The 139,771-nt window shown below is 45.8% G+C and overlaps 8 protein-coding genes across 17 annotated transcripts; 4 read left to right on the top strand and 4 right to left on the bottom strand.

The window, feature by feature from the left end:
• ERP27 (endoplasmic reticulum protein 27) lies at nt 7,350-25,759 on the bottom strand. Its single transcript, XM_021415595.1, has 7 exons — nt 25,535-25,759; nt 25,255-25,355; nt 22,899-23,036; nt 19,625-19,738; nt 15,720-15,845; nt 8,597-8,794; nt 7,350-7,892 (listed from the first exon to the last, which is right to left on the bottom strand). Exons 1-7 carry the CDS (start codon nt 25,653-25,655, stop codon nt 7,848-7,850), a joined length of 843 nt encoding a protein of 280 aa, XP_021271270.1. The 5' UTR covers nt 25,656-25,759; the 3' UTR covers nt 7,350-7,847.
• On the bottom strand, nt 26,154-34,639 carry ARHGDIB (Rho GDP dissociation inhibitor beta). Its single transcript, XM_021415463.1, has 6 exons — nt 34,485-34,639; nt 31,019-31,207; nt 30,381-30,464; nt 29,333-29,409; nt 27,898-27,961; nt 26,154-26,978 (listed from the first exon to the last, which is right to left on the bottom strand). The coding sequence occupies exons 2-6, from the start codon at nt 31,194-31,196 to the stop codon at nt 26,779-26,781; spliced, it is 603 nt and encodes a 200-aa protein (XP_021271138.1). The 5' UTR covers nt 31,197-31,207; nt 34,485-34,639; the 3' UTR covers nt 26,154-26,778.
• PDE6H (phosphodiesterase 6H) lies at nt 45,855-52,376 on the top strand. Of its 2 annotated transcripts, none has more exons than XM_021415269.1 (4): nt 45,855-46,056; nt 50,200-50,383; nt 50,663-50,703; nt 51,586-52,376. In XM_021415269.1, the coding sequence occupies exons 2-4, from the start codon at nt 50,244-50,246 to the stop codon at nt 51,660-51,662; spliced, it is 258 nt and encodes an 85-aa protein (XP_021270944.1). In that variant the 5' UTR covers nt 45,855-46,056; nt 50,200-50,243; the 3' UTR covers nt 51,663-52,376. The 2 variants fall into 2 exon arrangements, with proteins under 2 accessions (XP_021270944.1, XP_021271020.1); XM_021415345.1 differs by lacking the exon at nt 45,855-46,056 and adding an exon at nt 46,831-47,560.
• AGBL3 (ATP/GTP binding protein like 3) lies at nt 70,884-96,671 on the top strand. Of its 3 annotated transcripts, none has more exons than XM_021414983.1 (16): nt 70,884-71,410; nt 73,488-73,548; nt 74,693-74,875; nt 76,568-76,675; nt 79,234-79,372; nt 79,879-80,661; nt 82,435-82,597; nt 83,697-83,823; nt 84,383-84,480; nt 84,632-84,711; nt 85,306-85,372; nt 88,687-88,755; nt 89,890-89,932; nt 92,368-92,416; nt 93,674-93,876; nt 94,465-96,671. In XM_021414983.1, the coding sequence occupies exons 1-16, from the start codon at nt 71,087-71,089 to the stop codon at nt 94,719-94,721; spliced, it is 2,754 nt and encodes a 917-aa protein (XP_021270658.1). In that variant the 5' UTR covers nt 70,884-71,086; the 3' UTR covers nt 94,722-96,671. The 3 variants fall into 3 exon arrangements, with proteins under 3 accessions (XP_021270658.1, XP_021270740.1, XP_021270827.1); XM_021415065.1 differs by having other exon boundaries at nt 70,885-71,410; nt 79,882-80,661; XM_021415152.1 differs by lacking the exons at nt 70,884-71,410; nt 73,488-73,548; nt 74,693-74,875 and adding an exon at nt 74,927-75,205.
• Nucleotides 97,821-102,336, top strand: TMEM140 (transmembrane protein 140). Its single transcript, XM_021394564.1, has 4 exons — nt 97,821-97,962; nt 99,048-99,094; nt 99,951-100,062; nt 100,754-102,336. The coding sequence occupies exons 1-4, from the start codon at nt 97,821-97,823 to the stop codon at nt 101,398-101,400; spliced, it is 948 nt and encodes a 315-aa protein (XP_021250239.1). The 3' UTR covers nt 101,401-102,336.
• On the bottom strand, nt 103,038-104,289 carry C1H7orf49 (chromosome 1 C7orf49 homolog). Its single transcript, XM_021414852.1, has 3 exons — nt 104,109-104,289; nt 103,965-104,031; nt 103,038-103,849 (listed from the first exon to the last, which is right to left on the bottom strand). The coding sequence occupies exons 1-3, from the start codon at nt 104,249-104,251 to the stop codon at nt 103,574-103,576; spliced, it is 486 nt and encodes a 161-aa protein (XP_021270527.1). The 5' UTR covers nt 104,252-104,289; the 3' UTR covers nt 103,038-103,573.
• On the bottom strand, nt 107,058-121,623 carry WDR91 (WD repeat domain 91). Its single transcript, XM_021414118.1, has 15 exons — nt 121,380-121,623; nt 120,820-120,999; nt 119,418-119,625; nt 118,789-118,871; nt 117,473-117,597; nt 115,763-115,940; nt 115,321-115,479; nt 113,288-113,487; nt 112,796-112,946; nt 111,450-111,544; nt 110,868-111,036; nt 110,104-110,212; nt 109,173-109,285; nt 108,488-108,685; nt 107,058-107,699 (listed from the first exon to the last, which is right to left on the bottom strand). The coding sequence occupies exons 1-15, from the start codon at nt 121,500-121,502 to the stop codon at nt 107,535-107,537; spliced, it is 2,256 nt and encodes a 751-aa protein (XP_021269793.1). The 5' UTR covers nt 121,503-121,623; the 3' UTR covers nt 107,058-107,534.
• On the top strand, nt 121,751-136,930 carry STRA8 (stimulated by retinoic acid 8). 7 transcript variants are annotated; one of them, XM_021414401.1, is made up of 9 exons: nt 121,751-122,000; nt 122,406-122,603; nt 124,349-124,424; nt 125,710-125,794; nt 126,162-126,314; nt 129,796-130,078; nt 131,374-131,450; nt 133,220-133,331; nt 136,182-136,930. In XM_021414401.1, the coding sequence occupies exons 2-9, from the start codon at nt 122,412-122,414 to the stop codon at nt 136,254-136,256; spliced, it is 1,053 nt and encodes a 350-aa protein (XP_021270076.1). In that variant the 5' UTR covers nt 121,751-122,000; nt 122,406-122,411; the 3' UTR covers nt 136,257-136,930. The 7 variants fall into 7 exon arrangements, with proteins under 7 accessions (XP_021270076.1, XP_021270155.1, XP_021269996.1 ...); XM_021414480.1 differs by lacking the exon at nt 122,406-122,603 and adding an exon at nt 123,344-123,464 and having other exon boundaries at nt 121,751-122,153; XM_021414321.1 differs by having other exon boundaries at nt 121,751-122,153.

Below are 139,771 nucleotides of genomic sequence, written 5' to 3'. Positions count from 1 at the left end.
GCAGTAAGATCTTGTTTGTGCTGAGTTCTGTAAAAGCCCCAGAAGGGAAAGATGTGTAGTTAGTTACATGCCTGCCCTTGTTCCTCCACAGGAGATGCCTGACAGGCAGGAGCACTTTCCATCTGCCAAGGACTCCCTTATCACCGCTTCGCCTCCCAAGCCTCGAGCTTGATGATGACAGATGACAATATGCAGGTGTCCCAGAGGCTTGGACATCCAGTTCACCCTCTTCTTCATCCCCTGGAGCTCTTCTGTGTTAACTGATCTCTCTGTCTACCTCTGCACCATCAGTATAGTGATAATCTGTTGCTGTACTCCAGGAATGTTATCGCAGATGCTGGCTGCTACACAGAAGCCAACTGAAGTCTCCATACCCTGGTGCCCATCTCAAGACTCTGCCATCTCCACTCTGTTTGTGAGCATTTTGGGGCAGATGACATTGTTGTTTCTCCTAGCCCTGTTTTCTATGCTGTTGTTTGGGAGTATTTGCTGCTTTTCCCAACCACCTGTGAATTCGCTGAGTGGATGGTGGGGCTGGAGGCAAACCAGCAGAGAAAAGTGCCCATCTGGAAACAGAGCCCTCTCCCACATACGCTGCCCAAACACAGCATGTCTCTGCCTGTCAAAGGGAAAAGGGAAACTCACAGGGACAGATTTAATACATAAAAACAAACAAACCAGTGCCAAGCCTTTGGCTGATTGTCACAGCTAGGAATAGCAGCCAGACAATTCAAGGGCTTTGGGTTTGTGCACGTGATGGGTCCCTTGCACAAGGACAGACGGTCAGGTTAAGCCCAGCCCAAATGAAAGTAAACACTCCTGCCTGGATATTCAAGAAGAGCGCACAAGAGTGACACAGAGCTTGGCACCTTGCAAGGCACTGGGCAAGCAGCAAGCAGCAACTCCAGGACAGCTTGTCTCAGGCAGGGACTGGGCCGAGGGCTCCTGTGAAGAGGTGAAGGTGTGTTACGGTCAGAAACACCATACCCTGGCATAACAAAGCTAATGGTGCAGCTTTTGGACTTTCCTTCTCTGCCCAACACCTAGTTTCACTAAACCAGTTCCAGGATTCACAGGCCAAGCAGAAATGTATTTGTGAACAGGGCCCTCGGGGTGCAGCAACAAATCCATTCCCTTGTGTTGCTAGGTGTTGCTTCATCATCTCTGGGAAGAAGGATGTCTGGTGGATTCTCATTCCCAGTTTGCCTGTGATATTTGTTCTTCTAGAAGGAAGTGTCTGGAGCACATGCACTGTGGCAGGCACCTTCCCTCAGGAGCAGCAGGGTTATGCTTGGGGCACCAATGCCTCTAGAGTAAGGGATGGGCAAAGAGAGAAATAAACTCATAGCCAGGGTCGAAAGGCCTGCACCTCACAAAAAGATGGGGAGCCAGCGGGGAGAGGGGTGTAGGTACATTCAGTTCCATCCTAGAGTCATTGAGGGTCTGTGTAGTTGTTTGCACCCATGAAGGTCTCCATTCTGAATAGAGGAGGCAGAAAGACAAGAGAGAGGTTTGGGATACTGAGGACAGCCTTGCTGGGTGATTCTCAGGGTACCCTGCTCCTGTTTGCTTCTCTCTGGGAGGACAGCATCTTTCCAGAGTGCTTTGTATCTCTCTGCAGTGGTGGTGCATTAGCAGATCAACAAGGATTCATTATTTCACTGCTAGGGAAGTGCAAGGTGGAATGGCTGGAAGACTCATTTATTGTGACAAGATCCAGATCCCCAAGTGAAAGAACAGGTATGTGAAAAGAGTGATAACCTTTTAAGGAAGCTGGGATACAAGCATCACTTTCTCAGTTATAGCATCAGAAATACCCTGAATCTATTTGCATTTAACAGTCCCTTCCTTTCCACTATGCTGAGGTATTGCCAAAGCTCTTGCCAAAGCTAAAAAGTACCAGGCAGTTGATCATTCATAGGTTTCTCTGACCTTCCATATCTCTTTTTTAATCTTCTTAATGTAAAGATATTCTTTGAAAGACTGCCACTTCAATTTAAGAAAATAGCCTTTGGTAGTCACAGGGAGATGGAGAGTGAAGAGAAGGTCTGGCCATGTGGCTAAGGCTAGGGATATCTGGATCCGGGAGACCTGGGTTCTCTTTCCAGCTCTGCCCACAGGCTTCCTTTGTAATCTGAGGTAAGTTACTGTCTGTCTCTTCCACTTTTCAGCCAAATAATATAAGTAATTGGCCAAGGAAAATAAAATCTTGATTACAATGGGAAGTCATGAAATAGCCTAGGATCAACACCCACACTGGATTCCAAAATGCCAAAGAATACTTAAAGCACAACAGATTTATACTGAAAGTATCCATGTCTATATTTTCAAAAGCAATCTTTTGGATGTACAGCCCTGTATTACTCATGGATGAGAAAACAGATGAAGAATTTTTCTTGGGGTAATTATTCTATTGGTTCCAGTCATTAATATCAACAACAGCAGGAAAATTGCAAGAGCCCATCCTAGTCCCCTGATATCTGAGTAGCAGACCCAGGGACTTGACATTTCTCTGCAGTTTCCCACAGACCAGGGAACCAGAAGTGAACTGCACTGAAGCTGACTATATCTTCTGGGCCTGTGGAAGTAGTAACTTGCTATCGCAATCCTGTGCAAGAAGATACAGAAAGTGATACAACCAATGACTCAGCTGCTAGATAAAGGGCAAGAAGTAATGCTGGTGATGCAGACATCATACAAACCACACAGCTTGGTTCACCAAAGAACCCCTAACATGGTGGAGGGACAGGAGTTTCAGCACAATCTGAATCTCTGAAGCATGAGGCTTCCCTAGCTCTGTGCTCAACCCATGAGTTCAGGCTGTGGGTTGGACAGGCCTGGCTTTTCATCCTGCACATGGACATGGGAGGCTCCAGGGCTGCTGTGGTGCACAGATTTAAGAGCTCGAGCCCAGGTGAGGATGTGGGGAGGAGGACACTGTGCTGGTTGCAGCCATGGTACAGAAGGCAAGTGAGCAGCTGCCATACCCAGAGGCTTGGAGCAAGAAGGCAGGCAGTAATTCATGAGTCTTTCCTCTGCGCTGGATAAATGTGCTGCTCTGCAGCTCAGGGGAACAGCCTGCCTACCTAGATTTTTAGATATATTAGCAGTGAAGAGAGAAATTCAAAGAAGAGAACAAGTACTTTCTTCTTCAACGCACATCTGTGGCTCTGCAGGTTTTTCCACTGAAGTTTTCTTAGTGACTGAGCCAAAGTGGCTCACAGAGGAACTTGATTCACAGCCCCAGAAAAAACCCTGCTATATTCTCCTCCCCATCATCATCAGCTCCCTGTGGTACCCACCCAGCACCTTCCACACTGACCCTTGCCTGTCCCTGACAGCATCACCCCCCAAGTCAAGTCCCTTCCTCCTCCCATACCAGCCTCTGGCTCTTCCCTGCCCTGCTCCTTCACACTCCTGCAAACCACTTCCTCACCTGCATCCTTCAGACAATATTTCCCCCTCCAGAGTCAACTGCCTGCACCTCTTTGCCAGCCCATGGGCTGCTGTTAGTGGAGCTGAGGGGAAGCGTCCTGTGTAGAGGCATAGGGTGACTAAGCCCTGTGGTCTGTCCACCTGCCAGGGAGGGTTTTCTTCTGGTGTCACTGCCTGGGTTTGTTGGTCCAGCTTCCTTCTGGACAAGCAGAGGTGTCAGTCTGCTGTGCCTTTCCTCCTCTTATTATAAAGAGGATAACAGTTCTTACCATAACTGAAATCTTCACTCCTCCTCCTCCAACCTCCAGGCCAGCCTACACACAGAAGGCAGAGTTGTCTCGTCTCCTTCAGGTTGTTCTGGCCCTTCTCCTGCTGACCAGACTCCCAACAGCTCAGCAGCCACTCATGACCAGACACAGCACTCTGCAACATGCTTTAGGTGCAGAGATGTTTGGATTGAAATTCTAGGTTCTGCCTAGATGGGGGATATTATAGAGGTTTAATTCCCCTGCATTCAGCAATGCTCAGACTTCGGTTTGGGCCTATGCTACAAAAAAAAGGGAGGAAACAAATTCTGTGCTCAGGGACAGGAGTGAACAGAGATAGTGACTCCAACAGCTGAAACACTGCACATATCTTTGAATCACATAATCATTAAGGTTGGGAAAGACCAAGACCATCTAGTCTGACCATCAGCCCATCCCCACCATGCCCACTGGCCATGTCCTCAGTGTCATATCCACACAGTTCTGGAACACCTCCAGGGATGGTGATTCCACCACCTCCCTGGGCAGCCTGGTCCAGTGCAGCACCACTTTTTTGGAGAAGAAATTGTTCCTGATATCCAACGTGAACCTCCTCTGGTGCAACTTGAGGCCATTCTCATTCTCATTCTCATTCTCATTCTCATTCTCATTCTCATTCTCATTCTCATTCTCATTCTCATTCTCATTCTCATTCTCATTCTCATTCTCATCCTGTTGCTGTTAACTGGGAGAACAGGCCAACCCCCACCTCACTATAACCTCCATTCAGGTCATTGCGGAGAGTGATAACGTTTCCTCTGAGCCTCCTCCTCTTCTTCAGTCAACAGCCAGCTGTTGATTAATACCCCCATATGATGCTGAATCCTCCCTTCACCAAACATCCTTGCCCAAGGTGATGAAAGCTTAACAGTGAGTGGGGAAATACCCCACCACCAAGCAGGAAACACTGAGGAGAGGGCTGTAGGAAGTGCCTGAGGTAGCTGAGCAGTGCCATGAGGACCTGGCAGCTGCTTATCCCCAAGGAGGTTATGTAGGGATTACATGTGGGACTGTGTTCAACTCTAGGAGACATTTTCTTATTTCACACTAAAGAGTTAAGGAGGAGAAAACACAAAAATGTCAGTCCCCTCACTGAACCTCAAGGCTTTTTCAGTATTCTGCTTCTGGAGGCCCAAATCCTTTCTCAGAAAGGATGAATGTGAAGTTGCACCTTCCATGGTGCAACCCAGTTCCCCGTTCCCTGGGGTAAAGACAGCAGCTCTCATGTGCTGACAGAGCCCAGCTTTGCTCCTGGGCAGGCTCAGCTGCTACCTTAAATATTTTACACATTCTTTGGGTTAAGGCATTGCTGCAAAGCAGGGGCTTTCACACAGTATCCTGCCCTCTGTCAATTTGCATCTAGCTCTTCCTCCTCCTGAAAGCCAGCCCAGCATCCTCAAGCAGCTCCAAACATCTGGCCCAAGTACATCACAAACTGAAGTCAGAGATAATACAGCTGGGGCCCAAGCCCAAAATAAAACAACAAACAGAGATTGTACCTCCGTGAGATTCTCCCTCTGGTTTCTCCCTTAGAGAGCTGCACCACTGCAGTGACTAAATCCACCACTAAAACTGCACTGCAGAAGCTTTAGAGCACGAGGAATAAGGCAGACCAAACTCCCTGGCTCCATTGCCACCACTGTGCAAGTCCTCCTGGCAACCATAGGCTTTTCCGGTGGTTGTCTTGTGGCTCCCATTGTTGTTGGTTATGTGCTGAGCTCTGAAAGGTGCAGAGGGAATTAACCCCCCACCCCACCATGTACATAGTGAAAATCCCAAAAAGCTGTCCTTATAATTATCTGTGTACACAGTGTACAGGGTCACCGGGGACACTGCTTTTGCTCGCAAGCTTGTTTGCAGAACCAGGGCCTCATTCACATCCTGTTTTGTTTCCCTCTGGCCCTGAGGAAGTCACGTTGCTGTGCCCAAGTTCTGCAGTTGTTGTGTTCATATAGGGCCAAAACACAAACCTCAGACACCCATGCAGCAGGCTGGTTACCCACACACTGTTTGGTTTGTACCACATAGGTGCGTGACACTGGGAACATCCACAATGCCAAGGCTCCTCAAGATGTCCTGGCAGAAGACCTTTAAGGGCAGGTGCCTCCACTTTTACCAGTCTAAAGAAAGAAATGTACAGCACATAATGCCCCAAACTCACCTCCTCATTGACATCTTCATTGTTATTATCTGTCTGCATCCAGATACCAATAGTTCCCGTAGGCCATATGCCAACCAGAGGTTAGGGAGCACTCAATTTTGAAAAGAGAAGAACTCAACAAGGGAACTGACAAGGGAATAACTTTTCTTCTCAGAAAGAGCGGTGCTGCACTGGCACAGGCTGTCCAGGAAGGTGGTGGAGTCACCGAACCTGGAGGTGTTCAAGAATCATGTGGATGTGACACTGAGGGACATGGTTAGTGGGCACGGTGAGGACGGGCTGATGATTGGAGAAGATGATCCTAGTGGTCTTTCCAACCTTAATGATTCCGTGATTCTATGACTACAGAGTTCTGAGACCCCATGTTGATTCCTCCCTGCCTTTTAAGGGAGAGCTCATTATGGAAGGAGACAGTTTGTCAGCTTTGCCAACTCAAGGCACAATCCTGAATATTGTTTTGGTCATCTCACTTTCCCCTGGAAATGGGCAGCAATATTGATTCCCTAAATGACTTTTACAGTAATAAGCTTGCTTTATGTAAGTGGAGAAGAAGGGAGGGCAGAGCACTAAAGCAGGTAAATCTGGCTGCATAAGTGACAGAGCCTCAGGCTGATGAGAGATATCAGCCAGATTTGCATGGAGGAGGCAAGAACTAATGCCAGGTTAACACCTGCTTCTCTGTTGAACAGAGATTCTCCGTGCTGTGCCCTTCACTGTGGTGGTTAGCAGTTACTTTGCATCCCCTTCAACTCTTCACCTCTCCTTCTGTGGTAGGGATCTGTGTTAGCCTCATTGGCAAGTACAACTCCTTTCTATTCCCAGTTCTTTGCCTTGGTGCAATCTCTGAGAAAGTGCTGAGGTTTCTATGCCTCTTAATCGCCCTGTCTCAAGCCAAGTCTCTCAAGCCCCAAGAGACAATGCAGTCACTGTTTGACAGGAACATCCATACTCCATGCCAAAGGATGCTGAGCCAACTATGAGGCAAGGCTGTTGCATGCACCTAAAACAGCAGAACAGAGATGGCTCATACTACTCTCCTGCTAAGTCCCCATCCCCTGTATGCCAGCAGTGAGACCTCAGACAACTGAGGTCAATAAACTGACAAAAGCCTTTCCTTCTAATGCACTGTGGAGATAGTCCCCACCTTGCAGTGCAATCTTCTACTGCCATTCGGCCACAGCTTCCATTCCTTAGTCTGCATCTCAGGTTTACTCATTTTTGCTGCAGCCGCTCACACTTGCTGTACACAGTGCTGTTCTGATCCCAGACCCTCACAGAAATCTCTCATCCTCATGGACTTGTTGGTCATGTGTCTAGTCCCATGGGAAATGACTCTTCGCAACTAATCTGTCTGCTTAAACATTGCAAGCCTATTCATTCAGAAATACACAAGCTTTCTCCTTAAGTGACAGACATGGGGAGTGGGAGATCACATAGTTCCATAAAAATTCAGGATATTCACTTTCTGCTTTATTTAGTAAAATATGTGACATTAAACAACCAATCTGTTCCTAGTGTCACAAGAGGCTGACTCAGCCTGCTGGATCCCAGCATGGCACCAAAAGCAAAGAGAACATGGGAGGCATCATGAGAGAAACAGATGTGTCAGTCTTTCTGGGAGCTACAAGCTGTATCTCTGATATTGCCATTTTGTTATATTGCCCGTTGCTTCATCAGCAGTGGCATGGAAGAACACTGTGTACAGAAATACCAGAGCACCTGGAGGAATAAGACAGAGAGCTGGAGCCAGCAAATCAGAAGGGAGGAGTGATTCCTAGAGAGGACAGACAGCAAATATGTGCGCGGCATGGAGATGGGAATCCGTGACTGACTTGGCCCCTTAATCCTATTATGCCAAGAATTCCAGAGCTGTGAAGCTCAGTGAACTCTTTATACATCAAGAGCAGGTGGCTCTGGGCATAGTCATCATGTTTGCTGAGAAAGAGTTAGAGTTCCTCATTGAAGGCCTTCTCCTCCATCCTGTCTTCTTCCTAAAACACAGTAAAGGCATGAAATCAGAAAACTGCAGTTTCTTAGCATAGTAATAAAAGGAAACAAGCCAACTTAAATGCCTCCCTCTGTTCTCCATGTCACTGCCTTGCCTATTGCATTTAAATGCACAACACAGGGTTCTGATGCACAAAGCTTCTGTGTCACAGGAAGTTGAGCTTTGACAAAGAGAGAATACTAGCACTGAATGAACTGTCCCTCTCCTTCCAGAGACCTCCAGCAGAACCCTTGTCTTTATACCTTATCTCTGTGACATTCTTGATAGAATTTCTTCTTATCCCTGCCATTGATCAGTCTCTCTGATCCTCTCCCAGCTGCTGACAACCACCATGCTCATACTCAGGATGCCCATACTGAAAGCATCCTCCATCCAACTTCCCATCTGCTGCTCCCAGAAATTAGATGCTTCCACTGAGACCTCCATACAGAGGTCAATGATGTCTTCTTGCTGTAGACTAAGACGACAGAGGTCAGTGAATAAAGAGGCTCTGGAAACGCATCCATATCTGCTCTGTTCTAGATCTAATGTTTTTCTGATATTCAGGTGAAAATGAAAATGAGGAGGAGGTGGCAGATTGGGAATGAGTTCAAGGAGCTGAAGTTATTTCCTTCAGAGCCCTGTGAGAAACAGCACCTTTCTATTAGACCCGAGTGTCCTGTAGCCTACACTGAAGTGCTCTCTTACCTTTTGCATTTTTTGTAAGAAAGCATTACAGAAGTCCTTCACACGCTCAGTGGAGACTTCATCCAGAGGCAACACATCATGTTTCTCATCTGGTGTGTGGAATATTGCCAGAGCTGGCAGCTGGGACTTCTTCAGTTTGAAGTAAGCCATCACTTGTTCATTGCTTTTCAAGTTAATGTCTACCAGGATAAAGAGAATCTGTGATATAAAAAGGAGAGAAAACATGAGCAAAGGAGAGACTGAGAGAGAACAGATATCCTCAAACAGCCATCATACACAGATTAACAGTAAAGTTTTTATGAATTAGAGAAAACCTACCATGTAACAACACTTTCCTCTGTCGCTATCTAACTGCTCCATGCAGACCATTTTTCTGTATTTTATCAAAACCATATGTACAATATGTCTCAAACTGTCTGCTTTTCTCTTCTTTAAAAAATATATCCACAGTATGTTACAAAGGTGGTCTCCTATTCCATTCTCTTAACAGATGAAGAACAAAGATGTCTTTTAACTCAAAGGCACATGTAGAAGAAGCTCACTCCTCTATTTGCATGCTGTCAGGATAAGATGCTTAGATATATGCAAGACCCAGGGAGGCATAGCAAAATAGTATTTTGGTGTGTAGAAGATCAAACTCAACTGCAAGAATGTGGGAGGGGAAGTATAGGGCAGTATAATCCAGCAAGGATAAGAACATGAGAGTACAAAACACAAAGGATGAATTTAGGTCAGCTGGAGTAACTAGAAATGAAGGTGCAATCATTTGGGAAATGGGAACTGTTGGCATTACACCACTGCCCCTACAGCCAAGCTCAGTGGAGAGTTGTTCAGACCTGGGGAGAGATGCCCCTGGTGAGAACAGCCTACATTTTTCTGGACTCACAAATAGTTCTGGAGAACAAGACAAAGCCAAGGATTATAATACTGGCAGGATGACGTGACAGTGCTGATTTATCCCATGATTTCAAGAGTAAATTGCAACTGAGATCTTACAGGTTGCAGTAGGAACTGGTAAAAAATTGAAATTCTAGAATCTAAAAGATTATTGATAAGATGTTCATCTATATAAAAAATTAATTATCTATTAATAATAAATACAAAGATTATGTAAACATTTCATAAAGTAAGTACAGCAGTTGAGCAATTTAATCAATGATCTGATTAAATAGAATACTTCAGCAGGTGACACCAAGTCAAAGAAACAAACAACCAGCTAATATACGTAATTTTATTTTCTCTTTGAGCTGTGCAGTCTATAGGGCCTAGTATATTAAATGTACCTACAGACATGGATATGACTCAATTTGTACAAGAAAAAGAGGCATTTAAAAAAATAACATTAATGTGATGTGAAGATGATGTGCTCAGTTCCCAGGCTGTGACTCATGTTTTTCCTTCTTTTCAATCAAGAACACTCAAGTTAGTTCAAAACTTTTTTCCTCTCTATAAGTAACTGTGGTAAACAACTTTTTACACAGTTAGCTAGTGATAGAATATGGGGAAACTATTTTAAACTAAAGGAGGAAAGATTTAGATTAGATGTCGGGAGAAGTTTTTCACTGAGAGGGCAGTGAGGTGCTGGCACAGGTTGCCCAGAGAGCTGCGCATGCCCCATCCCTGGAGGTACAAGGCCAGGTTGGATGGGGCCCTGGGCAGCCTGAGCTGGTGGGTGGCAGCTCTGCCCACGGCAGGGGCTGGAGTTGATGATTTTTGAGGTCCCTTCCAACCCAAGCCATTCTATGATTCTATGATCTCAATTTTTAAATTAAAATTATGTTCTTAAAAACAAAACAAAATTATATATATATATATTTATATGTATGGAAACTTCCCTAGACAACAGTCTATAGGAAGAAAGATAGGTAGGCTGATGTAAGCCTAACTGCAGTTAATCACTGTGATAACAGCAACAACAGTTTCACTGGATATGACAGATCCACTTGCAATGTCTCTTCCAAAAGTTAACTATGTCCCAAAGGCAACAAGTTAATGAGCAGATAGGTTGTGGCTGCGGGGAACTTCTTTCACAGTGCTAAGCTCATCCTTTTGTAGGATTTTTATCCTCCAAAACAGAGAGCATCATAAATCCAAGGGTCACAGATTTAAAGACCTGACCTAAGAGCTGAACCCCAAGCTCTGAGCTGGAGTGGAAGGAATTGAAACAAGCCTTTTGTTTTAGGCTCTCCTTCTAAAATGCAAACTGGAACAGGCTGGTGTTGGAGGGAAGCACTTTCAGAAGGATGGTATAGGAGGTGGTATCATGCTTTTCATCAGTTTGTTCACCAAGTTTTGGTTTTCTCTATGGAATATTCACTAGACAACAGCATTTTCTTAGATCAAATGTTAAACAAATTTTAATTTAATAAAGACTTTGGAGTACTAAGTTTGTTAATTGCTAATATTTTTTATGCAGTTCCTCCAGCTTTGAAATAGATGAGCAGCTTTTTAAAATAGTAATATAAATGGAAGTCAACTTTCTTCCCTTTATCAAGCTTCCAGCCTTCATTAAAAACCCTCAAACTAAGAAACTATCTATGAACATGAAGAACAGAGTAAGAATAAAAGAATAAAAAGTTTGAGGATTAGAACTCCAATCAGTTTTTGTCTTCTTCCTTGCAGAAGAAAACAGTTAAAATACAAACAGTGGGCCCCTCAGCTAGAACAGCTGAGATAACATCATCCACAGTTCTTGTCTTCGATCTCTAGTGACACACATGGAGCTCACACAGCTGCAGGCTGCCAAAATACAGCAGAAGTTCCTTCCCATCTTGTGAGTGCTTTCCTGAAATAAGGGTGAGACAGCAGTTGTATCTGCTTACTGTCACTCAAAAGAAGACACTTTAATGCCAATCACATGCATTTAAGAGTGATAAATTCCTGGTAAGTGCTACGACATGGCATGCCTCCTCCTTCAGTAAATAGACAGGGCATCCTGCACTGAGTGCACTGGCCTCCAAGTGACAGCTGTGAGGCAGTCTGTAGCGCACACTTGTGCTGAGGCCACGAGCACTGGAAGCCTGGTCTCCTCAGCAGCAAGAAACCAAGCAGATTTTTGAGCGCAGACACGTCCATGATAGATCCCACCTGGTGGAACTGGCATTTTCTCATGAGGAATTTGTTTTGCTTAGAGATTCCCAGCCAGCTCTAATCATAACGAATAAATGCAGTAACCATGGAAAATCCTACTAACCGTGAGACAAGATTCACTTTGCCTAACTTCTGACATCTAAATCTTGGTCTGGTCTCTGGCAGTTATCTAGGATGAACTCTTCAATAAATGGTGACAGGCACTTCTATTCCACGTATTTTAGAAGGGACAGAAGGACTGTTCTCTCCCACCGGTGCTGAAATGAGCCTAAAGCCTTTGCTCAGACTGCTTACCAAAGCTGTAACTCACAAAAACAAATTCCATTTATGATGGCAACTCTCATACGACTGGTAGAAATTAGGTAGTTTCATCCAAAACAGAAAGTTTGTTTTCTGTTTAAACCTATCCTCTACAATAGCTGGATTTTTTTTCCCCTTCTGAAACAATTTTCTATGAATTTGTTTTATCTTGTATCAGTCTTCTTGTGTGTGTGTGTGTGTTCAAAGACCTGCTACTAGAGGTAGTGAAGGAGCTACTGCATGCATGAGGAACTCCCAAAACAAACTCCCAACACGATGTCCTGAGAAAACAGAACACCATGCAATATTATCTGTGCAGTGTCATCTGCATTAAATTCTTTCAAGGATTTTTTCATTCTGGCATTGTCTTAGTGTCTTGACAACTTGATTCCTAGCCCAGTGCTTTTAGAACATGAAGTTCCTGGTAAATACTAAGGTACAAAATGATGCTATTGCTCAAGGAATTCAGTGAAATTGAACATAGTACTGCAATGGTGGAAACCAATTTCATGTTTCTTAGTTTCTTCTCCAAGGAAGATCAACAGGAAGGATTATCAAGCCTTGTATCCAGTGTATGACCTTAAGCTGTATGGAGCTGTGACCTTCATTCTTTGAGGAGACTGCCTAAGCAAAAATATCAAATTCGGATGTCTGAGTCATTTCTTTAATAGCTTACTTAGTAAATCAAAGCAAAATGAAAATATTAGTCATGAAAGCTATAAAAACTTTACTTCAGATATCTGTCAAGTGATAGAGATATTCTGTGTTTACACATTTTCCTGTTTATGGCTAAAAAGAGGCATCTCTAAAGATAATTTGTCTCAGTTTTGGAGCCATCAGTATTTACCAATGAAAAGTGTATAAATTACTGTCTTCAAGAAAAAGGACACTGTCCTTTCCTTTTCATGGAAGAAGTCTTGAAGGACTTTCAGCAGTTTCTCAGAACTCATTTCTAAATGAGCCTACATATAAACTAAAACGGACTTTGTGAACATCACTACACATATCATTTTGACATTATAAACCAAGTTATATCAGTTGTAGCAAAAACTGCTTTTATTAATCCCAGCATCACCTTATTGAAACTTCTGCAAACACTCATGAGGTACAACAAATGTCATTGTCATGTTGTACTCTGATACTACAGAAAGAAAACTGAAGATGCTTATGCTAGTTTGGCTCACTTACACTAATTTTGACATTTCCTTTCCAGTAGAAAGCTTGGATTTTTGGCAGTACTTTTCCAAATGAGTACATATTTGATTGCTGTGGGACCCTTCCAAGGACACTGGTGGGTTCCTGCAGCTGTAGCGCTGAGTTCTGTCTGTTCATTGTTACTCACCCACAATTGTTTCTCAAGATCCACTCAGAAAGTACCATATTTGTTATTATTATTCTCGTCAGCTCTTGGTTACTTAGCATCATCTAACATTTGTGTTTTCCTCTCCAGCATTTTATAGCCCTCAGACTCCACTATCAAATCTAGAAGAATCCTCTAGATGAAAAGCTGAGATTTGTCTCAGGTAGAGGTGAAAAGATCATAAAACAAAGAGGAAGGGATCATAACTCAGGAAGTGGCAGGTGAATCACCTCCTCATTATCTATTTTCTTCACTTTCTGGGGTCAATAGCATTTTCTCTTCATCTCCCCATGAGTCCACACAACAGGTTATATTCTTCCTCCAGCTGGTGATGACAATGACAAGACCCCTCTTCCCTCAGACCTCAGCAGAGATACGTGAAAGAATCGGTACCCCAAATCCTGCTTGAGAACCTTCTGAAGGTTGCATCAGTGTTCTGTGCTGTCATTGAAGAGAAGATGGGACACACACAGTCTCCCCACTCTTCTGGCACTCTGAAAGCTCTGTTCAGTGATACATGCTCAGAGGAGGATTTAACACTTCTCCACTGCACAGCAGTGATTCCTTACCCAAACCACTGGCAGCTCTAAATCTGCAGCACAAACAAGCCTTTCACCACCAGCCTACAGGGCATTAACTTTTCACTAGTAATTCTGAAAAAAAGTAAATTCCAGAATCTGGCATTTATTGACACGACAATTTGCTAGCCACAAAAAAAAAAAAAAAAAAAAAGGCAATGGAGACAACTCTAAGTTGGCATAATTGCTCTGCTTATTCCTTAGTATCTAGATCTAAGATCCAAGTGACCCAAACGGGGATCCTATTCCTTTCTTACTGCTTTGTAAGAAGGCAGCCCAAATAACAATTTACTTCTCAGAATGCTTGTCCCTTGGGAAAAACAACTTACTAGATTCTCAGTCCCTCTATCTAGGTGTCTAGCAGTACTACTGCAGTAAAGTGCATATAACTAGTCAAATCCCCACGCCTTTTAGCTCTTATTTTATTTTTGCAAACTTCCTCTAGGCTGATTCAGTGGGAAATTTGCCTGCATGATTTAAAAAAAAAAAGTTAGATTTGGATTGCTGGCAATTCACTAATTATCTGGACTTCAGTACAACTTTTCATCCAGTGCTTTGTGAAGTACTTCTACGAAAATCATTCCCCTTCACTCAGATCTAAGCATGCCATACAAGTGGAAAACTGGCTGCAGCTGCATCAGCAAAGGACAGTGATGCTTAACAGTATCACAGCTCATGGACAGAGATAATGGAGCCACTATAACACATATCTCACATGACATCTGGAATTTTTCAGATTGATGTTTTCTTTTATCAGCAAGTATCAATCAAAACAAAACACATTTCAAGAGACGTTTTGACTTTTATGCATGGTTTCTACCTGCTCTCTTGCAAATTGGTGGTAGAGATGGCAAGATCCAAAGAACTCCTGTCATAAACAAATCTCAAAATATTTGAGCGTGTATGGTTCTGAGATGGCCCCTCCAACTTAAGATGAGAATACACTTGAATTTTAATCTTCTCCTTTAGTACTGCAAACAGATGCATGCAGATGTTCTTGTTTTCAAACCCCAACTCTTTCCAACTCCACATTTCTCCCAGGAAGATCCCTTCCACTGCCACTCAGCTCAGCCCTCTCTGATGCTTTGATCCCCTGCCCTAAATGCCTGCCTATTGCTTCCAATCCCTCTTTGCTTGCCAGTTCCTTTCTCTGTTTCCCTGGACCAAAATCCCCTGTAATCCAGCTGCTGGCAGAGAATCGAGCACATGAAGATTTACTGCTTGGGGAGCTCTGTCCACACAGGGGTGGGAGCTGGAGGAAATTTCTCTGAAAGACCCCATCTACCCCACCATCTTGCTGTGGGAAATCTGAAAAACCCATCCTCAATTTCTTTAAAACAGTTGCTTCCTCAGGAACCAACCAGAAGGCTAAGTGTTAACAAATGCAACATTAATTGCTGTCTGGTCACTTATATAATGTTCTTTGGCATCTCACAAGCTGTATGTACAAGATCACCTCTCATGCCAGTGGAATGTGACCATTGCTGGGCTGAAGTGCAACAGCTGTTTGTCATCTCCCAGTGGAAGGGAACAAAATTGGACTAGAAGCAAGGAAGTACACAATGTCCACTGAGAGAGTAGGGAAGCGGGATACAAAGGGTATTTCCCCTTTGGAGGTAAAGTGGCAAAAGGTGAACAGATCCAACTTCTCCACTTAATTATTCAGATACTCTTTTCCTCCCACTTGTCCATTGCTCCCCTAATGCACAGAACAGGACACGATGCCCTCCATTTCCATGGAAGAAATCACTGTCTTTCCTTTTTACTCTTTCGCGACTCCCCTCTTTGGACTTACCTTACCCTCAAAGAGCTCTGCTGCTGCACGATATCTGCGCATTTGCTCAGGGTGCTCTGGGGACTTCTTGTCTGTGAACAGGAGGAGGTGGAGCAGGAGAGAACTGTGCAGCACACCTACTGCTGTCTGCCAAAAACACGACCACCACAGACAGAGAGAGAAACACACACAGACAAGGAGACATTCAATGCACATTGGATGCACTGCCAGAAGGGCATCACCCCCTATGCCTAAGCTGCTACTTCTTTGCAAATCAGCCTAACAAGCAGGACAACTTTCTTTAAAGCAGGAGGCATCTAATTTGGGTTCTCTGTGGAAGCACTTAACCTCTTGGTTTCACTTATTCCTGGGCCAAGAATCTGCAGACCACAATGGTTCCTCACTGGTCTTAGGATGGCCAGTGACCAGGCAGGGAGACCGTCTGTTCACAGCAAACTGATGTCTGGAGGAGCAAGGAATTGGAGAGGGAAGGCCAGAAAACACTGGATATAATAAGAGGAGACTTGGAGGAGACCTCATCACTCTCTATAATGACGTGAAAGGAGGTGGTAGCAAGGTGGGTGTCAGCCTCTTCTCCCAGGTAACAGTGATAGAACAAGACTGAGTGGCCTCAAGTTGCACTAGGGGAGGTTCAGATTGGATATTAGGAAAAAAATCTCCAAGAGTGCTGAGGCACTGGAAAAGGCTCCCCTGGGAGGTGGTGGAGTCACCATCCCTGGAGGTTTTCCATAAACATGTAGCTGTGGCACTGAGGGACATAGTGGACAATGTTGGTGGTAGGTGGATGGTTGGGACAGATCATCAAAGAGGTCTTTTCCAACCTTAATGATTCTGATTGTATGATTCCATGGTAATGATGCCCTGAATCACTGAGGTCCAGCACCTGGCTGAATTGGGAAGAAGCAAGTGGGAAGGGCTTGTGGTGCCAGGGTTGGTGTGTCCTCTTGTTTCCTTTCCTCAGCATTGCACTCTGTTTTGGATAAGGGTGAGCCCAAAGCCCCATTTCAGCAGTCCCAAGGGCTGGGCAGCCCAGAGTGCTTCGGGTTAAGATAGCCTCCACAGCTCTGTAGTGGGAAGAGGCCTGCAGCAGGCTGTGCCCTGGGCAGAGGCTGAACAAGCCTCACACAATTGCCCATTGTGAGGAGCAGGGGCAGGCAGTGCCCAGGAAGCCTTTGCACCATCTCCAGGCATTCACTGCTCCTCATCCCACCTCTCTTCCCACCTGCTCCCAAGGGCACAGCACCTCTCCCTCAAACCAAACAGGAATGAGGCTGTGCTCCAGCTGACCTGCTGCCTCCCCACACGCAGCCAAAACCACACAGGCCATAGAGATCCATGCCAGCACTTCCCCAGAGGAGGAGAAAGTTTCCATACGCTACAGGAGTAACAGGGATGGGGTCAGGGAGTGCATGTCTGCACCACAAAGCATCTTGTTTCTGGTGGCTGAGATTTTCTCCTTTCCCTAATGCTTATCAGACTTTTTGTGTCCCTTAATTTATTTGTGGCATGCAGGTGGGGCAGGGGAGAGCAGAGGGGATGCAAACAGTGTTAGAAGATCTCATGGAAAGGGACAGGGCTGGAGGTGAGGGTAAAGCCAGGCAGCACCAAGAGCCATGGGGCTGTGGGAGCATGGCTGAAGCAGCAGTTCCTCTGGCAGCTGCACACAAAGATGCATCTGTCCACAGAGACTTTTGCAAGAGATTAGCATAGTTCAGCATCATGGCTGGATAGCATCACACTCTCCTGGGAAGTGCACAGGCTAAGTGTTGCCTAAAAATGCCTGAAGTATGTGGAAGAAACAGGGCCCCGGGACAAGGAGAGAAACTCTTGGCAGTGCTTGGTTTGATCCCTGTTATCCAAGCCTTTGCTGACCTGCAGCATTCTTAAATATAAACAGCATATGCACTGGGAATAAATATTTACAAAAAAAAAAAATGATAAGCTATGTTAGCAGAGGTGGAAGGGCTTCAAGCCTTGGACAGCAGGAGGCAGTGTTAATTGCAGCACCTTGGTAGGGCTCCAGAGTGTCAAGAGAAAAAAAACCCAAAGCACTACATGTACTGCAAGCCAGGCTGGAAGGAACGGCTGAATAGCAAAGGAGCTCCAGGTCAGAGAGGTAGTCTGGGTGCCAAATGGGACACTATGGAGCAAAAGCCCAAAACACCATCAGAAACTCATAAAGAGAGAGCTATAATCTGATGAACTGCCAATAGGTGCAGTGAAGGCCACAAGGATTCAGAAGGCCAGGACAATTATGAGGATAATAAGAATATCCCCACTGTTACTTCTGGGGTGTTCTCAAAGCGTTGTCAGGACAGTTGGGTAGAATATAGCTTTTCTGTTCTAGGAAATGTTCTGTGATTTTGAAATGTTTTTCATATCCCTTCTCAGGAGGAAAAAACCAAATCCACATTTTAATTATTATTATTTAAAAAAAAATAGAAGAAGAAGTATGATTCTACAGTATTTCACTCCAGAAACAAAATGTTGCATGTCCAAAACAAAATACTCTCCCAAAATAGCATACTGAACCTGAACTGGGGAATGTGCCAGCCCTCTTAGCTGACGTTTGGCATCTGTTTGAAAAGATACAGCTTTGAAACTGGTCAGGCCATACTCCTTTGATTATACTGAGTGTGATCAGCACTGCTAGAGCTATTCAGAAGATTGCAAAATATACTGTTAGCAATGACAGTCTCAGCCTTGCAGTCAGCTGGACTTCTAAGACCCGCCTGCTCCATAGCAAGCAACCCAGTGAACTGCTAGCATTTCAGGGGAGCCTGAATCCTTGACCACCCTCTGTAGGCAGAAGGAGCTGGGACCTTCCAAGTGTCAGCCAGGCGGGTAAGCTAAAGAAGATGGCCACCATGGAAGCATTCAGTACAAAAAGGATATAAAACTATTAGAGATTGTCCAAAGGAGAACTACAAAGATGATAAAGGATCTGGAGGACAAGGCGTATGAGGAGCAGCTGAGGTCCCCTGGTTTGCTCAGCCCAGAGCAGAGGAGCTGAGGGGAGGCCTCATGGTGGCTGCAGCTCCTCACAGGGAGCAGAGGGGCAGCGCTGAACTCTGCTCTATGGGGACAGCGACAGGGCCCGAGGGAACGGCATGGAGCTGTGTCAGGGGAGGGGCAGCTGGGGGTTAGGGACAGGTTCTGCACCAGAGGGCGGTGGGCATGGAACAGGCTGCGCAGGGTAGTGGGCATGGCCCCGAGCTGCTGGAGTTCAGGGAGCATCTGGACAACGCTCTCAGACATACAGTCTGATTTTTGGGCAATTGTGTGTGGAGCCAAGAGCTGGACTCGAGCATCCTTACAGGTCCCTTCCAGCTCAGGATATTCTATGATTCTATGATCCTATGTCTAATCTTTCTTGTTGAGTTGACAAATTATGGAGTGAGGGACGGAGAGGATGGGAAGTTTCCTACCAATTTTGAATATGCTTTGAAATAGCCAGACTTATGTTGAGCCCAGTTTTCTGGGTGATGAAGAAATGCCTACTCCTAGGAGCATGTCGCTTGGGTTCCCATGTTTCTTGAGGCTTCTTAGTCACAGAGAAGATCCTGCCTGAGCAGGGTCTGCAGGCACAGTACAACGTGGCAAATGCCCAAGGGAAGAAGCAGAAGGAATGTTAAGAAATGCAGTTCTTTGCCCACCAATGCCTCAAATTTACTGGGAGATCAGAAGAACTGTCTTCTATTCTCTCTCCACCCCACCCGTATACTCCAGTCCAGCTGCTTCCACTCTGTTCAGCAGTAGCAAAGATACACATGGCTTCCCCAACTCCATCTACACCACTGTGGCAATGCTTGCACACATCCATGTGCATAAACACTTGAGCCAGAGGAGGCTCATGCAGAGGAGGCCAGGTGCTGGGATGAGGGGAGGAAGGAGCTGCTAATTACCGTAGGGTTGTACTCTGTCACCAGGCGGAGCTCATTCATTCGAATGAAACGACTCATCTTATCGACATCAATTTCTTCGCTGTCCATATCCAAATCTCTCCGGTCTTTGTCTGCCTGAAGACATGCAAAGATACCTCTGGTCACAGCTGTCCTCTCCTTATTTCCTTCAGAGCTGCTGATGGCACTCACCCATAGAGACACCACCCCCTGGGACACCATCTTCATCTTCTTTCCAGAATGTAATCCCCATTTCTTGAGGTCAAGAGCCATTATACCTACAGAGATCTGCATGCACTTCAAGATAAGGATCTTCCACCCTCCCTCAATCTCCCAAGGCCAAGTCAAACTCATGTCATAAGAGAAATCACTGAGGACAAGACATCCCTATCATTATCTGCTCCTATTGCACTGGAGACAGAGAAGATTAGCCAATAAACTAATCTAGGAGTTGTGGGAAGAGATCGTTAACATAGCCTAATTCCTCACATCGATTTTGGCTTTATAGCCCTCTTTAAAATCTTCATCTGCTTATTCTATTTCTTCTGCAAGTAATAAACATTGGCATGGACCTGTATGGATTTCCTGGAAACATTGTGCAAGCAGGAAATCTCTCCAATAAAAAGAGGATTTTTTTTCCAGTACAGCAGAAAAAAAAAAAAAATCAAGCACAGCACATTTTAGCTTTAGAGGAAAATCCATCCTGCCACACATCTTCCCACACTCACCCCCTCTCACCCCAAAGATGTAATTTTATTGAGGTTTGCCTGACTTGGTAAACAGGAAAAAAAAAAAAAAAACAGTCAAACATCAAATAATGGCTAAACCAGCCAACAGGGCACAGTTGCTGTACGGTACCACAGCAGGAGATGAATGAGTTGAGCCATGGGCATGCTAGGCTGTGACAACCAGTGGGATCAAAGTTTGGGATCTGAAGACTTTTCACACTCGTGTTGAATGATGTTCTCAGAGCTGAGGAAATGTCCACATGCACACCCCGGATTTTATCCTCTGCATCTGTACAACCTCTGAAAACACTTGTGTTAGTTTTTCCAGCGGTGTACAGACATCTAACAAACTTTTTTGCTTTCCTGTGGTCATTAGCAAGGTCTTTGATCTGGAAGGGGGCCACTGGGTCTGACAACCCAAACTGGTGCTTTTCAGACAGTGCAGCGTGATTTCTCTCACGGATTTGCCCCAGGGTAAAATGAAAGGGTGGCTCTACTCTAGTGAATGGGATCAGGTCAGTGCAACACCTGAGCGGCTGAGATCAGAGAGGCCTTGGGAACCAATCTAAGCACAGAAAACTTTCTCATAACTTTAGTGGAATTCTGCAGACACCTGGCTTTCATCTTGGGGTAAAAATATCCTTGACATGCTCTCAGCATTTAGGATTCCAAGAAAAAGAGGTTGAAAAATAGTCTGCATCTAATAGTTGAAGCTCTGGTCAAAATGCCTTTATCACTCTGTATAATTAGCTTATTTACATCTGTTAGTTACATCCTTTTTAGGTCTGTCAGGCTAGATTTTTCAAGAGAATAAATTAGCTTTGCTCCACTATACAGAAAGAAGTTTCAGCAGTTGACAGCAGACCGTCCCACTACTGTAATTATAAATTTCTAAGTATTATGTGTGTTTTATACTCTGCAAAAACAAGGAAGAATGAGTTTATGCCTCTGATTCACTGCTATCCTGGTCACCCATCTTTGTATTCTTCAAATGAGTATTTGATTCTAAGTTCCCATCTCAGTTCTTTTTACTTGTATTTCTTAGCTCTGACTCCTTACTCCTACACAGTGTTCAGAATAAAAGGAAAAATAATGTGTCTGAATAACTCAAATTTCAGAAAAATAACTTGAAGAAAATTAGACAAAAGAATTGCCAATCTCATTTGAACCTAGATAGTGTCTTTGTTTCTTGCTTTTTTTTTCCTTATTAAATAAGAATTCAGCTGTAAAAACTGGACTGCGAAGTTTCCATAGAATACAAGTTCCAACAATCCAAACTTTCTTTTATCAAACACTGTCCCAATGCAGTCATTCTCACTATCTGCCACAGAGCAAAAACAAAGGATCTTTTCAGTGTTTCTGGAAGAAAATCATCATGCCTAAGAACCAAAACCGAGGTGAATGTTACTTCAAATTGCAATTGCAATATTGCACCAGGGGAGATTCAGGTTGGATGTTAGGAAACATTTCTTCCCAAAAGAGTGATCAGGTGCTGGAATGGGCTGCCCAGGGAGGTGGTGGAGTCACTGTCCCTGGAGGTGTTCAAAAAATGTTTAGATGTTGTACTGAGGGACACGGTTTAGTGGGGAAATGATGGTGGTAGGTGGGCGGTTGGACTGGATGATCTTGGAGGTCTTTTCCAGCCTTGGTGATTCTATGATTCTATGATCTGTGCATGGCAAATAAAGGTTAAAGGAAAGGACTTGTCTACTTTTTGCTCACTCTCAGATCGTTCTCCTTGCGCTATTTGGATTATACCAGTGGTAAACATGGTGCACAAAAAGATGAGAAAGTAAGTGAACAAACGGGCTTTATGTAATCTTTGTCCAACTCAGATCTAGAACTTGACCAAGGCACCACATCCAGCCTCTGCAGCATGCAGAGCCACCCAGTGTGCTTCAAGCTCTTGTGATGCTGCACTTTGTAGCCTTTTAGGACACCTTGCACTTCCTAAGGCCCCTCTCCTCTGATGCACCTCTCTCTCCAGTTTTCAAGTGCCACATGGGGCAATGCCAGGGAACTGATACTTTTACTCTCAGCTTTTGGTGGTATTCTTGCAGTAAGTACATGGCCCTTCAAAATACCCTTCAAAATACGATCTCCTTACATTTCAGTAGGAATACCTTCAATTTCAGAACAAGGCAGCTGTGATTCTATGATTATTAATGGGCCCATGCCCAAAGAATAGCTCTTCAAACCACAGTGTTAGACTTAAGAGGCATCTAGTGTTGGGGATTTCATTTGGTGGCACAGCATCTGTCACTGCAGGGCCCCACTCTGGCTCTGGTTTCAGCCCTGATGGAAAAACTGGGCATGCATGGAGCCAGCTTTGCCTGCCTGAAATGAGCTTGGCAAGATGCGATTTCCACCCTGCCGTGTTGATTCACTGTAACACACCCGGGAGATGCCTTCCGCGTGCCTCAGGAGCCTTTCCAAAGCCACGGGAAGCCCATCCAAGTCACACCGCGCTCCGTGAGAGCCACTCAGAACACAGACCCCCCCGATTCTTTGCAAAGAACCGCGTTCCCAGCGCCCCGCCGCGCACGCACCCTGCGGAACAGCGTGAGGGTGGCCGCCGTCAAGCCGTAGTGCTCCCGCACCGCGGGGCTGCTGCTGAGCGCGAAGGCCACCTCCGGGATCCGCGCGGCCACCAGGCGGAGCTGCGACACTTCGGGGCTCTCCGGCTCCTGAGGGCACAGGGAGAGAGGGCGGTCAGAGCGGCGCCCCGCCGCACGCCGGCGGAACGGGGACACCTGCCGGCCGCCTTGGGAGCCGCCCGCCGAGCGCCTCGCTCCGCCATTTCCCGCGGCTCTGGGCGGGCTGCAGCCTTCCTCCTCGTCTTCCTCCCCGCGCTGGGGCTGCGGCGTGCCCCCCCTGCGGTGATGTGAAGCCCTGGAGCTCTCAGAAAGGAGGGGAGAAAGTCGGAACCCAGACGTAACCCTTACATATATATACGTACAGACGTGTATGCTATATACATTATACACATAAATCATTTTTAAGACAGCCTCTTGATTCTGGAGTCCAGGGGGTTGTTAAAATTGTTAAATACCTTGGGCTTCTTGTATCTAGTGAGAGCATTAGCTCCAGCCTGAGGCTGCGTTAACGCACGCCATCCTATTCCCATTCCCAACTTCTCTACTGAGGGACATATTTTCGGTACTTTTTAGATTCAAATTCTCAAGACACAGTCTCTGCTTGGAAGTTGTTTTGTTTTTCTTTTCGTTTTGAACTGTCAGCTCAGCTGTTTGCGAGCCCAGAGAGAACAGAAAACAAAATTCTTGCTTCACTGAAAGGAAAACAGTTCTTGTGACCTGTTTTGGAAATGCCAGCGCATCGACATGGCTGTGGCGATTGCATTAAGGCATGGTGTGGGAATTTGCTTTGTTTTGGAGCATTCCTATGAAGGATGGGTTTGATCTGGCCGAGCAGGCCCCATTCTCACACAGCGCACGGAGCAGCACGCTGTTTTTCCATCGTGGCACACAGTTCCCAGCTCATTACAGGCACAGCTTGCTGAGCTGCGTGCTGCAGTGAGCTGAAAGGCTGCAGCAGAGAAATGATTTATAGTGAGCAGAGAACACGGGCATTATTCGGATGAATATACTCTTGGGCAGAGGGCCAAGACAAGACCTCATGGCACTCACAGGTCCTTATCTGCCGCTTAAACGCAGCCCCGCTGTGCTTCACGCATTGAACACATGCCAGGCTGCTGGCTGCTGCCCCGTGCTCCTGGCAGCCGGGACTGTCCCCACGCTGCAGGACGACACGCTCGGCCCTCCCTGCCCCAGCACCCTGTGCTGCCGAGGCCCAGCACCCTGCTGACTGATAAATGAAACCGTGCCATGGGAGGGAGGCGGAGGTGGCATGGGGTACTGGTGGCATGAGGCTCTGCCCGCAGGAGGTCCCAGCCCTGCTACAACCCCAGCCAGCTGCCCAGGGGAAGGAGATACCAGAGCCTCTCTGGCTCATAGGGCTGCAGTGCTGCCAGAGAGGCCCCTAAGGAGTTCTGTATGCCTGCAGGCCACAGCCCTAGGCAGCTAGTGCTCTGTGATCAGTGTTTAGCAAGGCCCTGGGGCAAAGGCCTCCAGCATTCGCATACTTGTTTCTGCAGAAGCATCAGTCCTCGCTCTGCAGTGTGCTTTACCCCCTTGCCTCATCCTCACCTGCATAACCCCTCACTAGGCTGCCCTCCAGCCCCAGGATCAGGGCAAGAGGAGGAAGGGGCTTGCAGAAGGGAGTTAGTTTTGGAAGGATTAAGTCTTCTCTGGCAAAAGGCATGAGCAGTGTACACAGTCCAGCACAGAGTTCAAGTAGCAGGAAAAAGAGGTAAATGACACGTGCATCTATCAGTCACTCTGTCACCTGATTTCAGTTGAATTTGGTCATGGAGAGGCAGAGGCCTCAAGGGTATCAACTGTGGGGAACAAAGCAGCCAGAGGGACCGTGCCACTGTTCTCCCTAAGAGGAAACTGAGCTTGAGCCCAAATCCTCTCAGACATCAGAGGATCCCCACCATCACCACTCCCAGAGGCCCAGCTTCCTCAGCCCTGTCACACAGGCAGTGCCTCACTCTGCCACCAATGACTAAAGCCAACAGCCAATGTTCCCACTCATCTCGTGCCAGTGCACTCAATTTCTCTGCCACCCACATTCCCCTTTTCCTTCCCCTGCAGCATTTCTCTTTCTCCCACTCCAGGCTCCTATCAACAGCTTCACATCCCTCCCTTGCTCCATCTCCCTCTCTGTACACCCCTCACTTCATCCCTTCACATCTATTACAACCCCGGCACCTCTCCACAGCAGGAGCCATCGCATGAGGGTGTATGAAGGGCCCCATCCAGCCCCGCTCTCCCACCAGGGATAGGGCTCCCACCTGGCAGAGGGGAGCTGCCGCCAACACACCTGGAAGAACCCAACAACCGCCACCTCCGCACCGCTGATGAAGGCTTCCGCATCTGCGATGTCGTTCAACAGGACAAGTTTATCTGCACCTCCCTCTGTGCCTGGAGAGGAAAGGTCAGGATTGGACAGAAGGTATAGAAGAGCAGCTCCGAGGCTCCCACGCGTACCCATGTGAGCACCCCACCCCTTACATGCTCCCCCCACACCTCTCTCACCAGCTCGATGCTCAGCTTGCATAGCACACTCTGAGTGAGGAGGAGGACTGGGAAGGCTCACTTACCGTGGGATGCAGAGCTGTTGTTTCCAGCACAGCCTGCTGGGAAGCTCCCGGCCAGGAAGATAATGAAGAGACACAGGAAGACGGAGGTGCCCATGGTGCCTGCTTGCCCTCTCCTCACCATGCCACCTTGCTCCACACCTCTCCTTGGCAAGTGACACGTCAGCTGCTTCTGGGCTCACAATCACTCCCACGCAATGGGAAAGGAGCAGCTGGCCACAGGCAAAGCTTCCAGCTCCTGAGATAACTGCTTAGCTGGGAAAAAGCCCTGGGCCTCCCCGCTGCACAGCCATCAGGCTTGGACAGGCTCACCAATGCTGCTGCTGGTGTGCCCTCATGCACAGCGTTGGGCATCTCAGCTGCACCCACACAGCTAGGTACCCCAACTGGTGAGAACGCCCCACCATGTAGAGGGATCCCCTGCACTTCCCCAGCTGCTGGGTCCCACAGATGCTGCGAAGCACTCGCCCAGCCAGTGGGACACACAGCTCCTGCATCTCCTCTGGTGGATGGGAACAGTTGCCATGGGAAATATTAAACGCGAGAATTCAGTGCCATGTACACCTCACCACCAAACTCTGAAGTATCAGGACCCCTACTGCAGAAAAGAAAGAGACGCTTATGCAGAGAAGAAGAAGGAAACCATTTTTATTCTTGAGACACTGACGTCTTGTTACAGCATCTAGCTGCATCCCCCTGACCGGTTTTGCCTGCACAAGGATGGATTTCAACGGGGTAGGGCACCAGATACAGACCAGGAGACCATCATGGGAGATAAGTAGCCATTTACAATGAGTCAGGGCACATGGCAAGCGTAACTCAGAGAGGGATTTTCCAGGGACCAGTCTGCCCTGCCAGGAGACTCAAGGAGCTGGCGAGGTGATCTTGTTTCCTAGAAAAGGCACTTCCCGGGACCAGAGTTGGTATAGAAGGAGACATGGAGGCAGCAAGAGGAAGTACTGGGAGAAAGGGCAGGAGATGCTTCTCAATTTAATCCATTGCATGTCATGATGGGGTGGTGATGAGAACAGGCGGGTTATTTTCAGTGTATCAGAAGAAGCAGCAAAGGCCACCTGCAGGCCTGTGCATCAACCAAGGCTGGCACAGAGCCCCAGCATCCACGGGGAGGGCTGCAAGGGCTGTGGCCAGCCATGGTGGCAGGATGGAGCAGCGTGGTGGGCATGGCCCACCTGGAGACTGGTGCAGGAGGCAAGGGGATGGGAAGGGGGAAGGCAAACAGGGTGAGCTCATTCTGTCCATTCCTTCTTGATGGACAGGTTCCACTCCCAGGTGAGATGGTCATGCTTGTCATCATCCGTGAAGAAGGATTTGTTGTGGTAGGTGCCTCGAGCCAGCATCCCCTTAGGAGCTTCTTCAATAGGCGTCAGGAACTCATACTCCTCTGGCCGTGGCCCATAGCTGCCAACCATGAATGTGGCTTTGTCCACTAGGAGAAAATAATCCACGTGGAAAGAGACTCAGGAGGGGAATAATAAAGGAGATAAAAAGCTTTGAACACAAGTACAGATCACTGACAGAAAGGAAGTAGTGGTGAGAGAAAGGGACGTGGCCACCAAGGGGTACAGTCAGTGAAGGAAGTGAGAAAGCAGGTTAAGATGGGCAGGCAGATGGGCAGGCAGTTGAGTCTGTACCCTCTCACATCTATGTGCTGCTTCCACAACATACAGCTGTGGGAAGTAGGCACCCACAACATACAGATAGAGATCTCTCTTTATCCTCTGCTACTTCTCTGTTCTGGTGAGAGGACATTACTTGCATGCTTAATAGGACAGTGGAGCCTTAGTGGTGGTTGTATGCAAAAATGCACATGTGCGATGTGTGTGCAAAATGCGGTTTTCCTCTGCCAAGCCTGGGCAGGGCAGCACTGTAAAAACGTGTGAGGCTACGGGCAAGCACAAGCCTCCACAGACAGTAGGAAGCTTTGCAGAGCAGCTGTGAATTTTACCGAGTGCATCTGGAAAAAACTTTGATGGGTGAGAAGCTCCACAAGGACTGAGCTACACTTCAAGGGCTGGTGGGGGAGGTGAAGAGGAAACCTGTGGCAAACACTGTCTGAACAGCATCTCTGGGGACGTTTCTGCTGCAGCTGGTGGTGTAGCATACAGACAGCAGAGCTGGCTTGTAATGAGTTCACACAGGCACAGGAAACAGTTGGCCTGGGTGACACAAAATGCAGACTAATGCACTCTGCTGAGAACCCACGTCTCCTGTGCAGCAGCACAGGGAGGCCCTGGGGGTGAAGGGAGGCTCTGTCCTGGCCCAGATCTGCAGGAACACTTCTTTGAGCAGAGAGGGTCACAAGAGAAAGAGTGTAGGTGTGCAGGGCACGCAGGTCTCTTACTCACCCTTCACTCCTGTTCGGTAGGTGTGCTGCACGTATTTTAGTCCAGACACAATGTCCCTGTTTACCTGCACAAAGTGACCAGAAGTAAGAGTCACCAGGAGGGTTTTGATCCTGTATCTGCTGTTTTTCTCTCCTTAGAGAGATGACCACCTTGGCTCCTCACATAACTGTTCTCATGGGCTTGGTACAGGACACGCTGTGGGGAGTCCTAATGTCACTTCCCAGCAGGCACCCAGAGACCTGCAGCATTCTCTGTGTGTCTGAGGGCATCTCCTACTCTTCCCCATCGTTCTCCCGACTTTGAAGGTGATTGAGGCAGATTCCCAGAATAGCCTGATAATGGCTGAGAAAAGTGAAGCAGGAGTTCCCAGATAATAGTTTCCATATGGGAAACCAGAGATGGGTGACTGGAGTCATGCTTTCAGCACGGTGGGAACAGGTGGGAAAGATTCACTGAACTCTCTCAGATGCCCTCTAAACTCAGTCAGGAGCTGGCAAAGGTACTCCTCAAGAGATGGAGGGCACAGTTCTGTTTGTAATCTTTCTTCAAATCTCCCATGGATATCTTTTACGTATCTCTTGCTGCCCCTATCCAGCACGCACTGCCCCTGTACAGAACTGTTCCACGGAGAAACAAGATGGGTAGATTCTTTTACATCCTGGGGAGAATTCACATGGTGCCAGCTCTTACCAGCCTTGGGACTAAGGGAGGGAGTTAAGTAACTCATCTGTCTCCGGCATCTCCTGTCAACAGGGCTCAGATACAGTTGGAAATATTTCATTGCACAAAAGAGAGCTGGAGGTGTTTCTGAGGACAAAGCCATCTGAGACAGCAAGCGAGCCTCAGAGACAGGGGGAAATCTTTCCTGCAGAGCCCACACATTCACATTTTCCCTCCTGTTTCAGGAAAACTGTCTTCCTTATCTTCATCCTCTCTGCCAAACCCAGCTCTGTCTGCAGCAAACATTTGCAGAGGTGCTGGATGCCACACTGCAGCGTGACTAAGTTTCATTCGCAGCTGGAAACAGCAGAAGTGGCTGACACACTGCTTAACAGAAGAGTGGGGGTTGAAACTAGCCCATTTGGATATGTCATAACTCAAGAGAATTCAGGTATCTTCAGCCAAATGCTACAGTATGAAATCTTTGCTATGCATTCACCAAGCCCAGCAATGCAAATAGAAATACCATGTTATGTAAAGCCATCATCTTTTCTCCTTCCTTTCCATTCCCACTCCGTCAATTAAAGACTTTCTGTTGGCTGCAATGTCAAGCCAAACTCAGCCAAAATTTCCAAATAACCTGTTGTTCACCATCCTTGGTGGGCAGAAGGCAACTTCTTCCAAGGGATGAACAGGCAGAAGTAATTCTCTGGAAAGGCCAGGTCCCTTGTTGGGTAGAACAATATCTAAAGCAATCAGCAGGTAAACAACTCACTTTGAAGTGGATCTTAACTCTGTATTCAACTCCTTCCTTTAATACAAAGGTCTCTTTCTTGAGTGCTTCAAGGTCACCTGTGGGAAGAGGATCAAGCCATTAGCTAGGGGTGTCACAGCGAGAACACCCGAAGAGGGCCGGGGCTGGGACTGGTGTCAGAGGTGAGCATCCCTTCAAAAGGCTGCACACCTGCAACACGAGTACACAGAGGCCTGCATACGCAATTGCATGGTGAGCAGACATAGGCAGAAATGCCAACACCTGAGCAGTGCGTATGCGTCAATCTCCACACCAAAGAATCCTAGAAGCATTAAGGTTGGAAAAGACCACTAAGATCATCTAGTCCAACCATCAGCCCATCACTACCATGCCCACTAAAAACATTCCTCAGTGCCACATCCACACAGTTCTGTGTGGACAGTGCCCAACACACATAGATCTCGGTACACAGAGATATTTATGTGCAGGTTCATCGTTAGGCACTGCACACACCACTGATGCCCTGCTTCAGCCATGCCCAGCCCCAGGCCTGGGTGAGCTGAGCGTGTCTCACAGCCCCTGCCCACCTAGTGAGGCTGCCCAGACACTGCGTGGTTGCAGCTGAACAGGAAGCTGCTCTGCTCCTCTGGGCCTGGCTTCCTCTCTATGTAGAAAAGCCCATATAAGGTGAAGCCTGGTCCTCTCCCTATGTCCTCTGGAGCCGGAACTGCAGTATTGCTTGATTCTGAAGTTTCAAAACAGCCTGTTACCCAAATGCATGCACATCCCTTGTGCTCATGAGCTCTAAATGAAAGGAAGAAGAGAAAGTAGAAGGAACCCTTCTACCAGAAACTACCAGAGCAGTCTAGATGAAGGGAAAGACCCCACACACTTTCCTTTGTTGCATCTTCTTTTTCATACAAGCATACCTTAAAAGCAAAAGCAAGGCTATGATACCCTCAGGACTCCTCTAAAGCCCACTAGCATCCCAAAAACAAACTCCCTTTCAATTTGAAACATCCTAGGACCTCTGTGTGTTCCTCTGTGTGCCCAGTGAGCCTGTACCCACCTGTAAGGTCCATAGTGATCGGCCCTGGAGCAGAGTCACACACCAGGGTGAGTCGGGTGACCACCACATTAGGAGCCGTTGGGTCTGCAGGTAGGAAAGTGAAGGGGAAACTGTCAGCTCGTGAAATTAAGTGTTTGAGGGGGAAGGGGGACAAAAACTGAAGAAATGCCATTGACTTCCCACACAGAGGATGCACCTCACAAAGCACTCAGTATTACCAACCTTGCACAACAGGACCATGCATTTATCCCAGACACTTGACATGGATCCCTCCAGCCACTATCTCAATACCTAGACAAGATCTTTCCACCACAAGAGACACCTCTCTTAAGATTATTGGTCCCATTTCAGCACAAGCTGTTCCCCTCATGTTCCTAAACCCCTGGAGTCCTCCACAGCCCACACATCCCATACCACAAGCCCCTTTCAGACGCTAGCACTCTCTGGTACCTTACATCTAATGTTCAGAGCACCCTCCTTGCCTCATTCCCTGCATCTCTCCACATGTCCACCCCCTTCCAGCAGAAGTCTGGTCAGCCAAGTTACTTCTTTGAGGCCATCTTGCCCCATCTCTATATTCAGGCACGCTCTTGCAATACATCTCCCCAGTCCCTTCCTACCAGGATGCTCCTGCCTACCTGCCACCACAGGTCCATCTCCCAGCAGGGACTTCTTGTACTTAGTGAGGCTTTCATCGTCTTTGTCTAACTCTTGCAGCTCCTGCAGTGTTTTCTGGGGAGGAGGTTTGTAGTTCAGTTTCCCATCCAGCTCGTCATCGTCCTCCTCCACATGAGGTTCCTGTGTCTTCTCAGTCATGGTCTCTTGGTCTGGGTAGCAGAGAGGGGCAGTCAATGGGATTGCTCTGTGAGGGAACAGCGTCCCTGGGGGCACGCTGTGCGTCAGTTCCCCAGGCAGCAGGGCAGGCACAACGCAGTAGGATCGTCAAAGGCAAATGGCGGCGGTGATCGGCAATCCTGACACTGCCGTGCTGATATTTGGGCTTGAACACAGCCTCCTCTGCCCTCGCTGCTCTCCCACAGGCACCGCGCACACGCAGACCTCCACCAGCCTTCCCTTGCGGGGAGGAGGCGCAGGAGCAGGGGCTGATACCAGAGTGATTTACAGTCGCTCTGCAGCACGATCGCTGGCCGACAACCCTGCAATTACAAGCCACTGTGCAAGGCTTCTGCGCTTGCCAGAAAGCTCATACAAAGAGCCACAGCCACACAGCAGGGCACAGAGATGGGAAATGCAGCTGAGGACAGATGTTTCACTCACTCTCTTGTTACAAGCCAAAAGTCAGAGATCATCAAAAGATCATATACTTGGCAGCAGCTCCCTTACATCAGCATGTTATCTAAAGCACCCAAGGAGATGCACTCACTTTGATCTGTCTGTTGGTATTCCCAGTGTTTGCTCCAAGGAACAGCTCACCCCAGACCCATCAGGTCTCCCTCCTGCTCAGGAAGGAAGCACGATGGTGGCTGCATCCAGCCCTGCATACCTGCACTTCATCTCTCTGAAAGGAGAGGCAGGAAGGCTGGGGCTCAGCTCAGCCAGGATGCACAACGCTGAGTGCCAGGCAGGTGGTGAGGCAGCTTGGGCAGCATCCCAAATGGGAGCCAGAGCAGGGAAGCAGAAAGCACATGATGGGGAGAGAGGAGACAAAGGCAAAGCGAGAGGAAGGAGAGGTGAGCTGTACTGCTACGCAGATCACTCAGTGCACTTCAGCTTATCCTTATATTAACTCATCCTCTGAGGCTGTCCCTGCTAAAAATTCACTTTTTCCCTGGTTGCTTGCAATTCCCCCACTAATCCCTTTGTTCCTCTCTACAGCTGTGGCCTTGAAGTTCCCAGTAGGGAGCTCCAAGGATAGTTTTCAATTTCATTGAAACAGAATGCAAATAAAAAAATATATATTTACGCAACAGGCCACAGTGAATCAGCAAGTGGAATCAGGCAGCAGTGAGTAATACACAGACCTCCCAGTGCTATCCCAGCATGGATGAGACCAGTGGAAAACATTCAAGGAGGGGCATACTGGCAAAGGCACATAACAGAGGGACAAGGATGGACCGAGCAGCACAGGGATGAGAACACTCAGTTGGGTTACAGCTCTGATACAAGGCTGCTTTGCAATGGCAAGTTGTGATGAGTCGGGAACTATTGCAGGGGGGACAGCCAGGAAGTAAATAAAAGGAAATCCCAGCTCCAATGGCCTTGAAGGAAAGCATGTCCCAGAAGCTGAATGCCCTGCACTGAGCTCATGCCCATTCCTGGCTCTGGGAGCATGAAGGACCTGGGTACCATGGGAAAGGCACACGAGCTTGTCATTCTGAGAAAAGAAACCAGAAGCTCCCCAATGACAGCACTGTAGCTCGTGTCCCACCGCTGTGCAGCCCCAGCACAGCTGCTTAATGATGGCACCTCGTGACCCCACAGTGCCATCGCACAGCAGCCACAGGAAGAGGATGTGATAAGCTGTGGCAGCCAGCACCAGGTCTTGCCATCCACTGGGCTCCAGCTTCAGATCTGAGTCACTTCCACTCCCCGGAGCTTTCTCGCGATACCAGGCTGTCTGCCACCACTAGAACCACGGTGCAACTGCCTGCCTGTTCTCATTCTACATAGGGGTTGTGGTTTATCACAGGAGGAGGGTGAGATTTCACCAGCCCCATGCACAGAAGAGGCAGAGCCAGGACAGGGCCAGCTGGTTGCTCCCCATCCCTCAGACCTCCTTTTTGCATCACTCCTGCTGGCACGACTTCCCCTGCCAGCCCATGGGGGCAGCTCACTTGAGGCGCAGATGCATTCAGGCTCTGAAAGCCTGCAAAGTGTTACACAGGTAGCCTACTGTGCCAATGGCAAGAGCCCATGGAGGACAGCCTGGCTGGGGCTGAACAACCCCCAGCTCTAATACATTTTTGCAAGATGGCACTGATCAGACCCCACTCCAGCATTTCTCCCCAAATTGTGAGCCTGACCATCCTGCTGCATTCCCAAGGCAGGGAGGAAATCACATCTCACCCGTTCCCTGCCCCTGCCCTTACCTCACAGGCAGCAGCTCCCCAGGGCTGAGGAAGAGCCCTGAGTAGCAGGGAGAGCTGGGGATGGGAACAGCTCTGGGCACTGAATCTGCTGATTCCACCTGTGGGACTGGTGCCCTCCAGCAGCAAAGAGGTGCTGCAGGGCTGAGGCACCACAGCATCCCCAGGATGATCATGTTAGCGCCCACCTGTTGGGGTGCCTGGCCTCCTGTGCCAAGCACACAGCTCCATAGAGCCCCCCAGGGCCTCAGGCCACCAGCTGCATTAAAAATGAAAAGCATTAACCATGTAGATGCTTTACGCAAGGAGACAGGTGGCTGATTTATGCCATGCTCTGCCATATTTTTCTCACTTGCCTGCAGCCTCAATCCTCAGTTGTGCATTACCTGCACCTCTGAGGTCTGGGAGCTTCCATGCAGCGGCAGGGAGAGGGCTGGAGCCCTCTCATGTCAGGGACTTCCCACCATAAAGCCAGGTGCGGGAGGACACAGAGGGACCGTGCTCTCCTATGCATCGCTGCCTGTGCTGGAGCTGCCTGTGCATCTGCAGCATTTTGAGGCAGAGGGATGCACACGGGGTGAATGGTAGGCACCTCCTCATCCCCCCATGCCACCACAAGGTACAAAGAGGGCTGTCACAAGGACAGCGTTTTATTCACACTCCCTCAGCGCATCAAATTCACTCCTCTAAATGCCCCCCCTCCCTCAACCTAGGGCTTATCTCCAGGAAGCAGGTTTGGCTGCAAGGAAGCAATTTCCCACCCCGGGGCAGTGACACGCGGCCCCACCGGCGCCCCACGTCCCACCCCAGAGGTGCGGGGGCAGAAGGGCAGCCCAGCACCCGGCTACCGCCGGATCCCCCGGGCACTGCGGGGCCCTCCCTCTGCCCCCATCCCTTCCCCATCCCACCGCCGAACCCAACTTCCCCGTCCGATGCGGGGAGGGCCCTGCCCGTATGCCGGGGCAGGGCTGGGCGACGGAGCCAAACGCTGGAACAAAGGCGTAAAGTTGCCCCCACCCGAGCCCCCCTCTCCCCCCCCACCCGGGCTCGCACTCACTGCTGCGCGGTGCCTGCCTGCGGGGTCCTCCTCTGCTCTCAGCTCTCAGCTTTGCGCTTTGGCAGTTGGAGCAGGAAGGAAGTTGGTGGGGGAAAAAAAAATAAATAAATAAATATCACTCACACTACAAAAAAAAAAAAAAAGCCTCCCTCCACCAGCCCACTCGAAGAGGAAGCCCCGAGACCGCATGCTGCAGCGCTGCTCCGCGCACCGCGCTCTGCCTGACCGCCGGGCGCTGCGCTCTTCTTGCGCGGCCGTGTGCGCGGCTTTGTGTGAGCGCAGAGCCCCCGGGCGGGGTGCGGGAGGGGGCCCCGAGAGGCTCCCGGCTCTTTGTGCGGGCTGCTCCTGTGCCTGGGAGCGCGGCTCTTTGTTGTTCGGCCCCGGTTTTAATTGTGTTTCTTTTCCTGCTCGCCGTAATTAAGGTCGGTCTGAAAAGCCGGTCCCGGTGTACGTCGTTGTTGCACTGATTTATACTGGTGATGTGTGGAAAATCGGGTCGAGTGTATTCACGCGTATGTGGGGGTACAAGCGGGGGTCGTTAGAGGTGAGCCTCATTTTTCCCAGGTAACGCGTGCTACCTGCTGCACTTGATGGGCTCGTCGTTCCCATCAGCTGTGTGTGCCCCACTCCCAGCCATTTTCAAGCAGTCCCAAAGATCGGCTGCCTCCGGAACAATAAGCTCACATTTCCCAAGCATGCTTAAATACAAGAAGGATTTTACCCCACTTCCACTCAGAAATGCAGGCAGGTTTTATCTTCTTCCACTCACAAATTTGCCCACTTGCTTCTTCACTCACATCACTCCTCCGTGCACATCATCCTCAGTGCGAAATATAAGGACAAATTAGATCATTGGTCTGCAACCAGCAAATCTGGATCTGAAATGACTGATGCACTTCTTTCAAAGCATTTGCAGAAGCAAACTGAGTGAAGCAAATCTATTGTCGAGGGGCTTACATTCACTGCCCCAGATTCACATGTCTGATAGAAAATATTTATTGTACACAATTTTTAGAGGCTGCAGACAACTGAATCAGAGGAATCTCTGCCAGGGATGGGCGGATCTCAGGATAGAGGGGCTGATTTTCCAAACCTACCTTCGCTTTAATTCAAGCTGTGGATGGCACTTTGATTCTGACCTCATGCTTTTCAAGGGACAAACAGGGCACATCTCTGGCTGGCAGCAGATTCCCACTGAGTCAGGGCTGTAGCCCCAGAACCATTTTAAGCCTCCATTAATTTGTTCCTGACCAAGAGAAACTGTTTTATGTTTTGCTGCTCTTTCCCACTCCTAGGCTCACCCTCTTCATGGGACAGTACAGCAGAACTGAGCAGAACACTGGTTCAGGCTGCCCATAGCAGCTGTGGGTGCCCCATCCCTGAAGGTTCAAGGCCAGGTTGGATGGGGCCCTGGGCAGCCTGAGCTGGTGGAGGGCAGCCCTGCCCACGGCAGGGGTTGGAGCTGGGTGGGCTTTGAGGTCCCTTCTAACCCAGACCATTCTGTGATTCTGTGCACACAGTACTGTGCTCAGTTTAAGACATGTGGGTTTCCCAGCCTTGTTCACCTGTGCTGGCAAAGGGAAGGGGCTGTGTGGGGGTGGGGATTGGGAAAGCACAGAGCAAGCACTTTCCATGACCATGCCAAGTTATAGTGGCTATAGTGGTTATAGTTTGGCATGAGCAGTGCTGGCCTGGACAACATTTGGAAAGCTGGAAGTGCTAACTATGGTCTTATTTTGCAGCCTGTGCCTCCTGTAGAACAGCCTTTAGTCTTGGCTCCTGTGGTGCCTTGACTCACTCTCCAATTTCAGCTGAATTACCAGTTTGCATTGGAGACCAGAGCACCCTGGCTGGGAAGGTGCATGGGTTGAGGTTACCATTTGGTTACATCCTGGTTTGAGGTTTCCTTGGGTTTAGTGGCCGTGTGCAGAGACCAATGCTATATACACACTATTTCTAAATGTGCGTGAGCATACATCAAGACCAGTATATCACAAACATGTGCACAGAGGTATAGGGACATACACCTGAGCATGTACGCTCAATCTATATTGGCATGAATGCCTAGCACATACGAGAAACAGATTTTATCCCTAGATTAGAAATTAGCTAGCATGTACTCATGGATAAATGTCATTGCTCTGTGCTTCATCTTCCTGTTGGTAAGAGCGCAGACATTGGATACACACCATGGTGAGCAGATGGGAGCTTAGAAACCAGGCAGCATCCTTCAGGTTGGCATATCCGGCATCCCGCTGGGGAACCACGTCAATGATCTGCTGGAAAAAAGGCAGGTTCTGAACTATGTCACAGCAAGATATCTCTGAAAGCAAATCCTTACCACCAAGTATTTGATCTCTGACAATCTGATGCCATGCAATGAAGACCATCTCTTGGCAGACTTTGTCCAACACAGCCACTTCTTAGTCTGTGACAGAAGGAGGCGAGGACAATGCCTAGACTGTACTTGCTTGACTGCAAAAGAAATGGCAATATTTAAAATGTGACTTTAGTTGGAAAATAATATCTAAAGTTATTAAATAAAATATTATTAGTAGTTCTTATTCACTTGATCTCCACTGACCGTGGCCGGTCATAGAATTGGTTGACCACATTAATACATGTGACCAACCACTAGTGTCCAAACTTAGAGAATCATAGTCACAGAATGGATTGGGTTGCAAGGGACCTCAAATGCATATCCTTCACCTACACAGCCTTTGCTCCCAATAGTCAAATGCTTTCTGTAGCAGCTTATTGGATCCAACTCATCTTGAGATTTCTTGAAAACATTAAGAAAAATTAGGCATGGCATTATTCTTCTCTTTGTGTTTCCGTTGCTGCCATCAGCTGTCCAGCACTTCTGTGGTGGCATTTTTTTCACATGGTGTTCCATTGCTGCTAAATGTCATCTCCTTGTTCCACATAAGAGGTGCCTGAATTTGAGGAACTGACCTGTTTTATGACCTTTAAACGTGATCAATTCAGGAAAACATCACCTGTTATAATCTTGTACTTTCATCCACACTTTATTTGTGAAACTTTTATATTCCTCAAGGAGGGGAATACAGAGTTCAGTCTAGGGAGGCATTGGAACAGGTTGCCCAGTGAGGCGGCGGAGTCAGCATCCTTGGAGGTGTTCAAGAAAAGGGTAGATGTCGCACTGAGTGACATAGTTTAGTGGTATGGTGGTGAGGGGCTGATGATTGGACTAGATGATCATAGTGATCTTTCCAGCCTTACTAATTCTATGATTCTCTGAGCAAGGAATCCATTTTTGTCGTTTTAAGAGACTATATAGTGCAATATCTTTTCCCACTGCTCTTGTTAAGTATTTTGCTTCAGAGCTATTCATATACATCTGCGATGAACTCCATGCATGGAGTTGCTCACTTACATTGCTCTCTAATGAACAACGCAGCTGAATTCTGTCCTTGTCCTGAGCTTTGCCTCCCCCTCAAGATTTCTGCCATTTCCAGCAACACTATGAGCAATGCACCAAGAAGAGAGCCTCGTGGTGCAGCAAACTACTGTTTTGTCCAGTTTTGGGCCCCTCACTGCAAGAAAGACATTGAGGCCCTGGAGTGTGTTCAGAGGAGGGTGACAAAGCTGGTGAAGGGTCTGGAGCACAGGCCTTATGAGGAGCAGCTGAGGGAGCTGGGATTGTTCAGTCTGGAGAAGAGGAGGCTCAGGGGGTCCTTATCGCTCTCTATAACTACCTGAAGGGAGGTTGTAGTGAGCTGGGGGTCAGCCTCTTCTGTCTTGTAACTAGTGACAGGATGAGGGGGAATGGCCTCAAGTTGCGCCAGGGGAGATTTAGGCTGGACATTAGGAAGTACTACTTTTCTGAAAGAGTGGTCAGGCGCTGGAATGGGCTGTCCAGGGAGGTAGTGGAGTCACCGTCCCTAGAGGTGTTCAAGAAACATTTAGATATAGCGTTGAGAGACATGGTTTAGTGGGGTTACTGGTGGTAGGTGGATGGTTGGACTGCATGATCTTGTAGGTCTTTTCCAACCTAGCTAATTCTATGATTCTATGATTCTAATGTCAATGAGTGCTGAAAGGGCAGCATCTGTATGTGCCATGGGTGTCCCCAGGCCAGGTGTCCCTGCACTGCATGGAGACCCGTCCTCCTCCTGAGATCACAGGGTAAGCCTCCAGAGCACCCTGCGGGCTGTCAGCTGGCCAAGGAGCTGACTTCACAACATGTGACTGGGTGTTCCATCTCTCCAGCTCCTCCAGAAAGGATTTCCTTGAAAGATGGAGAGGAGATTGGAGATGTAATGCTTGCCTAAGTAGCTTTCAGGCCAGTTAATGTGCTAATCCTATAACCCCCATCTCTAGCCTGAAGGCGCGCAAAGACTTCACATGTTGTTCCTGCATGCCTCGCCGGCCACAGGGGAGAACAGCAGGGCGGGGAGAGAGAGAGGGCTTGGCTGGAGCTGGGGGAGCAAAGGCAAACAGAGCGTGGAGGAAATCCAGAGGGCATCCTGAGACAGGCTGAGGATGGTCACAGCAGCCCAGTTTAAGGCAGTGAAGGTGGAAGGGGTGAAGGGGAAAGAGGAAGGACGGTAATGGTTGTGGGAAGATCCCTTCCCCAGGAACTGGAGTCCCTCTTCTGAATGCCTGCATGGAGGAGAGCAGCCCCCATCTCGTGTTCCTCAGCAGCTGCTGGGTAGGAACCAGCCGCCAGCAGGGCCAGTGCCCACTGGAGTGGGATGGATTATCTGGGGGCTTCTCAGAAGTGGTTATGTAAGGCCAGATCTCAGAATGTGTAACCAAATCTCAGCCCTAAGCTGATCCCTGGGCAGGGTGTTAGGGAGGTATTTATCCAAGCATGCTCCATGCTCTGTGGCTTCCCTCCGACACAGCCAGAGCTGAAACAGGGACTAAATTAGGAAATCTGCGGCATCCTCTTTTTCCCCTCTGGCTTTAGCAAATTTCCTTGCCAGCTGCACCCTGCCCTGCCCATGCTGAACACTCATCTCAGTAGAGAACCTGACTTGGTGCTGAAATTCACAGCTTGGAGCAAGCCCAGGCTCCCGCTGGCTCTCGGGTGCCGCGCATGCCTTAGTGTTCAGCACAGCGCTGCTCCGGGCACTGCGGCAACAGTTCTGCTTTATTGCACTTGTGCTGTTCCCATTGTGGATCCCACAGCTGTACCCTGCCAGCCCCCACAGTGGTTTTGTGCTGGTTCTCATGGAAAGCACAGGGGTGAGAACTGCCCTCCTCCCTCTCCTTCTTTTATTGTAGACTTCAGGATATAAAAGAGAAAAACAAATGTGGTACTCAACAAAGTAGGTAACAGCTATTTAAATTCTCAGCAGCTGCCATCCAATAACATATATACCCAGAGGCTTAACAACGTTTGCATGCAATTAGAATTCTCCCAGAGCTAACAGAGTCATAACTGAGGATAATCAATAGGGAGCTTAAGAGGATCCTGATCAAAAGCCTCTCTTGCTAAAGGAAAACATGGCAAGAAATTGTCATCCTCATCATCCTCCTCCTCATCACCTGCAGCACCCCTACTCCTATGGGAGATTGTTGTTGCCATTCCCAGCTGGTCACCAGGGAAACCTTCTCCTTTTTCTCTCTCTTCCCTTCCTTTATTTTCCTCTATAACCAGCTTTAACCTTTACAGTCACTGTATGCCTTCAGCTATGGACTCTGCAAATCGATCTCTGTGGATGTCAACCTGCCAGTATATCTTTTGTGCAACATGGGTAAGCCCAGTGTGCAATGATACCTCCTGAACAGTTCACTTTGTGACTGAGCAATGCTCTCAGACACAGGGTTTGAATTTTGGGTGGTCCTGTGTGGAGCCAGACCCTTCCAACTTGGGATATTCTATGGTTCCATGATTCTATGATGTGCTCATCATACTTGACTGGACCCAGAAGTGGCAACAGCCCCGTGCCCCTGCCACAGAGCAGCCTCACAGCCTCCCAGTAAGAGGCTCAAACTCAGTTGGTGAGAGGTGCACCTCCACTCGCAAGCAAGCATGAAAGCAAGGCTCTACGCTAATAGAAAGGTTAGGACGTGCCAGTGAAAACCATAAAATCAAAATCAAAATAAAAAACTTAAAACATTAAAACCTAAGGTTTTATGAAACCCTGAGGGGACAACATCAGGCTTAATCCCTGGCAATAGACCTCAGCAATAAAAGAAGAAAATTTTTTTTCAGTGTGATTTACATTTCCATCCCTTGGCTTTTCCCCCTTCCGCAGTCATTTCAGCAGGGATCAGCTGGCTATCGCATGGCAACTGCAGCATTTAGCATCAGTGTGCCTGGGAGGTGCACAGCCACCCGGGAGACCAGCTAATGGGGCAGGAAGAGCTGCCTCCTCTGCCCATTAGCTGAATGTTCCTGAGGAGAATGCGGGATGCTCCCCGGCAGCAATCAGTTCTGTTTGAGAGCCTCAGCTGTTACTTCAAAAAACAATCCTAATTATGGTGGTGGTGGTGGCAAAGAGCTGAGCTGAATGAGATTGCACGGTGGTGCTTTTATCTGGGAGGAGGAGGAAAGAAGAGCGTGTCTGTAGTGTGGTGTGAAAGCCACGGTAATGGATGTGCCTCCTTAAGAAGAAAGAAACATTTCACCAAAATGTTTTAGAAGAGCCTCTCTGGATTGGGCTGCTGGTTGCCAAGGAGAGAGAATCGATCCTTCAGAGCAAGAGGAGAAGGGGAGCTGTCAGGAGAGGAGACATCTGGAGCTGACTTGTGCGCAGTTACTTCTCCGTGGCCCAGTGACACTGAGTCACTTGCTTCACTGTTTCAAACTGAATGAAGCACTGGCATTATCTGATTTAAATAAAGACACCCTCTTGCTGGCTCTTCTGTTTTTCTTCTTAGCAATGAAGATAAACAGGATTACTCCCATGTTTAATTCAATGCGTGAACATGTTCAGTGAGTGCTAGTGGATCACTGAATCACTGTTTGCAGGTGTATGGCACATAATTCATACAGAAGGAGTCAATAATGGGAAGAGAAAATTCTGAGGAAGATCCTGGAGACACCACTGTAAAAACTGCTGTTCGAGTGCATTTTTAAGAGTGACCACGTGCTCTGCCTTCTGGCAGCCACACAGAGAGCAAGGTTAACTCCTTGTGCTTGTTCAGAAAAATAAAAAAAATGTCAGGTTGTAGTTCAGGACTTTAACATTAAGCTTGTTTGCTAAATGGCATTTGGGGGGAAATAATAAAAGAAAAAAAAACATATTTCAATTGTTGGCAGAGCAAGAACAGAAAAGAAAGGAAGCTTTTTGACCTAACAAACACAGTCCCCTCGCAGCACTGCCAGCAGCCTGGCTGCAGACATTTAAGCAATGTCAGCGCACAGGAAGGACACTCAGTAATGCTACTGCCTTCTCCTGGGACAGCTCAGCAATGAGCAGGGGATGCTCCCAAGTGATAATTCACAGCGTAGTTACACAGCGCAGAGCTCTTTGTGCTGCACGGCCATGCTCCTCGCTCCTGTGGCAGATGTCAGGGTGGCTGGGTCTGGTCTGCAGGTCTCTGTCATTTGTGTACCTCAGTTTCCGTATTTACTACTACCAATCATGGAAAGGTTGGTGTGAGTTAACAAAACCCTACCCATCTCTTCCTTGTTGGCGTTAGGTGGCAAGACTTTGTTACCCATGTAAAGAAGGGCCAGGCTCACTGCTTAGAAGCAAGGAAATGCAGCTGGTAGCTAATTAAGTGTATGACAGCTACACAGGTTTTATATCACCTGCTACAAAAAGCAAGCACATCCTCAAGTGTTGGTGCCTGAGAGCCTGGGGTCTAAGATGCTCTGCTGGAATGCGTGAATCAAGCACACTGACTGAAGGAGAAAGGCGAGGACTTAATTTTCCCTGAGGGGGTCCTGGTATGGCAGGATGCTCAGACAGCTCAGACATGAAGCATCGGGCTGTGAGCAGCCCAGGAGGGAACAGCAGTAGGGCCCTGTCTGCAGCCACACTAGGAATCCATCCCATGTGTTGCCAGAAGCTTGATTTATGTTTCCTCAAAGGACATCTTTCTCTAGGCTGCCCATGGAAATCTCTCTCTGGAGCCCCAGCAGTGGAGAAGCAGACCTCAGCCTCTGCCACTCCAGCCCTGCCAACAAAGCCATCTCCATGGCATGAGTGGAAATGAGAGCCAAGCGCAGGCTCCTCTGCAAGCTGAGTGTGGGGGCACTCAGCAGAACAGAGGCACAGATCCCCAGAGTCAGCAAACTGCCTTGCTTACTGCAGGCTGTCAGGTGCTTCCTCCTGAAACCGGAGCGCATGACCTCCTGAAGGAAGGACAATGCAACCTGCCATGAAGATGCCTTCTCTGCAGTTGTGATGGGCTGGTTTGCATGCATTTTCAGCCACATATTTGCAGCTACACTCAGTCCTCTGTAGCTGTTTCTTTTTTCACCAGCACAGACAGACTGCTGAGGAACAATGGTGAGCAGTGGGGAAGGAGGGTTGCAGCAAGTTTTTTACGATCAGGGTGGTGAGGCACTGGCACAGGTTGCCCAGAGAGGTGGTGGATGCCCCATCCCTGGAGACATCCAAGGTCAGGCTGGAGGGGTTCTGAGCACCTGATCGAGCTGTAGGTGTCCCTGTTCATTGCAGGGGGGTTGCATCAGATGACCTTTAAAGGTCCTCTCTGACTCAAATGATTCTACAATTCTATGATTCTATGTGAATCTTCTTTTGCAGATACCTTAGTGCACCAAGCTTCCCACTGAAGTACTGTTGACATGACAACTTCACTGACCTACAAAATAAACAGGCAGTTGCTTTCCAAACCCAGGTCCTACCTCTGTCCTCCTGCCAGGGATGCAGAAGCACTTGCTAGGCTGCCTCTCTGCAGGTGGGAAACATCCGTTTACCCACAGAAATTCCCCAGCGGTTCCCAGGCAGGTACGCCTGCACTGAAATCAATCAAACTCTATCGATACAGCACAACGTCTCACAAGAACCTCGCATGAGCTTGTAGAGACTTGTTTCAAAAGAGCTATTGTAGCCCTCAGCCACTGCATCCTCAGCCTGAGCCCTGGCCAGGATTTCCTCCCACAGTCCCACGAGCACAGCAGCCCCGGAAAAGTCACTGTCTTGTAAACTTGTGCTGTCTTTGTCATTCAAGCGAGCTGCTATTTCTGGTATAACTACAGTTACCATGGCTACACAGCTCATAAATAGGGTCAAAAACCTCGGAGATGTCTTTAAGCAATTCCTTAGAATAGGGACTAACCGGGCCAGAGGTGATGAAGCTCACAGTTTCCTTTTGGGACCACTGCCCAGCTACCATGGGGCCCCACAGCTCCTGGAGCTCGGCACTCGGTGTGGTGACTGCTGCTGTGGTCCCAGAGCCTGGGCAGGTGCAGGGATAGGGACTGTGGGCTGGGAAAGGATCATCAACAAGAGGTAATGGTTTTAAGTTGCACCAGGGGAGGTTCAAGTTGGATATCAGGAAGAATTTCTTCTCTGAAAGAGTGTTGAGGCTGCCCAGGGAGGTGGCAGAGTCACTGTACCTGGAGGTGTTCAAGAACCGTTGTGAATGTAGCACTGAGGGACATGGTTAGTGGGCATGGTGGGGATGCGCTGATGGTTGGATTAGGTGATCTTAGTGGTCTTTTCCAACCTTAATGATTCTGTGATCCTATGATTCTATGAACAGTTACCTCATTCCTGGGCAAACCTCCTTGTCCAGTTAGATCACAGAGCTGGTGCCTGCAGCTCTGCAAAAGGAGCATCACAGCAAAGCAGAGAGGAGAAGGAAGGAGAGGAGGGAGGGAAGGAGAGGAGAGAGGAAATGGCCTGGTCATGGTGGGGAATAGGAGAGAACACAACAAGCGGCACTGCTCCAGGAGTTTCTGCCACACTTACTTAAGGAGCAAAAATAGCTTTGTGTGACACACTGGAAATTTTTTCCCACATGTCCACTTTTATAAAGACAAGTGGGCCTGCTTTCCCTGGAAAAACAGGAAAACAAAAGGGATATTTCGAAAACAAACAGCCCGAAAACATGTAAATTTATAAGGTTAAGAGAAAGGAAGCCTGCAAGGTCTCAGAACAGCAGGGAGGAGGAGGCAAGAAGAAAGCAAGCAAAAGGACTACGAGGATCGGGGGCTGCAAAGCCAATTTTCCCAGCAGCTCTGCCCACATAGGAGAAAGCAGAGAGGGAGGGGGAGCCCCCGGAAACCTGACTGAAACAGATGGAGGCATGGGAATGAGCAGCAGGGATGGGATGGAGCCTGCTGCCAGTGGGCTGCACCTGTTTATATCCATACAGGCAGGTTCCTGCCCACAGAAATCAGTTTTGCTGTCAGGAGCTGCTGAGTACCATCAGCCTCAGTGCGTTTGTGTGCAAGCACAAGGGAACAGGCAATGCTAACATGATCATAAGGATCATCAAATCCAATTCCTGGCTCCACACAGCACCACCCAAAAATCAGACGGTATGTCTGAGAGCATCATCCAGACGTTTCTTAAACTCCAGCATTGGTGCCCCAATCCTCTTCCTATGCCTGGAAAGAATCGCAAAGCCCCCAAAAGCTGCATGATCATCCCTGAAGACATGGAGCGCTGTTTCTCTGTTGCCTCTCTGCTTGATGGGAAGGCCCCCAGCTGCACTCAGGATTTGCTTGCCTGTGTCCACTCTAGGGGTAGGACCTTATCCTAAATGTAACTCAAGAGTCTCAGTGAGAATTTCTCTCCTTTACCTTCAGCCATCTGGAAGGCCAGGGGCCTTGGCTGTGGGCTCTGGCTCGGCAGCAGAGCGGCACTGCACCAGACCCTTCTGCCAGGGCCCTTCATGTTAGACAGCTCCTGTCCTTGACATAAAATCACAGAATGGTTTGGGTTGGAAGGGACCTCAAAGCCCACGCAGTCCCACCCCCTGCCATGGGCGGTGCTGCCACCCATGAGCTCAGGCTGCCTAGGGCCCCATCCAACCTGGCCTTGTACCTCCAGGGATGGGGCAACCACAGCTCTCTGGGCAGCCTGTGCCAGTGCCTCACTGCCCTCTGTGTAAAGAATTTCCCCCTAACATCTAACCTAAATCTCCCCTCTTTTAGTTTAGCTAGAGGCACAGTGAGGGTATGCGAGCAGAGCTTCACCGGAGCCAGTAGACCCAGGGTGCTGCTACTTTGCCCTAAGGCTAGGCTCAAGCCAAACAGTGCTGCGGCAGTTGAGGATGAAAATGATCTTCTAGCACCTCCCAGTAGGACCCTGGTCCTTCTCCTCTGCAGACACCTCTCTTTTTCCAAACCTCTAGCACTGCTCTGCCAGGCAGTCACAATGGGCAACTGAAATGCACTGGAGGTATGAAGCCCCACACAAAATAATGTGTGTTACTGCCAGAGGGGTTTCACTGCAATGGAATTAGGGCTGAGGCCCCAGCTCTTTCCCTTCTGTATCTGCAGGGCCCTGTGGCCTCTCACTGCCCCACGTGGGCCTGGCCCTGATTGGCGCCCTGTGCCCTGATGTCACCTGCTGGCAGGGTATATCTGCGGGAGGCAGGATGCCTCGAGACTTTTTTCTACCCAGGCTGCAGGACAGGAGTTGAATGATTTGCAAGAGGAGCTCTTAGGACTGTGAGTATTTTCCAGGAGCTTGATGGAATATTAAGTGGGGGGGGGGGGGGGGGAGAGAGGATTGCAAGAGCTGCTGGTGATTTTACCTGTTGGAGGAAAAGCTTGGATATTTATGCTTGGAAAACATGAGTGCACTCAGTAGCTGAGAGAGGGAGTTGTGTTTCTGCATAGCTGTTGCTGTTTCCTCTTAACATTAAGGCTGGGTGCTGTGGCATCAAGGCATATACTGCAGCACTGGTGTGTCCCAGGCTCCACCATCCCCCAAGACCACTCTGTTTCTGAGGCTGGGCAGTCTTTGGTGGGGGGTTTGTTGGCAGTCCCTGGCTTGTGGGCTCACCCCTGGGGTCCCCAGGGGTGGTCAGGGCATAGGGCACGTTGGTGGTGAGCTTGTCCTAAGCAGCACTGTATCTCCCATGTGACCGAATCCCTCCTTTGATGTCAACCCCTAACTGAGGTAGTCTTTCCAGTGATTCCCATATGGGAAGCTGTTTTGGAAATACAGTTTGGCAGTGTGTTTCTGTCTTCTGGAGTGCATCTTCTTTCATTTGTTTGTGGTCTTAAAACTTTAAAAAGAGTTCTGAGATCTTGTATAGAGCACTGGATCAGAAAGGGCTGGACCTGCATGTGCTGTTTCCATGTCTATGATTAGCCAACTCAAGAAACTGAGACTGCCGCCAAGACTCCCCACAGGCATCTTACACTGGATTCAATATGCCTTGGTGAAAGCCTGTCTGCAAGGAAAATGCCCGTGGCTCTCCTGAGGTCAAGAAATAATTATCCAGAGGATTGAAAAATTGGGGGTATTTCCTTCTGGTTGCTGTCTGTTCCCAGTGCATCACTGCGTGGAGGGCCACAGCTCTGTGTCTGACACCCCCACAGCACCATGAAGACACCAGGCACATGGTGGAGTCTGTACCTGAAGTTACCTGACAGAGAAAGAAGAGATCCTGCACTGAACATGTCTGAAGAAAGTCATGTGAGGCATCTGCATTATCTGCTGGGGAAATTTTCCATACAGAATCAGAGATTATGGGGCAGGAGGGGGCAGATTAAAGAGCCAGCACTTGACAGTAGTATTCAAGCCTCTTTAGGTTCAAAGAGAACTAAAAGAAGGATGATTAACCTGGCCAGCTACCCAGAGGTGGGATATCTGACGCAACTGAGATAAGCACATTACTGCGCATTAGGTATAATTAGCGTTTGGACGCAAGCAAGGCTCTTACCCCAAGGATTAATCCCTGGACTGAACAGAAATGCTGTCAGGGGCAATTAGGTAACTCCTTGTCAGAGGAGCGGGCAGAGGAAGTGCATGGAAGAACATCTCATTCCCCAGCAGCCTGCACGTCCACGTCTGCTCTCACCCGGGAGCTGCATCCCAGGGCTGGAGGCAGCTGAGGAGCTCCAACAGCCTGGGGCTGCATAGCACCCGTAGGAGCCAGAGGAGACCCATCTGCACCCAACGCTGGACAACTATCTGCCTGGTCTGGGACCAGGGACCAGCCAGGTATGGGGAGGCTGGGAAACGTCCTTGGGAAGATGCCATCCCAAGGCAGGGGCAGCTGATTCTGAGGAGTGGGAACTGGGACAGGGTGGGTTCCAGCGTGAACCAAGGCACCTCTGCCTGTGGGTGGTGGCAAGCAAGTCCCACCAGCTCCACAGCGGGAGAGAAGCTAGATTCCTTTTGCCAGATAGAAGTTGTTCTGTGACATTAAGGCTGCTTCCTGCCCTCTGCCCTATCTTTAGGTGATGTGTGGGAAGAATGGGAAGAGGGATACTGGTAAGGAAGGTGACAGAATTGTCCCTTTTAATTACATTGAATGCTGTTTCTTGAATTCATGTATGTGAGAGGCAGGATGAAGTGTGATTTGGGAAGATCCTTTTTTCTTCCAAATCCCAGGCACAGAGTAGCTGGTATGTGGATACAACAACTCCAGACTGGGACCGAGCAAAGTCCAAGGACTGAATCTTCCCATTAGATGTTTCTCAATGGAATGAAGGTACAGACTCAAGGGACTAAGAGGAGCTGGCCTTCAATGACATTTTTGTGATTAAGACATTTTTGTCTGCCATGCTGGCAGACAGCAGCTGCTGACATGAGTTGGGAACTAAGTCTGAGCTCAGCTGCGTCTGACAAATCTTGCCTGTCAGGACAAAGGGTTGGAAATCCACTAGCCAGTTTGTTTCTCCTGTTGTACTTTGGGGAGCAGCCCTTGCGAGGGGTGCCAAGGATGCAGAAGCACTAATTGCTGCACCTCCAGTCCCGTTGTGCAAGAGATGAAGGTGGAAGCACATGCCTGTCCAGCCTCCGCGCTGTGAGGATAGAGCCGCAAATACTGGGCAGTTGCTCAGGTTCTTCAGAGAACAGCCAAACCAGCAACTTCTCTGAATTGAGCTCGTCCCTGTGTTTGTGGGCACACTGTGTGCTTGGGAAGCGTTGTGTTACAGGCGGAGAAATAGCATCTGTGCATCGTTCAGCTGCAGACACAACCATCTGCTGCTCCATTTGGGGATGCTGGAACCCTTCCAGCCTCCTGCACGGGATGTTACAGCTGAGACAGGAGCCCGGCCACAAGCAACAGGAGAACTAGCATGCCTCTAGGTGTTTTCATGAGGATCCATTCTACTGCTATCACAGATCTAAGGATGTCAGGGGAGAAGTATTCCCAGACTGCCACAGATACAGAAATGTGGCTCGTTGCCTTGCACTGGTCTGCCAGTGACACAGAAGTGTTGTTTGGATGCTGTTTCTCCTTGCATCTCAGGCTTTGCTTTCAGCACTCTGGCTATTTCAGGCACTGTCAAAGATGAGGACTGTTCTTCAAACTAAGAAAAAAAAAACACTCATCTTTGATGGCATTTATAGTTCTGAGATTAGAAGTCTGGAGTGTCACTGCAGGTGATATTGGGGATTAGGCCCGAGCATTATGGTGACATAATAGGATTAGCCTTTAGTACCCAAAATCCTGAAGTTAATTCCATCAGCTGTTCCATCAGCCTGGCTGCACAGGGTCAGAAACTTGGAGACAGGAGTTTTACAGTGGTCATGGCGAAGAATGTGACTCCAGGGAGGAGAGAAAAAAATGGCAATTATTTTTGTCCATAAATGGATGTGGTCAAACTGCTCTAGCACTAATTAGGACAGAATTTGATCAAGCTGAGAGTTCCCCCTTGGGCACCGGTGAGAGTTCCTGCTGCCCTCCCTAAGTTCTCTGTGCAGCAGCTCTCAGGCAAGCAGAGGTTTCTCCCACACCAGAACTGCTGCTCGACAGTTCTGTAGCCCCAGAGAAGTGGAACTTGGCTCATGTGCAGCATGGTGCGGTAAGGTCAATATATGTAATATAATGCTTAAAAACATCAAGATGGACAACATATACTGTGGAAAGTTACAGGCTTTTATCTCCTCAGTCCTCAGATATTAACTTCTGTCTAAACCACAGTTTGCAGTGCTTTGCCTTGGCCTTCACAATTTTTCAGAAATTCTGTGCTGTTTCTCATAAGGTTGGCATTGATAAACTTGAGGCCCTGCATGCAGCTGCCCTCTGACTAAAGGCCCATCTAGCTCAGTGTCCCATCTTCACCAGTGTGCAGAAGGCAATGCATAGGCACAGATGCAAGAACAAGTGATGTATGTCACAATGATTCCAAAGGACGAGATAAATCTCTAAGCCATAAGTCCATAAGTGTGCCCTTATGGCTCCTAGTAGTCATACCTAGAACTTGTAAGTAAAAATGCTAGCTCTGCTCTTGTGAATGCAAACTGGAAGACAAACGACCAAACAACAGTGGCATTACCTGCCTATCCAGTCCAAGCCATAGGAAAAGCTGCTCCAGCAAACTGTCTCCAATAATCTAACCAAGTTGTAATTCTCCAAGATTCTACAGGTCATTGCACTATGGGATTAAGTTTCTTTTCTTTCCTATTAGGAATGTCAGACCAGAAGTCTGGTATCTTAATTCTAGCATTTACGATGAAATGCAGTGGTTATCTTGCTTGCTTTGTATGCATTACAGTCTTTCTTTATGTTTTGTATCTTTATGTTTAATCCTGTCACAATTATACTTCCCATAATTATCCTGTCACAAGACTATTGATACATAGATATGATAAGCAGTGTTGTGTCAGTCCTTACCACTCTCTTGCAGATAGAGGGATCTGAGCGAGGCATACTTCTGACAGTAGCCCAACGATGAGCGAGAACCCCACCACCAACCTTACCACTGGAGATGCTCCCACCGGTCCCACCACACCACGCAAGGGGCCTCCAAAGTTCAAGCAGAGACAGACAAGGCAGTTCAAGAGCAAGCCTCCTAAAAAAGGAGTAAAAGGGTAAGGGCATTTTAGAAAGAAAAGAAACCATTCTAACTGGGTTGCTCCCCACTGCTGAACTGGGCTCCTGTGACACCACCTTCCCCCAGGCAAGGATCCAGGAGGCTTCCCCTGCCCCATGGTGCCATCAGCTCTCCTGTCGTGGTGCTGGCCCACCTGAGCCTAGAGCTGTTCCTCATCATCTGCTGCCCACACTCCTTCCCTGGCTGGGTCTACGGGGCTTGTCCCTTTGGTACTGCTGTCCCAAACTCACCCTTCACCTGCTCTTTTCTCCCCTAGGTTTGGAGATGACATCCCGGGCATGGAGGGGCTGGGGACAGGTAAGCACTGCAGGATGTTGCTGTCGTGCTCCTCTTGAACATAAATGCAGTTGCTCTTCAGCACAGTAGAGGTGTGTTTGGGGCAGCCTCCATCTGTCTGGCCTCTTTGCAGTTCTCAGGGTCACTGGAGGAGGCTAGTGCTCCCTCTGCAAGCTGCCATGGCCATGCTCATGCTTACATACACAAGGCAGAAAGGCTGTTTAGTCATCCTTCAATTTTTGGATACTTTCATTTGGCTGGAAATGCACTTGTTTGTCTTTGTTTTCTGCTAATACTCTGACTAAGAATTTCAGCAGCATGAGGTTCTCAAATAAATGCCAAGTGCTAAGCTATTAATAGCAAAAATCACAGGAACTAAACCTCAGCTGGAGAAGTATTTGTGCTATCACCAAAATCCTAATTGTAAGAATGTTATGTACCCATTTTGAACTGAAAAACACATACTGAATGACCTATAACTACTCAAATAACAGCTGCACCTATGAATGAGTTACAGGTCCTGAACATGTTATACTAAATTATTCAGCATCTAATTTAAGACTGCATGTCTTTAAGGATATCACAGTTTGGTTACAGGCAGTTTATGAGAACAGGATAAACCCCTTAACCAGGATGAATTTCCACACCAGTCTCACCACTGAAAAGAATGTAGTTATGTTCACAGAGAAAGATGGCATAGGAGAAAATACAGTGATTTGGTTCAGACTGGTAGGTAGTACCACATTTAAAGAGCTCATTGATTCATTTAATTTTCAAATGGAGTCTCACTTTTCTTGCTAGTCCCACATCGTAATGTTTTCTCAATAAATCAGCCTTTCTATTCTTACAGAAGAAATCCAAGAAGTGCTGCTCCAGAACCCATTCCTCCTCTCTCTTTTGCAGATATCACAGTGATTTGCCCATGGGAAGCTTTCAGCCATCTGGAACTGCATGAGCTGGCCCAATTTGGGATCATCTAAGGCCCCAGCATCTCTACTGGTGTCACTTGGTGACTCCATAGATCCCAGCTTGGTCTTCATCACCTTTGACACTGATTTTTGGCCCTTACATCCACTTGCTCTTGGGCAGGGTGGTTTTGTAAGAGCTACTTATGAGAAAGTCCTTTGCAAATTAATTTGGCAAAGAAGTTACTCAGGACCCTGAACAGATTGCATGTTCCATGTGAAGAAACTACTGAAAATGTCTTAATGCCTCCCTGCACCATACCCTGTCTTCTCCTACTGTTGTAGATCTTCATGTCTGTGGAGAAAATAGGAGGCTTCATTTAAGCTTTTCTCCTGGTTAGCTGAGATAGTGTGTGTATGGGTGTGCATGTATGCCCAGACCTAATTATATCAAACTCATTCTTTTTTCTTCCTTCCCTTCCTGATAGCTTTCTATATAGGATTTCCATGGGTATGTTCCCACGTTATACGCTCCTGACAACTAATTGGTGTTGCAGATCTGTAGAGAACAAAATCAGAGTAACTAGTGCAGATATTGGGCTGCTTTTAAGTAGGAGAGCCTTCCCCAGGGGTTCACCATCAGGAACCTGCTGCTAGGATTCACCTGACCAAGGAAGGGGGAAAGGGCTTGGAAACGTTCTCTCTGCCCACCAGCTACAGGTTACAAGACTGTTCTAATTGTGTTAAATGAAAATGTGTGTGTCTGAGATCAAAAGCTAAATGAATTAATCCTGCTTTTCATTTCTTTCTGCTCCCGAGTGGCTGTGATTCCAAAGAAACGACCCTCCACACGACACTGTGTGTCCTTTCCTTAGATGGTAGTCCCCTGCATGACATTTGCACTGTTCCCATGCCCATATGTATTTACATGAGGAGTTTGCTTCCAAGGACATGCTGCTAGTTATGAAGACAAGAATTCATTACAGTTGGCCACCAGATAGTATCGGTAGTTCTGTCTCTTCTAGCAGAAGATGGCATTGCATTAGGTGCTCCCTGGGCAAGTCTCTCTCATTCCACTCAGCAGCAGGAAGGCTCTTCTCCTCACCCTCTGCCAGCTCCAAGCTCCAGAGCCCATCTGGATGTTCTCCTGGGAGAGATAAGAGCAGAGCAGGTGGGAGGCAGGGGGAGGTTAAGATGTGGGTTTGCAGGCAAGCACAGAGCAAATCCATTTAACCTCATCGATTTGTGTCCCCTGGTCTCTGGCAGCCTCAGCACTGGTGAGCAGCAAGGGAAGGCACCGACATTCCCTGCTGCCCTTTGCTAAGGAAGGAGTTTCATTTTGGTCGGAGGCAAGGAGCAAGCATTGTAGCTACGTGATATGCATAAGAGCAGATGGCATTTTTCATCATTGCCTTCAGCTTCACAAGCCTGACTGCATATGAACCGCCTCCCCCTGGTTTATCTTCCCTGTGCTGAGAGTGTTCATGGGGAGCAAGGAATGGCTGTGAGGAGGAAAGCAAGTCCTGCCTAGAAGATCAATCCCCACACATAAAGCATTACTATAAATCCACAGCTGTGCTATAGTTACCAGCTGTTGTCATGGCAGAAGTAAAAGCCAGCAGTTTTCATGTAAAATATAGCTCCAGCACCAGAAGCTGAAGGAAATTCTCACTGGCAGCCTAGAGTAGAGCTTTTATTATTCAGCACTCCTGTCATTAGCAGCAGCAGCAAAGCAGCGAGCGGCTCAGAACAGCCACAAAATCACAGCACTGGAGTCATGTACAATTTAGCTAATTGCTGCACACAGCTATTTCCATGGGCAGAGGCAGACTGTCCTTTCTGCTCACTCCTCATTTCTCACACCTTTCTCACCTTTTAAGGCTTTCCTTCTTTCCATATGTGTTCTGAATGTGACATTTTATTTAGCTTTTACTGCAGGAGACTGATTTCATTTTTCCTCAAGCATGTGCTAGCCCTCTCCTTGTGGTTAAATGTGAATGTTCCTATGTGAGTGCTCTCGTGCTTTTCCTCCCGTTTCACTGTCCTGTAGCATGTGATCCTTATTTCACTTTTTCAGTCTGTAAAAAGACCCACTGGATCCATGTTTGCATCCTGCAAGCTCGCTGCCTCTATTTCCATGGAGCTTCTCCTTTTTTAAGCAGGAGTGCGCCAAGAGGAGCACCTTCGAATTAGTTCTTTTGCTCACTTGTCCTCCCAGGCCTTGGGAAGGCAGTACAAAAACAGTGAGATTCTCAGTTAGAAAACACTGGGGTAAAAGCAAAGCTCTCCTTAGCCCAGAGACTGAAGTGTTTCAGCAAAGGGGAAGGTCTTGATGTAGTTCCATATCAGGCTGCCATAACCCCTGCTCCCAGCAGAACCACACCTCCAATGGGAACACACATGTACCCCTGTCCCATGCCTGGCTGAAGAGCTTTGCCAGAAGATGCTTTGAGTCACCACAGTTTATTAGCTATTTTTAAAATAATTTATATCCATTAATAGGAATGACATTTGTTCCTTAATTTGTAAGGAGTTCAAAGAGTTAGGAGTTTTAAAACATTCTCACGATTGTTTTGTCTGAGACTCAGAGTTTTTTCTAACAAGATGCAACTACTGAAGCTGTAATTCCTCAAGTAGTAAGAGATGGCTGTGGTGCAAGAAAGCAAATATATTTAAATAGTTTGTAGAAAGACTTCAGTCTATATACATTGACATATGTTATTCTTGGTTCTTTTACTATAAAAAGCAAGTCAAAAGCAATAAAAATTAATAAAATATATTTTTTAAATCCTAAAAATTTAGTCTGACTTACTTACAAAATATGTCCTGAGAAAGGCAGATGATTCAGCTTTTCATTCGAAAGTCCTTTCACTAGGAAAGCTCTGAGTGCCAGTCACCCCTCCTCATGAGAGAAAACTAGCTATTTATCTCCAAACAATAGGCAATAAAGTCTTAACTGTGATATCATCTGAAAAGCAGCGCTTCTCTGAGTGACAATTGGTGCATTCTCCCAGGCGTGGTGTGCACCATTTCCTCAGGGCTGAAATCTTTTGGCCAGTTTCTTTTTCTTTTAGGGCTATGCAACTGAGTGTTAGCGTGCTTCCACTCCAGAGCAATTCCATAGCAATTGCATAGTTCTTTCTCACTGCTATAACTGCAAAGGAAAGCTACATCACTCACATCCCTTTGCTTCTTGTTGTTCTTGAACTTTCTACAGTGCCATAGGAGTTTCAAGCTGCTCAGGGCTAACTCCCTACTGATACATGCTGGTAGGTCTCAGTGATTTCTTTTGTACCATCTTCAGAGGTTCATTCTTGTGTCTCATCGCTGAGTGCCTAACTCAAAGTCTTTTGGCTTTGAGTGCTGTCTGTCCTGTGAAAGACAAATGTCAGTTAGCCAGCTGTCTTTTTTTTTCTTTTTAAATGAATCCTTACCTAATAGCACTTTGAAAGCCAAAAAAGCTCCAAAAAAGCATTAATGTTCCTTTAATGTGGTTACTGCCGTTCAACAGTACCAACTTTAAAGCTGGGATTAGCTGATGCCTGGAAAATTCTGTATCACACCAAGAGTGCCCTCGTAGATGAGTCTGATCCTCACTGGTGTGTTTCCATCTCTGAACAGTTAAATAGACCTAAATGGCTGCAAGAAAACAAGTACGAACCTTGGGAAAAGAAAGAAGTGCGTGCATTGCCTTTCCTTCCACAAACGATCTAAATCGTCTCAGGAAACACAATAAAGAAAAAATCTTCAGTGTGAGTCGGAGTTTTCAGGAGATCTGGAGATGTTCATTGCAAGATTCCCATCCAACATTTTTCTATTTTATAAATGGGATTCTTGGAGTTAGAAAAAATAACGTAGAGTATCCTCTACCTTGAGGTCTCCAGTACCTGACTTTTCAGAGCTTTTATCTATAACAAGCACTCTTATTTTCACGTGGTTTCCTTTTCCGGAATTTAGTACAATTGTGGTGGGATTGTTGGCCCTTGCTGACCCTGCTGGGTGAAACTGATGCTTTCACTCCAAAGACTCATTACCTTCAGGCATTCACAAACAGTTCCTTGACCAGGCATTTTTCTGAGGGTTGTTAAGAATGTGACTCTAGCCAGATGGGCTCTAGAAGTGAAAAAAGATTCTGGTACCCTGAGAGATTTGGGCAGCAGCGAGCACAAGAAACATACCAAGTAAGGAAAGATTTCCTCAAGAGTGTGAGTGGTAGTTTCCAAGGTGGAGCCAGTCCACATCAGCTCCAACAGCAGCCAACCACAGCCAGGTGCCTTGTGCTATTAGAAGACCTGTAAGAAGAACTAAGAAGAACTCAAAAGCCTGGGTTCTGTTTCCCCTTACCTCTGGTGAGGACTGAACCATTAGAAGGAGCAAAGGATGGAAATCCCAAGACTGTTAACACACCCTCCAATATGAGCTGCTGGCAAGCATCTCTTGGAAGCGTGATCCAAGCAGGCTTACAGAGGGTGGAGGGACACAGCAGGTTATAAGCAGATGGGAGATAGACCTAGTTGCTCAGGTACGTGGAGGCTTCTCCGTGACCTAACGCACAAAATCATATCGTTTCCACAAAACCCCACATTGGTTTCTCTAGGCACAAAGAGAATGCAAGCTCTTTCTGCTCATCTCACGAGTGAGCTGGACACCAGTCAGCTCAAACCTGTAGCAGACAGCTACCTCACCATCCAGGCAGCTGCTGGTACAGGCATAGCAATCTTGCATCTGTCTGCAACAAAGGGGCTGGTAGCAGGTCTAGGAGTAAAGGAAGAAAAATAACACCAAGCCAACAACATGAGAAACAACAACAGTGTTAGGTATGGCTGTAGTGATTGCCGTTTTCCCTGAAATCCTCACTGAGATCAAGGTCTTTCCATGGTAGGCACTTTGTAAATGCATCACTGGAAACTAATGGGTTAGTATTAAACCTGATCTCCAAGCCAATGTCGTATTTCAGCCAACAAATACTGAATTTCAATAGCAAGGGGGACTGTGGAGATGCGGAAAAACAGTCTTGGGAAAGCCAGTATGCAGCCAGGTCACACATACACAGTCAGGATGGGGATCACACAGATGAAAGCACTGGGGAGCTGTCCTTTCAAACACACATCTTAAGCTGTCAGAAGATCTAGTGAACACCAGTCCCAAAACAAGAGCAAGGGGAAAACAAGGGGCAGTGAAATTGGAACCAAATACGGTCAGCAAACAAAGCAATTCTGGACTAAGACTGCATATGTAGAAATAGCACCACGAGGAGCTATATTATGAAAAACCTGAGAGAAACTTAACACTGTTGCATCCCCATCCAGAAGGCTGCATTCAGATCCAGGCATTTTGAGGACAGAGCCTGTTAAACTGTTACACATTTCAAGCTAATGTAGAAGGGGGAGGGAGAGGAAAGAATACAGATAGAAAGATGAAGAAATGCAGTTGTAAGGACTATACAGGCAGCAGGCAATTTGCTCCAGCCCCTGAAACAGCCAAGTGGAGCTGTGATTCCCACCTGGAGGTAGATAACAAAAGAAGACAAATATCACCTGGATGATACAAGGAAAAGTCTATCTGACCATAGCAAGACAGCAAAATTTTAAGTAGACGTTATCAAGTCTTAACAAATCCCTTCCTTGGGAAAGCTTGTCTCTTGTCCCACAGGATGTGGGAAGGCTCTGTTACTTAGGACATTTGCAGCGGGACTATAGAAAGAATCCAAGAATCCCCTGCAGAGAACATCTGGTATGGATCAGATGTAACTCTAGCAGGAGACAGGACAGTCTCTCTGGCCATCACCACTGCAGTTTTCTTGCATGCAATACAGTAGTGATGTATAGAGTGAATAAGTTTGCTTTTTCATGTGAAATAGAATTATAGAATCATCTAGGTTGGAAGAGACCTTTAATATCAAGTCTAACCATTAAACTGACCTACTAAGTTCCATTACTATACAATATCTCTTGGTGCCATGTTCACATATCTCTTCAGTACGTCCACAAATGGGAACTCCACCATTTCCCTGAACATCCCATTCCAATATTTGACCACATTCTCTGTGAAGAATTTTTTCCTAACATCAAATTTAGACTTCCCCTGGCACAACTTGAGACCATTTCCTTGCATCCTATCACTTGTCACCTGAGAAAGGAGACTGACACCCTCCTTGCTACAGTCTCCTTACAGGTGCTTGTAGAGAACCATGAGGACTCCCCTTAGCCTCCTCTTCTCCAGACTAAATAACACCATAGTTCTTCATAACTCTTGTTTTCCAGTCCCTTCACCAGCTTCGTTGCTCTTCTCTGCACCCACCTGCGCAGCACAGTGTCCTTGTAGTGAGGCGCCCCAAACACAAAACAATACTTGAGATGTAGCCTCATCTGTGATGCATACAAGCAGACACTCACTTCCCCAGTCCTGCAGGCCTCACTATTTCTGATACAGGCCAGGCTGCACTGGCCTTCTTGGTCACCTGGGCTCACTGCTGGGTCATGTTCAGCATCCCTAGGCCCTTCTGTAGGCAACTTCCCAGCCATTCTTCAGCCACTTTTCTAGCCACACACTTCGACCAAATGTATTTTGTCATTACAGTATCAAAGTTAAATACACGGGTAGCTCTGTTTAGCAGCCATCTGTAAGCTTCTGATAACGACATAAATAGATCAGTAGAGAAATGGAAAGCCATTAATATGATCAAAGAAAAATGCTTGAGGTGAGCTCTCAGCCCCACTCCCCACTAGATAGGATTTATTATTTCTATGGAGCTTTCTCCAAAAAAAAAGAATGGTGCTGTTGGCTCAGATGCACACCAGTGCTATCCCCAAGCGAGCCCTCGGCCTGCAGCAAGCAGCGGCCCTTGGCAAAGTTTCATCAAGCCAAAGCATGCAGCCTTGTCCTCACACATCAGCCGCCAGCACTGCGCTCGCTGCTCCCTCTCTCCACCTCCCTCCCTGCCCCTCTTTCCTCTGTTGTCTGCCCACTTCTTCCCCACAGTGCTGAGGTCCTTTGCTGGTATCTTAATGGCTAAGGGAAAAAAGTTCATTGAAAAAAAAGTAAAAATCCAGGGCTCAAAAGAAGCAGCAGTGAGGTGAATTAGACATTTTCATTGCACTGATCAGCAAGAATCACTGCTTGGAATAAAGCTGTGAGGTTTCAGTTCCACATCCTACCTTTAGTGCCAGATTTCTCCACTTCAGAAGATAAAAGAGTCACCTCATTGTGTGTAATGCTATGATGTGTAATTTTCTTTTCCATAGATCCACTCTGGGGCCTTTCCCTGAAAGGTAGAATGAAGCTTTTCAGCTTTGTCTCAGCCATGTAACCTCTTTGCATTCATTCATGGTAATGTCTAATCCCATTTTTAATCTTAATAAGCTCTTTAGTTCAATAATATCCTATGGCACTAAGACATATAAGTTAATTCCTTGACTTAAATCCAGAGTCTCTTGGGAGTTTTACCACTGACTTCTATGGGCTTTGGGTCAGGTCAGGCTTCAAAAAAAAAAAAAAAGTCCAACTCACTGCAAACCGCCGAATTACCTGACTGGAAAAGTGCTGTGATGTTATATCCTTCTCACTTGTAGCTTCTCTACATCTCTGTATTTAAAACCTGCATTCACAAGGATTTCAAGCAGTCTTTAGCCTGAATAATAATGCCAAGATGCTCTGATAAGCCAAGCAGGAAGGAATGACTTCCCTCCCCTCACTACCCTGGCCCTGGGCTGATCTGGTGATTCAAGATGAGAAGTTTGGAGCCTTCAGGTATCTACTCTCAGAAGAACCTCATCTCTCAATCTATCTAAATTAGTCAATTAAAAAACAGATTCCCAAGTTTATACAGACAAAAACGATGGAGATAAATTTAATATGAACTAAATTGCAAGCAGCAGGAAATTGCTGCTAGTTATAATAATTTAATTACAGAGTACATTTTAAATCACTTCTTTTGGAGGACTGAGAAAAGTCATACTGTGGGGACTGCCTGCAGTCTCTCTCTGAGCCCCAAATAAAGGTCCCATGTGGTTGCAACAGTACAAATCCTCTTTTTTGCCATCAAACTGGGACTGTGGCTGGGAGCTACACTGTGGTACAAAAACTTTTCAGTGCCCTTCGTGTGTCTTCACTTCAATGCTACAAAAAGCAAGAAGGGAAACCTGTCTCCACGGCCCCTTCGTTCCCTTGAGCGTTGTGATGAGGCACTGAATGTACACAGAGAGAGTAAATTAGCTCAGAGCTCAGACACATACCCAAAGTGTAGGGGTCACGAGCTTTAGAAGCTACTGTTCATCAGCCAGGTTACAGAAGGTAACCTCTCTGGCTGTTCCAGTTGTCCATTAAAAAACAGTTCATTGCTTATGCTTGTTTGCATTCTTTCTGCTTGCAGCAAGCTCAGAGCACATGCACAACCCATTGCTGCAGCTCAGCTGCTGGGCGGGCGGTCCTCAGTAACTTGAAATGGCTTCATTACTTTCCATCACGGATCCATAACCCGTTTGGTCTACTAAAGAGATGGTTAAAAGATCAGGCCTGACAATTTCTTCATGGGAACAAGTTTCTAGTAGGAGTTCTTCTTCAAAGTTTGGCTGGACTTTATGATCTTGGAGGTTTTTTCCAACCTGGGCAATTCTATGATTTTATGAAAGAAGTAGAAGTAAAATCAGAACCAGTGGCTGGAAATTGACAAATTCAGATAAGAATCACATCATTTATTTCTGACAGAGGAAATAATGAACTCAGAAAAAAATTTCCTTATGTGATCTGTGCCCTGTAAGTCTTCAAACCAGGAGTGTATAACAGAGTGGAGGGGAAGACATGCTGTGGCTAGTATCTGTGGCTCAGGCACTTTAGGGCTCTTGTGGAGGACCACTGAAGCAGTTTCCAAGTCAGAGCTATACAGGATGTCACTAGGATGATCCCAGATAGTTCTGACAATCTGTCTTCCATCCCTACCCATTAGCGCATAGGTGGGAGTCCATGAGAAAGACCTCAGTTTAAACATGATAGCCTTTATACCTCCTACACATGCACATCAGAAGTCTTTCAAAAAAAAGGAGGTTATTATGTATGTTATATCAATGTCAAGTCTGACACGGGCCCTACTAAGTTTCTAGCCCATTGCTATGAGACAGCCAAAACAATGGGGCTTGGGGCTTTGTATGAAAAGAGCTGCAAAGGTCTTAGCCTCCATGAGGTAACTAGCAAGAAGGAACACTTCAGAGAAGACAGGATAGTTTGTTGTTTTAACATTTTAGCTAGTTACGGCAAACTAGATGACCATTTCACGTAATACATCACATTACCCAAAGCAAGGGCATGGTAGAGAGTTACTGCCTCAGAGTGGCTGGTAAGACATACCTAGGAGATACACTGAGCACATGAGCTTCAGACAGGGTAAGGGTGTGCAGCAGGCATGGACCACACCTGAGACAGCAGAATCAGAGGGAGAGGCTAATAATTCATTTGTAGCAAATAAAGTTTAACCAACAAAAAGGGGGAGAAGTGCCAGAACACCCTTATTCCTTCAGAGCCGCATCCAGCTGCAGAAGCGAGGACGCCTCTTGGATTTGCTGTCAGTACCAGTAATTGCAGCCTGGGACTGACCTGGCGTGGCTTTTGTTCTAGTGCTGGGGGCTGTGAGGCTGCAATAATCTGAGTGGGCACTTTCTCCAGTTCTTGCTCCCTATCCATTGTATAGAACTTAATTCTTTAAGCTTGTTTTGGATGATGATGACAGCGACTGTCAAACATGTCCTCCTCTCCTGGGGCTCCCATGTGCTTGTACTGGTTCTGTCCATTGGTCATCCATGGGTCACTGTGCACTGCTCCCCACACACCATGCTAGGCACTCATCTCCTGGCCATGACAAATTGAAGGGGAATGTCTTAAACGCAGAGATGTCCTTACTGAGGATGTAGCCTTGTATGGTTAGACTGCAGTATCTGTAGTGTATTGTGAGAACGAGAGCTATAAATATAGAAAACAAGTGTGACTTTGGTATGTTTTCCCACTTAAATTTTATTGGACTTTCCAAATCCACAAATACCAGATTCTTTTATGATAATGATATTCTTTAAGAGGTTGTAAAAACAGAGCCCTACAAGCTCTGATGGAGCACCACCAGCCCATGCTTGTTTCTCAGCCCCTGGTGCAACTCTTTTCTGAGTGAGACTGTGCCAAGGGAAGACCCTTCACACAGCCTTCTGCCATATGCCTGCCTGGCTGGAAGTGGGAAAAGGAGAGACACAGTGGTTCCTGTGGCCAAAAATGGGCAGCCATCATGGCCCCATGCCATCATGGTGGTGACTGTGTCATGTGCCTGGTGTGCAGCCATCACTCAGCAACATCCCAACATCGGTGCACTATTAACGGAGTCTGGGCTGAAACCAGGGCATGGGGCGCAGTGCAGTGCTAACTCAAGTGATGGCAAATAACTTCATGCATTTTGGTACATTGGCGAAAAATAGTCCAGTGAACAGTGAAAAACATGCAGCCATGCTTTCCACTTTGATAAAGTAATTTGAGAGTAGGTTTCAAGATTGCAAAAAAAAAAAAAAAAAAAAAAAAAAAAGGATTAATTTTTTGGTATATTTGTGGCTTCATTTTCAGTCAGTATAATTAATACATTCTCTGCAAATTTTCAAATGGAATGTATAGAATAGCAATCAAGCATTCAGCTCAAAAATCTGATCATGTCTCTCTACTAGACTGTTAGAAGCCCTATCTTAGCAGAGAGAAATATCCCTCTCTTCACAATCACACCTTATTCATGTCATCACTTTTTGGCAGTACGTGAACAACTGTTTTCAAGAATGAAGCACAGGAAAGATAAAATTTCATGAAAAATAGCTGACGAACACTTTGAGAACTCACTAAGAATTGCAGCTACTTCCATCAAACCAGACTGATGAGTTAGTTTCACAAAAACAAGGTCAAATATCCCACTAGTTTTATGCTTTTGTTGCTCTCCTTTTTTATGATTTAACAAAAAATATTAAAAATGTAAATGTTTTGTTACTTATATACACTAACTACATTATATATTTTATGAGGGCTGCTCTGAAAGTAATGTCTCCTATTTCATTACGATGGCCCACAACATCAGTGGTGGATGTTGGTGCTATGGAGGTAGAGGTTGAACCTTCCCACCAATACCCCATTACATTTTGTTGCTGTGTGACAGATGGCAGTGGAGGGGCAGTCTGACAAAACGGCATCTGGCATGGAAGTGCAGATGAAGCAAAGGTGTCACTGAATTCCTCCATGCAGAAAAAATGGCACCCACTGGCATTCATCGACACTTGCTGAACAGTTATGGAGACCCAATAGTGGATGTGAGCACAGTTGAGGCAGTGGGTGGTGTGTTTCAGCAGAGGAGACAGTAAAAGTGGGTCACCTCTGCTGGTGCAGATGTTTACAAGCGTGGAATGCAGGCTTCTGTTCACTGCTGATGAAAATGCATATCTAATGGCGATGACTATGTTGAAAAATAGCATTTTGTAGCTGGGAATTTGCTCTCTCAAACTGTGCTGCTGTGCTCATTGCATCTGTTGTAGTTTCCAAGGAATTAAATAAGACGCAGTACTTTCAGAGAGACCTACATATATGTGGCCCAAGACAAATTCCTCTTCACTCAGTGTGGCCCAGGAAAGCCAAAAGGTTGGACACCCATGGGTTTGGTAATGCCCAACATCTGGGTGTTGAGTTATCTCAGCTACCTCCCACAACCCAACCCACCATGTGCAAGGGGAGCAACAACATCGTGCCTGGGGACAGGAGGTGCCTGGGGCTGGGACGCTCATCCATAATTACATGCGTGCATCTCAGGATAAATTACCACTGAGCAGAAGCAGTGACTTCTACTACAGTAAACACCAGCAGCTGGTACAGACTAACTTGAGCAAGACCAGTCTTCTTATAGCACAGATTTCATCTTGTGAGAGCTGTCCTATAAATAAGAACTTGCTCTTACTAAAAGCAAAGACAGGGGGCTTTGGGGGAAATGTATCATATATTTAGCACTATCAGGTATTGTCAGAGCTCTCCATAGCTAAAAAAAACAAACAAACAAACAAACAAACAGCTGTTTGGTCCTCTTTAGGTCAGTGGAAGTCATAGTTAGGACTCTGAATTACAGAAGTGCAGAGATACAAATAGTTTATTTTTATTTATTTTTCTTTCTGACATCTCTAAATATAAGCATCTTCAAGACTTTGCCAAAAGTTAAAAATACAATTGAAGAAGAAAGAATCAGCCACAGACTGTTCCTAACACCAAATCAAAATAAAACTACCCACAGCACAGTAAATCTAACCAGTATTTGCTATCCTATAAACTCAGCTACCTCACCTCACCTCGCCTTGCCTTCCAAAGGCAAGTTTCAAATGCAAAAGTAAATGAATAATTCATTATCATACACTAAATATCACTTAGGCCTTTTGTTCTCTACCATGTTCTTTTTGCCATGCAGCCCCCAACGTTCTGACCTACAAACATGCCTTCTGCCTCAAATAAGCTGTAACCGCATTCGTGGATGTATCCCTCTGGTCTTTCTGTTGAAAGAGATGCTGTGTCCCAGGGATCCGCAAGGCACTGTGAAAAAGAGAATTATTAAGTGATTTTCAGCTTGTGGTCTACAGCCCCCAGGGACTCCATGAACTATTTCTAAATAGTTCTGAACCATGAAAAACAACCAAGGCAAGCAAGATGTTTGTCATTATGCTTTAATTTGATGGGCAGGAACTTATACTCCATTAGAAAAATTCTGGAAGTTTACTGGAAATAGATAGAAGACATCATCCAAGGTTGGAGGTGGTCTAGGAAAGCCCCTAAGCCCACCTGAAGAGCAGGAACCTGTTTCACATATACTGCTTTCTGGACTGTATGTGTTTCAGCTGCCTGAAGCATGCAGCTATAGAGAATTTATATAGCTTGTCATCAGCATTTTGCAGTTCATAATTCCTCAGCATCCAAGCCAGACAGCTTAAAGCTAGTGCAGCAGTTTCATCTCCCTTCTAGTCCTACTTTATCTGAACTGTCATTTCTCTGAGTCAAGAGGCTTTGTTTTTATCTTAAAAAGTAGGAACATCATTGAACTATTTCTTTCTGCATTATAAATCTGCTGTGCTGACTTACTCAGTCAACTCTGGATCTTCTTGACTTTTTAAGCATCACCAGATCTACTTCACACTGTCCTAATCTGGGTACCACTATTTCACAACAGGCAGACAAAAATAACCTCTGCTGAGTTAATATTTGTCATGTTGTCTGTTATATCACTGATCTGTTTAGTGCAGAAACAGGCAACAGAGCATATCTGTAGTGTACATCAGAGCTTAGTATAAAGATTGCAGAGTTAATGCCCACCAAAAATAGCTCTGGATTGGGAAGCAGTCAAGTATCCCAGCACAGCAGCCTGGCCAGATAATTTTCCCTGCAGAGGGATGGAGTCACTAGTGAAAGTGCTGTACTGTTCTCTTGGTCCAAACTGCTATCTCTGCCCAGCACTTCACAAATATTCCAGTTTGCCTGGAGCTAGCTCCAGGACATGGGAGCGACAATGTACAGACATGCACCTATGTGCTATCCCAGAAGTCATGGAAGGGATGCTGAATATTTATATAGAGCACAGCACCTCTAGAGAATGCTTGCATAAAGAGATAAACCAGTGTAACAAAACATTTTTCATGCTCTTGCGCAGCAGCACATAACAGCCCATGTTAAGGACGGTAAACTAGAAATGTAGCTGGTACAAGAAGTCACAGCAAAATGATGCTTTTGCCATTTCACCAGAAGACCACTTGGTGACATTCCCAGACTGGGTTAGGTAGGAAAGCAGACTGCAAACCAGTGGGATAGCTCCAGAAGAGTTTTAGGCTGTGACCGAGTGCTGAGAAAACAAATTCAGATTCATGGGCCTTAACAAAGTACTACTCATTTAGGACACCTGATCTGATTTATTAATGCAGTGCTGTAGGATCAGCTCCTGCCGTCAATAAGAATACACTGCCTGCCCACCATTCCTTTCATAAAACAGATGCCTAAACTTTTTCCTACCCAGAGTATTGTTCCTCATCATCCTTCTCCACTATCCCCCTATCTCTGGGCCATTTTAGAAAGTTGGTCATTGGTTCTGGTGCCCCAGTTTCTCCCAGTCAGCCTGTATTTTACAATTTGGAGGTGAATTCTCTGAGCTAAAGATGCCTTCTGGCTGGACAGCACCTTACAGAGGGCCTCCTAAATCATCAGGTTCTTCAGGGTTATCCCAGTGAGTCCAGCCCTGGATGAATGAGTATTACATTAGAGGCAATCTTTAGTGCAAGTCTCAAACACACTGTTCCTGTACCACTACTGAGATGCATCAGTCCTATCACCACTGCCATGCCTTGTCACCCCAGACTGTAGTACTTCCATTAACCATTTCTTCATTCTACAACTATAGACAATTTCCAATAAGTTTATACCTCAGGAAAAAATGAACTATTATTTAATTTTAAGACATCCAAAGAAGTAATGGAGTTGGCTTTTGTAAGAAAGCCCCATATTTACAAAACAGACACAGAAGTCAGCAATGCGCAGTCACGAGCAAGGATGGGAAAGGAAGGGATACACTCTGTGGATGCCCCATCCCTGATGGCATTCAAGATCAGGTAGGATGGGGCCCTGGGCAGCCCGATATGGTGGGTGACAACCCTCCCCATGGCAGGGGGGTGGAACAGGGTGGGCTTTAAGGTTTCTTCCAACCCAAACCATTCAGTGATTCTATGATTCTATGATATACTCACCAGCCTCAGTCCTACCACCCTACTGCTGCCCTGTTTGTAAAAGTTCATATATTTAGAATCAAAGACAATGTCTCTGACCCAGAAAGCCCTTCAGCCAAACCTCTGCAGGCTGGAAGCATTGCCACAGGCTTGCCCTCTGTACTTACCTGACATTGACTAATGGCAGCCACCAGAAGCTGTGAACCTTGGGCTAACCCAGTGGCATTCATCTTATGTGTTGTGGTATTTCAAAAGCTGAGGACGAAATTTATCTTAGATCTTCTATCCCAGTAGTTAAAAAAAGTGAAATATATCCAAATATTGAAATATATGCAGCCAGCAGCCACGTGGTAGAGGTCTCTAAGGATGGGATTCTTCTTTCCTAACTCAAGGTTTCTGTAGTGCAGCTGCCAAGGGGCTTCTAGCCAGTAAATCCACCAGGATTTACGTTATATCTACCTAATCAAATGCTTCAGCATGAATGGCTCAGCTGTACTGAGCAACCTCCATGGACTAGAGAGAAGAGCCAAGGTGCCTAGCTTGGATGCAGGTGTTTACACAGGACAGCAGATGAACACTGCGCTCCGAATCCAAAAATACAGTAGTCCAGAATTCACTGAGGATCAATTCTGGCACAACAGTGACAGTCACACCAATACGTAGCTGGGGAGCATGGATAAAAATAGAACCTGTGGGAAAAAGCCACATTCTGAAGGGACTACAATAACCATGGGTTAAATAGTATCATTTGACCAGCATCCCAAAAAAATCCAAAAATCCCTAGCAGGGTTCAAAGCCTTGCTGTGCTGAATGCTGCATGACCGTACAATAAGACACTCCTTGTCCCTGGAGAACATATGCAGGAGCAGTAAGACCTCTACATGGTCTTTGCGTATTTTCTCTTTCTGGCATCCCTACCATTTTCACGGGGTCCTTACCAAGTGTCCTTTTCTCTCCAGGGGTTTTGCTGGAACACAGTGATGTGATTTTGGCAAGAACTTGAATTAAATGGGCATATATTGTTGTTCACAAACTTTCTGACTATCCAAGGCCAAGCTGGTACCATGACATTATGGGCTTCCTTTTGGATGATGTCAGGTTGTTTCAATACATTTCAAGAGCTTCAGCCAAGACTTAAAAACAGAACAAGGTAACTAAGAAAAATATTTGACATACTTCACTAGAGTGTGGGCTACATTTTTTTTAAAATATGTAAGAATCAGAGCACTTGGTGGGGAAGAAAGAAATATACTCCCTCTAATGAAAAATTGTGCAAAACTCCTTTTTATTCAATAAACACAGGAAGGAATTTAAGCATTACAGCAGGCTAAGAACAATTTGTTAAAGAAAGCAGAAAAAAAAGCTTAAAAATGTGTGTATTTTTCTGTATGCCGGGTTTGAGCTCAGGTGTGTGTTGGTTATCTATCTCCATGTATCTTCACAAGTTCTTTGTTCAATATTTAAAACAAGGTCACTTGGCTTTTTAATCCAAATGGAAGCATCAGAGATGCAAACGGGTTTATTTACAGTTGCAGATGAAATTTCCAAAGAAAGGCCCAGGAGGCTTATTAAAGTTGAAGCTGGGAAAAGGGAAAAAAAAAAGAAAAAATAAAACCAAGCATGGACACGAAAAACAGTATTGGTAGCTGGGGACGTGATTCTCCTGAGACAGCCTGAGAGAAGAAAATATCTCGAAAGAGCAAAAAAGAACAAAGAGGAAGCAAGTGGATTCAAAGAAGGTTGCTCAACTAGGAGCTGTAAAAATTTACAGATTTGCTAAATCCTGTAAGTAAGCCAGCTGTATAAGTACCTAGAGTATATTATTTTTAATTAGCTAAAAGTGGTTGTAGAATTGTGGGATAAAAGGAAAACATGGAAATTCAGTACTACAGAACTAGAAAAACATATCAACAATTGTATAAGGGAAACAAACTGGGTGGCTGCCTCCAGTTCAGCATTTTATCAGTCTGGAAGCTATTTTATGGCCACAGGAAAATAGCAATGAAGAGAACAAGGTCACTTCAGGACATGATTTATTTTGAAACTGCTCTGTATGATGTTTAATGTAAGCACATTTCACTGCATCACAAAGAATAGTGCTACTTAAATCACGAGAAATTTGAAGCATGTGTGCATGTCTGCAGCACTGGGTGAAATGGACCTAACACAAACTATGGCTCCATCTTGTGCTACATGAAGAGAAGTATTTTAACTTCTTTGCCTCCACAAACAGGGTCTTCCTGAGCAATGAATGGGTGATTAAATCATTAGCACTGAAGAGAAAGACTTGCACAAGAGTACAGCTGGACTCCACAGTGGAAATAACAGCTTAGGCTGCAGGTTATGGCTCTTGCTAAGCAAATGACAATGAATGCAAGTCACTACCAGTACTGACATCTCTATTTTTTTTCTCTTTCCAAGGTTTAAACTGCATGCCACAGTGTCTGAGCATTCAGTCTGAGCGTGACATTTCTAAACGAAACTGTTGCTATTCACAGCACAACTAGCATTTGTACGTAGAAATGCAGCAAGATTTTCGCACCAAGGGCTTATCTTCACTGCAGAGCTAAATTAACATTATAATGTTGTAATTTGAATGTTGCCTTTAAGTCCTATTCACATACAAAAAACTTCACTCAAGTATGATGTAGAGTAGAAAATAAGGGTAGAAATTAGTTGGTGCTGCCAGACCTCACGTACCTTTCCATAATTCCCATCCATCAAGGTTAAATTCTCCCAGAATCCACAGTAAAGTAGTTTAAGGAACTACCTCATGCACCTTTTCTGCTGACTGTAAACCAGGCCAAAATGACCCCCACAATTGTCTGCCCCAGAAATCTGTCAGAAGCTCCCCTTTTGCTTCTTTTCACAAAGGAACAGCAGAAGAAAATGCTTTATTGTTGTTGTTTTGGTTTGTGTTTTTTATTTTGCTTGAAACTGTGATTTCATTCCCGCTAACGTGGTTCTGCACGCTGCCAGACCACTCGGTAGCACAGATCTAATCTTGATCACGTTGTAGGCATATGACTGCATTTCTGTTAAATCAGACAGAGCACATTATGTGGTTTTCACTCTCTTATCTATTAACACAAACTTCACGTCAGCCCAGGAGACCGGATGATGTCTGATCTCTCACAAAGCATGAAGTTAACTCATTACATTACCCTGATCTGAGCTGGTAGAAGGAGCACACAAGAGCGACTGTGTGCTCTGAGGTCATGTAATTCTGGGTGCCATTGGTAGAGACCAAAAAGCAGATGGATTGCACCATCCCAGGGTGCCTCAGGCACAGCAGCACACAAGCCAAGATGCTAGCTTAAGCTGGCAATTTTGAAACAGATTTGCACTTGGCGCTCTTGACCAAATCCTGTGCTGCCAGCCTATGGGGGTGTACAGCTGACAAGAAAGATGTGATGACCCAGGCAACCAAGAAGCTGGCATACATGCAACCACATGAGCATTATGACCCATTGCTCTCCCTCACACAAGATTAACTCAAAGTGACTCAAGGAAACAGAAAGGAACTCCGCCTCAATGGTGAAAAAACTGCATTCCACAGCACAGCTGGCACCTGGACCCAAGCGTCACCAGCAAGGCTCAGCACCATGCTGGCCCTTCCTTATAGGCTGCTACCACCTGGTGGTCATGCTGCTCCCAGGCTGACACCATAATAACAGTTAATCCCATTTTCCTCTATTCTACCGAAGATAAATGATTTTTCGGAAAAGCAGTGTGCCCAGGTGGCCAAAAAAAGGCCAGCAGCATCGTAGCTTGTATCAGAAATAGCACAGCCAGCAGCAGCAGGGAGGTGACTGTATTTGGCACTGGTGAGGCCGCACCTCGAGTGCTGTGCTCAGTTCTGGGCCCCTCACTACACGAAAGACATGGAGGCCCTGGAACATGTCCAGAGAAGGGCAGAGGAGCTGTGAGGGGTCTGGAGCACAAGTCTTGTGGGGAGCGTCTGAGGGAGCTGGTATTGTTCAGTCTGGAGGAGGCTCAGAGGAAAGTTATTACTCCCTACAATGACCTGAAAGGAGGTTGTGGCGAGGTGGGGGTCAGCCTCTTCACCCAGGTAACAGCGATGAGAGAGAATGGCCTCAAGTTGTGCCAGGAGAAGTTCGGGTTGGATATGAGGAACAATTTCTTCTCAGAAAGAGCGGTGCTGCACTGGCACAGGCTGCCCAGGGAGGTGGTGCAGTCACCATCCCTGCAGGTGTTCCAGAACCATGGGGATGTGGCACTGAGGACATGGTCAGTGGGCATGGTGGGGATGGGCTGGCGGTTGGACTGGATGATCCTAGTGGTCTTTCCAACTATAATGATTCTGTGACTCTGTAATTCTAAGCTGCAAACCCAAAGCCATGTGGGACAACTGTTTTGCTGCAGAGAAAAGTAACAAGAAATACATGACAAAAACCTTTTAAAGTGTACAGGAGGATCTCAAAATACTACCTACCACTCTGTTGCACAAATGCAAATAAAACTGTTAAGAAAGGACAGTACGAGCATTGTAAATACAAATGAAGTATTTGTGAAAAAGAGACTGAATATCAAAGTTTTAATGCACTCATCCTGAAATCCCTGATTCATGCAGGAACAAATTCACACGAAGACAGAGAAACAATCCACAAGACAAAGGCTAAAAGACAACATTTGAAACCGCACTGCTGCCAGCACAAACGTTTTCCCCAAGGAAGAATACAAAAGCACACCACAAGGCGACGTAGCTCAGCCCGACCCCTACCACCGAGCATGCCCAAACCAGCCCCGGAGCCCGTCACGCTGCAACCCACAGCTCGCCGCGGGCACCGAACTCTCGCGAGAGCTGGAGAGGTTGCCATAGTAGCGGGAGACAGGGACGCCCGTGCGGCGCGGCCTCGCTCGCCGCTACCACCGCCCCCGGGCCGGACACCAGCGCAGCGCGGTCACGGTCCCGCTCCGGCCTCCTGCCCGCGGGGGGCGCTCGGCCCGAGGGGGCGGCGGAAGCGCGTTGTGAGGCGGCCGCGGGGCGCAGCTCGGTGGGCAGGAAGGTCGCCTCAGTTTACCTGGAGTATGTCAGTGCACCTGGAGAACGAGGCAAGGGCGGCTCTCCTGGCCAGCGGATCAGCTCAGCGAGGCCCCGTTCGCCTCCCCTGTTCCCTATTGCTCCCTTTATCTTATTCCTTGGGGCCTATAGACCTCAGCATTCCCCTGCTCAAGGGCCTGCGATCGTTCCAAGCGATGGTCCCCGTCGCTGAGCAGACACCCTGCCATAGCTGCTGTGCTCCTGCCTGCTGTGCTGTCCTGCCCACATGGCACCAACAGCAGCCCGCACATGCAGGGCTCTGAAAAGCCAGTCATGTTCTGGGCATGTAAAAATGGCTCAATGGGAAAAAGTTAGCAAGGAGTCCCAGTAACAAACCATTTCTGCTAGCATCACAGAGTGTGCTTACCTGCAGACTACCAGGGCTGCTCTGAAAGTAATGCCTCCTATTTCATTGTGTTGGCCCACAGAGTCAGAAGCAGATAGTAGTGGTAGTACATGAGCGACTGAGTCTTCTCACCAACATGCCATTACATGTTGCTGTGTGACAGAGGGCAGCAGAGGGGCAATCTGACCACATGGCATCTGACATGAAAGTGCAGATGAAGCAAAAGTGTGTCGCTGCATTCCTCTACATGGAAAAAATGGCACCCACTGACATTCACTGATGCGTGCTGAACAGTTATGGAGACGAGCAGTGGGTGTGAGCACAGTGAGGTGATGGGTGGTGTGTTTCAAGCAGTGCCAACAGTGATGAGAAAGTCAAGCCACAATCCGGACAGCCGTGCAGATATTTACAAGCACAGCATGCAGGCTGTTGTTCATCGCTGTCAAAAATGCATCACTTATGGTGATGAGTATGTGGAAAAATAGTGTTTTGTAGCTGAGAATTTGCTCTTTCAAACTCTGTTATTATGCTCTTTGTATCTGTTGTAGTTTCCATGGAAATAAAGAGGAAGCATTACTTTCAGAGCAACCTACATACATTTCGGACTCTTACTGCATGTAGGACTACACAAAGCCTGTCCTAAGAGCTCATTGTTCTTTCCGTGCATACCACTGAGAGCGAAGAAAAGTCCCACACTTTCTCTGTGTTATGTTTTTATCTGTGCTTTGGTTTGTGAATTGTTTTCAGTTCTTCACCTATGAGAACCAAGCTCTGGATCAGCTATAGGACTAGCAGGTTTTTAGAAACCTTGTATCATATTTGCAGCTGTGGTAAATGTAAATGGAAGCAATAAAGCTGAGTATGTTTACCAGCTGTGTAATAGATTGGATGTTAATGACATTCATGTTTCACGAAGGAAATTTGTTTTTTTAATTGACTGTGGCGCTAATGAAAAGGGGCTAGACTGAAAACCCAGGAAATACACATTCTGTGTTAAGGGCAGACAAAAGGACAAATACTGCTGTCCTTTGCCAATGTGCTTCAGTTTTAACCCAGGTTAGCAGATTGCTTTTCATAGCCCGTGTGCAGCTTGTATGAGAGTGTCTCCTGTTTAATTCTTGCCAAGCATTAAGCTTGAAATCACCAGTATCAAGTTCCTCACTTCCCTGTCCTAGCACTTTTGCTTTGGGATAATTTTGGCATATATCTGCATTGCCACTGCCCTAGCTATTCCTTTACATTGCCTCTCCTGCTCTTATGCTACTAGAGTCTGAGTTGGATCAGAGGGGTAATTTATGCAGCTGGAAAAACAGACTTTTTTTTCTTATATAAATTTTCTCTTCTGCCTTTTCACCCAAGAGTATGATTGTCAGTATTGCACAAGAGAGGCACTGGGAAATGAGATGAATGAAAGCATGTCTCCTGTGAGAGGCAAACTGTAAATGACTATGCAGATTTGGCCTAATTCTTATTCAAGTCCTAAAGTAAACCAAAGCAGAGGTAGCTCTTCTTTCTGAAAATAAACTAAAGTTGTCCTGCAGTGGACTTCCGATTTTACGTTGTGTTTCATTCATGCTCCATCCCTGGAGGCATTCAAGGCCAGGTTGGATGGGTTCCTGGGCAGCCTGATCTGGTGGGTGGCAGCCCTGCCCACGGCAGGGGGTTGGAGCTGATGATCTTTAAGGTCCCTTCCAACCTAAGCCATTCTGTGATCCTATGATTCTATGATTTATTTTTTTTAGGATGAAGACTCCCATAACTCCTGTGTGTCAGAAGACAGTCAACAGTGCACAGTTCTTGCAGGTTAGGACCTTTCCAGCTATTCTCCCACATTTTCCCTGTAAGACCACTGTGGGGAAGAAAGGAGAGGGAAGAAATATCAATGCACACCTAACTTTCAAGGTGTAACCAAAATTGGGCTAGGTCTTGTCACACTTTCTGGTTCTTGACCTAGGTGAGTGATTATCTCAGACTCATCCTGCAGTGTGCCTTTATCTATATTTGGTATTTTATTAGCCATGTATCCACTAGAGTTAGATAATTAGTAGAGTTTAAAAATGGATTCAGCTGTTTTGTTTTCAGTTAATGTACTTCCCACATGTGGTATCATCTGCACTCAGAAACAGATCCTTAAGGTGAGGAGCTGTGGTTTATTATGATGTTCTTTTGTTCATTGTGAGGAGAAATAGATTTTGAAGCCAGGTCTAAAGCTGGCTTTCCAAAACAAAAACCAAAAAACCAATTCCCATGAAGCCAAACTCAGAAGGATAGAGGGAATGCTTTGAAAGGGGACTTTTCATCTCTGGCAAAAAGAAGTAATTACCTCTGGACGGTATAGTGGCTGGTGCACAGTACCAGTCTCAATTTTCCAATTACTATTTTTTTTCACAGCCTTTTCTCAGTCAAGTTTTCATTCAAGTGGCTTCTCATTACTTGGAAGGGTTCATTGCTGACAAGCAAAGATGACCTCCCACCTCCTCCAAGTGCCTCTGATGATAGAATTCTTGATAGCATCAGCTCATTACCTCTCCTGTCATGCTAGCAGTACATTGTTGCATACACTGTGTGATAAGCTTTTTAGGACTAAGCCATTCATATAATATTGCACAGTACAGATTTTGGCTGATGAGTTGGGATTGTAGACTGTACCATGATAAGCTAGTAATAAAAGCAATAGCAATAACAAATGCTAGGATTTTCGGTAGGAAACTAAGTAAGATATTTTGTTCTCTTGTGCTTTGTGGTTTAATGAATTAAGTGTTAATTCAATGCTAATTTTAAATTTAATGTGATTTATAGGCTGGAGCATTGAATTTACACTTCACTTGAATGTAATTTTATCGTGCCATGCTTAATTATGCTAATTTCGTGTAGATAATCTCTGCAGCCTGTTTCTACTTGAAAGAACAGAAGAGATTGATGTGAAGGTTCTTTCACTTTCTTACAGATTCTGTTTGTGCTGATATTTTTCCAAGGGCAAAACAGATTCTGTTATCACTTGACACAGAGGCAGTGGTGCCCCATCTGCAAGAGCTGCAGAATTCATGTGACTCACCACCTGCGGGTCAGTTTTCCCAGGTGTACTGGCCAAATCAGTGTGAAGTAACCAGGGACAGAATTGAGCACATTGGTAAGTTACTGTGTCACACTTAAAATCTTGTCCATGGGCAAAGAGGAAGCACATCTTACATGAAGAACTTACTGTTAGTATTATTGAAATCTTAAGAGAGAAATCATTATTAATCCAGATCTAATTGCTACAGAAGAATTAAAAATAGTAGTGCGGTTAAAATTGCTATGTATATGTTTTGCTTGCCCCCTTTTCCTGGCTCTCCTTCTCACTCCTCCTCTGGGTCCTAAGGACAGCGGTTTCATTCCACACGTTTAATTCTGGTGAAGGGGAGGGATTGCATGTTGCCAACTATCAGCCTCTGGAGACCTTTACTGGAAGAAATACAAGGTTTGTATTCATGGTGTTTTCTTCCTTACTCTGGGAGCCAAATGACTTTGAGGGTCATTTTTATATGTGTACTAGCTTGCTCTTAACACCTTTCTCTTTTTTTCATTGGCCTGCAGCTCCATATTATATCTGAATTTACCTATGATATCCTTTACACATGTTAGATATTATTTCCTTGTTCTCTTTGCTGTCCCTTGACATGAGTTTTGGCCAGTTCCAGGTCTTTAGGTGACAACAGGTAAGTTTCTTATAGCCATGGGGTCTCTAGTACCAAATCTGTGGCCCTTCAGTTATCGTCCCGTGCCAATACTCCTCCATCACATTGTATGTCTCTGCTTCTGAAAGCCTCTGCTATCGCATCAGGTCTATATTTCTCACACTACATCATTCTGTTGGAGTTGTAAATATCTCAGTGCACACAGAATAACTGCTTGTTACTGTTATCTACATAAGCCTACGTTGTACTACACAGAAATACACAATAGTAAAACAAATCAGCCAAACATGCCTGATCAGTTAGAGAAGTTGCAGCTAAACCAAGTGAAACAAAGCTGCAAGCAGATAAATTCAGACAGAGACAGCCTGACACCCTTCAGTCCTTATGACTTGTTACTAGCAGTATCAATGCTATATTTCATGACTATGTGATCAGATATGAATGCCAGCTAATAACTGCCTTTGTGTAGCCTGTACAGAAGTCATTGTGCAAACCTATGAAGAAGAGATAGAGAAGACTATAGCAGCTCTTGCACTTTATAAATACAACATGTCACAATGTGGAAATAATCAGTGGAAATCAGAAATGCACAGAGATGGCACTGAGACATCTATGTCCTTTTACTGTTACATTCAGTGGAATAGGATAGACTGTTGTGAGTATTGCAGCAAGGAAATGTCAGCTGCCAGAATGTACTGTCAGTCAGGATTCAACAGATCTTTGACATGCCAGGCAGATGTCCTGCAAGTTACAGGGTCATGCTGCGTTGTCTGTGTGGTCAGCAATCCACAACTTCACTCTGTAGATGGAGCATCTGTTTTCTTAACAGTAGCTTGTGCTGATAGAGAGCAATACAGGAATTCAGAGTAATTGCTGAGTAAACTTTCTGTGCAAAGATCACAGATAGGTTTGCACAGCAGATGTTAGTCCATGCACAGATTGATACATACTTTTGTTTACAGTCACGGTAGAGATTTATTCACAGATCCAAAAGATGAGGCTCATAAAGGGCATCACTATTCCTTTATGTGTAACTGGAATAATAGGGTGAACTGCTTTTCAGTGTGTCCTTCATCCTGTAAAGACAATCTTTAATAATACAGACTTCCTGCATGTGGTCTTTCCATGTGTCTCCTCTGTTTCAGATTGGATACCCAGTAGCCCTGAGCCGCTGTACACTCCAACAGGTTTGGAGATGACGCCATCCTGCCAACCTCCTGACAAGGGCACTGTGATTTATGTAGAAGAAGAAGGTGAGAACACACAGAGAAGTGTTGCTCTAAGCTGTGGGTAGATTAAGCATCTATTTTGATGCCAATATTTTATCTCCTTAGTGAACCTAATCCAAAGCCTAATGAAATCAATATAGTTTTTAATTGTTATTTTTAGCATTTGAGAATACACCCCTTTCTGATATATAGGGAAGAAAATTATTTACACAGTGGTTTCATCAGCCACACATTCTGCTCATGGAGTTGTTTATCACAGAAGTCCAGCTCAGTTCAAGCCATTGTTCCCAGCAACTAACAGTATGAAATAGCTAAAGTGAGTTGGTTATGAAAATGTGAGTGGGAAAAGATTACTTAACTTCAAGCCAAAATGAAAAAGATGAGAGCAGTATAACTGCAGAGTCACCACTAAATTCTGTGTTGGGAGAAATTTTATTATCCTGTTTGCTGCAGTTATTTAGCTAAGATTTAAAAACAAAATCTAGCCAGATTGGATCAGTGCTTGATTATAGTCTCCTAAGTCTGGCAAGGATTAATTGGACAGAAATGAAGGGAGTTAGTTGCCCTGTTCCTCCATCATTATCTGATTATCAGAGGGGTTTTTTTTGGTGTTGTTTTTTGTTTGTTTGTTTGTTTTGTTTTGTTTCCTGTGTTTACGAAGTAGATACGATTGCCTTAAATGAACTTGGATCTTCAGGCAGTTGTTGGTTTTGGCCCTGGTCCAGTTGTATATAGATAAGAAGGGATAGTAATAGTTTTGCAATTCTAGGATGACTGGTTGTGGCCACCAAATTTTCAGATGTGCAAAACTGAAAGGTGGCTGACATTCTTGATGTCAACAAACCTGTGAGGGCCTGCAATATGCTGCTAAAGATTTTCAACGTGCTGAAATATGCCATCATTTTATCTAGAAATTCACTAGTTCTGCAGCATGAGTATTTTATCACATACTGGTAGGCTGTTGCATGTGGTGTGGAGGAACACTTCAGGCAGCTTTCCTGCCTTTTTGAAAACAAGGATAGTGATTTCTGTTACAGTTCATTAGTTGCTGATCTTTAAAAATGTAACTTTCTGCTTTCTGGGACACAAACCTCCAGGTCGGTAGCTTTGCCATCCAAATTTAATTTTTAAAACCCTAACATTCTCTGCACTGAAACTCTATAGGACAGGCCAGGCATCTCCTAGTAGAAGATTTACAGTGCCAGCACCGCAGACTGACTAGCATGTCATGAGCCATCGCATCCTGAGGGAGGCAGCAGCTGCACTCTCCTGATTCCCACTGAATTTAACTTCAACGGGAACAGACCTGGCCAGGGACTACCTACTGCTGAGCTCCTGCATGTCCTCCTAACATCTAATATAAGACAAAAAAATCCAATGGTGACTGTCATGCAGAAAAATCTATGATGGACATCTCAGACTTTATTCCTACATTTCATTATGTAGCACTTGTCTGATGCAGAAGTTTCCACAAAGGGCTTCATTGGATTGATTGCTGAAACATTTTTCTTCCTTCACGTTAAAGAAGAGTTTTAAGAGGAAGCAGAGGGTAGAGAAATTGTGAATGGAGTTTCAGCTATACGGAAAGTAATTATTCAAACAGGTATCCCAACCAGCAAAGCTAACAATTCTTCTTTAATGATTCAGGGAATGAAAAAAATCTTGGCTTTGCTTATCTTTCTTAAGCCATATTGTCAGAGCTTATTTAAAACTACAGGAGAGTTTTCTGAGTGCAGCTCATGCTGTCTCATTCTGCGCAATCATGGGCCAGAGTCACCACACGACACTGGTGACTTCTACAGCAGGATATCTGGGTTTCTGACTTTCAGCAGAGGACACAAAAACTCCAAAAACTCAGAGGGGAAAAAAAACTCTAAAAATAATTCTTGCCTTGATCTGTAAAGAGAGGATCCTTGATAGATAAAATTATGCAGAGAATACTCTGGAACCTAAATAACTTCCAGAAAATATGCTGATGGCAAATCTAGCAGTTCTGTTTTTTTTTTTTAAAGAACAATACTAATGAAAGTTATAGTAAAAGGTTCAGTTGTGCATCTCATCTGAGGAGCAGTGAATGAAGTAGCAGAAAAGAGCAAAAGGAGTTGGGTTCAAACTGTTCGCTAAATGTGGTGTGAAAACATCACTTATAATATGAAAATAATTGCTCATGGTCTGGGTGTCATCTTTTTAACTTCTAGACTAGAAGAGCTAAATACAGAGATTTAAAAAGAAACTCATGGCAGCAGTTGTCAGCTAACTGGAGTTTCTGAGGAGAGAAATTGTCTGTGTGAGTGGTGAAAAGAGCTAAGGGAGATGAGTCCTTGAGTCATTCCACCTAACCCAGTTGTTTTGCCCAAGCTCATGCAGTTGCAGTCTGATTTTAGGCTGGCAGAAATCCATAAAGTTGAGTGGGAATGGGCAGCAAAATCTTCCTTCAATTTCTTTTACGCTTCTCTGAAGTATGAGTTGAAGCTCACTACATGCAGTTGTCTGTTTCTAGAAGGAATTTTCAGAAGGATGCATGTATTCCCTAAAATGACTCAGACTGAAATTAAATGCATGTGTTCCACTCCTCCCACTAGCTAACAGAGAATCCTACTTTATGTATTCCCAAATGAGAGATCTCTGTCCTGTGAAACAGATCTTCCATCATAAAGCGGACAATACACTCATCTTTGAAGCACGGTTTGAGAGTGGTAATTTGCAGAAGGTGGTTAAAGTGTAAGTTTGTAATCTTTTCTTCTTTTATTATAATAGAGTTATTATCAGAATAGTTATTACCTGTTGCCTGCCACCACCTTCTGAGCAGCATGTTTCTCTCGGTTTGTCACCTATTTTACACAGTTGAATAAGCTTCAAATGTAGTTCCAAATAGCCTTCACATAAAATGATCTGATAGGCATTTCGTAATACTGAATGATTTCCGTTGGTAAAAGACACCCACACACATTTTCTTAAGCACATACTTTAAAGTACTATGTAGAGAACTTATTTTAGAATTCTGCGTTTTAAGTCCTAAAAAACACAGCAGTTGTATTATTAACACGCTTGGTGCAGTTAGGCATCTTTTCCTGGCAGCTGTGCAGAATTTAAGTAATGACAATGTAAGTCTGCAGGATTTGCACCAGATTGACTGTGGGGTACTTTCATGGCAGCCTGCATTGTTTGACACTGAATTGTGCTGCAGCACAAACCAGCATCACAACTGTTTTCCTTCTTCTACCTAGCAGAAATGAATTTGAGTACCAGCTGACCCTGCGAACCGACCTCTACACAAGCAGGCACGTGCAGTGGTTTTACTTCCAAGTAAGCAATACTCAGGCAGGGATGCCTTATCGCTTCACCATCGTCAACTTTACCAAGCGTAGCAGCCTGTATAGCCATGGTTTGCGGCCGCTGTTGTACTCAGAAGTTGATGCTAAGAAGCACAACATTGGCTGGCGAAGGACAGGAAATGAAATCAAGTATTACAAAAACAATGTGAGTGAACATGGACGTCAGTATTTCTCACTCACGTGGACATTTCAGTTTCCTCATGACAGAGACATCTGCTATTTTGCCCACTGCTATCCTTACACCTACTCCAACCTGCAGGAGTACCTGGTGGCCATCTCTAAAGATCCAGTCAAGTCCAAGTTCTGCAAGATTCACATCTTGTGCCATTCCCTGGCGGGAAACATAGTGCATGTGTTAACTATCACCAACCCCCCTGAAAGTGGCAAGGACACAAAGAGAAAGGCTGTGATTCTAACTGCAAGAGTGCATCCCGGAGAAACCAACAGTTCGTGGATAATGAAGGGCATTCTGGATTACATTCTTGGTAATTCAGGCAAAGCTCAACAGCTCCGGGACGCTTTTGTCTTCAAAGTGGTACCAATGCTGAATCCAGACGGTGTGATTGTGGGAAATCACCGCTGCTCTTTAACAGGTCATGATTTGAACCGCAAATACAAATCTAAGGTGAAGAAATGTTATCCTTCCATCTGGTATACCCGAAACATGATCAGAAGGTAACCTCATTTTCTTCCCCTTCAAAATGGATGATCTTCCTGTCCAGTGTCTCTCTCATAGTATGACTTCTCTATGTCCATTTCTGTTTCAGTATTATTTATGTCTTTACCATGTACCCAAGCCTTTCTAACTGTCTAGTTTCTATCCAGTTCCATTTCAGAGTGGGTTATTTTTTGCTTCAGTATTGTGTAGGTTTCCATGTAACTTCTTTTTTTCTTCTTGGTTACAGGTTATATCTCCACAGTAAAAGAGTTTTCATCAAAGCATTTTTAGCCCATTTCTTCTCACTGTCCTCTACCAAGATCGTATCAAAATCCTAATGTCTCTCTAGTTTTCTTCATTTCTGGCATACAACTATGTCCCAGAATGGATTTAGATTCAGAATAGATTGCAGCTGTCCATTTGACAGAAAAGACTTGTCAAGATTGCTGTTTGTTTTGCTACAATATGTTTGATTTCTTAGGCAGACTGCAGGCACATAAACATAAATACTTTCGATATAAAACTAAATCTTCGGGTAGTGAAGTAAATCTTCAGCTAGTAAACACTGCTAGTAAATCTCTCTGGTTTAACTTTAGTAACAAATTGATACAGATTCTCATGAAAAAAAAAAAAACCAACAGTGTCACAATTACTACATTCAGTGTTTTCCATCCAGTGCCAGTTACATACAGTTTTAAATAAAATTTAAATAACATCTGTTTACCTTCAGGTAAATGCTTTGGTATGTAAGTCCCTAGCCTGAAGGAGATGAGTACTGTGCCTCTCCTTTTCTGTGAGAATTCATCTCTGTCTTACTCTATGAAGACAGCTTGCACTTGTGAGTCCCCTATAATTAGTATGAATTATGTGCTCTGACATGCTACTGACCTTCAGACTCAGACTCAGCCAAGACAGGCACATTTATTATTGCTTCCTTCTTAGCTCCACCACAGATTTCCTGCTCCTGCCCAGAGCAGAGCCCCAGGCATCACATCTTTCCTGCAGTACTCTGCTTTGACAGGGATTGGACATCAGGGGTGCAGACTGGAAAAAACAACAGTATGTCTACCTGCAAATTTTCTTTGAAAAATCTAGTTAAGTGATAACACATTGCAAAATCATGGCACATCATAAAAATTGATGTCTTCAACTTGGATAAGGGAAAAACTATTCACTACATTGTTCTGAGCCATTTATTTATCCCTCAGTGTACAGGGATACTGTACAGCAGGTATTATTCTGCACATGTATGATAGCAAAAGAACAGCAGATACAAATGATGGGTTTCAGCTGCACAACATGCTGTAGGACACATCTACAGAAGTGGATGTATGTAACTGAACCTGAGAGAGTTGCTAAAAGAAGGGAAAAAAGAAGAAATGGCAGCATGGAAAAAAAAGAAACACCTTGTAATCAGGGTGCAGAAGGAGACTGAGGAAACTGTATACAAAACAAAACAAACAAAAAACCATGAACATCTAGTTTTGAAAGATGCTGCCCATCTTCTGAAATTCATGAAGGTAACTAAGCTATGAAAGCTTGTGAGCACATTGATAAAGATTGCTGATGCATACCATCATGCATTATTGCAGTGCCAAGTGTTTTATCCTGGAGAAACTGAGCAGTTCTGCATAGTAAATGTTTAACATTACGCTTGGAATTCTTACCAATTTCTTGCTCTTTAGGTTAAGCATGAGCTTCAGTGTAACATATTGACTCAAACTAGTATTTCTGAGGTGGAGGGAAAAGCACACTTCTAGCAAAGTATTCTGTGTTGTCCCATACTACAGAGTGATGGAGAAGCGTGACATTTTTCTGTATTGTGACATCCATGGTCACAACAGAAAACAAAATGTCTTCATGTATGGTTGTGAGAGAGAGCAGGAATCAAAAGCGCCGCACTTGCATCCACGTGCCTTTCCACTCTTGCTGAGCAAGAATTGCCCAGATAAGGTAAGGAGCTATCAGGTTAGAAACGTAGTCACCTGAAATTTCAAACATCAACAAGGATCCCTATGTTTTCTGTAAGGATATTATATTTGTTAAAAGGCTGCACTTTACCCAGTAAAAAAATCTTCAGTTGGCTAAAACTAGAAATGGTAGAAGTACAAAATTGTAATTCCTTTGAAATTCCAGCACTCTGAAGTATATCGTGCTGAATTAGGTCATAAGGTTGGCATTTTTTAAAGAATGAAAAAAACAAAACACAAGAATATCAAAGAAACATTATTTAACAATGTGAAAAATTAGCATTAAATATTTCATATTAATATCTTACCTACATGTAACTTATCTACTATAATATACAAATAGTAGAATTAGAAACAAATAAGTAAGCTAAAGAAGAAAATTTTCTCCAGATTAAATCTTTTTAATTTTTTCTATTGCAAATTGTGTCAGATTCACCGTGTTTCTGTAAGATATTTCAATTAAAAATATTTTTATTAGGAAATGACTGATGCTAAAATATGTCATTTTCCAGCAAGATCTGACTGGAGTGAGCTTCTTTTCCATCAGAAAGGTGGCAGAAGCTCAATAATAAGCAACACACAAACAAACCCGTTAGATGTCATTGCTTACTTGCAGCTAATATTGTTTTCCTCAGATATCACTGATAACATGGTGGTTGTGAGCTCTAGATAGGTTACATCAAACTATTGATATTAACTCATGAGAGAAGAGCTATTCAGACTTCTTAGTACATTTGTATGTTGGTATATTACAGGATTTGTGGTAACTCATCTGATCAGCAGTCCATATAAACTCATTTAGGAATAGTTAATATAGCTGCCTAAAAGTTGTTTCAGAATTTTCATATCCTTAAAGTAAATCGAACTTCTAATTGAAGGGCTGTTGTTTCACCTACATCTCCATTATGCTAGAAATAATACTGATTACTCTGAACTATATTGTGCAATATTCAAGTACGGTAGATTGAAAATTCACAATTACTTCTCTGATAGATGATATATATATATATATAAAACATTAAAATGAAATTATTGCATCTTCCTATTCGGTTCAAAGATTAATGGTGGACCCGTCTTTTAAGTTCTCATTCCCAGACTGCCGTTTCAGAGTACAAAAGAGCAAAGAAAGCACAGGTCGAGTTGTAATGTGGAAGATGGGCATCAACAACAGCTACACTTTGGAAGCTTCTATTTGTGGCTCTAAGTTGGGTGAGACAATTCCCTGTAGCTATTGACTAAAAATCAAAAAAACAAGACCTTTCCTTTTGCTTCTTCGGGGAAAATGGTAGCTTGAGCTACCAACCCCTTGTTGGTATTCTCTTATTGGGTAGAAATGAATGATGATTGAAGATAAGATACCAAAACTACAGTATTCATCTGGTGACCATTCAGGCCACCATTAGCATTATTACATTTGTACCATTAAACAACAGTATTAGTAAATGGCAAATTAAAAGTAGAAACTAAAAATATTTATATGGGAATCAGCTATCCAGAAGAAAATCCTTGGTAAAAAGAAATACAGTTGATGTTGAAAGTAATATAGTACCTAGTTAATCTGATACGAGTAGGTAGATTTGTCCATACAGGCAGAATGATGATCCATAATGCTATCTGTATAAAAACCTAGCAGTCATAGACCTATTTCTAGCATCTGTCAGTGACAGATACGTGAGTTTGCAGTCAGCCACTATGCTGAGACATCGCAGCTAGCAGTCAGCAGGATGACTGACATTTCCATTTCTGACTTGGTCCTGTTGATGTGCAGGCTGGAGACAAAGCACCCATTTCGATATCAAAGACTTGGAGTCAATAGGACAGCATTTCTGTGATGCTCTCTTGAACTACTCTGTTGATAATAAGGAGGTAAGGAAAGTCCCTCCGAGGCTTTTCCTCCTACCTCAGTTCATCCTACTGTCACAAAACATAATCCTCTATAGGGTTACAGTAGTAGTAAACTTGCTAATAGCTTTAATTGAAGCATATGTGGTTTTCTTATCACTATCTGTGCCTAAAGGAACAGGAGAAAGTAATGACACAGCAAGCTAAGGTGAGCTCCGAGGTCCTGAATTCTGATGCATTAGACTGGGATTCCAGGTAATTTAGAACTATTAAGATATAACACGTTATTTTATGTGTTCTCTGCACCTTGTAAGGAGTGAATAAAATGTCAGTAGATCTCTTCTCTGAGGAAACATTATGAGTTGGATCTATCTCATCTTACTTTAGGTGGCCAGGGTATACAAATCAAAAGCTGAGTTTCAAAACTGGTGCTGAAATGCAAGAATGAAATAAAAAGAGACACAAGATCTTAATGCACCGTTAGAGAACCGAGAGAAAGCTCACCGGCAACAAAGAGGATGATGCTGTATAGGAGGGCTTGGAGGGGGAAGGCATGTGAAGTAGAACTAAAAGAAGGCTGAGCAGAAATGGGAGATGCCTCCTGGATAATGTGGATAAATCAGATCTCTTCCAATAACCAAGTTTTCTCAAAGATCATTATACTTTTTGCAGGTTAGCTGTAAAATTAAAATGTGGATCTGGCAGACAGGTATTTAGAAAGCATATTTACAAATCTACAGCTAGAGTTACTACAGAAAACACCTACTAATGTTTGGAATGAATGCTGTAAAATGCTGTTTGCAATCACCAAATCTAGAAATTAAATAAAACGATGCTCGTATTTTACAGCAGCCAATCTTCTGACAGCTCAGACTCCTATGATATTGCTGCACACCGGCAAAAACTAGGTACTAAGGTATGCTATGAATTTTTCCTGGCTGTTTACATCTCTGACCCAAATGCCACTAGGGAAGAATAACGAGTGATTATTAGCCTCTATTCTAAAGAATTTTGGTATTTGGTCAGTGAGAACAATAATTAACAAAATAATTAGGTAGCTGATGATTGTAAAGTGCTTACATAATCTGTAGAGATAAAGTCCAAATTAACAGTGCAGAGCAATACTGTTATTTAATAGCTTAACTCAAATTGTCCAGAAGGTTGTGGTATAATTTCAAAGACAGGCAGAATTCTGCCTATCAGATTCTGCCATGCAGCTGAGCAAGCAGACATAGGATAAGGGTGAGGAGGAGAATGTCGACTCTTAGCACAAACAGTACTGTGCAGTGATGTCAACCACACTTGGCAGATGCTCCATTCAGTGTTCAGGAGTTGTGTTTTCCTCTCGCGCATACAGACGTACTGTATCATACTGCTGCTAAGTGCTGTCAGCATAAGGCTACCTCATGGCCTATTTCCAATTTGTAGGCAAATCTAGCCCCAGATTTTACAAAGTGCTTTCACTGAACAACGAGACCCTTTATTTTCCTGAAACATTTATTTACTTGCTGCACAAGAACGGACTGAAATCTTTGTGTCCTGTTTATTTCTTTGTTGCCTGTGATTGCTATAATAATCCTCACATTGTTTACTGTAGAGAAGCAAAACAAACTTTTATGAGCGTATTACTTTTTTAGCCAACATTAATAGTTCCCATAAATTGTTACTTCCTGTTTATGTCACAGATACCATAAACAATAGTAAAAGGGGAAGCCATAGTACTAAGGTTGTGTACTAAGCATGAATAAAACTGAAGAGATACCCTGTAGCACTTTTCAAAGCGTGCAGATAGGCATTTCAGATGGCTGGGTTGGTTGACGAGTTGCATGATTTAGAGTTTTGGACCTAGTTTTAGTTATGACTGATGGAAAGAAGATGCAGTCAGGTAAGCTCTGGTAAGTCTTGTTTGTGCAGAGCCCAGGAGCAGCTTAGCTGTGCTGCTAGGTTTTGTACCTAAGGAAGATGAGGTGCAGACAGGCTTTCCACTCACCCAACCCACACAGGGGGTGGTAACTTCTGATGTAAGGGTTGTGCGAGTGGTGTTGACTTTTAATGTTTACCTACAGCTTGAAATTTCTGCCCTGTGCTAAAGAGCCAAACAAGCTTCTACTACTGATGCAATGTTATTTCCAGGGCTGTGCTAATCACAGGAAGTCTGACATAGTGGGTTGTGTGAAAAGGCTCCTGCCCAGTACAATAACTGATAGCAGAGGGTTAGTGAAAGCACACAGAGGAGGAGGGATTATTGAGAGATTTTTTTTCCTTAATTTTCCCTCCATCTTGTTTGGACTTATAACACAACCTTTGGGATTCAGTGTGTTCATATGTGAGTGATAAATCCACACAGGAACATTTCCCAGGGTGACATTTAAAAAAAAAAAAAATCATTCATGATAACTTCAGAATGAAATTGGTAAATGGACTCTGAAGTTAGCATCTTCTGACTAATGCCAAGTATCGTGGGCTTTTCAGTGCTTCTCAGCCCTTCATGTTTTCTTGCTCCCCCTCCTCTTGTCAGGCTGGTAGCCTGCTTGTGCTTGTGGGCTGTGACATGGGGCTGGCAACTTGAGAGCTGCATGAAAAGTGTGCCTAAAACTCTGGGCTTTTTCAGGGCGTTTGCTAAACACAGCCTTGTTTGTGTCAAAAGGCTCACCATGCCGGGCAGTGGGACTGACTCCTGTTTTTTCTGATGTCCCTGAGCACTGTTTCCTTGTGGTCTATAAATGACACATATGAAGCAAGTCATGCTTGTTTGCCTGATGCCTGTCACGAAGCTGCACGTTGAGCTGGCTGCCATGTGATTTTTGTGTAGTTTATCATTGCTTGTTGCAAAACACCCGTGCATGGTGTGCATCCCAGGGATTGTGATTAAAGGCCCTACAATTAAATTTATCCCTGTGACACAAGAGATGTGTAACTCTCTTGTGATTTCAGGGACTTTCAAACTCAGAAGTAGAATTGAAAGGGTGTAACACAGCTTTAGATAACTGAAGTCCAGACAAGCACAGAATATCACTGCAGAAGGTTAGGATATCACTTCTCATTATTTGGGTAGACTTGCTTGGAATATACATAAAAGAAACACTCAAGAACAAAGACAGACAGGAATGCCTACCTAGAAACACAGAAGCTGCAGGAGAATATTTGGTAAAGCTTAATTGCTTCAGGTTCTGTACTCAGGCTAAACAATGGTAGTCAGCTGCCACTGGCTTTGTGTGCCAATACCTATGAACACCAGTAGATAGCAGCAAAACTGTTAGCTAAGTAAGTCTGCACTTTTCTGTAATTTATGAAACAAGCAAAGACTTATGTATACCATGTAATAAAGTATTTTTGTTGTATGAGAGTAGAAGCAAAGCACATCAAACTAACTGTAACAACAGTAACATGCACTCAAAAAGTAACAGTAGTTTATCAAATGAGTTTGAATGAATAGTACATCTCAATTCTTGCAACAAATTTCTTAATTTTATCTTCTCATGATTATGTGTGTTTTCCCTTGTGGGTCTTCTTCAGTGACTAAATTAACATTATTAGATCAAAAGACTTAGAGAAACGTCCATTGCTGTTCTTGATGGAATTCCCACAGAAGTTCTTTAAGGCATTTGGAAAAGGTGATTAATGGAATATCACAGGTACAGTAGAGGTTTTGACTGGAATTCATGCTAGAGCATGCATCATCTGCACTTTGTTAATGTTCAGCCTAAATTACTACATGGCCCTCAGATGCAAAACAGGAGCACTGTTACTGTTGCCTGTTGCAAACTCTCATTTGGAAAGTAGTCATATTAATGTTTTGATGGCTAATAGTCTCTTTGTGTGCACATGTTATAATGCCGTGCATTATAATGCTAGCTGCTTTATGAATAGATAGACCAATGCTTCCCAAGCTTTTTGTATTTTATGCCAGTCTTTCCTTTTAGAAGCCCAAACACTGGAAAAACAAAGCAGTGGCAATTAATACTCCTGAGAAACCCTGGCTCTCCAGGTTCCCAGACTAAAAATAAACCTCTCAAACTGAGTAGGAAGTGAGGTCCCTCATCAGTATGATGTTTGTGTCCAGGTTCATAAATGTTTGCTGAGCAGAACAGCATAAGGAATTCAATCATGAAAAGCTTGCTTACACATACTCCTTCTGGCATTGTGATTATCGTGTTTATTTACAACTTTTTTTCTGTAACTATAGTATTCTCCCATGAACCAAAATGTTACATACTATTTTCTGTGCAGAAAAAAAACACACCATCAGGAGATCCCTTTAACAGCACTGCTAAGGACAGAAGTCGTGAAAGCAAAAATGTGAGTAATTTTCATCCCAGTAGAAACATACTGTGTTCTTTTTGTGATGACAGACTGATATATGACAACTTAATTCAGCCACTGTAACTTTGAATGAGCAATTTTGTCACCCAAAGTTGCTGACCTAGAACAGTCATTGTTCTTTATTGACAATGGTATCTAATTTATGCCACAGATTTGTTTTAGAATGGAAATATTAACATGAAAAATTATGAGACAGGAAAAATCATAAAATTCTGTCTCATGAGTATATTATTTGATACCTGTAGATCTTTTTGTAAATGAGTATGTCTTGGAGCTGGAGCCTGTACCAGCTTCACTTCAGTCTCCGAAATCACTAACGTACCACTCACTCAGGTTGACCCATCTCACTTTTACTGTCATTGAAAATTTTTGCCAAGTCCATTAAAATATTCTCTGTTGTGTTTTCCAGTCTAATAGAGAACAAGTAACTGTGAATTCTAGGAAAACAGGCAATACATTTTTAATTAACAATGAGAATATTACGAAGCTCCAACTCTGAAATACTCATGTTGGCATATGGCACACATATTCATAAAAACATCTTATGCCCCTTCCTGCCATTTAGAGGTGATACTCAGCACCTGTTCTCAGCTGGCCTAGCTGCTACCCCATGGGATTAATCTTTTTTAAACATGTCCCTTCTCCATTATTGTTATTCAGCATCATACATAACTATTTAGAAATTGTGAGCCTTGTTATAGTTGGCAAACACTTAAAAATCCTAATTAAAACAATGGAGTCTAATATAGTGTTCCTACTTCCCCAAAAAGTAAAATAATTTTATTTTTCAATGCTGAGCACCCAAAAACTTGAAATGTGAGCAGAAATTGCAGAGTTTTTGAGCTTTTGGAAATCAGGTAAAGTGCTGAACTGTCAACTTGCCTTTTGCCTGGGAAAAAAAAAAAAAAGAGAGAGAGAGAGAAAAAGCCTGTTGCATATTAACCCTTTCCCTACTATTTATTGAACTCTTACCAAGGTTCCCCTGTCCTAGTTTAGTTGTACACTCTCAGAACAAGCCATCAAGTGGCTGACTTATTAATAATATGCTTTTCTCATTCATTCTGTTGGAGTTTATTAATAACTTGTTTGTGTTTCTATTCTGTCTCAAAGACCCCAAGAACTGAAATTCAGGAACTTGACCCAGTAGATAAAGGTAAACATTATATATTTATTTTAATTCTTAAAGTCTCAATTAGTCTTTTTTTTTTTTCTTTTCTTTTATAAGACTAAACTCCAGAAAAGCAAACGTTCCAAAAAAGATAAATACAGAGTCCTTTGGCTGGGCTTTCACTCAGTCTCTGCTGTTGGAAGAGCTCATTTCTTGTTGTTTTAAAATATCTTCATCACATAGTTACATTCACCTTTACTGATTGGGAGTAGTCTCATTGGAGAAAAAGTGAACTTGAGGCAACTTCAAGAGCAGAAACTAACACATTTAACAAACTGTCTTGGAATAACCTAAAAGACAAGCTTTTACGTAGCAGTTTTACAGAGAGAGGGTTTGGTAGAGTTTCTGGTAGGACTTTAATTGAAAACATTGCTGAGGACAGAGTACTGAATATCAGTGGAATTTGTTACGCTTAGTGTTCACAGTTACCTAAAAAGCAATGACACAGCCCACTATCAGGTACTTAGAAATACACACAAGTAAATCTATGAAGAAAGTAGTAAAGTAGAAAAGCCCTAATTAGGAAGTTGCCTCTCCTCACCTCATAGTGCCATGTCAGCATTTATTGATTTTCATTGTTTATTTGTAATTTTCATTCCAACAACACATCAAAGCAGTGTTAACTGCAGCATCCTGTCACTTTTTTTTCTCCTACAGCTCATATTATTAGCAAAATTTTGTAAAGCTGTTAATACATTTCTCTCCAGTTATGACCTCTCCTACACAGTTAAATAAGCCTTCTGAAATATTCTGAGAATTGCAGAAAGAAATAGGAACATGTTTTTTTTTCACTGAAGTAAGAGCTTTAAAATCTTTCCTCAATGTCATATCAGCAAGGTAGATAAAATAGTACTTCAGCCATTATTTTTGAGAGCAGAGATCTAGAACTGCTCAACAAGGACTGGATGAAAAAAAATTAAGTCACCCATATTATCTGTGTTTTAATATAAAGCTGTGAGTTCAGACATTCACATGGAGCTAGTACCCATGAGTTGAACATAGGAGTGTGAGTATATGTTACTTATTCTCTAACTACATAAGGATGTCTCAGGACAAGTTGTCATTCACAGTATCTCACTTCAAATGCCAAAAATCTAACAACGTCTTTCAGTAGCAATAAGTTTTGGCAATTACTTTGTTCTTGTTTCTGAATTCCCGTCTTGTTTTTTTCCTTCCAAAATATACCCAGAGCTATTCTACCCTATTAGACTACTTTGTTTTTGTCTTGAAGAACTTAATCAGAAAACAAACAAAACCAACCAACCGAACAAAAAGCACTGTGGTAGCTGGAAGCAGATAAATGTTTAATTTATGAAAGGGTTTCTAGGAAGAGATATGAGACTGCTGCATTATAGAGGGAGAGAGGAGGTAAAAAGTAACTCCCTTTTCCAGCTTCCATGTTTGGGGACAAATAACTGCAGCTGTGATTGACTTCTGCAGCACATACAGTGTCTGTGCTTTTGAACGCTGTGACTATCAGGGCTTGCCTGCAAAAGAGGAGGCTGATAATGAACTTGTGTACTGACAGATGTTTTTGCAGCCCTGGGAGACTTTAAATCACTTCCTTCCCGAGCTGGAGCTGTTACTACTCATTATGTATTACCAAGGGTAAAAATAGATCACATTCTGTCTAGGCTTTCCTGGAAATGGGTTGCTTAAAGAAAAAAAAAAAAATCCTGGCTCTTACTGCCTTGGTTTGGTTTTAGGTCTGGTCTGCATCCCAGAATCTTTTTTTCCTATGCTTTTTTTTCAGAAATGTTAGAATTAGCAGGGTGTGCAGTGTAGGCGTGTGCTTTCATGTGTATGAGTGAAAACAACTTCTAGCCTAATGGTTGCTGTGACTCAGGTACTATCATCCCACCCGTGCTGGGCCCCTGTTCAGCTGCTGCCTGAATGCAGTGGTACCACTACTCTGGAGGCTGCCATGCTGCTTTCAGCTCCCCTGGCTGCTGTGACTCTGGCACTTCTCACACCCCAGGGCACCCTGTCCTTATTCAGCTGCTCTCCTGCAGTGAACTCTAGCAGCTGAGCAGCTCGTGACCATGTATCATCTGTCAAGGTCAACCAGATGGCACCACCGCTTCTCTCCCATTCCCATTTGCATGCAGTGGAGATCTTTGCAAACATCTTGCAAAGTCCCACTCTTTTTAGCTGTGGCTTTCCGTTCAAGGAACAAGAACATAGTTGCCTTTGGCATTCTTGCTCCTTGACACATAGTTTTATCCATAGTAGAAGAGTTTCACTGGGAGCTCTGTGGAGTGTTTCTGTCTGCTTGCGATAACTTTACTTATTGCAGTCCTTACTTGCCATGGCCATCACTGAATCTGAACTGGCCAAGATAAAATTTGGGTGATTAATTTTGTTGTTATTTTTGAGAGATACGACATGCACACTGAATTTTTTATTATTTTTTTTAACAGTAAAATTGCCAATGACAGCCTCTGCCAAACACGTAGGAAAATATTTCAGGTAGGAGAGTATTATTTTCTACAAACTTTTAATTTTTTCACAAGCTGGAGTAAAAGAATGATTGCAGCCTGATTTCTGTCAGACTCATCTCCTCCTTCTTATAGTTCTCTGATATTGTGCATCATTTTTTTTCATTCACAAACTAAGACAGCTGTCTTTTGCCATTCCATCGCATGGTGGAGACTTCAGTGGAAGGTGATGTTAGACAAGAAGAGAATCCTTCTTCCTCCATCCTATCTAGAGCACCAGACCCCCTCCTTTAGGCTATAGCCCTCCTTTCACCAGCTTTGCTGGAGTGGCAGAGAGAGGCACAGGCGCTGGTCTGATGCTTTCTTCAAGGAAGGGATGATTGCTGCTGCCTTGGGAGAGAGAGGGGAAGGGAGGGAATGCATAGTCATGCAGCCAGAAAGAAACAGTGAGTAAACAAAGGCCCAGTGAGAAAACGAAGGCATAGGTGACACAGAAAGTCCAAAACAAACGTGTACTAATTGTAGTACATCTGTTAAAAACAATATTGTCATGGTTCTGTTACATAGCTCAATGCTAGTGCATTCCCTTTGCTTCTAGGGTGTGGCAATTTGACGATGAACAATGAAGGCAGTACCCTATTGCAAAATCTTATGGCAGTAAGACTAACAACAAGTGTTCATTCCTTAGTAGGACAAATGTTCTGTACCTTCCTTAGCATACACTTGGCTGTTGTTTGGTAACAGTGCAAAGTGGAATTACCTGGCTAGTTAGACAGCTGTAGATCCTGACAGGATCGCCTTGTAAAATAAGGCAAATTAATTTGTTAACATTAAATAATTTCAAGGATTCCTGCTTGGCACCATTCAGCTCAGGCTTTTTTTAAACAGAGTTGAAAAAGTAAGGCTATCAACTGAGGAAAGAGGAAAGAAATGTCTTGGTGTCTTTTTTTACTTCTGTGATGGCAAGTTAACTCTCTGCTGCTTCTACGATGGGTACTTCTGTCTGACTCAGAAGAGATGGTGGTATAGGGGCTCCATAATGTTGGCACTAGTGTCCTTAATGCAGTGTGATGGCCTTGTGATTCTGTAAATTTTGAAATACAGTACATTACTTTTTTTTTTCTCCTATGATTCTTAGGAAATTGATTCTATGAAATGCATCAGACCAAAGTAGCAGGAGTTTCACCTGTAATGATTTTGTCTTCTAGGTCATCGTCTTTATATGTATCTTCTCATGAATTTGTATGGAAATAAAGTAGTTTTTTGTCCTTACCCCTGTGTGTTTTAGCTCTGAGAGACTCACCTGTAATGTTAACGGCAATCATGAAAAGCCATCTGTGCCACAGGAGTCAGGAAAAAGTGTATTTTGTGACGTAATCCTATCCAGAAGAGAAAATTTCCATTCATCCAGCTTTAATTTGATCTCTCAGAAGAAACACAATGGCAAAAGTGTCTCCAGCTCTTCACAGAAGACGTTTCAGCATTTAAAAGGTTTCTCAGTTGTTATTCTATTCTAAAAGCACTGAACAGTAGGATTTAGTAAAGCAGCGAGACAGATGGTAGCCAGCAGTAATAGTGCTGGAAAACTTCTTCATGTAGCTGGCATTCTATGGAGGATATCAGAACTGGCTTTAATGGAGCTTTCCAGCTGAGACACTGAATGACCAGAATATCTTTAACCTCTCTTGAACAGCCCATGGAAAAGAGTTTGAAAAATCTCAACCTAGTGGTGAGGGATAATGCCTCTGACCCTGTGTTGCTCTCCTTCTGCAGTTACTGGAGATCCCATAAAGGGATGCATAATCTCATTCTGTGAAATGTAGGAAATAACCTTTTCATGAGTGTCAACACAATATCATAATGCTGGAACGGTAGAAACAGGTTCTCTGCCTAGGGCCGAAGCTTCCATATTTTAGTACTAGATTTTGAATTATGCTGTGGCTCTCCTTCAGTAAAGGAAATGTTTCTGCCACAATACCACAGTTATCATGTGAAACAAACCAAAGCCATGTACTTTCTCAGTAAGTAGTAACTCACTAGTAGTTGATGCAGATTTGTTTTTCCACCTTTTTGGCTCAGGTCATGACCATGGTGCAAAGAACAATTCAAAAAAGGAAGCACAGAAGACAGAGAGGCTCTCCTCAAAACCCACAAGAGTCAGGAAAAACAGGAAAACAAGACAAGGTGTAAATTTTAGGAAGAGTAAATCCTGCCAGGCACAAAACGCATTACAGTTCTCTCTGCCCTTACTGCCTGAAGCAAAGAACAGACAACCTGCTGCAAAATATCAAGATGTGTTTTGGAGCCCCAGTTCTTCAGCTAACAAAAGCATGTGAAAGAGTCATCTATATTATTTACTTAAACAACTCCCAGAACTTTGACTATGGATTATGGCTAGCAGTGAGGGAGTACACAACCTGCAGAAACAAAAATTCTTCTTGCCCTTTTTTTCTGAAAAATTGTTCACACTCAGCTGACTAATGTGCTCATGAAGTTTCTCTCATCATGTGAAGAATTATTCCAAATTCTAAACCAGTTTATCTGGGAGTGTCTCCTGAGTATAAAGCATCATTTGTGTTAAACTATACATACTGATTTTATGGGGCAGACTCCAGACTTCCAGAAGGAGCTGCATGAATAGCTGAGCGTCACCCACCCACCTCAACTCTATTTGGAAGTTTTCCTAAGATTCTCAAGGAGAGGGATTATTCACTGAGCAGCTGAAGACACTATTCACTGATCATAAGCTACGGGAATCGTTTCCCTTTTCACCAACAAATAAATTTTACATGCAAAAACATTTGATGCAAAATCTGTATACAAATTTTGGAATTCCTTGCTAAAGGATGTTGTGGATGTGTGGATGCAAAAAAACATGTGTGGATTCAGATGGGCATGTGCCTTAAAAATAGACTGCAGAGAGTTTTTAAATAGGCCACATACGGTCTGGGAAATGTCCTCAGCTGACATGAGTGAGAACAGAGGAGAGCTCTTAGGAAAAGTATTGTGTATGTTTGTTCTGTTTCTATTCTCCCCTCAGCATCCACACAGAGTCACCTAGGAGACAGACTGCTGTGATAAGTGGCTCCTTAACCTAAACCAGTATGGCTGTTCATATGTCCTTATGAACCTGGGTAACATTTTATTTGTTACAGTCGTATGCCTGCACAGTTTGCATTGTCTTGAGACGTACAGCACTGTACAGACAACTGGAAGAAGAGATGAAAAATATGCTTCTTTAAATAGGTACTAAGTTTTGTCTACTTTGTGTTGTGTAGTACTTAAGATTGTCCCTTAAACAATTTAGCAGGCTTCCTTATTCTACCTTGTCTCTGTCTCTATTGTATTCCCCATTTTAATGAGTAAATTGTAACCTACTGCTGCAAAATCAGGGCCATCAGCGTTTAAGAGGAGCTGGGCTAGAATTGCCAGTAGTAAATAAAGCCTAAATTATTTTTCTCTTCAAGAAGAAAGAACTGGCCACATCTGATACCCAGGGGCAATAGGATTCAGCCTCATAGAGTCCTAAATTCAGCAGACATGCAGACAACACAAAGCCATTTACCTTTGCACTACCTTTGACTCCAGCTCTTAGCTTGTCAGTTACCTCACCATGATAGCTATAGGAGGAGAAGCATAGATTTGGTTTGGTTTCACTAAGATTTATTTATTTTTAGTTACCAGCAGATTACAGACAAGATAAAATTTGTAATTTTATTATTTCTTCTGAATAAAAGTGATTTCCGAACAGTGTGGAAAAATGTGAAATCAACTCTAACCTTTCTTTTCACCAGCCTATGAACTCCTGCAGTAATCCTTCAGGGTGATTACAATGGGGGAGCACTAGATATAGCTGAGAAGTTCTTCAAATAACTAAAGGGAACACAGTTCTGCAGAGATTCCGTTAGGAATGAGTACCAGGGTCATTGCCAACTTCTGGGACTCTAGTGTAGTAGCTTACTTTTAAAACAGCAGGCTAAAATAAGCAAAACACATTTGAATGTCCCAGGTCGCCCGTGCTTTACTTTTGATTGTTATTGTTAATGAAACTTTTCCTCCACACAGTCTTCCAGCCACTCTGACCCAAGCCTGTAGCACTGCTTTGGGTTGTAGCCAAAGTGCAGGACCCAGCACTTGGTCTTACCAAATCATTCTTCATCCCATTGGCCTCAGCCCAGCTATCCAGCCTGCCCCCATACCTCTGTAGGGCTTTCCTACCCTCAGACAGATGAACGCTTTCTCCCAAATTGGTGTCATCTGCAAACTTACTGAGGGTGCTCTCAATGCCCTCATCCAGGTCATCAAGAAAGAGGACAGGCCCCAATACCGACCCCTGGGGAACACTACTTGTGACTGGTCACCAGCTGGGTTTAACTCCATTCACCACCACTCTCTGGGCCCAGCCATCCAGCCAGTTCTTTACCCAGCAAAGAGTGTACCTGCTCAGGTCACAGGCTGCTGCTTCTCCAGGAGAATACTGTGGGAGACAGTGTCGAAGGCTTTGCTGAAGTCAAGGCAGACCACATCAACAGCCTTTCCCTTATCCACCAGGCGGGTCACTCAATCAGAGAAGGAGATCAGGTTAGTCAAGCATAACCTGCCTTTCATGAATACAAGGATGACCATCCTGACTTAAAGTACAGATTTGCTTTATCTTAAGGATACACATACAAAGATTTGTACAAATGTTAATTCTTGTAACAGTCAGATAGAATTTGGATGTATAGAGCCAAAGAGGTAGCCAGGGGATACCTGTAAGATGCCTATAGGATGAGGATGGCAGGGCACATTGCAACCTGCACAGCCTTGAGGCATCATCTTCCACCCCCTGAGGGCCTGGGAGGAGAAGGAAGGGAAACTACCTGCCAGAAAGGCAGCTGAAGGTGTGGAAGGATACCTCCAGAATAAGGTTAAGAAGTGCCTGAATAACACTCTTAGACATATTATCTGATTTTGGGTGGTCCTTGTGTGGATCCAGGAGTTGGACTCAGCGATCATTATGAGTCCCTTCCAAATTGGGATATTCTATGTTTTTATGATTCTTTGCAGCCAGGCCATTCACCGCGGTCAGCTCACCAGTTGTGGCCTGCTGGAGGCTATTTGCAGCAAGCCTTTTCCCTCTGATTTCCCCCACCAAAACTCCTGCCCAAGCCACCTGTGATCTGAACCACCTTAATCCAGATCCTTAATGCTGAAATGACTCCACATACACTGCAAACTGCAGCTGGCAGAGACGATGTTAGCCACGGGGCAGACGGCAAAGCAGGAGCTGATAGAAGCACAAACAGGAAAAGGGATCAGAAATCTGGTGTGAGAGAAGGAAGTAGTTTTGCACACAGGTGCTGAACAGGCAGCTTTAGATGCAGGGTTAAAACCCAGATCTTTTCTTGCCAACTTCTGCTAAGCTTGCAGTCACTCACCAGGAACTCAAAAACATGGGTGATGCAAGCATCAGTGTCACAACACCCACTCCACAGCTACAGATGGTCATCTCTACAGAAGTATCCCAAAGAAACAAACTTCTCTTGGCCCCCACAGCTGCCCAAGCCACACTAGCAGCACAATTCCCATTACCCGGTCAGCTATATATAACAGCTGGCAGGGCCAGGAAGAGAAAGTACAACTCTCCGCCCAGCTGAGACGGTGGTGATTTCGCTCGTGTTTTTTCCTCTCACATTTTTTATGACGCATTATCAGGGAGGAGCACAGCATTAGGAGCCCAGAACTCTCAAAACCAAAACAGAAAGCACAAGGCTGTTTTATAACAGGAGTTGTGCATCAGAGCTCCGATAGCACAGGACCTGGCAGCAGCCACGGGCAGGATCTCTGCAGCTTGTTTCAGCTCCGCACTCATCCCGATGGGCAGTCTGTAAGTATTCTCCAGCGGTGTCCCTCACCTCTGCAATGCCATAGCAATGGGGGGAGCTGCCAGGGGAACCAGCAGTGCTGTCAGGTGCTAACATCAAGGAGGGAGCAGGTCCTCCCTTCCCCAGCTGCGAGGGACTGCCAGCCTTTTGCTTCTAGGTTCTGCACAGCTATGTGTCCCTGCATGGGGATCACTACGGGCTCCCCCAGCCCCAAGGCAAGACCCAGCCAGAGCTGCATGCCTCCTGTCCTGCTCCCTTTGCCTGCCTGCAGCTTGCTGAAGGGAAGATGCTCCCTGCCTGCAAATAGAGAGAGGAAAGGCATGTTCTGTCCCAATACCAGCATCCCAATGAGCCCTGTGTCGCACAGACACCCCAGGCAGCTCCGGAGCCCAACACATGAAGCTGAGGCACAGCAGTGAAGCGAGCTGGGGGCTGGCCACTCATGGGTTGCTCTCTTGCACCTCTGTGATAGAGCCACAGACTCTCCTGTCTAAAAGTCATGGGCTTAGAGGCAAAGGGGCTGTCTGGGAAAGGTCCCAGCTGGACTCGGGTGACAGCTCTTTCCTGTTTATCCCAGCTTCTCAGCCAGGCTGCCTCTAAGGCAACTGGGACCAGGCTGCAGGCTCACCCACACTGCCGCTGTACCTCTGGCGGGCTGCCAGGCCTTGGCGTCATAGCTGGGCCATGTGTCTTCGCCGGGTCACACACTCTCTGCCCCAGCTGGCACAGGGCACTGGCACCAGCAGGTCTGTGGGGTGGGCAGTGGGAGCTGCAGAGCTAGATCTGCCTGAGGAGGGAGCGGGGCTGCACCGCTGGGAAAGGACAAACAGGTCCTGAGACAAGTGAGTCTGCAGGGAGAGGAGAGGGCAGGTACTGGAGGTTTCAAGGGGCATCATACCTGCAGCAATCACTCAGCAGCATGGGCACCTCAAGCTGGCTCTCCTCTACCTCTGCAATACCTCTCCATGAACCTGCTAAGTACCTAATTCTGCTTCCTTGTGTGGCAAATGTGATACTACTACTTAAAATTCCTGGTTGGCTTGTTCATTTGTTCGGGGGTGGGAGAATAGAAGACGACATGGGATGATTAAGCAGAAACCCCATGTTTCTATAAGCCTGCCCATCTATAGTGTGGGTGTCCAACCTTGGGGCTGCACTGAGAGAAGAGGACTTGTCTTGAGCCACATATAAGAAATGAAATATAGTTAATGCATATAAGGCACATTATTTTTATGTTTCTTTAATTGAAACATAAAAAAAAGTAACAAACCTGCAAAAGTAGTGGGATATTTGACCTTGTTTTTGTGAAACTAATGCATCGGTCTGGTTTGATGGCAGTGATTCCCATTCTCAGTGATTTCTCAAGGGGTTCGTCAGAGATTTCTGGTGGGAATGCACACAGAATAGCGCAGAAAAGTTGGCCATGGGCACCCAGGACACTGGGATGATGTACTCTTGCACAACTGACAACAGAGAGAGCAGGACCACTTGAAGAAATCTGGTAAATGATTCACAGGCGATAATGCTTTGCAAACGCAAGAAAGAGGTTATTTGCAGAGCCTCAAGCACGAAGCCAAGGTCTCGAGCTCCTTACCCCGTGATGGTGTTCCTGTGCAGACCAAGGTGGCCGGTGCTGTAATGCTGTCTGCCTCCACAGCCAGCGATGACCCTCCCTGATGCCACTTCCCTGTTTTTCAGCATGAAGCAGCAGCTTGCAGGAAGGCACTGAGGACAGCCTGCACTTCTGGGAAATCGGCAGACAGTCCCTTTCACCAAGCTACCAGCCAGAGGAGCGAGGAAGGCGGCGGCTGTAGGTGAGTCTGTTGCACCCACCCCCCTGGGCCCTAGCAGATGCGGGTGGGCAGATGAAGCTGGGTCTGGGGTGCCCCTTGGTGATGTCACAGCTGCCACCTGCGTAGGCATTGCTTCTTGGGCAACCAGGGCAGAGGTGCATCACTCCTGCCTTCCTGCGGGGACAGGGGTGGGGGTGACCAGCCCTGCTGTGCCCAGATCCTCAAGGGCATGCAGGGGCCTCATGGGCATGTGAAAAGTGAGGCACTGGCAGCACCAGGTGTACCAGGGCTGTGGGGACTGGGGATAGAGCTGCACTTCAGACTCTTTCATGTCTGCGTTTTGCTCAGCTGTCCAAAGATCACAAGGGATGTCCTCCTCTGACCAGAACTGAATAAGAAGCATTTTCCCAGGATAGCTCTTAACCCCCTTCTTATTGGGCTGCAGCGCTTCTCTTGCCTGCTGACACATTCCTGTCTTGTTCAGTGTGAGGCCATGGTGCATGGGGCATGTGTGGAGCTAAGGGAACCGCACTGGTCTCATCTCCCATTCCGCCTAACACAGTGGGAAGCACAGCCAGAGCAGGGCTCACACTTGTGCTCCGTGTGCTGGGGGAGTGCCAGGATCTCTGTGACAGTCTCAGAGCTCTCCTTGGAAAGGTACCATACCGTGTGCTATAACCAAAGGGTCCCCCTCTTCATGTTTTGCAGCAAGTGTCCCCACAGCGGGATTCACCATGGTACCAAGTGAGCACGTAGGCCATGGAACGGCTCTGCTGTGCTGCAGGTACACGGGGTGCCTGCTCTGTGCACTCACCATCCTGGAGGTTGTCGGGACCTTGGGACTGATGATCTATGCACTGCTGGTGGAAGCAGGGAACCTGGTCAACCTCCCTAACAAACGTATTGGCTTTTACAACTTCTGCCTGTGGAATGAGACAGCCAGGGAGCTGCAGTGCCTGCAACCCTACCATCTGCAGGCCATGGGCATCAGCTGGCTGGGAATGGCACTGGCAAGGGTTTGCGTCTACATCTGCCCGGTCATCAGCTTCTTCTACCCCCTTTTCCTTGCAAATATGAGGTGCGTAGACAAGGTAAAGGGCTGGAGGGTATTGCTCATCATACTTGTCATCAAAATGTTACTCCTGTCTGGAGGCCTGGGTATATTTCTCCTACAAACCTCACCGTGGATTAACCCCTCTGATTTCACCGGGGGATTTCTGGCACTGGTTGGGACTCTGGCTCTGATTCTGCTCCAGATTCTCACTGTCATTATGTACACCATCTGGGCCAACCACACCAACTCACGTCAAAGCCCTTTCACTGAGGAGGCCTTGCCCATTAAAATTTGGAAATGAAGATGTGAGATGATGTGATTTAGAGCAGTAATCATGCTACAGCTTTAATCACTGGCAAGCTCCTTTGTCCAAGTGCTCACATCCAGTGCCCTGGTTTCAGCAGGGACAGAGTTGATTTTCTTCACTGTCTGCTATGATGCTGTTTTGGCTTTGAGATAAAAAAAAAAAAAAACTGATAACATAGCAATGTTTCGGTTGTTGCTGAGCAGTGCTGTGCAGACTTAAGGATGTTTCAGCTTCTCATCTTCTCATGCTGCCCTGCCAGCAAGGGGGACTGAGGGGACACAAGGAGCTGGGAGTGAACAGAACTAGGACAGCTGCCCTAAACTGGCCAAAGGGTTATCACATACTATAAAATCCTGTGGAAAACTTCTAAAAACATTTCAGTTTCTCAAGTACGGGTGCATCATTTGCAGCCAGAACTTGGGAAAGCTTGCCAAAGAGGGTGTGGAATACATCAGAGGACAGATTGTCCTAACCATTCTGTGCAAGCCTAGGCAAGTTGCCCTGCTGCAAGAGAGGCCTACATGACCAGCGTGATAAGGGACAGGGGTGGCTACAACCTCCAGCTAAACTGGAGGATGAATAGATACAGATGTGCTTTGCATCTTGTGATAAGTATTGTAGTGGGATATAAACAAACATTTAACTGATGACTTGCTGTTGTTTCACCTTAATTTAACCCAAGGGAACTTCAAAACCTCAGCAACTCTGATCTGTTCAGGTAACGACACATGACAACATGTGAAAAAACTTAAAAACTGAAGCAGGAAGATGGCCAGGGGGACAGCTGCTGCTTGGGGACTGCCTGGGCAGTGGTCACCAGGAAGAAAGGAATTGCACTGTACATAACTTGTTTTGTAAATACGTATTACTGTCATTACTATTATTTTCCTTTCATTTTCTGTCTTAGTAAATAATTTTTTTTTTGTATCAGCCCATGAGTTCTACTTCGTTTTCTTCTCCTAGATTCTCTTCCCCATCTCCCTGGGAGCTTCTTTTGGGTTTTGACATTGGAAGCCAAGTAAAAACAAGAAAAAAGTTTATTTAGTTGTTTTCCACTGAAGCTAAGCGGGTATTTACAAAATCACAGAAAATCAAAGAATCACAGAATTGCTCAGGTTGGAAAAGACCTTCAAGATCATCAAGTCCAACTGCAACCTAACTGTACTGCCCTAACTCTAACAACCCACCACTAAATCATGTCCCTGAGCACCACATCCGAACAGTTTTTAAACACATTCAGGGATGGTGACTAAACCACATCCCTGGGGAGCCTATTCCAGCACTTAACAACCCTTTCTGTAAAGAAGTTTTTCCTGATATCCAACCTAAACCTCCCCTGGCACAGCATGAGGCCATTTCCCCTTGTCCTGTCACCTTGTCACCAGTGTGAAGAGACCAACCCTGCTCTCACTGCAATCACCTTTCAGGTATTTGAAGACAGCAATAAGGTCTCCCCTCAGCCTCCTCTTCCCCAGACTAAATCGGGCCAGTTCCTTCAGTCGCTCCTCATATGGCATATTCTCCAAGCCCTTCACTAGCCTTGCTGCCCTTCTTCGGACCTGCTCCAGTACCTCAACATCCTTTCTGTATTGAGGTCGCCAAAACTGAACACAGTAAAAAGTAAAAAAAAATTGTTTCTTCAAGGCTTTACTCCAAGTAACATAGGCATGTAAGTTATCTCTCTCACCCACATCCTGGTATTGGTCTTCCTTGGGATGTTCTCACTGCGAGCTGAACCTCGGCTTCTCCAGCTGCTGGCATCAGAGGCATCCCACTTATGGGTGGGCTGCTGGTCCTCAGCTTAGCTGACAGCCAGTTTGAGCCCATTGCAAGTATGCAGCCCCTCCTTTACTGCCCTGCGCTCAGCGCTATCCAACACAAGCTTGGAGCTCATGATGGGCTCATGCTCAGCTCAAGCTCCTATTAGTGCCCAGCATGTATTGCCATCCTTGAGTTTGCACAGCAGCTGCATTCCCTCCCTCCCTTTACTGCTGTTTGCAAGGATTTGTAGTGTCACACTGACAAGATGTGGGGTAAGGGAGACCAGCAGGCCACTGCCTGACACACGACCCAGGAACGCCCTCTCTGAGGATACCCAACCCTCCTTCCTGATGGGCTGTGCCATCCCAACCCTGCCCTTGCCTGCACAGCCGTGGAAGAGGCAATGCTAAGTGAAAAAGATCTCCCTGACATATTTCAGAACGTCATCCTCAGAGTCGTTAAGGCCAGTCCTCTCTGCATCCGTGCCAGCACCAGGAGGGGATGGGGGGCCCGGGCTGCGGTCGCTGCCTTCCCCCACACAGGCTGTGCCTCCGGGAGCCCGGCTCGGCGCTGCCTGCAGGTCCCGTTCCTCCCGCTGGAGCTCCGGTTCCTCTTGCTGAAGGTCCTGTTCCTCTTCACTCCCGCTGCAGACCTTCTCCTCAGCTCTCTCGCGCTGTAAGCTCTGACAGAGAGACCATCAGCCGTCCCCACCCAGGGCCACGCCAAGGGGCCGCCCCTGCGGGCCCCAGCCGTGGCCAGGCCGCTCTGCTCGGGGTGAAGGGGAGCCGCGGGTTCACCTCAGCCAGCACGCCCAGCGCCACGTCCACCAGCTCCGCCTCGTTCATGCAGTACACGGTCACTGCCCTGGGCGCCGCAACGGGAGAAATTATAGCGGGGTGCGCTCCGGCCCCGCCCGCCCTCTCCTCGCCCGGCGGCACTACCTGGGCTCCGCCGCCGCCGCTTTCTGCCGCCGCCGCCCGACCCGGCCTGGCACCCTTGCCCGCCGTTCGCCTTCCCCCGCCGCCCCCATCCAGGCGGGCAGTAGCCTCCGCCGCGTCGCCGCCATCTTGTGCGCAGCCGCCATCTTGTGCGCCGCAGCACGGCCCGCGGGTGTCCCCTCCCGGCCCGCCTCGCGCTGCGCAGCGCAACGCGCTGCAGCGCCCTTCTGCCACCGTCGTCGTACTTTAAATGGCTGAAGGTTCAGCTCCCATGTACACGTTAAACTTCTCCCAGTAGGGAGAGTTCTTCATAGTAGGGTTTTTCTGGATACCACTGCCCATATGGTAACGCCTCATTCCTGCCCTGACCACCCCAAAGCTGGGCAGGAAGCCTCTCGCCATTCCCTCCACTGAGGTACCTGGCTTTACAAGAGGCTGTTGCCATCACTGCTTGGTCTAGAAGTTGGAAGCTGGCTGCAGTCCTGATCCCTCAATTCCCCAGCAAAACAAAAAGCTACCTAATACCTTCCCCATCCTGTGTTCCACATAGGAAAAGCTTAGCCTAGCTTCAATAAATACGTCCTGCAGCCTGTGATCACGTTTGCCCCGGAAAAGTACTAGTGTAGCTGGGATCTCACAGCTGCTCCAGGTGCACAAACAAGAATCTGTATTGTCAGAATCTTACACAGGCTTGGTTATGTAGGAATGGAACATTGTTTCTGCATTAGATATTGAAAAGGGGGAATTGATGTAAAGAAGTAGAGCACAAAGTATTTTGTAACTTGAAAAAGTAGAAATACCATATATTTGACTAACGTATTTTAGAAATATAGTTGTTGAATTTTGTGATTAATTCTCACTTCTAGAACTGTAATAGTTACAAATAGTATGGGTATAGTATTATGGACTAGAAAGCATATTGTAAGGCTATACTGATTGGATAAGAGACTCCCAGCAAAAGAAAAGCAGACTTATCAAACATCAGAGAACCCAGGGCCTCCACACAAGGCCGGATTGTCTCACTCTGCGGTTAGGTTGGGATGCAACAGGCCGGCATCAAGGTACTCCCCTCTATCCTCCTTCCAAACTTATCTCTATCCAAGGACAAGCAGATGTCCAGAAATAGTGGCCGAGTGTTGAGTGAGCAAAGGTTATAGATAAATAATTAGCAATGTACATGGTTAGCTAGCAACAATTTATACTTAGCCAGTATCCGTATGTTTAGTGGAGCGTCAGGAAGATCTGCGAACCTGAAGTACTCAGCCAATGAGAAATCAGGGAAGGAAAAGATAAGCATCAGGTAATTGGACATAAAAGATGTAACACTGCTAGAAATCAGGGAAGGAAAAGATAAGCGTCGGGTAATTGGACATAAAAGATGTAACACTGCTTTCTTAGGCGCTCCTGATTGTAGGATGCCTGCCATTGCAGTTGCAAATAAAATCTGCTTTTATCAGAGATACCATCCTGATAAATTATTTGGATATTTCCAACAGTTACATCAACTATTGCTAAGTGAGAGAGGTGTTTGTGCTGCAGTGGCCACCACAGAATGCGTTGACATGGCAGATTTGTTGAGTGACATGGTGATGTTCTTCACCTTCCCTTCCCTCAGTTTGCTCAGCCCAGAGCAGAAGAGCTGAGGGGAAAGCCTCGTGGCGGCTGCAGCTCCTCACAGGGAGCAGAGGGGCAGCGCTAAGCTCTGCTCTATGGGGACAGCGACAGAGCCCTAGGGAACAGCATGGAGCTATGTCAGGGGAGGGGCAGCTGGGGGTTAGGGACAGGTTCTGCACCAGAGGGTGGTGAGCATGGAACAAGCTTCCCAGGGCAGTGGGTACAACCCTGAGCTGCCAGACTTCAAGGAGCTTTTGGATAATGCTCTCAGGTGTAGGGTTTGATTTTTGGGTGATCCTAGGTAGAGCCTGAAGTTGAACTCTATGATCCTTGTGAGTCCCTTCTAGGTGGGGACATTCTGTGATTGTGTGTGTGAGGTCTCCAGCCCGCGTGGCTCTCAAGGCCAAAGCTAGCTGCTGTCATATTCAAGTAGGCCCTTTGCTGTAGCCTGGATGCAGGCTATACTCTAATCTACAGCCACCTACGAACTGCTTAGCCCACAAGCTACAAGAGGAGCTCAGCAGCCTGATACTGAGCATCTCTGCCTCAGGCTGAAGCCTTGCAGGGCTCCTGAGAGAGTTCAGAGAAAGAGTGCTCAGCAAGAGGCTTTTATTTCGTCACATCCAGTGGAATGTCACTCAAGGAGGACCTTATCTATTCCACTGCACAAAGACACTCTGACTTAGAAACAGAGATTAGAAGTGCATTTTTTTCCTTTAACAAATCACACTGACATCGTCTTATTAACCCAGTGGCTATGCCCTGCCACCCTGCCAGCAGAAAAGCCCTCTATACTCCGTTCATTTGTGCAGATGCGCATGTCCCACATTTAAGTACAGCTTTGGGCTGACAGACCAGCTAATTACAAATGCTCTAGAAGCATCAACTGTCCATGTTGAACCAGAAGGACACAGAATCCATTCAGCCCTTCTACTCAAGCACTTGTTCTCCTGACTCAATTGGCATTTGGTGTTTTAGGAGACTGCTCTGGTGACAGAGCATTATGAAGGACCAGGCAGGTTCTGGCGTTCTTATCTACCATCAAATACATCAGGCATGATGTAGTTTCTGATCTCTAATGTAAGCGTTTCAAAAGGTCTGAGTCAGGATCCCTCCTGTAATTCCTGGCAGACATTGCCAAAGAACACAATACATCTGAGCAATACAGCTATTTTTGCTCCTGGATGACTGGTACTGGTAGCCCCCATTGAGAGACTGTCAGTCCAGGAAGCACCTGGTGAAAACAAGTCTTTTATCCATGCAGGAGCCCATTCTTGACACATCACTGCCCCAGCCATCCTCCACACTCTGCAGCCATAGATGAACAGAACACAGGAATCAAATGCAAGGGAGTATTATCTTTTTATGAAAAAAAACCACCAACAACAACACAAAACACACAAAAAAATATACCCAAATAATACTCTGGTTCTGCACTGGCCTTTCCAGTTTGAGCCATCCATGTTGCCACATACAGTGCTGCCTCATGTATGCCTCCTTCAGCCCCACCTACTGCACAGCCCCAACACAATTCCAGCAGCCTCCTAACCACGTGCTACTTCAAGACCCCCTAGAAGAGGGAGCCCAGCTGCCATAAGGGGTCAGTGAAACTACTTCTCACTGTTGCCACTGAAACAGTCTCAGATTGGCATTCTATTGCACAGTGGTTTGACGGGTATTTAACATTTTAACTATTGCGTCTTGACAGAAGTGATTGTGGTTTGCCTTCTTTCCCATGCAGTTTGTTCCTGTGGAGTTAACACTGGTTTTTTTTTTCCCCAATTCTGCTGCTCTCTTCCTTCAACACGGTTCCAATTAAGACTTTTGAGCCAGTAAGGTTGTTAACTTAATCTTCCCATCCATAGAGGCAGTGAGGCAGGTCCCACAGTCCATGGCTGTGCTCCAGTCCACTGTGACAACAGGAGCTCGGTGTCCTCCCAGAGAAAGGCAGCTCTCCAAGACCTTGTCCTCACCATTCAACTACAACAAGAAAAGCATAAGAATTTAACGAGGTAAGTTGCTGCAGCAGGGGCAGTGAACCCACAGGAGAACCCAAAGCCTGCTACATACTCCATATCCCTATCAGCATACTTTTTTTTCCTGCCTAATTGTGTATGTTCATACTTATGTGGCACACATGAGGAAGTAAATATTCCATCTCAAGACAGAAGCACACGATCTCAAATAGCTCAGCTTCTGACAACAGCTAAGCTGTAGTAATTGAACAACACAGGCTAAGAGCACAGCTGTGAGGTGCATCAAGTTTAAGCCACAGCTCATGTTAACACAAGTGCTCTTAATGTCCCAGCTGCTAAGTCAAAAGTCTACTGAACCTGACTTGTAATGGCTTATTCTGATGAGTACTGACTCAAAAGGAGGCAGGCTGCAATCAGCTTGGGTTGGAACCACTCAGCTTTATTCTTATTCCAGTACTGTGCACAGAGGAAGAGGATACAGTCAGGCTGGGACTAGTGTAACATCAGCAAGCACATGAGGCAGATTACAGATAAGCATCAGTTAATATCTACACATTTTGCACTGAGCAGTCATACCTCAATAAATAAGTAAAATCTTTAACTTGGTCTTAGGCACTATGCACCAAGGAATACTGCTCCTGGAGTTCAAACACTTGCTTAAGCAGCACACAGTGCCAAAACGCCCTCAGTACAGACCACACATCAAACCAAACAGCAAGTGGCAAGTTGCAGCCTTGTAACAAATGCTTGTATGGATGCGAAATGGGATTTCTCATCATTTTGTGGACTTACCTTAAAAATGACTCCCCCAGTTGAAGAACATGTCAGCATATAGTTCCCCTCAGAGTCAAAGGCAAAAAGTCTTCCTCGTGGGAACTGGACTTGCTTGTATCCACTGTATCCAGACAGCACAAAGGGACCTGTAGCTTCACTGGGAAGAGCATACTCTGAAACCTTCAAGCCACTTTTGTGGATGTTCCACTGAATAAACTAGAACAGCAAAAATAGATTATGGAAGCCCATAGTTACACTGACTGGGATGAATATAGAGGGGCCATTCACCATTTTTAAGAGAAGGAAGACAGCATTTCCATAGCTCTAAGTGGCTATATTTACAAAACGTGGGCTGCAAAGGCAGCAAGTGTGCCTGGGTGGTAGGCACACATATGCATTATGTTTCATAAGCACTGTTGCCTCTAAGTACTTCCATACTACAGGCAAAATCCTGCTGGAATTTCACTCAACTTTCAATAGCCAAGGACCCATGTTACCAGGCAACCTCTCTGCAAGAGACATTGACAAACCTCTACTGCTAGAGACATTGAATGCAGCTGGGAGGTGCTGTGCATGTAAAAACACGGTTACCAGTCTGCAGATTCTCCAGATTCTGTGTTATTATCACTATCCACACCATATGGAGAAGACTTAAAAAGGGCTCTTCCCACCAGCTGCCCAGTGGAAGTCACTCAGAGCTTACCTTGCCATCCTCGCCTATGCTGTAGACTGTGTTCTCGTCATAGCTGAACTCAACAGAGTAGACTTCCCCATCATGTGCCTTCCAGCTCATGGCGCACTCATGCTGCTGCATATCTGAGGGGAGAACCAATACTGGAACATTCACAGTACTCACATAGAGCTGGGGTGAGGAGAGACCATTTACTTTGATAAGGACACTACCCTAGCCCTCTATTCCAGCCAGTGGGAGCACAATCCAGCTTGTGCACCTTGTCTTTATTCTCCAACATGTGGATTTTAATTCCACTGACTACAGAGTCACTGTCTGTAACTGGTCACCTTTCCCTCCAGCTTCAGAGCTCAGTGTGAACTGCACTCATTCTGTTCCAAAGACACACTGCCACCTTTACTCTCCTCCTGCCCTTGCCTCCTGTCCACTCCCACATCTGCTGCTACCTCTGTCCTCACACCTACGTGGGTATGTAGCCCTCACTGCTCAGCCACTGTAGCAAGTAAAGATCCTTTTTCACAAAGAAGGAAGGCTTCAGCTGCCTTTATCACAAGGATAGGCTAACGAGGCCAGAATCTGAGAAACTGAAATTGTCCAGTGAAGAAAGACCTGTGTGAAGTCTTTGCCTTCAAACAGTAATCCTTTCAGGACAGCCTTTGGTACAGCCACCATGACATGATTCAAGCGCAAGTTAGCTTTGCTCCCCCTCAGCAGGAAAGAAACGAATCCAGCAGCACTACCAGGGCTTTCAGACAATGTCCCTGAGGGAAAGTTTATGTCAATTTACTCCTGAGAGCGATTGAGGAAGACAGAGAACAGCTTCCAGCTTGGCATTTGGTCATGTTGCACTACTGCCTCCCTCCTGGAAGGGGAAGGGTGCTGGAAGCTCGGGCAGCCAGCAAGTAACATCAAGGGGCCACCTCACCACTCAGTTCCAACATACCAAAGAGACGTACAATCCCATCTGCAGCCCCTGTGACCAGCAGGTTGCCGTTGTGGTTGAAGGCAGTGCAGTTAATAGCAATGGGCTCAGGCTCCAGGGAGAACTGCAGCTAGAAGGGAAAGTCTGTGTTAATGCCTAGAAGCCTCTAATGGAGCTGAAATGCTGTGCAGATGTGCTCCAGGGGAGGGAAGGAAGATGGTATCAAGTAACAAGAGCTCCCGCAGTTTTAACTCCTATACCTTTCGTGACCACAGACTCTAGGGTTGGCAGCTGCATTTTACTGTGATGCCTGACCTCCAGTTTACCTCAGCCAAGACGCAGCTTTCTTGACAGTGTCCTCAAAGCTGCAAAACCAGCTTCTGGCAGATATTAACTCAAGTTTGTCGCTTTCTCCTACGCATAAGAGAAAGCATAGGGCAAAGGTGAGGGATGGGACCTGGATTCAATGCCAGAATCTGACCCACCTAAACTAGAAAAACAGAGATTATGTGAGACTAATTCTCTCAAAGAAGCACTTAACTTAAAAACACAGGTAAGAGGTACTTGAATACATGGCTATTCTAGCCAAGTTCCTGTTGTGTGGTAGCTGGTCTCTACAACAGTCCCTGCAGCTGGAGCATGCTAGATGGAGATGAACAACTACAGCTCACCATGCTCATACCACAGTGAAAGTCAGGAGCCTTTCTAAATTTCTCTACACATTAAAACAGAAAATATTCATTCTCAGCAAGCAGACCTAGAAAGGAAAGGAACCCAGCAAGTACCTGCTGCTTCATCGTTTTAGTGTCCCACAGCAACAGCTTCCCAGGAACTTGGTTCATGCTTTTGCCCCCAGAGGTGACTACTGAGAAGTCCACGTGGGAGATGGGGCTTTGGGCTGCTGCAGAACAGACAAAGGAAGCACCACTTGGACTGCAGGCAAGCGACAGGATTCTGAAACACAGCAGAGAGTGTGAAATGCCTCCCTCCAGCAACTGCCTCAGGATGACCACTCAGCTCCTCCTTCTGCCACGGAGACCCTGGAAGACAGGTCCTCCATCTCAGATGCACTGTAAAGGAGGGCATGATTCATGTGCTTCAGCAAATTGTAAGTCTCTCCAGTGTATCTAATCAGTTTTACCCTGCTCAGACAGGGACTGCCTTCTTCACAAAGGCTAGGTGGTATTGCAGTTGCTAGTTTTGCCTGTACAAAGGTACTGCAAGACATAAATAAATGCGTACATAAATACACATGTGCACACAAATACATGAACACATACATACATGTATATATGTATGTATACACATGCATATGTGTATAGATATGCATACAGACTCAAAAACATAAATCAGCATTCAAGAGTTACCTGGGCATGTCTTCATCAATGCTGATTTCACAGAGATTCTTCTTTGCTTCTGTGTCATAAAGACGAACGGTCCCGACTCCACTGCCAAGCAGTAGCTTGAAACCCACAAATAGATGGAGTGTGAGGAAAGAGTACAACAATGCCATGCAACAACTGCCAACACCATAATAGTAATACTTCTTTTCCCCCCAATTGATTATACGTATATAACTCCTCCAAGTACATCCTGTCTTTCTGTGCATGTCATGCTGAGTAGGACTACTGTAAAGCCACAGGAAGTGGGGTAAAAGCACTGCTTTCCCTTCCAGATGTTGTGAGAATAAGACCTGATAAGCACAGAGGTAGAGTACAAGACACTTCCTGGAATATGGTTCAAAATTCTAAGATGCAAATTCCATGTGGAGTCTCAACATCTAGGGGAGCAACAGAAGAGTAACACAGAATCAACAGTCTAAATTGAAGAGAAAGCCAAGAAGAAACCACATCCTCTCACCCAAGAGAGAATTAAATTATTCAGAAAGGCTCATGCATGTTTTCCCAATGGTGCTACAATTTAAAAATAGAATAATGGAAGGATGTACTATCAAGGAAAATGAAGCAAACAAAAGCTTTCTCACTTCAGAGCCTGAACTGCAACTGCACCCCCACATATTTCAGAAAGAACCTTTCCATAAAAGGAAAAATTCCACAAAGCAGAAGGAATCATTAATGACTGCACAGACAGCAGCTAATTTAAGACTCATCTCTAGAAACTGAATTAGAGGGAAAATGTTACAGGAAACATTTACACTCACGATATTTATCAAGCATTCAAGCCCTTATGCAAGTACTGACCCCTAGCTGTAGAAGGCACCAATGTAAAACTGGCCATGGAGCCATTTTCACACTTGCACAAGCCAGGACACTAACACCACACCCTTGTTCTCTCTTCTGTTTCTGGCTCAGGGTGTGAGTGAAGCTCCACAGCACCCTGCTGCAGGGCTCCCACCCTGCTGCAGGGTTCCCATGGGCCGCTGTGCCTCTGCCTGCCTTTACAAGCAACAGCCCACAGAAAGGCAGTTCTCTCAACGGAGCTGCCCCTATCCTGCAGCTGTTCAAACGCTCCAGCTCAGAAAGCTATGTTTCAGGGCAAGCAGTAGTGAATTTCACGCTCAATACACAAAGCACACGCCTCACTCTCTGGCTTTTATTAGACCCTACGGGCTTCAATTCTCCCTCAAGTGGAAACAAACTGCTCCGCTGATTTTATCCGCAGTGCTGCCACCTAGAAGGTAATGTGAGACATAACAGAGCGTTCCAAGTCATCAGCTGTGACTCTTGAGTCTCCACATGCACGGGCTACTCACCAGCCGATCACGCTTGGTTGCCCATTCTAGAGACAGCAGCGGAGACTTGGAAATAGATGAAGCTTTAGTTTGCATTATGGGGTTAAAAGACCACACTTTGATGACACCGTCCACATCCAAGCTGGCCACCCTCCGTCCGGAACAATCAACCCTATGTGCAGAAAGAAACCGATTGGCTATTTTCCTCCCTGAAGTTCTTAGATGCAAAAACGTATCCCAGTAGTCTTTTCTCGCCACACGGGCACCAATTCCTATTGCAGGAATCAGAACTTCTTTGCACTGTGTCTCATTTAGTCCACAACCACTGCAACAGTGCTCCAGCTCTGCACACAAAGAGTAATGCCCTTAAGCAACACAAATGTGCTTTTCCAGGGAGTTTCCTCCTGGCTGACATTCTCCTATCACAAAAATCTTTGTCCACCCTCAGTGCAAAAAGAGGCTGGTCCCCTGGAGAGGCTTCTAGGAGAGAGCCCTCTTCTGCAAGCCTGTTACCTGCAGTACATGATGGATGAGTGGTGCTCCCCATACTCCTCCTGGCTCAGGACAATGAAAGGCTGCTCTTGCCGGACCCCAATGGACTCCGTACTGCTGGCAGGCATTTTGGTTGAAGTCTCTGCTTGGTCAGCTTGCAGCTCTGAGCATGGCTCTGGCTCAGATGCACTAACATCTGCTTTCTTCTCAGCACTTTGGACCTGTAGGAAGAAATCCTGCATGAAATACTTACTAAGAGGCATCATCTCCAGGTTAAGCTTTTCAGCCACACTGCCTGCTGGGAGAAAGAACAAAGAAGCTATACTGAAACAGAAGCATTGCCAGCTCAACTCCTCTTCTGCCAAGGGACCTGAGCACACGGATAGCGAACTGCACAACTGTCCCATTCAATATAACCTCCTCAGTTGCAGAGTCTCTTATACACCCCCCACAACATAGGAAAGTGTATGACCGGGTATAAGAACCAAAGGAACTGCAGCGTCTCTGTTCAGCATACCTCAGCTGACATCAGAGACTCATTTGACACTATTCAAGCACAGACTTGCAATCAATTGTCAACCTACACTGCTTAATGCAGGAGTTATTTATGCCTTTAAACCATATAGTTCAATTTTCACAAAAGCTCTCAAAGGATGGTAAGCCATAGTGGATGGACTATGCTTGTCTGCCATAGATTTGTCATTAGGAGGGGACACAGCACACAAGTCAGTAAAAAACCCGCAAACAAACCTTAGCTACACCACCCTCTGAAGATAAAAACACCTGAAGAGCCTGCATGGTAATGGATTTCTGTTCCCTAACATATCCTCGACTCATTTATAGTAGTGACATATCTTGAGCAAAAGGTCAAACACTACATAATTAAAGCCTTTGAATTCACAAAACTGGAAAAGACTGGGAAACAAATCCAAGAATGCCTTGCTCTGTGTTAGTTAATGTGGGGAGATAGCCAATGAATGGCACTCAAGTCAAAGAAACAGCGCAGCCTTTCAGCTTCCTTTTTGCTCATATGCATCAGATGCAGCAGTAAGCTAAACAGTATCAGCTTTGCCAAGAGGACCAGACAACTTCTGCAAAGGCAGGAAACCAATGCCGTAACCCAGAGCATCACAGCAAGAGGGAAGTCAAAGGATACTTATTAGGCAGTGATGATCTGCAACATTCTGACTAGTAATAAAGTCTTTTAGAGAAGTCATGAAGGACGAACTTCTCTCACAGCCTGGAACACTCAGTGATGGATAACGTCCCTCCAAGGCAATGCACCCCATGCAAAACAGCCACACGTATCAGCTGATAAGTAACAGTCCCTCGGCACTGCCTCTCCCCCAGGGAACTCGCTTACACAGCCAATACAAACATAGCTGAGATGCTGCCATCATTCCTCCTGTGCAGTTTCAAAAACCACATGGCTGCTGAAAGCCAGACAGTATGCAGGTGAACAGCAGCAGCCCACTGACCTTCAGCAGTTTAACTTCAGACACAGTTTTATTATATTAGAAAGCATAACATCCCTCATGTTGCAGTTTGGTGTAGGGATATATTTCCACTCCTATCCAGTTAGTTTTTTTGCTGTCCACACAAAGCATGCACAAACCAGCAGGAAACGCAGCTGCCAGAAAGAGAGATTCAGAAATCTGTGCTGCATGATTGTTTGGAACAGCCTTTTTCATCTATTTATTTAAAGACTAAATATTCAAATCGTCTTATAACCGCTCGCTTCTGAGGGATGGAAAAGCCAAGTTCACTTCCACCAAGGGGATTATAAAAAAGTATTTGAACACAAGGCTGTTGACATCATGACAAACAGCAACTCTTCTATTTGAAATGCCAACAATGAGTCCCGCCTAGGGACAAAGCAATAATCTGAGAGTGGAAGGAGCTGATTAACTACAGAGATTAACCTTTGATACGGCTGATTTGAGCAGCAAACCAGAAGCTTAAGTGGAACATTTGCATTTGTCATACCACCTAGCATCACAAACGACAGAAAATGCCAGCCCTTCACTGCCCAGTCTCGCAGCGTTGCCCAGTACCTGAGAGGTCCCTTTTGACAGCAGCTCTCTCCTTTCCTTCCCATGCTCTTGCAAGCGCTTCTGACGCTGCTGCAGGGAGCTCGACTCACCTGCTACTAACCCACTAAAGTGGCTCTTCCCATCCTTACTGCTCGCTGTTCCTTCTTTTCCTTTGGCACTCTGGAAGGCAGAAGAATGAATTGGCAAAGTTTTACTTGTACAAGGCTGCAGAAGAAAGCAAAAGAGAAGGCAAAAAAACTAATCATCCACAAGGGCTCTACAAGTCCCTAGACATGATCAGCAGCTGTTCTCGTGCTGTGTTCACGCCCAGTGTGCACAGGCAAGAAAGAAAATTTCTTTCTCTCTCCCTCTCCAAGTGAAAGCAAAAGCCTGGAGCAGTGCCGTGCTGCAAGTTAACTCCTTAGCTACTGAGCACCTTTCAATGAATCAAGTTGAGAATCACCTGGTGATTTGTTGGTTCTCTCTTCCCTAGCAGCATGCTGCCAGTCTGTGTTGGAGAAGCCCCGCTTGGCTGAGCTGGTCTGGCAGGGCCCTTTTTACTCTGGGAGAGGAGAGAGGAGAGAAAGCCTCCTCGAGACTGAAGAGAATGTGCAGTGCTTCTCTGGCTGCAGGTCATATCACTAAACAAAATTAAAAAAATAATAATAATAAACAAGAGATGGAAGTGCAGACAGAATCTGATCAGAAATGACCCAACAAGAACAATGCCTGCTGCTTGAACCTCTGGAGGACACATCTTCCTTCCCAAGCCCATGGACCAATGTACACTAAAAAAACTGTTTTAAAAATATCTTGTGTTAGAGTCTAAAGCAGATCATTATAAATCAATCGTACCAGCACTCACTTCTTGGTAGTGTCATAGAGATGGTGGGCCCAGCTGCTGCTGAATCACATGTATGGTCACCCTAAACTCCTACTCCTCCCACTGAGGGTTAGTATAGAAAGAATCCAAGGGAAATGCAAGAACGCATTTTTCCAGAGAACCTCTTCAGCCTGCATTTCCAATTCAGGCATGAAAGCAGACCTCTCTGGAAGGCAATATACAGTGTTTCACTCAACACCCTTAGACATGCAGCAAGTTACATACAGCAATTTTAAAGCTCAGGTCCTTAACGCTTCGAAAACATACACCTCCCTTAACTCACAGCACCCAGAGCAGCAACTGCTTCCCAGAACATAACTGGGACCTACCACACTACAGCTTCCTTTGAGAGTGGGGTAGCACACAGAGGAAAAGGAATAGTCACCTCCACTGTCTCATTCTGCCTTAGAAGAGGGAACTGTTCTACCAAAAGTAAGCTTTCGGTCAAACACAGACATAGAAAGAACAACCAGAATTAGCCACCAAGTTAACACAAGAGTTGTGCACACAAGAAACACCACTTTTAAAGTAAGTTCTCCTAACAGAGATGGAGAAAAATACAGTAAATTTATTAGCTCATCCCTTGCATCGTTCTCTCCCACATGTGCAGGTGAACATCAGGGATTTTCATAGATCAGCTATGCCACAGAGATTTCAAATTAAACTCTGTGGCTTGTCCCATGCAGAGAGTGCACAGCAGTTATCAAGATAGATCTGCAGACACTTATGTCTCTTCAAACAGAACTCTTACATTAAAACTCAGACTAAGTGTGACCTCTGCTAGAACTTCTATTTGTTAGTCAACAGCGTAACTAGATCAACAGATTCAACTGCAGCTTTATGAGGAATCCCATGTACAACTGAGCCTCACAGAACAGCAACTCATTCTCACTAGACTTCGCAAAAGCAAGAAAGCCTGTCTCTGTGGAACAACGACCCCTCCAGGTGATGCAGGAACAGCATTTAAGAACAACACAAAGCACTCACAGCCACTAAAGAAAACGCGAGTCAAGAGACAAACCACTCCATCTGAGCAGTGCTTCAGGGTATTGCACTGCTACCAGTGCCCTGGCTGCCCAGAATGCCCTGGTGTAACGCTGAGACCAAAGCAGAGTCACTTCCACGCGTGCTCTGGCTCTCACCGATCAGCAAGAATCTCTCTCAAAAGAAAATAATTCCTGCCATGATGCATTTCTACAATGATCAAGGAAACGATGCTCTAAGAGCCTCCCTCAGCCACATAAAAGCAGCAGTGCCCATCCCCCTCACCCACCCCCCACCGGCACTCACAGCTCTGAGTCCCCGAGACGATCCATGTTGGCCACATATGCCGGCAGCTTGTGATGCACAACTGCTTCTTCCACTTCCAGTTCCTCTTTCCTCATGCGGGAGGATTCAGCCTGCAAAGCAAACAGCTACGAGAGAAGAAAGAACCAAGTAAGCAAGAGGAAGTTACACCAGGATTCACCTCTTTCTCACAGGCTGAAGTTATTCATTTCTTTAATTTCAATGGCCATAGACAGGGAGGGAAGAAAGTTGCTGTGACCAGAAGAGCATCACATTAGTCCAAGTACTCACAATTTTACAGATACGAAACTGAAGCCTGCTTAAAACCCTCCACTCCTCTCCTTGGGCTGTTACTGTAACACCATTAATGGTGCTGGGAAATGAGTTGGCCAGGGCAGCCCGGATCAGTCTGCCACTGCACACAGGCAGCTCAAGGCCAAGGCCCTGCACATGACTGGTGCTGAGCATGTGTGGGCACCAAGCCTAGAAGCTAATTTCCTTCCCACAGCCCAGGGCTCGGCAAGATGGCTGGGTACACTGAGGCCAGTGCCATCAGGCTACCCTGAAATCCAGCTCCACGCACTGCTCAGGTCCAATTGTACATTTCTCAAATCTGTCCAATAGGAGATCATACTTGGACAGATTATGTGTTATATATCCTTATTTCTTCTCTATAAACATCTAGGAACAATGCCATCAAAATAAGACACACAGCTGGGGGACATTTTGTTGGAGCAAGTCAGTTTTTCTTACAGCTTACAGTAAGGTAGAATTCAGAAACAGATATTCACATTTCCATCAGCTCATCTGAATTACTTTATGTGCATTCTGACTGTGGTAAAATGTCTATTTCAGCAGGAACAGCTTCTGCCTCTCCTCTGTAGGTTACTGCCACTCTCAACTGCTCTGTCAGCTAAGTTTTGGAGGTGACCATGAATACTTTCCATAAGTTTCAGTGCAAAGTCAGACATACACACACTTCACCTCCCTCTACTTTCAGCTTGTCAGAATTGCCAGTGTAGCAGACGAGGCACTTGCACAGTATCTGCACCCAACAGATAGCACTGGGAGAAGGACAGTCACCTCCAGCAGAGGCACAGTAATGTCCTACACAGACACGATACCGGCCATCATATGATCACTGCCCTAAGCTTGCTGGAGGTAGTTGAAAGATTAACCAAAATAAAGGGTTTGTACAAGAAGCTGCCTTGGAATAACGGCACTAAATTGAAGAGATACTTGTTTGGGGACACAGACCCAACATCACAAAACACACAGCCTTAAACAGTCAGCAAATAAAGAGTGACATCAATTCTGACCTTGTGCCGCAGGGATTCATTTTCTTCTTGTATGAGACTGCTCCTGTGACATTCAGCTTCAAAGTTCAGAATGACTGGCACTGGTGAGAAATGTTAAAGAAAAACTCAAGGCAGCAACCTGCCTTAATTCAACAAGCTGCATAGCCAACCCTCACTGCCCATTTACCTTAAAGACAGCAAAGGTGCCCAGTCTACACCATCAGAGAGAAGTATTTGAGGCCAGAAGAGCAACAATATTGGGCTATCACTACACACTGTTGTGAATGGATGCACCCAGACAAGGGTCTCACAGGAGATAGTTCTGGACTACGACCCAAGGTTGTGTGCCTGTTTTTCAGTATGCCAAGTAACAAGATTTCTGACAGCTATTCTAGTCAGAAGCAAAGGGATGAGTTCAGTGTTAGCAGCAACCACAATCGTTTGCGCCCAGGGAACATAACATGTCATTAGATAATTGAATAATAACTATTCTAACATCCTCTGGTAAACACCAGCTTCCTGTTACGGCTTGACCCTGAAATTACCTGAAAGCAACAGGTTCTGTAATAGTGTATTCTTGGCACCACGAACAGTAAGCATAACACCACGGCAAGAGAGATTTAACCATTCATTACCAAAAAAAAGGATATGCATGCACTGAAATAAAACACTCAGAAAGTTGTGCAGAGACACAATAAATGTATCTGCCCACTGGCGTGAAAAATAGGTGGCGAAGGTGGGGTTGGAGTCCGGGGCAGGGAGGAAAGGCAGGACAAACCAATCCTTCCACTCTGCCTGGTTCTGCAGCTCGGAGGCCTGCTTGAGGAAGAACTCCTGCGCCTTGTCATTGCGGCCGGTCTGAAACGCAACAGCAACAGCTCGCACACTTCCAGCCAAGCCACCCCACGGGTTCTTGGAACGCTGTCCATGTGATGAACACAGTAGAAACTACTTTCACCATCGAACAGAGCAAGTGGTTAGAATTAAAATTCATCTGGGAACAAAGGAATCTCAGATACGCTAGGAGAAGCTCCCAAATACACTTAATCGAACTTTCTTTCTACTCACTGCAGTCTTGTTTAAAGGCTGGGGAACTGAACCAAGCCAATTCTTCACATGATTTCCAACTAAACCGATACACTCTGTGCAATTACATAAGATGCAAGTTCACATACATTCCCAAAGTATACTTCAAATTAAACAGTTCTACCACAGAGCCAGCCTGAAAAAAAAATCATCTGATACATTATTCAGTATATTCACACTTCAAGGTAAGCATAGGGCAAGAGAACAAAACCACATTTCCAGAAATATGCCTTAGATTTTGCCTCCTCCCCCAGTACTCATAACTTCAAATTTTCAATCAGGGTGAAAACATTGCTCATAAGTTTTAAGAAATGGAACATTCTTGACAGGCGTTTGTCTTCCCTGCTTACCGACGCTCTCCCTACGTAATACATTTTCTTCTTAAGGTATCACTGTGATATTTCTGCTCCACTTGAGCTCACTATTTTTTGTTCTACTCAGAGTGGGGGAAAAGTTTTGCTTTCTCTCCCATGTTACCATGTCCTAATTTGAAGCTCACTTCTCCCTCTTTTATCAAAGAAAATCCAACTCTACCATCTTTTTCTTCGAGACTCTCCCACTCTGATTCTTCAGGAGCTGCGGTTCATCTAAGGGCTGGCAGAGTCCAGCCAGCAGGAACACAGACAACAATCCTGCTTCTTCATCCCTTGAGCTGCACTGAGGCCCTTCTCTGCAGTACTGCTGCCTGCTCAGCCACTGCCTGCTCTGCACCAGCACAGTTGATTATACTGATCTGCATAGAAATACTTCATTTTGACTGTTTCTTCAGCTTCTGAAGACGTTCTGAGTACTAACCTTGCCATCCCCTGTTCTCCCTGTCACAGCCCACGGGAAGATGCTGAAGAACCTAAAGATCTCTCTCAGCATCCCAGTTACTAACAGCTGGCTCCCAGCCACTTCCCTCTTGCCCAAGCTTCCCTACGGTGCCTACAAGCTCATCACGTGAATCAGAAAACCAAGCACCACCTGCACGGTATGGACGAGGTAGTATCGATACAGGCTGGTCTTCAGCTTGTTCACTGTGGGTCGGTACACGTCTTCCAGCCGGCTGAAGAGGCGGCGGTCCAAGTAGCTCCAGTAGTCCCGCAGCGCGGCCAGGTCATAGCTCTGCACGAACTGCTGCAGCTGCTCCACGATCTTATCCACCTGAGAGCGCAGGGGGAGGCTGCGGTCACGCCAGGGCTCACTCGGAAAACAGCGTTATTTTTGGACGAAAGGGAAGAACCGCGCTTAGCCAACAGGAAAGCGGCACAGAAAGAGGAAGCCGCGCTGCCGCTTCTTAGGGCCGCTACCCTGAACGCCAACAATTAGCGAGATGGGCACGACGATCCCTAACGGCAGACCGCTGCCCTCAGAGGACCACGGTCCCCCGCGGCCCCGGCTCCAGCCCCTCCCTCGGAGAGGACGCAGGCCCCAGCGCAGCCCCGACCCGGTGCCGCCGCCTCAGGGGAGCCGCCCCCGGCCAGGCGCGGAGCCCCGCGGCCTGCCCGCCGCCCCCCGGGGAAGGGGCCGCGGCCCCCGCTCACCCGGAAGCCCTTCTCCCGGTCCGCCTTGATCTCCGCGTCCAGCTGCTTCAGGGCGGCGGTGAAGCCGCGGAACAGCAGATACTCGCGCACCAGCTCATCCGTCCGCTCCGCCGCCGCCGCCATGGGACCCAGCGGCGCTGCCGCCTTGGCCCGCCCACCGTTCCACGAGCGAGGCGGCCCGGCCCAGCCCGGCGCCGCCAGGACTACAGTCCCCGGCGTACCCCGCCGCGCCCGGCCAGCGCAAGGCACGACGGGAGCCGTAGTCCCCGCCGCTCGCCCATGCGCACCGCCCCCCTCGTCCGTCCCCTGCTTCCTTTCCCGCCTGCAGCCTCAGCCCGCGTTTTTCTCTCGCTCCCATTGGCCGCCGCCGGGCTCGAGCTGCGTCCCCATTGGCTGGCTTCCACGTGCGGCTCGTGTTGCTGGGCGCGGGCGGGCAGAGGCGCGGCGGTCATGGGTGGGGCAGGACGGGCGTGGGCGGGGAGCTTGGTGCTCGGGGGCGGCTGTCGTCGCCTGCGGGACCGCGCTGGCTGCTCCACTCCTGCTTCGCCCCTCCCACCCCCAGCTCTTGGCGGAACGGCAGGGGCGGGAGTTGGTCTTATCCATAGGCAATACCTGTGATCGGTAACGGGGGGCAGTGGGCCAGTTTTGGGGAGCTTCCCCTCAGTGGGCCGCAGGGAAGGGCAGGGCGGTGTGAGGGGATAGGGAAGCTGACCTGTCCTCAGAGCTGCCAGCCCCCGCTGGGCGAGGATCTGCACCTCTTCATGGTGAACTGGGGTAAGATGGTGCTGCAAAGAAGGCCGCCATTTAGCGGCATCAGCCCCAGCATCCTGTGGGAATGGGTTACCCCTACAGGGACAGGGCAGGAGGTGGGGTGCCACCGTGTGAGGTTAGCAAGAGCTCAGGGTTTAGTCAGAGCCTGCAGACAGCATTCCTCAGGCAAACACCATCGCTTCCCGCTGCAGAATGCATGGCGGTGCTTGCGTATTTCCTTCGCTTTACCCAGCACGAACCCCCGTTGCGTTGCAGCCGCTGATGGAGGCAGCGGGTGGCTGCGGTGAGCCCCGTGCAGGAGCGCAGCCCACTCCCCGGGCACAGCTGCAGGAGGTGGAGCCCCGTGCCGCCCGCAGACGCCTGGCACAGGCCCAGCAACGGGCGGTGCTGGCGAGACTCTTCAGCAGCCTGCAGGAGACGGTGCTATCCCAGTCAGACAGCCCGGCCTCCAAGGTGCGGGGCAGTGGCTGCTTTTCTCCTATCTGTCGCTGTCATAGAACGGCTTGAGGAAGGGACCTCAAAGGTCACCTGTTTCCACCCCCCTGCCATGGGCAGTGCTGCCACCCCCCAGGTCAGGCTGCCCAGGACCCCATCCAACCTGGCCTTGAACGCTTCCAGGGATGGCGCATCATGTCATAGACGTGTGCTTCAGTTTATCTATTGGGATCCTGAGAGATGGCAGCACGTGTGTAATTTCACTCTGTGCAGCGTTCCTGGATCCCTTTTGTTTTGCAGCTGCCAGCTCATCGTGATCAACTTGCTTAGTAGTCTCTGTGTCATGGGTTTATCATGTGGCTTGCCCACACTTTTCTCAGGGAAATTTTGTAGTTCGTTCTTAGCTGTGTTTTGGTTGCAAATCAAAGGATCCTATGATTTAATGACCTCGATTTCACAGTGTTTTGGTATGAAACTGGGAGGAGTGAGTTTAGGGACAGAGTAAGTTCCAAGGAAGGGAGTAATTCATTCAGTTTATGAGGTGCATTCTGTATCCAAGACACTGAAAGAATAAGATGGGGGAAAAAAACCCTCTGGCCTACTGGCCTCTACTAAAATAAGAAACTATTTATTAAAAAAATAAATAAATGAACTAAAAACACTACTGAAAAGTTGGATAGTACCATACTCAAGGTAGAGGAGTAACCATCAGGATTCCTCAGCTGTGTCACCAACTCATTTAGATTGGTCGCTTTCAGTTTTCCAGAGAGGATAATGGCTGTTTAGGACAGGAATCATCCTTGTAAAGTGCCTTGAGATTCTAAGCATGCAAAGTGCTGCTGTCTGGGGCTGAGACCCTTACCCCCTATGACGCTTGAGGTAAGAGTTCAGTTCGCCATATTCTGAAGGAGATGCGAGTTAAGCTGAAGTCACCATGACTTCAGAACTAAGGCTAAACAGATACTTGCTTTGTCTGATCTGTCTGGCCTGTCTTAATGAACCAATTCTTTGAACTACCCTTTGGTAGTATCATGTGCCTGACACATGACTTTTGGGGGCAAGGGCCTAACTGCAGAAGTTTACCCCTAATTCTAGTGCTTAGTGCCTTGCTAAGGTATCTGGTGTGAAAGCTCTGCAAGAGAGACCTCCTGTCTGAGGCGCCTGGGTGGTCCCACTGATCCTATAAATCTAGAAGCAATTTTTAGATGGCTGTGTTGAAAAGCATTGGCCATATGTTCTTTGTTATGCTGCAATGGAGGAATGATCTACAATGCTGAAGCTGTTCCAGCTCACATCAGTGCAGCTAAGAGTAAAACATGGCAAGGGTTTCTCCTAGCAAAATTCTCAGGAGAGGTGAATTATAAAGTCTTGCACCTAAAGCTGGTAGATGTCCAGGAGGATGTGCTGCAGCATGGTGTTTCTGGACATGCTCCAAGAAGATAATGATCCAAACAAGAACAGCTGCTGATAAAAGATGCGACTTAAGTAGCAAATGGCTCTGTGACTAGGCATTATGTGCATCTATTGCATAACATATTTATATTGTAGAATATTTATATTCTGTATTTAACTTTGCTCTTAGTTCTTTTCCCTCTTTATAAGGCTACAGGTAGCTGGTGATACATCACAGTCGTTTTCTCAGACACATGGAAATAACTGAGGGTCAAAATGAAGAAAAAAATGAAGAAAGCAACTAAGTCTTGTTGAAACATGAATTCAGTCAGAGCAGAGAGCAATCGGTTCTGATTTCTTTTTGTGTTTAGTATCAGGTTTTGCGTAAGGCTAAGAAATATATCCAGGAGCTGGAGCAAACCTTGAGTTCTTTGCTGAAGATGAAAGGTACTGTACGCAAGTATTTGCCTCGGACAGTTTAAGTAGAGACAGACAGACGCATGGCTGCTCCCGTTAAGCATTAGACTTTAATGCTTTATTTGTAGCACAAATGTCATCAGCCCAGTTAGCACTGTCCCTCAGAACCACGGCCATCCCCAGCCCTCCCTGCTGGAGGAAGGACACAACTAATTTCTGCTGCCCTAGGCAGCAGGCAGGGTCCCCACCAACCCCCGCCCAAGCCACATGCATAGGCTGCAGGAACAGGTGTGCCTCTTCCAGCCTCAGCACAGTGCCAGTCAGAACTGTCACACACACCCAGCACTCCACATCTAGCACAGCCAGAGCTGGAACTCCAGAACTGCAGGCTTTGGTCTGAGTTAGGGGAAAAGGAGAGAGAATCTGTTGAGAGTTTCCTCCCAAAAGTCTGGTAAATGGAAGTCTTTAGTTAAGAATTTACTCCCATAGGAGCAGGTAAGAGGTGCTGTGGTTTGTTTTGTTAGTTTTGCTTTCAGTTTGGCAGGTCATGCTCATGCACTCCCTGCCCTCACCAGCATGCCTGCTGCTCTCTGGTGCTGCCCACTCACTCCGGTGGCAGCAAGCAGGACTGGAGGCTGATGGGTAGAGCCTTTGGACTTATTTTTATGTCCCTTCACATATCCAGAATATGGTGAGCTAGAAAAGGCGTTGCTATTTGTGCAACTTGGGCCTCCAGTGATTTGCATCAATTACAAGTCATAGTACTTAAGTGAAGTCTATGAACTCACATCCTTGGGTAAACGCCATAAAAGGCAGCCATAGGTAGGAGGAGTTATTTGACAGAGAAATCTGAAGGCTTCACAAGCAGTGGGGTGGCTGAGGAGAGTTTTGAAGTTAATCTCCCCTTGTATTTACTTGCATATACATAAAATTCATACTGCTGCTGAATGACAGCGTTGGTTGTCCAGGGTTTTTACGTGCAATTTGCTTATTACATGGCAGTCATGAGATATTGTATTGACTAGTGCGTGTTCTTGTTGGGACTTTCAATTTGCTGATTGTTTTCACCATCAGTTCTGTCACACCGATGTTATGAAGGAGGGCATCTGAGTTCCTCAACAATCAGAAGCTCCCAGTAGTGGTAGTGATATTACAGGGGAGGCAGAGGTGTTGCATCTCGCATCGCTTTTGCCTAATGAAGAGTTCTGGCTCCTGAAGGACCAGTTGTCAGGATTATTCTGCTTGATTGGGACTGAGGATGAGAGGGAAGCCAAACTCCCCAGCAGTGTGACAGCTGCCTTTCTGCTGACAACAGAGTCCTTCAGCCTGGAGGATGGGAACCCGTCCAGCCTGGAGGAAGTCAGGGAAGAATATGTCAAGAGGCACTTCAGCAATCACAGGTAAGGGCTTAAACCAGTCAAGGGAAGATGATAATACTTTGCATTTGCTTCCATCCCGGTGCCTCTGAGCCTCTTTGTCATTGTTACTGGCCAAGGAGAGGCCTTTCATCATGAGGAAAAGATGAAGAGATTTCTTGTGGACCCCTGTAATCTCACACAGTGCATGAACACGCTGTTTGTATTTCCTTTGCCTCCTATGCAGCTCATCTCCACCACAGACTTCTTATTTGCCTGCAGAGCAAAAGGACAGGGGAAAAGCTTGCTGGGGAGAATGGCCCTGGACTCTGGAGTGACCATGACAGAGACATTATTAATCCAGTTAAGAAGTTGTTCATGTGGCTTTTTTTCCCCTGTGTGTTCTTTTCAGCACTGACTTGCCCTCGGAAGCTGTGAGTGAGAGTGATTCTGCCGTCTGGTATTTGATGCAAGAATGTGAAAAACAAACAATGGAAGAGGACAGAAAGCCAGGATTTATCCAGTACCCAGACACTTCATCCCCAGATCTGGTGGAATTTGAACGGTAGGTGCACCCCAAGATGCCTTCAGGTTTGTTTTTTTTTTTTCATCTATTTGCGTAAACACTGCATCCAGTCACTGCTGTGCATGGAGCCTTGCAAAAGCCTCGTACCAGCAACTTTGGCCCTGCTGGTGGTGAAGCTGGAGCTGTGGCTGGCACGTGAATGGACACCTAGCGTGGTATCAGCCCCCAGCTCTCCCACTCATTCTCAAGAAAGAGGAAAAAAATTGTTTCAAGTGTGTCAGTCACAGCATGGACATGCTTTACCGCTGTCCAGTGCCCTGTAGAGTGAGCTGCAACATGCCTGCTAACAGTAGCAGTTCGACAGGCAAGTGGTTTAACCCAGATGAAATGGGAGTTTATTCAAGCAGCATGACTTCCTCAGGTGTACGTCCGTGTGTGCTTATGGCATCAGTACCACTATCAAGTTGTATCCCCACAGTGGGGCTATGTTTGAGGAGCACAGGAATTGCTGCACCAGATGAAACTTGCAGTGGCTGGCTGTACGTGTTCCAGGGGAGCTGCAGAACTGCAGGTAGGTAGGTGTGGGCAGATAGTTCCCCCCCCCCCCCCCAAGTGATGGCTGTCCTGCCTGATATTGGTATGAGAACCTGGGGCACTGTTGTCCCTTCCACAGATGGATGCTTAGCTCCTGGCAGCTTGGAGTACTTGTTTGGAGGATCAGAGCAGTGTAGGACTGGAGGAAACAAGGGGAAATAATTCAGGACTCAACCTGTAGTGGTTGGAGTAGGTTTGGAAGACATCAGGAAGTACTCCTCCATATGATTGCAACACGGAGAGAGAGGAGGGGAACATAAGTGCTTATGAGTGTGCTACAGCCAGAAGGTGCCCATCTGTAACCCTCTTTGGGGTCAGCCAAGTGCCTGACACAGGAACTAAAAATCGGACACCGTTGCCTTCCTTCTCAGTGGTCCATGTATTTTAATCTGGGATTCTGATGGTAAATGTTCTGTTTTTTCAGTGTTATTAGTCTCTTAAAACTGAGTGTTCATCACATTCTTCCCCTTGCTCTCAAATAGCACTAGGATGTACTGTAGGGGTCACAGATGCTAATCGTCCCAGAGTTAAGAATATGCAGTGCAGGAGAAGCCACAGCTATAGCTGGCGTCCTCCTCCAGAGCTTCACAGCCATAAGTAAAAACGTAGGCAATTTTTTGTTTATTTGTTTTTGAACTGGTGGTTTTTTTAAATAATTTTCTCAGGGATTATTGAGGTTCTTCATCAAAACGAGACCGCAGCTCTGCCAGCAGATGGCACCAGCCTACTGCTGCTGTGCCTGCTTTTTGCTCCTCTAAGATTTGGAGATGGTTGTAGTAAGGTATCATTTGCAAGACCTTGAAATGTGCAGACTGAGGATTTTCCGGGGGACGTAAGTCCTACTTCATCAAAGGCTGCACAACAGGGCCATAAACACCTGTCTTTCCCCTTCTTCACTGATGAGGTGGACCACGGCCTTTGCAGCACTGCATGCAGTCTTGGCATTTACCCTGCAGTTTTATTGCAACCTGCAGTTGGTTTGTAGCTAATTCTTCTTACAAAATGATCAGTGGTAATGGGCATGAAACAGCGGCAAAGAAAACAACAGCTTCTCAGTGATAAGTCTAATCACGTTATTTGAGCAGCATCAGAAATGCACTGAGCTTCTACAGAGAGTATCTTTTGCCATGTCCTGCAGTGGTGGGACTACCCAGTATCTCATGCTGTGCAAAATGTGGTCATCTCCTTCCAGCTGGGAAGGCAACTGTTGGCTCGTGGTTTGTTCAAACTTAATTTCTTTAGCAAAGCAGTCTAATGGTGATTCATATTCTGTTAGAGAAACTCCAGATCCTTCATTTGGAGCTGGATGTTCAGAATTCTTGGTGAGGGCAATAGCTGACGTAACAATGCTTGCCTCCCTTACAGTATTTTTGTGTCCAGCAACGGCAGAAAAACTTCAGAGCATGGATATGGAAGGTTAAACGTGTTTGTGTTTGCATGTGGGATTATTTTAAGATTTTCAATACTGGTTTACTAAAATAATAATACATAGACAAAATTCTTTTTGGTTAATGTCTCATGCAGCAGTTCGGTTAGCCAGGAAATGTGCTTAATTGGGACATCTTCCAATCATTCTGAATGGAATCATTCTGAGCCCAGTCAAACCAAGAAACAATGACTGCTCTTTATTCTCTTCCTTTTTACTCCTGCCTTTGAACATGTTATTTTCATCTGAGAAGCTCTGATCATTTAATAAACATAAAATAACCTTCAGTGCTACTTTCTAAAGTAGGCATTATCGTCCCTGGCTCACTGTGCCACACAGTGCTAACAGAAGAGGCAAGCTCTTTCTGTGTTTTAGTCTCCAGCTTGAAATTCCAGCATTAATGCTGAATTGCCAGTTTCACTACAGGCCTCACAGAAGTCAGTCTTGGGAATGCAGTTCCTCAGATGTAAGAACTGAGCTCCCTTATCTACAATAGTCAGAGCTTCCAGGCCCAGGGTGCTGTCTTTCTTTCTATCTGCATGTATAGTACCTAATACATCAGGGTATGACCTCAGCCAAGAGTTTTTAGGGCACTGCAACACCAGAAGTGTAAGAAGTGACTTGCGGTGCAAGAACCTCAGGATACAAAGGCAAGTGTGCAAAATTTTAAGAAAAGCCAGCGTGAGGTTTGCCTGTGTGATGAGTACAGCCTGCAGCAGCGTGGAGCTTCTGTTCTGAGGCAGCCCTGCTGAGGCTCTGGCTGAAGCCTGCCCTTTGCAGATGAAATCTTGGCAGAGCAGTGTTGCTAAACTTCTCTGGTGGTTTTGGGCAGTGTTCAGAAATTGTATGAGGTCTCGGAGGGAGAAGTCAGTGAAGTCGTTTTGAATCACAGCTACTCCCTCCTCCCCTGTTGATGGCTGTGATTATGTCACAATCTTTCTAGATAATACTACAACTGTTGAGCATAGCTGCTTTGTTGGAGAGGGCTGTTAAGGTGTCAGTTCAGTTGTTTAGCAACAAGCATTGCACAATAGTTACTTATCTGCAAAGATCAATCACAGTTCCACAATTCTGAGGTCATGCTAATTACATCCTTGGCTTAGCTTCTAAATACCAAGCAGTCCTTCCACCCCAGGGAAGTTTCCTCACCCAGTGTGCTGAGCTCAGGGCAGATCAGAGCCTCTGCAGGAGGAGCGCTCCAGGGGGCTCAGTTTCTCAGCCTGGTTATGTACAGTGTCTGCTACCATCTGTAGTGCAGTGCTTTGCAGTGGTTCCTTGCAGTTGTAGGTCTTCCAAAACTGACAGGAGAAACTGCATCTTGTGTAAGGGCGAAGGTCATATTCACCACATACTTTGCAATGGCAACTCAGCATTGACCGTGGCCTAAGTTGCAACCAAGTCGAACCTTTGGCAGTTCTACCATCATAGGATGTCTTGTCCCTCCACACTGATTGACAGTAGTTGGATAGCTTGCTCTTGAGATGCTCCTTGTCCTTTCAGGTACCTGTATTTTTATAAGCACACAGTAGACCTACTGAGAGAGCATGGAATTGTTTGCGCTGAGGAGGCGCCTCTTCCTGTGGTCTCCACGGCTATTTCACACCTCTGGCAAGAGTTTTCAGAAGAAAGGAGAGACAGCATCTTGCAGTACTATAGCCAGAGGGATTTCCACCTGGATCCTACGGATGCTTGCCAAGAGCCTGCGTGCACTGTTGGTGATGTGAGGGACAGTGGAGGTAACAGTGAGGAAGCCAGTGGTTCCTTGGTCTCCACACCAGAGGAAGTAAGTGCTCAGTAACACGTATCCTCTGCCCCTAAAGCTCCAGTCCTCCAGTCGCTAATTGGCTCTGCAGCTTTTAATTAGAGAACATACAGTAGTTTTAATTAAGCTTTCCCAAGACCACTTGAATGCATAAGTGGAAACAACAAACAGCCTTTGAGTAAATGTCTGCGTTGACTTCTCTCTCGGTAAGATAGACATCAAGCTGTAGGAGTGCCATGGCAGCAACCCTGGCAGTCTCTGCTGACCTGTGGATTTCTGTGCTAAGTAACAGTTAAATTTGGTCTAACTTGCTGTGGGGTGGGGAGCAAATACAAGGATTATGCAGTTGCACGACGGATGATCTGTACCCAGAAGAGATGCCCGGATTCCTAAGACCTGTGTGTTTTTGCCTGGTTGCTTTTTTTTTATTTGTTGTTTTTGGGTTTGGTTTTTTTTTTTCAGAAATCAGAGCAGTTGGTAGCAAAGATAAAGTATTTGTAGACCAGTTCCAGTGATACAGGGCTGATGGCTGCCTATTCCATGCATTTCTGTAGAGCCAAGAATTCAGTGAGTGTATAGACGGGTGCATGTGAAAAAAGAGATTAAATAACAGCCAACTCTCCATAAACTGTTCCCGATTAAGCATTGATTGCTTAAGCAACTAGCTGCTCAGAGAAGTGTATAATTTTATTAGTTGCAAGGGAAGGCCAAGGGTTCACCTTTAGCAGATAAGTAAATTGCATTGACAGGCTCTTTTGAGTCACAGGACGCTTAGCAATTTGTACCACTGACCTGCTTAGGAAATGTGGTGGGGATGTTGCACGTATTGTATTTTCGGGCACAGAAAATGTGTGAAGAACGTGATGGCAGAGTGAACTAATGAGGTTATTGGTCTGTCACATGGAGAATCCGAACTCCTTTGTAAGCCAAGTCATACACTGGAATGGGATTTATGGAGAATGGCTGGTACAGCTGTGGTCTCTAGCCATACACAGCGCAACGGCCAAAGTCAAGTCTGGAAAGCACTGTTACAATTCATGTTCTTATTGATGCTTTGGGAGACAGGCTAAGTCTAATTCTTGGAAGCTGAAGCACAGGGAATGGACTGATCTTGCATTCTGAGTTATAAAATAGTTTCTCCTTCTTATTCCTGTATCAGCAAAACCCTGTAGATTTCTGTAGAAGTAAACATTAGCTGTTAAATGGAAAGAAAAAAAATATTGTACTTCTTAAGATTTCATTATTACAAACTGTTCCCTAGGTAAAACTCTTTAAATGGCTGGATATGCTGACATCCAAAGTGTTTTCTCTGACAGGTAACGTTTGAAGATGCGTTTGATGTTGCTGCTAGTTTCCTTGAAACAAATGAGACTCGGGGATTGTCTAGCCAGAGGTAAATTATAAACCCACCCTTTTACTAGATGGAATAACTCAATAGCTGACAGTCAGTGCTCCACAGCAAGTTTGCTGTAGAGTAAGTCAATAGCTGAGCACTCTCTTTTGTGCCTAACTTGTAGTAAATGGTTAAAATAGTAGCATGCAGCAGTTGTGCTCACTGTAGTACTGCCTCTTCGGGTGTACAAATGAAATGATGAATAGGCATTTACAGCAGAACCAGGAACATTCCTAGTGAAGGAGTGCCCAGTCACTTTGAGATAACCAGGCACTCTTAATAAGTGATTCTTCTTGGAAAGTCCAGGAGGAGTCCTGGATTCTGGATAATTAGATAAACTCTTCCCATTTTCTTCTCCACGTTGCATAGCTTTCTGTCTTTTCAAATTACAAGATTTCTAATGTTTTCCTTATTTCTCACTTACAAGGTCTGTGATGACCATGAGGCACTCCCTAGACAATTAACTATACCCTCATTTAATGAGACAAAAATAATCTTTTTCTTTTTTTTTAACATTGTCTCCCATAATCTTGTTCAAGTACTCTAATACCATCAGAAAGAGATGATCAAGCTAAAGTGTGGTTGGCCTGAGCAGTAAGATCAAAGAAACACAAGACCTATCTCTTTCCTCTGCAGGTCAGATCACAGTTACCTTAGAAAGAACACGTCAGATACAAAACTAGCACTGCCTTTGATTTTCCCAGTAGACCAAAGCATTAAAAGGTTTTTCTCTTCAAGAAGAAAATCGCATTCTGATTCATCTCTTACATATTCTTGCTACTTAGTCTTGGTTAGATTTTTTTTTCTCTTTGCAAACAGTGTTTTAATTTATTTTTTTTAATCCATCTACTTATTTTTCCATATTTAGAGAGCTCTTTAGTGTGAATCTTTTCTTTTTCACTGTAATTCCACATTGCACTTCCAGTACAGCATGACCAGAAATAAGATTGTTCTGGCTGTCCGTCAAAATATGCTTATATTGTAAAGCTTAACAAAACATGTATCTGTTGAGTTACATTTATTAGGTCATAACTACTGTTTGCTTTTGAAACAAGAAAAAGCAAAGTTTGTTAAGACTGCAAATGTATTGCCATCGTCTGTGCAGTCTGGCTTAAGCCCCAAATTAGATTAGTATTTCAGTAGTCGGCATTTATTATGTTCCCTTCTTTTTCCTATCGTATCCCTGTGCTTTGTGGTTCAGGACACAGGTGTGGTGGCAGAGCTTTGTAAGATCCCAGGGAGAGCATAGAGGTGAGGTCCAGAGTGAGTATCTGACCCTAGTGCCAAAGTTACTGATCACCTGAGAACGAACTTGCCAGTGACAGCTGATGTGTGATTTTGTGACCACATTTTTAATTGTGTTCTCTCAAAAACTTTACAAAAGAAGTCAATGTTGTTTCTTTGAGCAACCCTACAAAATACACTGCCAAATGGCCGTTTTTGCTCTCCGTTATGATGGATGTGTCCCTTTCCCTAAAACAGTGTTATCACAGCTGTAGTGTATCAGTGCATCTCCTTGTTGTGGTAGTGGTTTCTTACACTGCAGTTCTCTGTTCTTAGATATCTTTCATGCGCTTTTTAGACAGTATTTCCTGGCTACACCTCCACTCCTTCCTGTCTTTTTCACCTATTCTCTTTCTTATCAGATTTGTCTTGGAAACAATTTAAGTCATCTTTAATTTGTAAGTAAAATGTGAAGGAGAGAAAGTAAGGAGGAGGAGGATAAGAGGGAAGAGGAAATTAAATATAATTTCTTGTTCCATTTTCAGTTCATCATTTGCAAGCAGCATTTCTGAAAATCCAGAGGATGACCACAGACTCTATCTGCAGATCACTGACTTCCTAAAAAGCCTTTTCTTTGCTAATACACAGTTCTGCCAGGTAAGCTTTGCCAAACGGTTCCTTACAGAAGGAGCCGTATATTTCTGTCACTGTCAGAAAGAGATTTTCCTTGCTTCAGATCATATTGTCCAGAATCATTAAAACAAGAGCTTGGGGGTTATCACTGCACATGTCATTCCACAGGTCAGTAGGACTGCCTCTGCAAGAGGCACGGTTTGAGGTGCTGTTATTGCTTAGAATATTACTCAAAATGGCAAATGACATGAAGGATTTTTTAAAGTAATGTTTGCATGAATGTTCCATGTGGAAAAGCTTGAGTGATCTCATCTAAGCTGATGAAACAGTGCCTGTTCCCTTCAGAACCCACAGCCTCTTGATTCTGAGCTCAGTGCGACCACCCTGTGCTTTGTCTTGGTGCCAGCTTCCCTACCCTGAGCCCCTGTTTGGCAAACCTTGAGAGTAGGGTAATTATGCTCTTGAAAGAGAACAGCTCTTAAAAGAGAGCAGCTGCTGTGCTGTGTCTTAACTTCAGCCTACTGGTGCAGGTTCACTGAGCCAGAAATCATCGTGTTTGCAGTGTTAGTCCTGTTCCTGTCCCCCTGCCAAGGAGGTGTCTGAGAACTTGCACATGGGTACAGGACCGAAAAGGAGAGATCCTTCAGCAAGAACATGCTTATTTTGGCTCAGATTGTGCCTCTATAATGGCCACTGTTCCACAATATTCTACTATCACCTAGCTTCCACCCAGTCTCTGTTACTTGAGCAGATCCTCCTTTAAAGAGAATAGAACATTTGTGATGAGGGGTAATTGAGACAACAATCAAACAAACAAAACCCAAAACAACAACGCAAGGAACCAGACAGCAGTGTTGCACCACTGTCTAAATTTATCACAGAGCAATTTCTGCATGGCTCTTGGTTCCTACAATGTCATGGAGCCCTTAGCACTAACAGGGGTGCTGAGAATGACATCAGACCCAGCAAAAAGTATTAAACAGAAGCTACTGGAGTAGGACTCTTCAGCAAAAAAAATGTCTGAGGGGTGACATGAGAGCATTTTCATCCTAAGTGGTCTGGATTTGATGCGCAGAATGATTATCCACTGCCTCTTAACACCAGAACTAGACAGCACCCAAAGAAATGAACAGACAATATATTAAGAAGTTGCAGATTACCAGAGTTAACTCCCCAGGGGTGAGTCAGTTGACGGTTAATAAAAATGAAGGTCCAGATATGATTTTGTATTTAGAACATCCTCACAGCACCGTGTGCCAGAATGAAGGAGCGTGTATTACAGAGACAGAGCACAGTGCATGCAAAATGCTTGCACTTCTTGTTTAAACATCCACTCCTTGACCATTGTCAGAGACCAAGCACTGATTTACACAGCCATTTGGTCTGTGAATAACTGTGTTCTGCATAAAAACAAGGCTCTTTCTGTGTTTATGTAAATGACCGTGAAATGAAGATGCCTGGAAAAGAAAGAATAACTTTATGCAAGGTACCACATTTCTAGTTGTGAATGTCTTCCCTGGCTGAGTGCTGCTTTTGCCCTCCTGCTTGATGCTGTATTGCTGTGTGCGAGCCCAAGCCCATCTCACAGCTCCCAGATGAAGTGGTGTAGGTGGTAGTGAAATGCTGCAAATTGGAAGCAAATTGGAAGGACCGAGCACTTTTTTTATTCAGGAACTTTGAATTGTCTGTGATAAGACAATAAAAAGGGAGTGTGAGCAGAAATTACCCAGACTAGATAGTACTGATGATGCAAAGATCACAGTCTGTTTTGGTTTAGGTAACTGTGGAACAGCGCATCTAGAGTCCTGCCAAGAAGCAAGAAAATTCAATGGACAAATTTTTGGTTTTCTGAGCAGAAATTCAGCTCCACCTTTGTGCAAATAGATGGAAGTGCAGCTGAGTGGGTCTAGGGAGCATTCCAGCTAGCTTGAAACGCTACCTCAGGCAGCAGCAGAGCTCAGTGTAGGCTATGCAACTTAACCCAGACACTGGGTTACTCAGTGCACTGAAGACTCCTGGACTGGTCCTGGATAGGAGACCTTCTTGCTTACCTTGTGTGTGTGACTGAATCCCTGCAGACCATTCTCTCGATGCAGTACCGATGCTGGTGCATTTGCCCAGGAGTTTGGGCAGTGCTGGTGGCATAACTATCCCAAGGATTAAGTGGTGTCCTTATGCACCACGCACACATATAGCAGACGATGATACGGAAGCAAACAGCAGGTACTGTACTAAAGCAGGGCCACCGGTGTGTGCCCGACTGATATATGAAAGGCAGCCTGTGTCCCTTCCATCTGCAGAGCTGATGGGGTAACAGATTTTCTTCTGGCCATTACATGCCAGTTCCATGCTAACGCCATTTGAAGTTAGCTGCCCAGTTACAAAGCACTGTTGTTGGACTGTGTACATTTGCTGTTTCAAAGTCTGCAGACACAAACACTTTTGTGTCCCAGACTTCGATTGCTCAAGAGTCACTTGTGCTCTGTAAGATGGTCAAGAAGACCATTCCCTTCTGTTGCTAAAAGAGCAGCAAAGCCTGAAGACGGTACAATTTAGGGGCTCAAGGAAGCTCACATATCCTCAGAGCCTGTTATTTGATTTGCTTGCTACCATGGTCAGTAACGTGTGTCTAAATGATGTAGTTAGTGGCAGGGTGAAGCCCTGTGATTGTAGATCAAAATTGGTTGAGAATCTGAGACATTCTCCATCAGGCACCACGAGCAGCTGACTGACAGGTGCTGGTTGCTGCTTCAGAGCAGAAGCAGGGCTCGTGGCATGTTAGCCAACACGTGTCAGCGCTTGACCAACCGAGCACTTTGAAACACAGTCAACTTTTGTGGTTTTTAATCTTAGCTGGCTTTGGGGTGGTTTCAGGAAGAAGATCTTCAGTTCGATTATGAGACTGTAATGCTGAGGTGCACGGAGACCTTTGATGACGAAGATTTATAAGCAGTATCCCTGTTTGCCAATGTTTTGCCAAGCATCGCTGGATGCAGAAGGCATGTGAAGAGACAGTGCCTCTTCCAGTGGAACACCTCTGCGGTCAGAATGGGGAGACACTGTGTTGTGGTTTGTTATTGTTGACTCCCCTTTCCTCATCAGCGCTTCTTAACTTATCAGTTGTGTAATTTATACTTTTAAACGTTCCAGGTTTAAAATATTTATAAAACCTTAAGGAAGAAATATTTTTCTCTGTGACTTTTTTTATGCTTAACCTCATTTCACAAATACACTGGAGCACATGCAGTTCGGTGACCTTGCCTCATGTGAGCTGTGGAAGAGATGCAGAGAGGACGTGGCAACCTAGGCACTCCAAACTGCTACCTGCAAAACTCACAGCGTGCCTACCACTGTCCTGGCCTGGGCCAGAAACGACAGAGGAATTTCTTCACAGAGAGTGAGATGCGGCTCTTCCATCTCCATGAGGACAACAGTAGTGGCCACCCACTCCCAAACCACTCAGAGATGCAAGTACAATCACACACTGTGGATTATTTCTGTGAAGCGTGTAAAGCTGAAAGAGAACAAAGCCCCCTGTGCTGTTCTGCCACATCTCGTTCTTTGAACAGTAGTGCTGCTCAGATGGTGTCTTGAAATTAAAAATGCTGTGAAGTTAAATAAGATCATTCACATCTCTGAGCTGTCATTAGCGGCTTTCTGCAGGCTCGGACAGCGTCTGGCAGTGGTTATGCTGAGGTCTCCCTCCTCCTCTCCCTCTCATTTTAAAGTACCGTGCATATATTGCTCTGGAAAGTCTGGGTTCTGGGACACGTGCCGGTTGAAACACATGTACAGGTTTTTCAGGGGATCTGAGGTCAAATCATTCTTTCCTTGAGGAAAGAATACAAGAGACAGATGTGTAAGCGTTTGCATGGAATGTCCTGCCTCTCCTTTCTTACTATTCCATAGTTTTATGGGAAAATGGGTTAATTTTTCTCAGTGTTGAATCTATTTTTTTACAGCTTAAAGCGTCTCCTTCTCATCTTGCAGCATGCTGCCATCTCCAGTTCCATTTGCCACGTGACATTTGATCAGTTTTGTTACAAAAACAAGCCTTTTGCTTTTCCACCTCAGTTACCGCCTCAGTTGAGGTCATACTTGGCAAACCTGGCTTGTTCTGTAGGAGAGCCATGTGAGCAGATAATGTTGAAGGATTAACAACCTTTTTTTTATTAGCTCTCAGTCCCCATGCTTTGAAGTCCAATCCAGGACAGAATTAAGCAGCAGAAATATTCCATTTTCAATTGACTTTCAGCCTGTCACATACCAGAGGAGGCTGTCCTAGGTGGTCACCATGGTACGTGGATGCATTCCCTTGATCAACACATGGGAGAGCTTTTGCTGCTTCACCAGGAGAATTTTAGGCTCAAACACGAATGTGAATCAACAGGTAGCTGCAAAGGTAAGAAATAACCATTCCAAAAGGTAGCAAGCATTGTGGGAGGCGTTTACATCATTAAGGAGAGGATGAGGAACAGGTTACTTCGGCTCCTCCTGCAGCATGACCAGTTTGCAGGATGCAAGCCTGTGTGTGACATGGGAAGGCAGCCTCCTCGTGCAGGGCCAGCACCACCCAGCCAGAGGCTGTGCTACCCTGGTGTGCGAAGGCTGCTCTGCCTTGGCAGGGAAGCAGCCTTAATTCCTGAGCATGGTATTGCTGTGTGCGTACTGGCACCACATTGTTCAGTGCTCGGTGGCTGGTCTTGAAACATTTTATGAAAAAGTCTGGAAAAGGCCAGCAGGATGCTGGGGCAGAACCGTGGGGAGGAAGAGGAGCTTGAGGCAAGAGGGAGCAATGGCAAACCTGAAAGCAGCTGTGGAAATGACACCATTGTGGAGGTTTGGGCAGACCAGGCCAAACCAGGCAGAATGAGACCAGGTGCGTTACAGCTGTGCTGGAGCACAGCAGCTTCGACACAGTGTGATCTAGCTGTTGGCAACCCTGCCCACGGAAGGGGAGTTGGAACTGGATGATCATCGAAGTCCCTTCCAAGGCAAGTCATTCTATGATTTTTATGATCACAACACCATGAACATAACAGAGCAGCTCGCATCACTGCCCAGTTTGCACCTTGTTAGAAAGCTATGAAAATGAGCTGGTCCACAGCCAGCGTAACTAGGTACAAGCACCCACCCCTCACCAGCTCTCTCCAGCCTGTACAGCAGGACTTGCTGCCTGCACTTTGGCAGTTCACCGTGGGCACTGCTGCAATGCCGCAAGCAGGTTCACCCCACGCTGCCTGACTTCAGCACATTCTGCTGCACGCAGAAGTAAACAGGAGCAAAGGGTAACACAGGTGGCAGGCAGCTTGCTGTTCCCAGGCAGTCCAGAACAGCCTTCAGCTGTTCAGTTTTGCACCTGAGGATCCCTTGATCTTTCACTTATCAAGGAGCAAATAAACAGAAGCTGCGTCCTGTGGTGCAAAGTCAAAGCTGTTTCCAAACCTCAAGTGGCTGCATGCGGCTGGCAGGGAGTGGTGGCCCTGCAGCCTTTCCCCTGCCTACTTCATTTTAGAATTTAGAAACGTCCCACAGTCAAAAAACAAGCACATCACAAACAAACACACCAAAGGGGAAATTTCAAAGGGCAGTTAATAGCCTGAGCTTGAAACAGGGACAGAAATAGCTTCTGAGAAGTGCCTCGAGCCTCAGCAGCACCAGACGCAGCTGCTGCAGAGCAGCGCGCTCCTGGCACACCGCTGTCTGTGCCGCGTGGGCTTCGGGCTGTGCTGCAATGAGTGATGGGCCCGACTCGTGCTCTGCCCCAGGGAGCTGGCAACCAAGTACAGGAGGAGGGCGCAGACAGGGCAGCAGGGTGGAAATGCAAGATGTGGTCTTGCACCTCATCCATTAGTTGCCCATCCTGTTGCCATTAAACCATTCCCGCTGTGTATGCTGGGTCTGGCCAGCAGCAGCCTGACAGGACATGGGGACGGGGTGATGCAGATGAACAGCTTGCTTTCACACATGTGCCACGGCACAAGTAAATTCGAGAGAGATGTGGAAAACTGCGGTTTATCTGCTAGATCCCCTGAGAATATAGGCTATCAGTAAATGAGCTCAGAGGCGTGGGCAGCACTGTAGAGAATTAAGGCAATGCCAGAGCTGAGATGCCCAGGACTGATCATGTCTGTAAAATCCGGGCTGAGCAGGAATCGGGCATAGTTAAATGTGCAAATCACTTTTTTTGTCCCAAAGACATTCAACCACAATCCTGAATGGAGGCCCTCAAGCTTGCTAGTAACAGCAGACTACCACATTGCTTCATCTTTCAGGATCCCAACATGCACAATAGATTGATCTGTTCAGACTTATTCACTCCCAAAGACAAGACACCAATACATAATCACAGAATTACAGAATCATTTAGGTTGGAAAAGATCTGTAAGATCATCAAGTCCAGCCATCACCTAACACTACCAAAACCATGTCCTCGAGTGCCATGTCCATGCTTACCTCAAATA

Source organism: Numida meleagris, chromosome 1, assembly GCF_002078875.1.
Source record: "Numida meleagris isolate 19003 breed g44 Domestic line chromosome 1, NumMel1.0, whole genome shotgun sequence".
In the NCBI taxonomy this organism is placed as follows: Eukaryota; Metazoa; Chordata; class Aves; order Galliformes; family Numididae; genus Numida; species Numida meleagris.
This window is presented reverse-complemented; position numbering and strand designations above follow the sequence as displayed.

What these genes read in the sequence shown, in the direction of transcription:
- ERP27 (XM_021415595.1), bottom strand. Translation starts at nt 25,655, where the DNA reads ATGGTGAGGAGAGGGCAAGCAGGCACCATGGGCACCTCCGTCTTCCTG. An exon ending in CAACAGCTCTGCATCCCACG is followed by an intron (nt 25,356 to 25,534) that starts GTAAGTGAGCCT and finishes TTTCCTCTCCAG; the next exon opens with GCACAGAGGGAGGTGCAGAT. An exon ending in CCCTCACGCTGTTCCGCAGG is followed by an intron (nt 19,739 to 22,898) that starts GTGCGTGCGCGG and finishes GCATGTCTTCAG; the next exon opens with GCAGACAAAGACCGGAGAGA.
- ARHGDIB (XM_021415463.1), bottom strand. Translation starts at nt 31,196, where the DNA reads ATGACTGAGAAGACACAGGAACCTCATGTGGAGGAGGACGATGACGAG. An exon ending in GATCACTATGGACCTTACAG is followed by an intron (nt 29,410 to 30,380) that starts GTGGGTACAGGC and finishes CTCTTCCCACAG; the next exon opens with GTGACCTTGAAGCACTCAAG. An exon ending in CTACCGAACAGGAGTGAAGG is followed by an intron (nt 26,979 to 27,897) that starts GTGAGTAAGAGA and finishes ATTTTCTCCTAG; the next exon opens with TGGACAAAGCCACATTCATG.
- PDE6H (XM_021415269.1), top strand. Translation starts at nt 50,244, where the DNA reads ATGAGCGAGAACCCCACCACCAACCTTACCACTGGAGATGCTCCCACC. An exon ending in CCTAAAAAAGGAGTAAAAGG is followed by an intron (nt 50,384 to 50,662) that starts GTAAGGGCATTT and finishes TTTCTCCCCTAG; the next exon opens with GTTTGGAGATGACATCCCGG. An exon ending in CATGGAGGGGCTGGGGACAG is followed by an intron (nt 50,704 to 51,585) that starts GTAAGCACTGCA and finishes TCTCTTTTGCAG; the next exon opens with ATATCACAGTGATTTGCCCA.
- AGBL3 (XM_021414983.1), top strand. Translation starts at nt 71,087, where the DNA reads ATGCCCAAACCAGCCCCGGAGCCCGTCACGCTGCAACCCACAGCTCGC. An exon ending in GCAAGAATTGCCCAGATAAG is followed by an intron (nt 82,598 to 83,696) that starts GTAAGGAGCTAT and finishes CCGTCTTTTAAG; the next exon opens with TTCTCATTCCCAGACTGCCG. An exon ending in GCATTAGACTGGGATTCCAG is followed by an intron (nt 84,712 to 85,305) that starts GTAATTTAGAAC and finishes CGTATTTTACAG; the next exon opens with CAGCCAATCTTCTGACAGCT.
- TMEM140 (XM_021394564.1), top strand. Translation starts at nt 97,821, where the DNA reads ATGGGTGATGCAAGCATCAGTGTCACAACACCCACTCCACAGCTACAG. An exon ending in ACAAACAGGTCCTGAGACAA is followed by an intron (nt 99,095 to 99,950) that starts GTGAGTCTGCAG and finishes CCTGTTTTTCAG; the next exon opens with CATGAAGCAGCAGCTTGCAG. An exon ending in GAGCGAGGAAGGCGGCGGCT is followed by an intron (nt 100,063 to 100,753) that starts GTAGGTGAGTCT and finishes CATGTTTTGCAG; the next exon opens with CAAGTGTCCCCACAGCGGGA.
- C1H7orf49 (XM_021414852.1), bottom strand. Translation starts at nt 104,251, where the DNA reads ATGGCGGCTGCGCACAAGATGGCGGCGACGCGGCGGAGGCTACTGCCC. An exon ending in GCGGCGGCGGCGGAGCCCAG is followed by an intron (nt 104,032 to 104,108) that starts GTAGTGCCGCCG and finishes TGCGGCGCCCAG; the next exon opens with GGCAGTGACCGTGTACTGCA. An exon ending in CGCTGGGCGTGCTGGCTGAG is followed by an intron (nt 103,850 to 103,964) that starts GTGAACCCGCGG and finishes TCTCTCTGTCAG; the next exon opens with AGCTTACAGCGCGAGAGAGC.
- WDR91 (XM_021414118.1), bottom strand. Translation starts at nt 121,502, where the DNA reads ATGGCGGCGGCGGCGGAGCGGACGGATGAGCTGGTGCGCGAGTATCTG. An exon ending in TGTCAAAAGGGACCTCTCAG is followed by an intron (nt 113,488 to 115,320) that starts GTACTGGGCAAC and finishes TTCTTCCTACAG; the next exon opens with GTCCAAAGTGCTGAGAAGAA. An exon ending in GCATAGGCGAGGATGGCAAG is followed by an intron (nt 108,686 to 109,172) that starts GTAAGCTCTGAG and finishes TTGCTGTTCTAG; the next exon opens with TTTATTCAGTGGAACATCCA.
- STRA8 (XM_021414239.1), top strand. Translation starts at nt 122,343, where the DNA reads ATGCATGGCGGTGCTTGCGTATTTCCTTCGCTTTACCCAGCACGAACC. An exon ending in TTCTTTGCTGAAGATGAAAG is followed by an intron (nt 124,425 to 125,709) that starts GTACTGTACGCA and finishes TGCTGACAACAG; the next exon opens with AGTCCTTCAGCCTGGAGGAT. An exon ending in CTAATACACAGTTCTGCCAG is followed by an intron (nt 133,332 to 136,181) that starts GTAAGCTTTGCC and finishes GGGTGGTTTCAG; the next exon opens with GAAGAAGATCTTCAGTTCGA.